The sequence below is a fragment of the Anser anser genome (genome assembly GCF_964211835.1).
Source record: "Anser anser genome assembly, chromosome: 16".
NCBI lineage: Eukaryota > Metazoa > Chordata > Aves > Anseriformes > Anatidae > Anser > Anser anser.
This window is the reverse complement of record NC_139737.1, coordinates 6,476,219-6,598,114: the sequence shown is the minus strand read 5'-3', so window position 1 is coordinate 6,598,114 and position 121,896 is coordinate 6,476,219. Positions and strand designations below refer to the sequence as shown.

The following is a 121,896-nucleotide window of genomic DNA, read 5'->3' as shown; positions in this document are numbered from 1 at the left end:
GGCATAAATCCATAACTGCTACACTCTAGAGGGGGCAATATCTTTTCCCTGTTATGGGATTAGAGGAACGGCAGAGATATTTTGCTGTTTTAAATTATCTGCTTTGAAACACATCACTGTGAATTTAGGGAGAGACTTTGAAAGACTAATTAAGTTCTTTAAAATGTTAACTGGACAAATTGTTGGGCAAGTCCCCAAGTTATTTTGCATATTAAAATTGCTGCAAAGGATGCCGTCCTTGCACAGGTATCATCTGAAGTCTGAATCTGAGATTGATTTACTGGTGCATGTTAATGAAACTGTGGGCTCAAAATGAAAATGAAAAAGATTTTTCACTTTCTGAGCTAACAAAGCTGTGATAGAAACTCCAAATATCAGTACCTGTGACACAGTATTGCTTTGATTCTAAAGAACTCCTGTGAAAACACCAGTCATGAAATACACAGACATCGGTTAGTACTTTGAAAAAAAATCAAATTAAAAAATTCACTACACAGCTATAGTGTGACTGAATAATGTGCAAGGAAAATCCGCCTTGTGCTCTCCACTCAATACATGGTAACTGGTCCCACACAGGCTTAAAATCAGTACAATTCCATGTAAGGGGTGGCCTCCCATGAGAAAAAGTGGCTACTGGGAGGAAGGTTTGCTTTTCAAAGAGTAAAGAAAGGTAAGGGTGCATGGAAATTTATTTCAAATCTCCAATAGAGATGACTAGCTGGGGATCATCGTTAGCTTAAGGGATGATAAAAAACTTCAAGTGCAATTAGGTCAGAAGAAAAGATTACTTCAGGTCATTGGACAGGCTTCCAAGGAAAACAGACCAACACTAAATTTCCATTCTCATGAACTGAACAATAGTATAAATAATAATAATAATAATTGGGGACAAAAAAAAAAAAAAAGACAACTGAGGCAACTGAACTTGAAGAACCCTGTCCTTGAAGCCAAGTTAGCAGAGCTGGTTTGGAAACTGTATTCATCTACAAATTCACTTCCATGTAACGCATTCAACAGCCAGCTGAGCGTCTGGGCCACGTGGGGTAACCCTTCACTGCCTATACAATATAGTCCACTTCTGAGGCAGGGGGAGAGGAAAAAATGTATGTATTGACTAGCAAGAGTTGGTTAAGCCTCTAGGCTGACTGAGATCCTTGAGCAGAGCTGGAGAGCCATGCCAGGGAGGATGCACAATGCAGAGAAGACGTGCACCTGCACTTTGCTTCACTTGTGAGCAAGGAAATTGGGAATCAAAATAAACAAACAACAAAGCTCAAACCCAAATCATTTGTGGGCAAGAAATGAAATCCCCGAGAGCTTGTCTCAGATGCAACCACCACTATCTAGCCTTCAGAGCATCTCAGCCAGAGCTCTGGCTCTGGGCAGGAGTGTAGAGCAATATAGTGCATGGGCACCCTACACACCTCTGAACACCCTCACCTTTTTTTTTTTTTTTTTTTTTATTTTTCTCCACCAGATGAATTTTAGGGCAAATCTATCATATTTGTTATCTGCAGGGGGCGCCAGACAGTTTCAGATCCGCTGGTGGATCCAGCGAGGGGATGCTGTACCTGGTGGTTGCAGCTGTCACTCAGAAAGGTGCTCGCTCTCTAATGGCCACTGCTCTGCAAGGAGGATTTAGTAGGAGTTGTTTTTTATTTCATGCATGTATAAACCCCTTGGTTCCTTTTTTTTTTTTTTTTTTTTTTACTTTTCTTGCCATTGAAATAGCAAGAGATGCTTCACAAGCTGCAATACACGAACCCACACTGGCCCCAGCCAGCTGACAGCAGCAGATGAGGAAACTGCCTGCTTTTAATCACCAGAATTAGAACCAGCAACGTGCTGCTGATGATTTTTCCCTTCAGAGAAAACTGTCTGATGCCTGATTTGAAGCTCACTTTCTTCTAAGGCAGAAGAGCAGCCTGTGACTGACACAAAACTCACTGTAAATGAAGATTTTTTTTGTGTGTGTGTTTCTACTTGCAAAATCGATTAACAAAAACTCCTGCTTGATTCCATCCCATGTGCACAACAACAACTTGGAAAGCTTTTTTTTTTCTTCTTTTTTTCTTTTCCTCCTTTTTTTCAACCTTTGCTCTGTCAGGTCTGTAATCCCTTGTGAATTCAAGTCCTTTGCTGACAATGAATACCACACACTTTGCCTTTTCATTTCAGCCTGTGCTGCTTAATGTCACCGAAGACTTCAATGACTCAATTCTCAACAACAGAAGCGGAGATGGATTTTGTGAGCAGGTCTTCATAAAAGCTGAGGTCTTCTTGACTTTAGGGATCATCAGCCTGCTGGAAAACATCCTTGTCATTCTTGCAGTGCTGAAGAATGGAAACCTGCATTCTCCCATGTATTTCTTCCTGTGTAGCTTGGCTGTGGCAGACATGTTAGTGAGCATGTCAAATGCCTTGGAGACCATCATGATTGCAATCCTGAGCAACGGCTATTTGATCATTGATGACCACTTTATTCAGCATATGGACAATGTGTTTGACTCAATGATATGTATTTCTTTGGTAGCCTCAATTTGCAACCTCTTGGTTATAGCCATTGACAGGTACATAACTATTTTCTATGCTCTCCGTTACCACAGTATCATGACAGTGAAGAAAGCTTTAACCCTGATTGTGGTCATCTGGATCGCTTGCATCGTCTGCGGCATCATATTCATTGCCTACTCAGAAAGCAAAACTGTCATTGTCTGTCTCATCACAATGTTCTTTACCATGCTCTTTCTCATGGCCTCCCTTTATGTTCACATGTTCTTGTTTGCACGCCTGCATGTTAAGCGGATCGCTGCCCTCCCTGTGGACGGGGTGCCCTACCAGCGTACTTGCATGAAAGGAGCTGTCACCATCACTATATTACTAGGTGTCTTCATTGTTTGCTGGGCACCTTTCTTCCTTCACCTCATTCTCATTATTTCTTGCCCAATGAATCCATACTGTGTCTGTTACACCTCACATTTCAATACCTATCTGGTCTTGATAATGTGCAACTCAGTAATTGATCCGCTTATTTATGCCTTCCGGAGCCTGGAGATGAGAAAGACTTTCAAAGAAATAGTGTGTTGCTGTTACGGCATGAGTGTGGGACAGTGCATGCTGTAAACATCTGGCTTTGTGTTGAAAATAGAGAGAGGATACATACAATAAGTGTATGAATATATACATGTATGCAGATACCTAGCAAGTCCACTTTAAAAGCCTTGCTTGAAGGAAGGGCACAGGGAAAAAGAAAAAAAAAGAAAAAAAAATATTTAATGCCTTGATTTATACTTTTCAAAATGAGAAGGATTTAACTAAATGAAGTTATTTAAAGAGTTGTAACAAAATTAAATCCAAAGCAGTTTGCAAAATAGATCAAAAAACTTACTGGGGGAAAAAAAAAAAAAAAAAAAAGGATCCTGAAAGTGAATGCTACCTTACAGAGAATGGAATAACATTGTGCCTCTACCCTTTATTTGTACCTGTTGCTTTATGTCTGTGCCTCTGTCAACAAAGTCAGCGTTTTCTAAGAGTCCATTAGCAACCTCTATAAAAAGCTATTCACTTGCAAGACAAATAAATCAAAGCAAATCAAACCACTGATAGGTAACAGCATGGCTGTACTGTAACTCTGATGTCTCTATCTTTTAATAAAGGATTAGATTGACATTTATGCTGCTTGCTATCAAGTCAACTGAGAAAAGTCTTAAAAGAATCAAAGTAAGCAGTTGCCTGGCACTGAAATATTCTTTCAGTAGAAGTCAGCTAAGTGAAAGTGAACAACTATTGTATAAGTGATAGTGTGATTTGAACAGCTGACTGATAGAAGTGACTCATTTAAGAAGGCATCTACATTGCTTATTGTAATATAGGAGTATTATATCCTCTAAAGTTAAAAAAAGTAATATGGAATGCACTGATCAATGCACTATTTGGTATGTTAATAAAATAAATCCTGGATATCTCCTTTTGATAAATAGTTACCAGTAAGATTCACCCCTTGAGAATTTTGAAGACCAGGGGTCTGAAGACAGAGCTGAATATAAGAAATAGCTAAAGTGCCAAATAGTTTGAATTTAGCTTTGTGTTAAAGCTGCATGAACTCTTCAGAAATAGCCATTTGGCTAATTTAGGTACCTTCAAGAAGTAAGATGTGTATGGCAGATACGACTTCTATGCACTGTGAAATATGTGTTGTGGGTCAAACTGATTTTACTTAAAGATCTTTAAACTGAGTTCAGTGGATGAACACTGCTGCATTGGAAATAAGAAAACATGGTCTTTGCAATCATTTTCATGTGCAAGTTTGTGCCATGTAAAGTATGCAATTTCAGCTACAACAATTTAGTCTTTTCCTCTGCTTCTGATAGGAACAAACCACATAAGTGGCCTTCATATAGCTTATTGTAACTGAGCAATGGCTGATGTGATTTGTATATAACACAATGTACAGGCAGTATCACTGTCATCACAGTGCCAGACTAAGAAAACTCTAAGCCATTCAGGTCTACTTGGCAACTTTCTGGTATCTTGCATTCAGTAAGGGCAGTTTGACTTGAGACTTGATTTTATTTTTTTTTTCAGTGGAACTGCTAAGCTTTTATTTCTGAGGCTCCCCTTACCAATATAGGAACAGTTACCCAGACCAGGGCCCCCCAGTCTCTTCCACCACCAGTTCTGCATCCACACAACAGTAGTCTGGCACAATCTCAGGGTGATGGTAGCTTCATGACCAAAGAAAGAAAGAAAAAGAAAGAAACCACCAAGATCCTTTGGGCACTGTGGAGCACATAGCAGAACTGGCATAAATGAAAATTCTCCCATGTTTCAGGTAGCGAACAGAGAAAATTCCATCAAGTGGCAAGCAAACTCAACCCAAATGCTTTCAACCTGTATCGGTGTCTCACAAATCACAGTTTCACAGTACTAAGATCTGTTTTGTCAACTCAGTCTGTCTTTTGCAATGCCAGATGTGGCACATTAAGATGAACTGAAATAAGTCATCATAGGAAACCCCACAACTGACTTGCTGTGGAAATACTGCACCTACTTATGAAAAAGCCCTACCCGCTGTCAGTGTTCTGTACATTTATACCATGGAGCATGGTTTGCCATGATATTCTGCCTCAGGTTATTGTGTATTTAGCTCTTATTGTACCTGATGTCCTACTTACTTCTCATTTTGAAAGTGATTTTAGATGAGACTTTGATTCATACTGTGCTGTGCCTTTAAGCAAAAAAAAAAAAAAAAAGATCTATTGAATAAAACAATCTGAAGGCATCACTTTGAATCTTGTTTGCTTCTCTCGGATCATGATGCCATGTCAAACTACAGTCCACGAAACTAGAAATAAAGTTTAACACTGGTCAAAAACTCCTCAATCTGCTGTCCACAGAGCTATGCAGAAATTAGCAAAAAAGCCAGACATCTCCATCCCACTTGCAAACATGATGGAAAGAGAACCCACAAAATCCCTCAAACATCTCTCACACCTCTAGCACCAGTGAGCAAAGGTGCAGTTCCTCCCCACAAATCATCCACAGAGACGGATGGTGTGTTTGTTGAGTCACATTTCCAAATTCCCAACTATAACTCACACTTTGGAAGCCCATGGTGCAGTATCCTACATGGAGCCAGGATGGCAGCCATTGCTAGCCCATCTGCGATGGGAAAGGAAAGAAAGTTTCCGTGGGATTGAACCCCAGAATGAAAGGTAGTGAATGAAAACTAACAGTTACAGCTCCAGATGTGAAGTAGAAGTGAATGGAAGAACAGGATTGCACTCAGAAAATACTACTGCAATCACTTCCTTTGGGTCAGCTCTTAACGCTTCACAGAGAAGGGAGTCAAAGAACTGGTGTTCAGCCACCCGCAGGGTCAGAGCTGAGGCTCAGGTCAGCACTTATCTAAGGGACAGACAAGGAATGGAGCAGTGGTCCCCCAACACAGCATCATTTCCCAGCAGCGCACACTATAAATGTGTCTGTACAGCAGAACAGACATCACAGTAGCACATGCTTCTACAGGGCTGCAGCCCTTAACATGTGCTAAGAATTGGAGCAACACTTCATTCTGCCAAGAATCTGCCCTTGTTTATATTTGCAGTGAAACAGGAACATTTTCAGAGAAGCTACTGGTAAACATAATGTATGATATGCTGATGAGCAGAAGTGTTTCTTCCTTGGTAAAAGTGCTAGGCTTCAGAAGATAGATACTGTTTCCCCTTAAATAGGATGAGAAATGGCAGAGATAATATCCTTTCCATTTAAAGATGCCATTGGTATGGATTTATTGATTCAGTTTCTGTGCACAAAAATTAGTCAGTCCATGAGCACTGTATTTTCCATTTGAACTGTCATTTGCTCAGAGATTTGTTAAAAAACTCTCATATATTCAGACAAATACTTGAATTCTCAGGAGCACAAGAAATTCACTAAGCCAACTCAATACATCATGTTCTGCAAATTATAGCTAGCCTTGCCTTTGATGTAATATTAGCACTATGCATGCAATTTTTCTATCAAAAAGTGTCTAAATATTTTATAATTGAAACCATTTATCCTTATGGAAAAATAACAAGGTCCAGGAACAGAATCCTGCAGTAAACCAACGTCATCAGTTGGGCCACTGGTACAAATACCTTGTCAGATTTGAACCCCCTTCACTGAAATACAATGCTTGTAGCAGTTGAAGCCCAGACTGGGACCACAGCTAGCTCTTTGGTTTGGTAGCTATACCTAAACCACTGAGGTCATTTTTAAGCTGCACACCTCTCAGTATGACAGAAACCTCTCAGCTAGTATGACCTGGACACTACGACAGTCAGCGTGGGTACAGCAAATGCATTTGTTCCAGAATAGCTTGTTCCTTCCTGGCTCCACTCTGCAAAAGTAGAGGCAAGCCACATTCAGGCTGATTGATACGAGACTATCCCTTCTGAACAAGGTATAGAAATTTGGAACACACCCTGTGGGCTACAGGGTGCAGGAGGGCTCCTACAGCTGGTGTTGGCAATCTGAAGGTTGGCTCCAAATGTCCCTGTAAACATTGCTACTGAGCAATTACAGGGCTCTTTGACATTCCCTCTTCAGAACAGCCCTGGGTACAGGCATGGATCTGATTCTTTATCACAGCTATAATGCAATGCCTGTATTCAACAGACTCTTAGGTGGAAGGCTGAGGAAGGATAAAGCTTTCAAGGAAAATTAAAAAAAAAAAATACCACCCATATATCTCTGTGAAGAACATTCAGATATGCTGTTCTGCTCATTTCCAAACTTTAAAACTTAAAAGGTTAAAATACAATCCTGTTTTTAAGTGTTTCAATTAATAATAGACATTAAATGAATAGAGGCATGGACCAAGGAAGATAAAGCAGCTTCTTTAGGCTAGAGCTACAAGTGAAGCCCTTTTGCACAGGTTAAGCTCACTACACAGAGAGCAATGCGGCATCACAGCTGCACGTTTTATTGTGTTCTCGCTAGGCTGGAATAGATTAGGGTCACAGCTCAAGTCAGGCTTTACACTGATGAATGAAAATAAGCTGTATTGGATTTTCTCCAAAGAAAAAACAGCTTTCGATCCTTTAAATCTGCTTGGAAAATAAGTTATTTTTATTCTTCTTCCATGTTTAAAATGATTTTTTTTTTCTTAGAAATAACAAGCACAGGAAAGGTTGCTTCAAATCCAATTTTCATAAGCATCCACCACCTTAGCAACCTCATAGCCATTATATATTTCATAGGCAATGTAAATTGTAGCTCACAACTATGCTTATTCATCACTCTCATAATATACACCCATTAGAGTCAATCACTCGGTAAGGTACCAACACAGGGCCTTTCTACTCGCACCACTGCAGGTTTGAGCAAAAGATGCATTTCTATCACACTCACAGATTCAAGTTGTGCACAGTAGACCTAAACTTGCATGAGATGTGGAGGTTTGTATATCATTAGTGGGATAGAAATGTCTCTGAAACAAAAGCCATAAAAATGGAACACAATTGATTTGGTTGTTTGTGTAACACTGTATTGGTCATTGGGGCAGAAAGCAAGTCCAGAAATATATATATATTTTCAAGAAGACTTCTGACAAGGACTTTGAAGAATTAAGATAAATTTTTGTGATATTCACAGCATTCTGAAGACACTGATGAGAAAAGGAGACCTACTCACAGTTCTTACTCATTCATATGACTTTGGCTGCACCAGAAGAGAACATGGAGGTATGTTCTGGAATGACAATGAAAGTATATTTAATATTTGCTATTATTGCTGGTATGAATGTTCATACTGCCAGAATTAACTGTCTTCTGTAAATGGTTCTGAAGTTCCAAGTTTTTTAACTACAAAATTTAAAACAATCTATGTAGAACACATTTGATTTCATTTCTTTGTTTACGAAAACCACACATTTTACTTTATTCAAGGATATTCCTTTCTCTTGTGATTAGAAACAAACAAGGCACTGGTGAAGCAAGATTTACTTAAAAGATCCTTAAATCCAAGACTGTACCATTTCAACTCTCTCCATTAATAAAAAACACAGTCAATACTCACCTTCAAGCATTAACTGATGCAATTTCAGGTTTGCTCTATACTGCATTATTGAGTCAAACTCAGCAATATTCCAGGAAGAGTAAAATATATAGAACAGTCCTCTTTCACTGTAACAAGTATAATCAGCAGCATGACACTTTCAACACATTATTGATATAATTGCCATAATTGTAAGGATGCACTCTGGGGGTAAGCAGCAACTGAACCACAAAGCCAGATGCCAAGCGTGATGGACTCAAGGCTGCTCTGTACTAACATATTAACTTGAATTAACATTTAAGCACAGGTAAACCCATGTACATCATGAGGAATGTACATTTCTTTAGACTTATATATTCCTAAACATACAAGAAACTGTAGGTAAAGCAAAACAATTGCAGAACTCTGCCCTTGTGCACCTGCTATTGTATGCTTTTCCATTCAAACTAACTTACTCAACACAGTCCCATTTTGTACAAGCAATTGGATAGTAATTTCACTATCTCTCTACCTTCAAAAGCTGTACAACTGAAACAACCTACCCCCACAGGGGCCATTATACTGAGTGAGTTGATAATCAAAGCAGTGAAAAGGTGCAGCAGGGAGAATCAGTCTAAACAGTTATTTCCTGTGATGAGGAAAGGCAGCGAAGGCCTATTAGCACTCATTCCATTAGGGGTTCATGTTACACCTTAACAGAGTTTTCCATGAGTGTCGTTGTATGTGACAAATGTGCTGGAGTGCATGCTGCGAGAAAAGCATCCAAGTGTGATGGAGAATAAGAGCATTAAGAAGCAGAGTGCTTCCTCTGCCATTAGCATACAGCTGTGAAGGTCATCTCAGGACTTCTTGAGCTATAAGTGGATTTAACTCCTTGTCTCTTTTTGTAGTATCTTATTGCATGATGGTGGGTATCCCTAAAAGCTAATGTCACAAGCAAGGCAGTTTCTCTTAGTCTCTTCAACAGTCACTAAAGAAGATGAGACTCTTCTGCTCACTTCCTAGAAGAGTCAGATTAGGATAGTTATTCATGACATCTGTGCCAGGAACAACTTTCTTCTTTGGCTACAAAGGGAGCTGACAGGGCCTGCTAAAAACTAGCACTTAAATGTTTTTATCTAATTGTTAGTTTTGTCAAGGTAAGTGGTCACACAATTCTATATTCAGGAAAAAAATACAGAAGTAGTATTACTTTTGGAAATAACTTGTTTTTTCCTCTACCCCCAGTGAAATAAAGTGAATTTATATCCTACCCTGCAGATCCTGACCTTCCAAATCAAAAATGAACTACTGAAAAAGTTGCAGAGTACTTTTGTTTTTCCTGAAATATCTGTGTAATGGAAAGGGGCAGACAGAGGCATCTCTGTTTCTTCTAGTTATGCCATCACTTCTGAGATCATAAGAAAATCTGGTTCCAGAATTGCCCAAACAGTGGGAGACCTAGAGCTATAGCACTGCCTGCATGCAGGAGTCCCAGCATACAATGAGTTCATTCCATAAATCATCGCAGTTCAGCAACCCCTGAGACTTTCATCACCATCAGGCTCAACAGCCCTAAGAAAATATTAGGTAAAAAAGAGAGAGAAAAGAAGGCTGGATGGAAAATTGAAGACTGAACATCTGTTCAAACAGCTACTGGTGGCATGTAGCAAAGCTAAAAAACATGCGAGAAGACAAGATCTGACAATGGATAAGTTTGGTGCTTGTGAGCAGACAAGGACTATTATCTGTGAAATACAAGCATCTGCAGCTAATTAGTACAGACCTTGTCTGAATCATTGTTAACCACCTTATTTCACAAAGGCTACGTGCTGCTCCTGTCTTCAGCCTTTAAGAACAAAGCAGCTCTTCACAAAATACTTGTCTTTCAAATCAATGCTGAACATATTCTTAATTTGGGCAGAACACCAGACCAATCCTTACAGCCTTTTATTGCTTACCTCTTCATCACAGACAATTATCTGATACCCATGAACCTATCTGACTTTAGTAATCTTAAAACTGTACACCATGTACTTGAAAATCAGCTCTAAATCAAGGACTCATAATTTGTAGTTCTTAAGTGGTATGTGGATAGTAAACAAAGATATTCTTTCTTTTTCAGTCTTCTCTGCACAAAATCAACTGAGGTAGACTTGGAATTCAAAATTTCTGGTAAAAAGAATTTAGAAAGCAAAACCAGAAATGAAGCATGTGGTAAACTTATCCTCATAGATAGGAAAGTGATTCATGTGTTTGTTTATAAATCTGGACGTGCAAAAAATTCAACCAAACATACTGCTGTCATAATGAAGTGTACTGCACTATATTTTTATGTAATATACCATGTATTCAACCAGAAAGGCATATTATATAACACAAAGACGGATCTCTACATATAAAAGATGCTCCTAAATTTAAAAGAAATCATTTTTATGTAGACCCCATTAATATATTTCCAGGTTTGCCGCCCAATATGAGGTGGGGAGCTTTATTTTTCTTGCCATTATGACTATGCAGCTTTTCTTTTGCTTCTGAGCCAAGGATGCGTAATCAGTAACTGTGATCATGTGTTCTGCAAAAGCTATCACAGGCACCATTAATCACCTTCATATCCCTCATTTGAGAAAACAGCTCTAACAATTCAAGTAATGAAAAACATTTGTATATGGTTATTTAAATCTAATGCTTAAATAAGCTTTATGGGATGTTAATCATTCAGATTTTATAAGAGATCATATGCAAAGTAAATGAATGTATGATTTAATTTATAATGATGAGCCATGTAAGTTGTATAAGTTTGGAGAGGGTGGAGGCAAAAAAGGAGATTCGAGTAGGTTTGGAGAAGCTTTTAAATGTCCAAACAGACTGTGTAAATTTAAATTAATTTCTTGGTTGTTTTTTGTTCGTTTGTTTGGTTTTTAATTCACAACTGAAAACTAGGAAAAGGCTGGAGGTTTCAAGAAAATAATTTTCAACCACCAGATTGGTCCTGGCATTTTCATTCAGGAGTCAGAGCATACTGTATCGATAATCCTGGGGCAGAGACCCAAGGGCTTGTCATTTTAAAATGTTACGCATGAACCCAGCCTGTATCTTCTGAAAGACACAAGTGACTTTCTCAGCACTAAAATCATGAAAGGAGGTTCACCTTAGCAGCACAAAAACTAAGGAGAATGCCTACCTACTGCATCATGTAACGACCTGAGCATTCAGTTCCAGGAGAGGGGAGTAGCAAAGGAACGGCAATGTGTCCATCATCAGCAAATACAGAAGTAGTCTCAAGACATATTTTTAAGCAGAATCACCTAAAATTCTCTAAAAACAATGTTCTTCTCTCAAGCTGGTTTGAGGGGGTTTCCCACTGCTTTCTGTGACACCTATTGCAGAAGGTAGTTACAAGCAAAATTTGAGTAGGAGATTCTCTTTTGGTCTCTTGGTCTGCTTTTCTGTCTCTCTTTGCCAGATATGCAACAGTATTTTCAACCCTATACTTTTCTATACATCAAGTGCAACCTCTCAGCTATTACCCTTCTCCTCTGTACTGATGGCCAGTTTTAATTAAATGATAGGGGAAAGATAAATAATTCACCTCATTTCCTGAGCAGAATTTGACACAACTTCCCTGTTTAATGTCACGTGTAGCAAATGGGAACTTCACAGGAAAAATTCTGAACAACAACAACAAAAACCAATAATCCATATATACAACTAATTCAAACCTGCCATTTCTATAAATATACCTACAACTGTGTTTCAGAAGTTCGTATACTGTTGTGCTATTGTTATTCATGCAAAAAAAAATGTGTACAGGTATAACTGAAAAACTTCATATAGACTAATATACTTTACAGTGTACAGAACAACCATTTAAAATCAAGTTAGGTAAATGCAATTAAGAAAACACCAAATTGAATTATGTATGAAATCTAAGAAATTCCCATTGGTCGAAATCAGACTACATAAAGCAGAAAAAAACTGCATTATCAGTGTTAAATTTGGAAGCAGGAGTATATTTGTGTTCAAAGTGAGAGTTGCATATTTCAATTGCAAAAAGCTTTTACTAATGAATGATTGTTCTCTTATGATAACTTTGTATATATCAGAAAGCATCAGCCTTTTCCTTTCTACTAAGGAAGCTGAGTTGAAACTGAGAGCAAATGCAAGCAGTTGACATGTGGATGTAATAACAATGCAAACATTGTTTCCGCAACTGATTTGTATATTTTAGCCTTATTATGGGTGATCTGGCATTCAATTTAATAATTCTATCATATTATTATTATCTAAAATGCATATATTCTTTTGCTTTTAAAAAAAGTAACTGAAAATTATAAGCCAGGTATGTCATAAATTCTGTTACCATGTTAATGACTATGAGAACCTAAATCTTAAATCAAAAGTTAGGTGAAATGGAATGGCATTGATAAGAAAAGCAAATTTTCATAGGGCAGTGATTTTCTCTTGAGAAAAAAGAATTTTTTATTTTTTATTTCTTCTCCTCAGTTTCTATGGGCAGGTAGTAATTAGTCACAAAATCTGTTGAAATGGAATCATGCATGCGTGGAATCAGAGTGCACACATAAGTTACTAAATATTCTTTTTAAAAATGAATTCAAGTGGAAAAACATGATGTTCTCAGAGTTTCAATTTATCATTTTCTTCCTTCATCTCATATAATATTCATTTAAACAGGTTTAGGTTAGATTTCTACCTCTGGTTATTATACAGTGTCACTAGGAGCTGACATGTCATCGTGACTTCACAGTGCAAAGACCTTTTTTGTATTAAAATACCTTCTTTTCTGGCTGACAAAAAATAAAAATAAAAACTATGACAGATGTGCTTAGCAGACTCATATGTATTTCCAAAGGCAATCACATAAATGAGAGAAGAGAAATCTTGCCTCCAACCTGCTCCAACAAGAAATCATTGTACTATGTTGTCCAGGAACAACAGCTTCCAGTTGGCTTGATGGGAGTTAGTCCTAACCTCTGCTAACTCCCAAAGGGGCAGAAAGAAAACCTCCAAGGCATACTTGAAAATGTTGCCCTGTAGCTTTGGCCTCTATATTTAGGTATCTTTAATTTTCGTTAGTTTAAACATATTGTACTTGTAAGGGTTAAATGACAAGCCAGGAATATCCTTGAAACTTGAAACCTACAACATGCAGAATTTTAAGGCAAGAAAGGCCAAATAACAATGTTACTTAGAGTGAAATATTCACTAGCTAAATTCTGTATGATAATGCAAGTACAGTGAAAATCAATGTTCTCTCTGTTAATGAGACAGGGTAATCAAAAAGAAACTAATTATTGCTTAGATATGTAGGATTTTAAATATCATTTTTTGACCTAAGTGCAGCTTCTTACCAGAATCTAACAATAATGAAATTACTGACAGTCCAACTGTACAAGAAATATTCAAAGCCAGCCCAATTATTTTCTGAAAAACAATATGTGAAGAGGCAATCACTGTTGTACTCAACACTTTCCTTTTGCTTTGTTTAAGGAAAAAGAGCTAGAGTGTGAGGTTTTGTTTTTCTTGGGTTTGGCTTGCAGACCAGAAAAACACTTAATTGGTACTGTGGGCAGAAGAATCTTTTGAGTACTTCCCTGCTGTTGCCCACTCCTAAGTGAATAGGATTTCTTCTTTAGCCACCAAAACATACTGATCACAAATTTCCATCTTCCAGGGCTCTGTAAAGCTTAGGGAAGAGATAGGAAAAGATGTAGGGGACCATTTGTTAATTAATGTGAAATACTGAAGCTAGCAGAGTTGGCAGGAAGGATATTTTGTTCAGGGAAGAGAATTTTCCAGATACTAACAGGTCAGAGGCAGCTCAGGGAAAAAAAAAAATTCTAGGATAGCTGGAACTATGTTTTGTGTTTTGTTTTCTTAAATACACTCCCTGTGGAAGTTTTCCTTAATTAAAAATTATTCTGATATATTGAAGTAATACTTTACTTCTAATGTGACAGCTACTCCCAATTTGCTGTATAATTACTCATTAGGAAAGTCAAATATCTTCCTAGGCATATGCACAAATATTGCTATTTAGAAAATGATTTCACTAATACATTGCCCATTTTTTTGTTTTACTGGAATCTGGTAAGAGAACAACATGTAACACCAGCTTTTAACATTTCTTTTTCTGAAGAGATAAGTAATATAAGACAGCTCTGTAAACAGTAAGTGAAAGCTTTTCATGCTCAAAACCACCACTTCAAAGTACTTTGAGAAATCAGATTTTCTGAATAAAGGAAAATATGGAATTAACATAACTAAGAATATACTTTCTACATTTATATAGCAACGAATACCAGATCATTAAGACATCTGCATAGTGAGCAAGCATATGCTTAAAATAAAAAAGTCTTTTCTTAGGGGGAAGAAGGTGTTGGAATTTGAACAAGCCTTATCTTAATGAGAAACTGTCATTACAAAATATGTTGTTGGTTTTTAATCATTTAATGGAGATATAGGATTATCTTAATGTTGTAACAATGTCATTTTCAAAGGTCTTTTTGTTCATATTGTAAATCCAACAGCATCTTGCCCATTGTGTCAGTACCTATGTAGTCAGACCCACACTAGCTGTATATATTCATGGTGTTTAAGTAGCTAAAACGTGCTCTTTCACATCCCACAATTAGTAATTTCCAGTTAAAAACGGCACTTTTTTAGGAACTTCCCTGTCATCATGAGTTATGTAATGTGTATAATATTTACATATGTCTGCCTTTATACACATACACATATAAGCCCATACACTTGTTTTCATCACGAAGGCATACTGTGAATCAGTCACTGACAATTCATAGAAAATCTGGAATTAACTGCTTTTTACACAGTCAAGTTTGTTCTTCGCATGTATGAAAGTGTAATTTGTTTGTGTTCTTCTAGTAAGAATTTAAACATCCTCTGTTCTGCTGCCATCAGTTACGTCTAGCTAGTTTGAATTAAAATGTGAAAAACAAATGAGATCCACAGATTTACAATGTCATTTTAAGACAAAGTGGCACAAAGCAAACTACAATTCACTTAGATTAACACTACCTAGTGTTTGTGGAAGCTTAAATCTCAACTGTTCTTTTCTAGAGCCTCTGTTAATCCAACTGCTGCTTCAATTTTTATCATCTTATTTTGTGGATTTACAAAATACAACATCTCTAGTAGAGAAATTAGAATACCAAAGCAATCTCCTCTTTGATTTTTCTCCATTTTAGCCCCTCTGTGTATTTAAAGGCATATGAGGGCCAAATTTCTTCAGAGAGCTGGGATCACTGAGTCCTGAAAGAAATAGGAACCTGACCATGAGCAACACAAAATTTGAACTGCTGAGTATCCCCTGGGCAAATGCAGCCTGCTGTTTGATTGCAAATCTAACCCAGCAGGTCAACATTTCTGAAGAGCTCAACATCCTATTTTGGAATAACAAAAAGAGTGGCAAGCCTTTCAAGCAGCCTGGCACAGCTCCACAGCAGAGCACAAACCTGCAGTTCAAGCTCTGTGAGGCTACCTGTGCAAGCGTGGCAAGTATGATGACTTACAATACACAGTGCGTACTTCAAAGGTTTGTGCTTGTTTCCCCCCAGATTGCCACAAATCAGGCCACTCACAGGAAGCCACCACAAGCACGCTGATGCTGCGAGCATCTTGCTGTGCCACACCACGGCAGGATCAGAAGCACTCAGCAAAAGTGCTGTCTTGCAGAAGTGTTGAACGCAAACAGATCTAATCAGCAGTGCAGACAGGGCTGCCTGCTCCACCTGGCCTGAAGTGTTTATAGACAAAAACAATATGCCAGAGTTCCCCTGACATTCATGCTAATAAACTGTGGAAGTAAATCAGCATTACAAAGCAAAACAACATGTAATTGCCATAGACATGTACTGCAAAACAACCAATTTGTCTGTGATTTAAATGAAAAATTACTATTACTCTGCCTTCATTTGCTATCTTCTGTATCAGAGCCTGTTATTAGTCATATTCCTGGTCCACAGTCCAGGAATAAAAGGGTTTAATACTGAGCAGGAAGTGGGTATGTTGACATAATAAACAAAGTGTGTATATTTTGGTTGGTTAATTACTTCTTTTCAAGGAAGGTTATGGAGCCATCATGCATCTAGCTTTGACAAAAAGCTCAGTTTTGGACAGTCAGACACCACCACAGGAAATGATAGCTCAAGTAGATAGGATAATCATTGGATGCAACACTGTACATTAAATTACAACTAGAGAAGTTTCTTATTAAAAAAAAAAAAAAATTAAAAAGAATCAATTACCTCTCACTGTCAAGCACATGGAAATTAAGGGTTTCTTGACACCATGCTGTGAAATACTGGCACGGTTTCTTCTATTCTGTATAAGCAAATATTTCAAGCCCTGACTCATTACACTGGCTAGCTTCAGACCTTCAAATACCTTTCAGTAACAGTACCTAAAATGCCTGAGAATGTCACTCAATCCCAATAGAATGAGTTATTAATGGAGGGGAAAATCCCGATCGCTAAAAAACCTCTGCTGAAAAATTGTCACAGTCTTGTGACAATTGTGCCCCACTGCCAGGGGCTCTCCACCCCATTGCCAAAAAATCTTGTTCAACAAGGAATTTCTGAAAACTCAGTTAGGTGCATATCAGCTGTACCTTTCCCGTACTTTCTTCAGGAAGCAAAGATTTGTGCATTTGTTGTCTCCTGACTGCTCTCATTTATAACATGCTGCCATAATTCCAGGTTCATGCTTTTAATTCTACTGTTCTTGTTAGAAAAGGTGTTACTTTTGGACATTAGATGATCATCTTCTCTCTGGGGCGCTTCTTCAAAGCAAAAAAAAAATAAAAATAAAACAGATGCTGTGAGCCTCACAGTGTTTTTTCTGAACAACAGGAAGAGGTCATCCAAGCTCGCTCCAATTTATGCAGACTGTGCCAACCTAAAAACCTGCTCATCTCAGAGATGTTGTTGCTTAAGGCATGCCATCCTGCACTTGAAAGGATTTGTTTGTTTGTTCCAGATAACTAAAAGAAGACTAGGACGATACTGCCATCTCTGTAAACAAAAGCAGGCTTCCTACACTCTCAAAAATTTTACAACACTTTAAGAATTACTGCTACCAAACAGTAAAGTAACATCAGTACATAATGGGGAGATCAGCAGAACTGTCAAGTGAACGTGCAGGATCTAACCTGCAGGACATTCGGGACACTGCTAATTTGAAAGAAGAAGGACTGTGACATAAATGGTGAATGTTTCATTATGAATTTGTTGCAAGAGATCTGTTTTTCCCAATATTTCAGAAAATCTCAATGTATCCCCAATATTTCAAAAACATTGGGGGGCAGTGTTTGTTTTGTGGGTTTGTTTGGGTTTTTTTGTAACACTCCTAGTGACATAGGTACACTGATCTGTTAAAGACCAGCACATATGCTTTCCTGCAGTAGCCTTCTTAATGCCTCCCTTTCTTCTCACTCCCTTTACTTCTCACCCAAGGGCTAAACTCAAATTTTTATGAAGATATTTCTGTGCTACAGGGATGAGGACATGACTCAGAGTGGCACAGTCAGAAAAGGCAAAAAATTCAAAGAACCATGCAGATCCACTTCCCTTCTCTTCTAGGACCTAATAAAGCAAAGCCCTGGAGTATGTGTTTGATTTTAACACATCTGCTATCAGTGGCAAGGATCTTTCTTCCAGAAGTTGTGGTGGTAGGAGGTAATTGGAGGACTTAGTATCAAGCAGTGTTTTCAAGGAAAACCTGTTTTCAGGGACTTGCTGAGCACCATGCACACACTCATTCTGGTTACGTTGAGGCACTCGGCCAAGCACAGACCTGAGAGTGATTTTATCATCTTGGAATATAATTCACTAGCAAACATTTCTGGTTGCTGCAGTCCCAGAAAAAACTTGGTTTGGAGTGTCCACCTGGTGCCAGATTGCACAGCTCGTTACCAGCATGTAGGAAACAGAAACAAGCAATGAAAATCATTTGTGCAGATTGTTTTTCACTGTGGTGAAAGCAAAATTCTCCATTCAAGCTTCAAATCAAGCACTCCTTCACTAATCATGGAAAAACTACAGATGGGTAAATATTTACAGCCATTGAGTTCTGTTGCACAACACAAGTAATTGCTCTCCACAACAAGAAGAAGAGAGTGGAAAGTGCAAGAGAAACCTACTGAAGAAGTTGCAGCCTGGCCAGCTCCAGGTGACCCTGTTCGTAGTGTGCCAGGGCTCCTTTTGGTGGGGCTTCGGAGCGCGCCCAGAGCAATTCAGCTGGCTGTGTCTAAGCAGTCTGGGCACCAAAGAAAAGGAGAGATGGTTAGAGGCTTCCTATTGATGTGAAAAACGTTCAGCTTCGCTCACGTTGACAGAAGCCTTCCCTCAACAAGAAATCACCTTGTGGCCTTGTCACTTATGTGAGTCCCCTCCTTTGAGGACAGAGACCGGGAGCAAGGCGGAAGCCTTGTCCTTGTTCTCCTCCGGTACAAGACCCCGCACCATAAAGTGATACTATACTATACTATATCACACTACACTACACTGTATTGCAAAACAGTTAAAAAGTTAGCCACCAAAACTGAGGAATCCCCGTTACTTTGCTGCCTTTTACTCGCTAATCTACGCAAAGTATAGCTTTTCAAGGTCTTTCAAAATCACAAAAGCATTCTAAGAAAAAAACCTTTTTTCTATTTCATAGCATCCAAAGAGAAGTAATTTTTCATGTAAAAGTCAAGTGGTAGGCCTTCCTGATATCTTTTAGATGAATGGAAACGTTCCAGACAATAACATTTTTTGTTTCCTGTGCAGCTGACGTAGGAGATGTTATGGCAGACTACAATCTAAGCCACTTGCAGTAACCATTTAATTTTTTCCATTATATGTAATTTGGGACTCCTAGGCAGGGAAGCAGGGAGTGCATGGACAACTACACAGCTAAAAGCTTTGCAATTAGCCGAGTATGTAGTTCAGTGCAATTAACATTAGAATGTGTTTGGATTTATAGTTTTTTAAGCCAGCTCTGGAAGCAGCATGTACACTTTTACAGTAGTTTAAGCACTACAATACTCTCAAAACTCCTATTGCAATGGGGAAGCTCTGAGGTAGGTTTCTTGCCACCAGCACCGTTGCAATGATATTCACCCTGATGCTATCAAGCGTAGGGAGAAGAATGTGGATCTTTGATTTTCTGTCTTTATTTGAAACCAAGGGCATTTCTCCCTCTGAAAGCCTCATCCCTGAAGATGAGGAAGCTTTACTAGAGAAGCGATGCAATAAAGTGGTGACTTGTTAATCCTCAGTCCCACTACTCTGTGCCACACACACAGATAAAAGCCTTAAGAAAAAGCATTAATACATGTTGAAGTGGAACATATGTGCACATCTTCTGGGCATTTCTACCTGAAGTTTCCTTTGACGTGGCTCTGCACCCAGGATCCTGACCACTGCTGGCAAGATAACAAAAGTCCTCGTACAACATGTAGGAAAATTAGGTCCCTAAACAGGAGTATCGATCCTTCAACAGGAGCACTTCAGTTTCTAGACTCATATAGAAATGATCAGACCATCCTTCTCTTACTGAGGCTAACCAGTCCTGTAAGAGCAAAAAAAGTTACAGCACAGCCTCTAAAGCAATGCTAAATACCATTTAAATATTTTGCATTACTAGTAAGGCAAAAATGACTTTCATAAGTGTCATAGCCCAGTTAGAAAAATGAAGCAATAGGCAAAGATACAACACACTGTCTGCAGCAACAGCTCAGAAGGAAATGCACGTTGTCTTAATTGTGAGCACAACATAGCACCCATGTACTTTTGTACAAACTACCACTTTGCCAGCTTTCCACAGTGTTTGTTATTCTTTTTGCAACAGAATTGATCATTTAGCTGCATCTGATGCTCTGCTTTTATGTGCTGTCCCCTGGCTGCCGCAGCCTTCTCTTTTCAACATTTTTCCCCACAGAGCATCCTTAATTAAATTATTCTGTCTTGAATACAGACTGCAAAGGGACGGGGAGCTGGAGCTAGCACACAGCTTGCATTCAAGCAAGGAGGAAGCCAGAAAACACTGGCTGGAGAATGGTGTAACCCCCATGCTGTAGGCACAGGTCTTCCTGTGGGAATAGAAAGCCTCCAAGCACAGAGTACCTGGCTACAACTAACCACTGACAACACTGGGAGCAGGATGGAGCTAGGGATATCCAGCCAAAAACAAAAACCACTTTGCTTATCTGAAGGTTTGGTTTGGGTTTGGTTTGTTTCACATAGGTGCAATGCAGTGTTTCCATGTTTATTGGTTTATTTAACCCGTTATTGTTGCTGGCAGTTAACCTTTAATCTAGCAGTTCACCCAGAACAGAGAAGTTAATTGCTAAACACGTTTCCCCTCTTTTTCTTTTCTTTTTTTTTTTTTTTCTGTTGGTAGTGCAAAGGTCAGACATGGAGTGTGGAAGGGCTAGTCAGCATAGCTGTGCTACTTTTCTGTCGTATGTTGCTAGTGTGTATATTCTGGACAACACAGCCAGGGGAAAGAAAAAAAAGGGGGGGGGGGGGGGCTTTGGCAAAGCTCAGAAGCAATTAATAACGTTTGAGACATTGTGTTGGTGTTACAAAGCAGAGCCACTGCCCATTATTCTACAGCCGTATCACAGGCAAACCACCCAGCACCACCTCTGCTAACCTGCCCCCAGACATAGCCCAGGAAGGTCTGCGTGGCCCAAGGAGCCGCTCCACACAAGAGCTGTGTGCAGAGCTTTAGCTAATGAGCATGGTTATCGTACCGCAGCCTACCAGGGGGTGTGCAGCACGGGGAGGTGACTAGGTACACAAGTGGCAAAAGTGAGCTCTAATGCTCAGCCACAATTCCCATGCTTCCTAAACTTTTCTTTGATTGTTGTGCGTCCGTTTTTATTATTACTTAGCAGACAAATTGTTAATGAGCCTTATAGATAGAGCTGGAAATGAAGAGCTGAGTCACTTCCTCAGACAAGACAAACACACCGCGTCAGGCTTCTGGCACTCAGCTTCATCCACTGCTCCCTGCCTGCCACACGAAGCCCTTGTTCTTGTGACGGGAGAGGACAAGAACTAGCTGGAGCACCTTGTCAGCCCTGCTGTTTCTGTGGCAAGACTCTGCCCCTGAGAGCTATAGTTGATTCTGAAAGAACTTGTGCAATCTTTCCCATTATTTAGGCGATGCCTAGTAAATACGTCAGGTGCCTCCTTTAGGAGAGGCAGCAGTTACTAGCAGAACATCAGTCTCAGGAAATGAAACATATAATGGAAAATAAAAATCCTTTGGGGGGAAAAAAAAATCCAGTCTTGCTAAGAACCTGCCAGAAGATGCAGCTAATCAGGGCAATTGTTAGCACGAGCAAGCTAAAGCCTGCTAGTTCAACCCATTTATTGGGCTTCTGAATGCAAAACTGAACTGATTTACATTAACTTAGACTTCTCAAGTAATTCCCAAATTGCTTCTGGAAGTCCAGTCCGATGACTTAAAACATCCTGACATAAAATATCCTGTCCCGTTCCCTTCCTCCTCCCAGTTTCCAACAATTTTGCCCTCATGAAGAATAGCACTGTATCACTTGAACCTTAGTGGGACGTTTCTCACAGTGGGACAGCTTTGCATATTTATTTTTTTTTCCTGAATGAGATTAATCAGAATGAAGTAGATAAAGGGAGATAAATGAGAATGAACTCATCAGCTTAATCAAAATAATAATTTAGCCACATTACAGTTCAGACAGAAATAACACCCAATATGTGAAGCAGTGTATAATTAGACCTACTTTCAAATAACACTCATGTTTCTAACAATCTAGCTAACACAAGTGCTTAGTCATTGATTTATGCAAATATAATGATTCTATTCTCATTAATGAACGATGAGAGGAAACGGCAAAATATGTTAAAATTAATGATATGCAAGGTAAAATATACGGCAGTGACTGCACTTTTACCAGCCTAAATCAGAGCAAACAGAATCAAGCAAGACCACTCCGCTCTGGCACACCTCAGCCACAGAGCTTTAGGACTCTTGTCTAACCTAGGAAAAATGAATGGGTTTGGCCCTCAGTTGCCCCGAGTGGAGTCTGATTCCCTCTCCCATCCCAACTGAGGGGAGTATGTGACCGTCTGTGTGGTGCTTAGCTGCCTGCCAGGTTAAACCACAACACACCTGTTGCAGGTCTTACTCTTTTCAGAGAAGATGGGATTGGATCTACAGGATATGACGTTTACAAAGTGTGCTGTAAAAAGCAATAAAAGGAATCCAGCATATTTTTAAAAAACAGAGGAGAACAGATGTTCATCAGATCTAAGATAAATATACATAAAATATTTTCACAGTCTGATCATCACATAAGACTCATGAGAATGGAAAAAAAAATTAAGCCGATGTGCACATCAGATTCTGAATTAATCAGTTTTGCTGGACTCAGCCTAGAATTGAAATGATCTTGTCTGTGTACGACTAAAGGTTACTGCTTTCACAATTCAAACAGAAAAATGTATTCATCAAAAACATATCTATTAGCTTCACAATAGTAAGCACTCTATGAATCCGAAGATGTTTCTTAGGAATAGGTAATATGGAACACTTACCTAGAAACTAGATAGCTGACAATTTTCAGAAACAATTACTCAATTTGCTAGCAAACATTTCTTCTTTCAGTGCTCTGGTAGGAGAAGCTGGCTGTACTTACACACCAATGTGTGTATTTTTGCAACGCTATATACTTAGGTATTTTTAATTTTCTGGTAACTTTTCTTTATATAATTTTAGATAATTCATTAAATCCATAACTATGTTATTTACATAGCCTTGTAAATCAGTCTCCAACATAATGTACTAGCATTTCATATAGATCTTTTTATTCAGCCCCAAAGCATTTCAATAAAGCAAGAGCAATGATAATGCACTGCGTTGTGCATCACCATGGTAATGTTTCAGAAAATAGCTTTGATTTGGGGTCAGAAACATCAAACATTCTAATAGATTGCAAGTACAGAGTTCGTCTTGATACAGCCTAAAACTATCATGCTCTAACTATCACACCCTCAGTTCTCAAGATTTGCGCAGAAGGCGATATTTAGACAAGAGTGCTGATAGATGCCGAGGGAATTTAGACCTTCAGGAGACAGGGAACACTCAGAAAGTCTGTGAGTAGGTTTAAGATCCAGTTTCCCAGACCAAAGCTTTTGAAGTTTGAGCCAATCTATATCAAAATGCAGAAATATACCTCAAAAGAAGAAATTCTCATGGATCATTTGCTTCATCTATCACTCAGTCCTTCACTTCACTTAATCCTTAAAATACCCAGCCGAACTACTGTAAGGCGTGGTAGTAAAACCTACCCTACAGTTAATTAAGGCTATTAAGTGTTGGTAATAAGCAGTATTACTATGGGAGGGGGCTGTGAAATTGTATTTGCTTTGGATGTGAATGTCATCTTCCTCCCTTAGAAAATAACGTTATATTTGAAACTCAATTCTGTTTTTTAAGGGAAAAAAAATAGGCATGTGTTTGTGCTCACAGTAAAACAAAGGGTTTCTCGAACTGGAACGTCTTGGTTTGCGCATCTGGCTTAGCATCCTCTCTCTTCTCAGTCGCACTGGTGAGCTTCTCCACCTGCTGGAAGAGAAGAGAGCGACGGCCGTATCTGGCTGCAGTTCGGGAAAGGGGCTCTTTCTTTCCAGCATTAAAGATTTTCCAGAGAACAGTTACACCATTATTACCGCATGTTGCTTATCTGGCTGCCTTGCAGATTGACAGAGGGAAACACAACGTAAACGATTCGTGTCACTTGCAGACCCCTACGTTAAGGTACTAACTTAGTCTTGCTGCCCAACTCGCTATGCCATTATATGGCAATAGATTGTATCAGAGGATTGCAGAGTTGTTTGTATGACTGAAACGAGGTGATGCCCAGTGCCTTGTGCATCACGGAATCATTTAGCAGCTGTTTTTCATCCCCTTCACCCACTCCTGTTACCACTTGGCTCAGTTCTCTTTGGATAGTCTCCGGATGCTGCCTACAGCCCTGGTGTGTCCTGGGCAGAGCCTGGACATGGTTTCCAGTCCCTCGGGTGCACTATTTTAAGCAGGTTCCTGTCTGAATGTTTGTGCGGTTCAGCCCTCCAAACTCCCAGACCCACCATGCATGGTTAATCTCAGCTCTAGGAAGGTGTAACGACACGAAGGTGAGTGCTTAAGCAGAGGGAGTTTTGTTGTGTGGTTTTTGTTGTTGTTTTGTTTTTAAACGCAGATAATTAAGAAAAGAAAAAAAAAAACCCTGCTGAGGGGTCAGGGTCAGTGGGTTCCTTTTCTCCTTCTCTCATTTGGTACCTTCACCCCTTGAATCAAAGGAACAGTAATCATTTAAAGCCCAGCGAAGTTCCTTCCTGCTCTCTCTCTCCATGGCCGTGGACTGGTCTCTCTTCATAGGAAGAGCCCCTCTTCAAAACCTCTTCTGATTCTTCCCTGCTGTGTCTAGGCACAGAACCTCAGTGTCCTCCAGCATCAAGAGGCTCTTGTGCTGTGCCGATGGGCTGGTAATCAAGGACTCAGTGGCATAACTTTCTCTCAAGTCAGTCACGCAAGTAATTGTTAAGCGCTTTTCCAAAGCTAGCAACATGCTGGGATCAGTTTTGTCATCACAGGGTACAAAAGTACAGGTAGAATACAAAATGGAAGAAAGGTACAAAAAAATGGATGTGGAGGAGGCAGGGAGTCATCATTTGACAGTTATGGCCCACTTGTCTGTTCTTTTATGTCTACTTGGAAAAAAAAAAAGCAAATATGTAAAGTAAGAAGAGTATTCTGCTTATGTTACTTTGGTAGAGGGGTAGGCACACTTTGAGAGCTACTGCAAGTTGTCATCAATGCAAGTACTACAGACAAAGAAACAAATGATCTGCAAGTGATACAAAGCATTCATCAGCAATATTTAACTTCAGATTGTGGGTGATTTAGATCCAGAATATGTAAAAGATAGATGTCAAGTTAATGGAAAAAATCATATTACAGTCATCACTGGTTTTTCCAAAAACAGATGTTTCTCATAAACATATACTTTTACAAATACAAAAATAATTGTGATGATAAAAATTACCTTCAGCAATATGCAAAGCAAGGAAATAGAAGTAGTTTTACTTTCCAGGCTACATTCTCATGCAGGTATATCAAGTGAGACATGAAACTTTTCATCCACTAACGTCAGCTCTGTAAGAGGAAGAGATGATTTATTCATTACTAGTCTGCAAGACTATGACATCTTCATGGAAAACCTGGGACTTAATATGAGCTTTGCTGTGAAGAGTTGCAGGATCAGACACTTGTTTCCTCCCTCAAGATATTTTGGGTGCATAGAATATCAATACATAAACCACTTTTTCACCTTACTTATTCCATTATTAAATGAGTGGCTGTCTGGTTTCTGATAGGATGGAAAAGCTGACAAATGCATTAAATAAAGCATTTTTATTTAAAGCCAAAAGGGAAAGCAGCAAAAATCTTATTAGTAATAAATCCTTGAATATAAATGTCAAGGTCCCAAGCCACATAAAGTGTAGTGATTTCCAATTAAAGCTGTTGTACTGGTCCACAGATTTTCCTAACTATGTTCAGCGCTCAGGCTACTAGCTTTCTCAGTTTCATGCTTTATTGAATTTTAAATACCAAGAGATTTTACAAAACTGAAGTTCCAATGAACATCAAAAGATGGTCCGTGTCATTTTATTCAGCATACAACTGATAAAACAGAAACTCTGGGGTACAACAAAAAATCTACCTGAGAGCACACAGTAATCTTACTGTATGGCTTATGAAAGAAAGCAAATAATTCTGAATCCCTTTGGAATTAGAAGGGGACAAATCTGCTAATCAGACTTTTTCCCATAGTCATACTCACACGCACAAACCCCAGCATTCATTACAGACTATTCATCAGGTTTTCTTTTAAAGTTGCCTTAACCTTTGAACATGGAAATGTGCAACCTTTAAGTCCTTTCATATTAAGGCAGATATGGGGATGGTAATGCTACAAATTCAGTAATATTTATTAAATGAACAACTACATTTTAGAAGAGAAAAATATTTGGGTCTGGTCTGTGATCTTCAACAAATTCCCAGCAAGCCAAACATTTTCTCTGAAGGACATTATCATGCCCTACTAATATACAAATGTTCCAACTACAGAAGAAAAACATAAAGCTGGCACCTGGTAGCCAACAGCAGGAAAGAGCAAGTTGGACAAGGTTGTTTTCTCAATTATCATCAAGCAGTTTTCCTAATAGCAAAGGTTCCTTCCTTCATTTGGAGCTTTTCTAACTACAAAAATACAAGCCTACAATATGGGTCCTAATTTGTGACCACATACGGTTGCTGCTTCAGAAATGCTCCACATAATATAGGTTCCAGAGGAAATTATTCCAATTTTTATCTTCAGTCCCATTTAGAAGATTTCTGGAAGTAATTTTTAAGCATTTTTTTTTTTAGCTCCAGTGGCTTATGCAACAGCAGGTATTGTTAACCTAGATGGAAACCATTTTTCTACCTAGCATTTTACATCATTTAAAAGAATTGCCAAGCATGAATATACAGCTTAGAATTTCAATTTGATTGGAATTGTCCACTAAAGTACATTCTGTTAACTGATTATCTCCTCATTCCTCTATATAAAGACTTGAAAAGTCCCAAGGATGTTTTACACGTTTCTTGCAGCATATGCTCGGTTTGCCACAAGGTCAGGCCCTAATTGCACTGTTTGGCAACCTGTACTGAGGCAAATGCTGGCATGTGCTACCACCATCACTTTTTTATATCTGCTCCACACTAAACGGGAAAGTTTCTGAAATGAGTGAATTTTCCCTGTTGCAGTTCCACCATTCCAGATGGTGGTGATCTGTTCAGAGCCGTTCAAACGAGCACGCAGGAGATGCTGCCTGCGGGGCTGGAAGCGTGGAAGCCAGGCACAGCCAAAGCTGCACCTCTGCAGAGCCTGTCCTGGAAATGCATCCTCTGGCACCTAGTGTGAAGATCCTGTTCCAAGGGAAATTGCTCTAAGAGAATGGGTTATCATAAAGTCAAGACTACTTCTTTCCAATCTCACATGTGTAAAGTTGCTTATAGGTGGCTCAGAAAATGTATTAGATAAATTATTGATCTGGTGTCCATACACTCTGAAAAATTAATGTGTGACAATGATGTGTGAGAAAGTCTAGTTAGGTATCACAGCAGGGTAACACTGTCACTAATTGTAAAAGACAGCTGACCCAGTTCTTAATTAACATTCCTAGCTGCTATTAGTTTTTATCATATTCAGCACTGATGATGGTATTCCAGCACTGAGCAACAGCGACCTGATTCAAAATGACACTCACAAGGCATTTTGCAGATCTTGTTGAATTCATCATTTATATTCGCTGTTAACCACTCTTCCCTGGCAGCCGGTAATGAGATTCTGGTTCTTGAATCAATTCTGCCCCCTGTTCCCATCCCCTTCTTTCTCTGCCTTGCACCTCATGGTTACCTGCTGTAAACGCGGAGTTACTCAGAGGCACTGCACAGGCTGGTTTTGTTCGTTATCGCTTTGCAAGCTGGTTTATTATTCTAGGGCATTTGTGAGTGCTGAATGCCCTGATTTATTACTCTGAGGATATGCCATCTCCTCGGAGCTGCAAAAAAAGACCAAAGTGTTTATCTGGTTTTCCTCCTAACTTCCTGACTTTATTCTGATAGCAAAAAAATAAGGAAATAGTCTGAGAGGTTCACATGGCAAAGGACAGGACTATTGGCCGGAACCTTGTCTCAGGATACCTCCTTCTGAGACAAGATCAGAAATACATGGCCATCCTGTAGAGCCCAAAGACCGTTTCTGTTCTTATGTTCCCAAAATTACTGCGGGGCAGGTAGTGTCACCTTCTCTCCTGGCCTCAGACCCAGTGACCAGATGGAGGGGCTGACAGGGTCGTTCTGGAGACCACCCCCCTTCCCAGGCTGTGCCTCAGGTAGCTCTCCATTTCTAACAGGTACCTGGGAAACATCCGTCCTCCAGGAGGTAACCGCCGAGAAGCATGGAGCGGGGCTGTGCAAGCCTGCATTTAGCTCAGCTGCCAGATGAAATGGAAAATAAAAGTAGCAGTTTGATCTGAATTGAAAATTAAAATGATTGTATTTTTCTTATGAAAAGGAGCTCAGGAAGTTTTATTTCACGCCAAATGCTGTGGACCCTGATTCCTGTTCTGCCGTTTACTAAACTCAACATCCAGGCCTGCAGTGCAGGCAAAGCAACTTGCTTTTCAAGGATCTGCATGTATTTTGCAATATTACTATAAAGAAAAGAAAGAGAAACTCCTTTGGCACTGCCATTCTTGCTGCAGGATGAAGGCTTCCCTTTCTAACTCAGATGTCTGTCTGAACAGGGGGGCCTCAGCACCCGTCATTCAGCTCTCTCAGGATTGTGCAGATCCATTGCTTGTGTCCCAGTTCCCTGTAGTAGCTTGAGCCCTTCTTCTGCCTGCACCACTGTGCTGTGGAAGCATCTTTCCCCCGAGCACACTTAACTGGGTTAGCCTAGAAAGTCCCAGCTGACTTAAACACTCTGCTTTTAAAGAAAGACAACAGAGCAGCACAAAGCAAGTCAAATAAACAGAACTTGTCAGAGCCGAGCCATTTCCCTACATAGGTTGCAAGGCTGATACCTAACGTCCTTCCATCTTCTCTAAAATAAAAACAAAGAGGAGTCCACCAACATGCTACAAATCCAAGACAGATAATAAGGCAACCTAGATGTCACAAAAACAATCAGACTTCTAACAGCAAATTATAAACTCTGATTAATTTTCTAAAAGGCTTTTGGATTTGGTGGACAGTATTAAGAGAACAGACCAATGTAAACTGCTCTTGTTTTCCCTTCCGGATGTGACAAAATGTTGTTCCTTTACATCCTACTCCAGTGACAAGAACAGGAGCCTTGTTTTTGAAGGGAAGAGAAGGAAGTTGATGATAGTATTTTTTTTAAACTCCCTCCCTTTGACTTCTATACATATTTTGCAAAAAGAACTTGTTCAAATTTTCAGTTAATAACTGAAGAAAAAGACAATAATGTTAATGCTATTAGATATTTAAAACTAATTTAAACATGAAGGTAAAAGACAAAACAAACCAAATAGAATAAATTCTGTCCTTTGAATGAACTGTTGTTTTTCAGTAAAATGATAATATCCACTACCATATTCATTTAAAAACAATTAGGAGGAGAAGGGGCAGTATTTCAGGACAAAATTGCTTCTGCTCCCTCTGATCTAAGCCCAAGCTTTTTCTGTTCATTGAGGATTAAATCCTAATATTAAATACTAGCGAGGAAAGGCTGCAGTGCTCATCAGTACAGTTCATGGGCACAGAGAGTGCATAGAGAGCAGAATTACAAATGCTCATACAACTTCTGTCTGCACAGTGGTTTTCTGTCCCAAGTACTTCATGCCTAACAAAAGGAGAATTAAACATCTTTGTGTATCATTTTGGCAGTGTGTGAACTGCTTCACACTAGCTTTTAGCATCAGTTATTTTGGCATTATCAAAAAAATCCAAAAGATGTGTTTATTTCCCTTCCACTCTTTAAATAGCTTCTAATGCAATTCCCATGGAAACCGTGCTTACAACCACATGCCTAACGCTTGTGGGTTCAAGCATTATCCAGCAACAACTCCAGACTCAAAGGGCTGTACGAAAAAGCCAAATTCACGTGGACCATGATCAGCAATTGATAAACGCTGATGTTTATTTACTTCACGAGTCAGTACAAAACAGAACTGCTTAACCTAGTGAAGTTTATAGCAGACAAAGTGTCCTGTTAGACCTTGTTCTCCAGTATCATTCCTCTGCCTGCAGTCCTGTCAGAGGCAGCTGAAGGTTTCTCAACTACACAGGCAAAATTAGATTTTGCAGCCCCAAAGATGAGAACAAAATATCTTATCTTCAGGTCAGCAAAATTCAGTTCTACTTCGGCAGCAGAGCATCTTCCCCTAAATCACCCTCTTTGGGTTATCTGTGGTGCACATCCATTAAAAATCGGGCACTTCACAAACAACCAAGAACAAAGCAGGTAGCCCTGTGGGATGCCAATCATTTCTGATTATTAGCAAAACCCTCAGATTATCAAGGGTTCAGAAATTCTGAACCCAATTAGAAACAAAATGGTCTACTAATTTATTATTTTTCTTAATTATCTTAAAAGTATTTCCAGAAGGCAAGTGAGCAGTCAGTATGTGGGAGGTGATGTTCCATGGGAACATCTGGGGCTTCCATAGGACTGAACCTGCTGTTATGGCAGACTGGTAGTTAAGGCATAGATCTCTGATTTACACCAGTTTTATGCAATTGCATCACTATTAACTTCATTTAACTGCATACAGCTAAACAAAGAGTATTATCAGGTTGAGTTTCTTTAGGAGCTTTAGGAATCAGCTTGTTTTTCAAAGCTCATCCAGGCTGCTGAAACAAGATCTGTATCACAGGCAGCTTTTCTTCTGACCCCAATTTTATCTTTTTTTTCTGTTTCTTCTTTTCTTTGAATGCTTAGTAAACTTTGTACTAAATCAAAGATTCTTACTGTTTTCAATTCCGTCAGCTCTCCTTTCTGATTCCCCCTTTGTTCTCTCCCATTTTAGACACTAACTCTGGCTTTATGACAGTGTAATTGAGAATAACTTCCCTTAGTTCAATCAAGTGAGAAGTAGCCCAGAATAAACAGATAAACTTGTTAAATCCATGAATAATAAGTGAATTATCATGTACTATCCCAGAGGATAACAATAATGAAGAAACTGGGAAATAATGCAGCAAAATGGCTTTCCTCCTCCTTTTCCTAGCTCTGAGGTTACCTTCTGAGCCCTCCTTCCTCCAGACTTGCTTCTGTAGCAGATTTTACACTGTGGTTATTAAAAGTGCATTTTAGCAACTGGATGCACATCTGAAGGGCATGGAAAGAACCTTGTGCAGCAGCAGAAAACCTTCAGCAATTGAGCTGGTATCTGTCCATATTCCCAGCAGATATGCTCACTTTTGGCAGCTGCTCCAAGTTTTAGTAGAAGCCACATGACCACATTAGCATGGTATCAGGCCTGAAATAATACAGCTTTTTTCTCAGCAGAGCTCATTAGCTCAGCACAATACAAAACAGCTACATGACTTCTGGTTATCCTGGAGCCCAAGCAGGTTGAGCTCCTATCAGTAAAATGTGCCGTAGGCCTTCTCAGTGAAAAAGAAAAACTCGCTCTCTTTTCTGTACTGACACAGAAAGAGGCACAGCCAGCCTTTTCCTAATGAGAACTAGGGAGCGATGCACGAGAACTGGCTGGAGACTCAGCTACATTTCTCTAACAGAGCTCCTCAATGGCCCACATCTGCCCCGTCTTCAATCCAGGGGAGTTAGCTGCATAACTCTTACTGAGATAACCACTTTGCGACAGCAACTTTTCATGGTTTAAACTGAACGATGAATCATAAATGCATTGCAGAAGCCGGTTCCCCAGACTAGCCCAGCTGTGAAAAGCCAGCAGTGCCATCCATTGACAAAACTTTGTAAAGCATGTGCTGGGCAGGGAAAAACATCTACCAGTGAATCATTCTGCCTCATTGCTGTTGCAGATAATTTGCCAAAGGAAGTCTTTCTGCATCAGACTCTGGTCCCAAACAAGTTCTTACAATGCCTGCTCTCAAGCAACAGCTGCCAGACACATTAAAAGACTTCACTCATATTGGCAGAATGTCTGCGTTCACACTTGTTGACTCATGACAGATGGGTGCTTGTGCCAGCTGTGTCTTCTTCTAGTGTCACAGGAAGAACATGACAAGTCACAGGGTGATCACATGCCCAGAGCCCGAGAACAGGCTCCTTATTTTGTAGGGTCTCAAAGCTGACAGTCCTATACAGAATGACTCTTTTATAGTGGTCTCTTTACAAAACAGCACCTGAAAACATGACATAATTCTTTCATAAGTGATGGATTAGAGGCTTTAAAAGAATATTCCTCATTTTTAGGGATGCTAGAAAGACCAGCAGATCAGGAGGATGTTAACAACTGTGGTTTGTAACCTTTAATGCTCTTTAGCATGTATTATGAACTCCTCACATCTACTAAATGCTTGTATCAATGCAAGTAGTACCATTTTTCTTTAAGGTTTTGTCATTAAAAGTAGTTACAATTTTGGGTGTCACTCACTTTGAAAGGCTGTGTCCTAGAGCAGCAATATATAACCAGCTGAAAGATGGGGGAAGAATTTCCAATAACCTCATACAAATAAGGGCTAATGACTGTGTTTAGTAATTCGTATCAGCCTTTCCTGAGTACGCTGCAGATTGAATATTGCATTGCGCCGAGTTGTTTGACCAGAATCTCATTAGGGTATTACGAAGCGAGAGGTAGAAAAAAGGGTATCTGGCCTTGACTGTTACTTGTTTTGTCTAAATAAGCTGACAATTTGCTTTATAGCAATACTGGTGAGGAGCAAAGGGCAGGAAATCTGCACTTGAAAATCTAAATCATGGGCTGCAACAACAGAATGTTATCAACTATTTACAGAGCTTTTAAGCCTGAAGGGAAAGAGGACAACCGGCTTTTGTGTTTGTGAAAACAAGTTGAAATTGCTGAACATTTAGTAAAACAAACAGAAAACACGTCTCTTGCCTATTTTTTCCTAAATTCTCATGTAGCTAAATTATGATCAGTTCATTTGTGAGTCAAATCCAAAAGTAAATCTACAGGAGCCTGTGCAAATTTGAGTGTCCATGGGAATCAGAGAGAAGAGCTGCAAAACAGCTTTGAGGAGGTCTGACACAGACAGCAAAACAGTTCAGACATTCAGCTTCCAAATCCGTCACCATACGGTTTGACATCACAAAATACCACTTAACCCATTATAATACAAGCAGACATTCAAAGAAATTCATCAATAAATAGCACCATTTTGCATCCCTCTCTGTGTTATATTCATAAATAAAAGAAGTGGAATTGTCACTGAATGATAAATTAAGTAGCCAGTGGAAATATTTTCCCAATGCCAGACCCCAGGTTCCTGAACAGTTTGCACTTCACTGCAATGTAAACATCAGTCTAAGGGTGGAAGATGATAACTTCTCCACAAACTGCAAATTCTTCAGGAATAGAAACTTTGCCAAGTACAAAAATTAAGTTAAAAAAAAAAAAAAGACTTAAATGAAAAAGTCTGTTTTCCCAACTGTGAATGGATATGTAAAAACACATCTCAAGGAACTAGCAGTGGGTACAGTAATTATTGCTGCATCAAGTCTAACCCACTTCTCTGACTTCTCTGAAGCAAGTTGTGTGTATCTTTAATGGCAGCATTATTACATAGAGACAGGGCAAAAAGGCCAAGAGCTGTTTGGACAAGAAGACCGCGTTACCTTCCTCCTCAGGGTGAAACCCATCAGTGGGTGCCAAGGAGGCTGCCTGTGCTGCAATTCCCTGTAGTTTATCTGTTCTGTGTTTTTCACAGCAGGAAGCAGGAAGATTGTTTTTTACAATCTTCCTGCTTTGCTGGGGCTATCAATCCCTCACCTAGCAGGAGACATTGAATGTGATTTTCAATCACACACATCCAAATGACTGCACATCACACCATCCAAATGAGAAAGTATCTCATCAGAACCTTACTGGATAGGACTCTTGTGGAGAGTAGAATTAATGCCACTGACCTGTTGTATCAACTAAGGCACAAAGGTCCCGAAAAAAAACTATGCTTCCTCCATGAGAAAGAGGGGGCTCTGCTACTCCACAGTGACAGCATCTGCTCACCCACATGCATGCTGCGGATGGGCACATGAAATCAGCAGCAGGTCACATAAATGCGAGCAAATTGGATGTTTTCACTTCTATTTTCATCTTACTGTATGTCCCTTTTTCTCAAGACAAGAGGGTAAGTGGGCAAAGAGCAAGATCTGCCTTGTACATGAAATTCATATTTGTGCAGAGGTTTCCACAAAAAAAAACACCACTTGGTCAGATTAGCTTTTAGAGGGATTTGGGTTGAAGTCACAGTTCCCTTTGCTTGGTTAATCAATGTTCTGCAGTGCAAGGTCCCACATTTTTCCTGGGAACTGAAATGAAACAGAACCTTACAGCCACATTCTTCAAGGATTTGCAGATGAATTGGTTTTTCTTTGCTTTCCTGTTTGGAGATTTTCTCACCCCAAATTCCTTTCTCACAGATGAATATACCTGGACTGGCTTCCTTTGGCTTTAGCTACCCTAGCAGGATAGTGTTCTCCCATTTGAATAAAGGATAGCAAGTTTAATGATTTTCCACTGGTTTTACTTTAGAAAGAAGATGGCCTGTCCCTGAGAGCCAACTCTATGTACTGAGGTGTTCATGAAACAAGAAATTTCCTACTAAATATGTTTATAAACTATTTGGATTCATCAGATAGTATACAGGAACTGTGTTATATTTTTCACAGATCAAAATTTTTATTTTAATGAAACAATAAAAGTTTTACATGTATAATTTAATTGTAGGTTCATTTTATCAACTACCCACATTACCTCATTTTCATAATTTAAGCAACCTTGGAACATGATGTGGAGAAGCCAATGTATTAAAGAACTGAGCCTCTTAAAACTCTACTTCACATGCCATGCCCTTAATTTACTATAATATAAAAAAAATTACTTTAGCTTCTTTTCTGAATGAGGTTCGTGATCTGATCCCAACTTGTCTCATTATATTTATGGTACATGGCATTACTACATTTATAATAATACTAAATGATACAGCTTCCATCACGCATAAGCAATTGCCTCCCACTCTCACACAGGAACCAATTCCTACATGCCCATTAGAAGGCATTATATTTAGGAGCTATCACGTTCACTATCCCTAGATTATTAAGAAATGGAAAGATTTGAAAAACGTACAACAAATTTGCTCTCATACAATTTATAAAACTTAGAAGACTTCTAAGGTTTCCTCATCACCAGAATATCATTGTAGTTTGATTGAGACATTATTAAAAGTTAGCAGTTCCTGAGTTATTAATCACATTTATCCTTACAAATGAACTTAACTCCTGAATAAGCTGATTGCAGGGTCCCACAAATATCAGTGGCATTACTTAGCTTGTGCTGTTGGCATACCGTAGACTGACCAATGGATTTGCAACATGGATTTTTTTTTTCAGGGTGGATTTCCAGTTACAGAAATCGGATGTCATAGAATACTTCAATTCTGCCATTGTTTCCACAGAGCTGTAAAAGTGACAGGAGAAAATTTTCATTCAAAAAGTCAAATTATGGGAGGAAAAGTGTAAGGGCTCTATAATAGATATCTTGATAAAGGATATCTCTATGTTACTTCATTACAAATTTTCTGATAAAAGCATGACAAACAATTCTGAGACAAATTATATGAGGATGGTCATTACAGAAAAAGTTTGCCTCATTGAAATTGAAGTGCATCTTCTGCTTACATTTTAGATACTATCTATTTCGCAATCTCTTAGTTCCCTTTGTGCTTGCAAACTATGTTTATATTCAAGTATCTTAAGCCAGGGTGTTTGCTTGCTTTTCAATGAGCATCTATCATTTGATGTTTGTGGTATTGCTGCTTCCTGTTTCTAAGCAAAATCTCCCACTGAGATTTCTGAGACAGCCAGACAGAGCATTTAAAACTGCCAGCTCTTCTGCTTTTATGCCTCGTTAACTGACCTATTGCTCTTTTCTCCACTTTCCCAGGATTTCTAGATTTCCAGCTGCAGCATAAAACATATGCCACAGGAGAGTAGCTCTGTGTTATCTACCAGGCAATGGCTCTGAAGCATCTGCCAGACAGAGGGAAGTCTGCAGTGCATATGGACAGACCACCTCTACATCACTTGCACTGGCAATCCTGAATGAGTTGGACTATAACACCTGCATTTTGTTGCACCTGCTTACAAATTTCTTTTCGGAAAATCTCAGGCAGAAACACGGCTCTCAGTACTTTCTTCATCAAAACTTGCAGCTACGATTCCAAGTTCCTAGATCTGGTTTGTAAGGAACAGAAAGCTACTAAGCAAAGAGCCCAGCGGTAGTCCATGCCAGTGGAACTTAACTTGCATCTCCTATACTAAGTGACATTACTCACAGGATTTGATATAATTCAGGAAAAAAAAAATGCCCAAATTGTCGTGTGCTATGATTACAGCCCTGCCATGCTAATGTCATCTTTCTGCTCAGGTGGTGCTAGTGTATAGTCACTGAAAGCCCATTAGCAAACTGCTTTGGAACAGTAATAGAAAAACATAATAAATACATGAAATCGTGTTCTGAGAAATTATTCCTCTGCAAAGCATTCAGAGAGAGACTAGATTTATGAAGCAAGAACTAAAAAAAAGCGTAAAACCCTAGAACTGGCAGTGCTCTTTGTTTTGCCCTGAACAGACTATTTTAATGCATGCAAAGCTCTCTCCCTCTCTTCCTGCGAGACACTCCTCGAAACCCATCTGTTCGGTGGTGCATCCTACTTAACAAGAGCCACGCACCATGCTGTTTCAGCATTGTGCCATTCAGTGCTGTCCTGTGCCGTTTCAGCTTGTGCTCCTAAACTGCAAGCTCTTCCGGAGGGAGAACCTCCTATTTATCTGACACAGTTCCCCTATTGTACTGCCCTATGTGCTTACACCACCGTAAAAACAACTGGCCTGAAGAGGAAATGCTGAATAACTAGGGAAAAAAGCAGTATTTTATTGCCAGAGCTTAGCAGGCTGATGCATTGTGTCTGCACAGCAATACGGTTACACAATTTTTACCCTCTGCGAGTAGTGAGACGTTTCAGTCATGGCAAGGAGCCACCATTTGGGGAAACTGCGGTCAGTGGGGTTGTGAAATCCCTGGTATCGTGCGGGGTAGCGGTCAACAAGCAGGCATCAAGCCACGCTCACTAGCATAGAATCATAGAATACACCAAGTTGGAAGGGACCCACAAGAATCATCGAGTCCAACTCCTGACTCCACACAGCACCACACAAAAATCAGACCGTGTACCTGAGAGCGTTGTCCAAATGCTTCTTGAACTCTGACAGGCTTGGTGCTGTGACTGCTGCCCTAGGGAGCCTGTCCCAGTGCCCGACCACCCTCTGGGTGCAGAACCTGTCCCTAACCCCCAGCCTGACCCTCCCCTGTCCCAGCTCCATGCCGTTCCCTCGGGCCCTGTCGCTGTCCCCAGGGAGCAGAGCTCAGCGCCTGCCCCTCCGCTCCCCTCGTGAGGGAGCTGCAGGCCGCCATGAGGCCTCCCCTTAGTCGCCACTTCTCTAGGCCAAGTGTTCAAACCAAATGACTTCAGACACTCCTGAATATCTTCCCCTCTAGATCCTTTTTATCTTGCATACCCTTCTTTGGACTCCTCTAATAGTTTTACCTCTTTCTTGTATTGTGTTGCCCAAAACTGCACACAGTGCTCGAGGTGAGGCTGCACCAGCACAGAGCACGGACTGTATGACAATGACAAGACAATCCCTTCCCTTGACCGGCTAGCATTGCCTTACTGATGCACCCCAGGGTACGTCCTGGGCCCTCCTGGAAGGTTAGATGGCTGAAACACCACAAACGCCACAAATGTGCAGAAATGACACTGCAAATATCCAGAAATGACACGACAAATGTCCAGGAATCACACCACAAGTGTCCAGGAATTGTCATGTGCCTGCCCCAGGCCGGCATGGATGGATTTTTCCCATCAAAGTTAAAAATGGATCTCACGGGGACGCAAGAAGCCCCCTGCCAGGGCCACCTCCCCACCACCTCCCACACTTCTCCCACAGGGGCTATACTTTATTGGTGCCTTTAATTCTTATTTTGCACGTTAGGGTTGTGGTATGCCAACAATGCTTCACACGTGTGACCTCTGCCTGTCAGAAGGCTTCCTCTGTCCCCCGGGGTGCCACGACACCCCTCAGGACATCGACACCCCTACACTCGCACCCTGCCCCGTCCCACCTCAGGGCCTCGCCCGCCTCAGCGGGCACCCCCCACGCTCCCCCCCCGCCCTCCCCTCCCCGCGCGGGCGCTGCCCCTTTAAGAAGGAGGCCGCCCGCCGCCGCCCGCCCCGCTGTCAGCTCCGGGCTCCCGCCCGCCCGCGCCGCCGCCGGCTGCGGCGTTTCTCAGGTTTGAGCGCCCGCCCGCACGCGCCGGGCGCTGCCATGTTCCGCCTGCTGCTGCGCGCGGGCCCGCCGCCGCCCCGCGGGCCCCCCCTCGCCGCCGCCGCCCGCCGCCGCCGCCGCTGCTGCCCCCCCCCCCCGGGCCGGGCTCCCCTCAGCCCGCCGGCCCCTCTCCTAGCGCTGCGGGCCGCCGCCGGCAGCTCGGCCAAGGTAGGCGGTAGGGGCGGCCCCTCCGCGCTGTGCTCGCCGCTGGAGGTGGCGCCGCGGGGAGCTGGGGGGGGGGGGGGGGGGGGGGCAGCCTCGCGTGGCCGGGAGGCGTTGTGTGGTGGTTGGGGGCTGTTCTGGGGGCAGAAGGTGGGGTTCGGGGTGATGGGGGTGGAGCGGACCGGTGGCGGGGTTGTGTGGCTGGTGGGCTGCTTTCCTCGCCCAGCCGGACGGGGCCGTACTGGGCGGTCCAGTGATCACTGTGCTCATTAAGCATCCTGCCTCGACACCGTCCAGAAGCTGCCTGGCATGCGGCCCTCAGAGCACGGGTGAACGGAGAAGGAGCTGGGTTTCGGTGCTTACGAACCGTTTTGCAAACATGTCTGTGGGGCACCGGCCCAGGGGATCCTCTGAGGCACACCTGTCTCCGTGGGCAGTCGGCTCCTCTTTTCGTGGCACCTGAAATGAAATGTTTTACTCTGAAATCAACCCTCGTATTCGGCTCCTTAAATAGATCGTTCTCATCGTTCCTTGGATGACAAAATCACTGTATGAAAAGCTCAAATACCATTCAAACCATGCCTGGCTTTTAGGAAAATCGCACTGTTGAATAAAATGAGTGTGCTTGGCTAAGCATGTGGTGCCGGTTTTGGCAGTAGGGGTTATGAGACCGTTCTGCTTGGTTAATTCACGTAGTCCCAGTCAGTAACTTGGTATCTAAATTTTATGGAATGGAATTTAAAACCAGAATTCTTTCTCCTTCCCTTTAATAAATCTGAAGACTGAGAATGACTTCAGAAACACTGCTGTACGTGGTGAGGTAGCAGCCGTGTAGTACAGCCACAGCGTTACGTGGCTGGAAATACTTAGGTTATCTACCTGTGAACCTTGTCTTTTGCTTAATGAGCTTGTTTTAAAAACAAGTATTTGAACATTGTTTCTTCATTTACCTTCTAGTATTAAATCTGGCTTAAGCAAAAAAGGGGTTGGGTGAGTTAGGTTTTTTGTTGGTAGTTTTTGTTGTGGTTTTTTTTTTCTTTCTTTCTGGACATTTTTCTTTCTTAGTCAAGTTTCAGTTCTATTCACATACTGTCTTGGTTCATGAGCCAAAGTAAAAGAATAAAAATAAAAAAAATTAACATTATTCATTATGTTTGAAAACTTTAAAAATACAAGAATCAGAATAAATCCTAGCTGACAATCTTGCCAAGTCCAAGAATGAACCCAAAGCAGTAGCGCTCCCCTGGTTCTTCCTTTTGTCAGCAGACCTACAGAGGGTTCTTTGTAGGAGCCTGAATGCTGGACCTCTTCTATCAGTAAGTTGTTAGCACGCTGGAATCAGTGTGGTATCGTGTAGGCTTCCAGTGCCATCAATTGCCTAGCCGTGTTACAAGAATTCACTGTACAAAGCTGAGCTTGGTATAAGCAGAAATCTCGTTGGCACCTCAGTCTCACCTCTCAAAAGCTGCATGAGTGTGCCATGGCACCCGTTTGGATCAGATGGAAGGCTGGGACCATAACACTTCTTTTTAATGATGGAACCTGCATTATGTAAGAACTTGCACCAAGCTCAGTGCACCTGTTTGATGTGAATAGTTGGAAAATGGGAACTTGTATGGACTCTGCCTACAGGCATCAGCTATCCTGAAATGAAAAAGCAAAAGCACGTTACAATCTTTCCCAAAGCCTTCCAAGCAGCACTGTACACAAGCCAATTGCTTCATTCTTTCAAGTCTATTCAACTGGCTAGAATATAATATTGTGCTTAATGCTAATTAATATTTTGTTTTCTCTTTAGGATGTGGGTGGATCCCCTGAAAAGGCAGCCACAGATCTCAGCAGTGAAAACAAGAAACTCAATAAATCCCAGCAACTGAAAAAAGTTTTCAAAGAATATGGTGCTGTAGGGGTTTCATTCCATGTTGGAATTTCATTAGTGTCTCTAGGAATCTTCTACCTGGCTGTGTCAAGGTATGGTTTGACTGTATAGCCTCTAGGTAATGGGTTAGACAAGAAAAATATTCTACCATTGTGCCTATTTCTGGAAAGAGATTTGCTCTGTGCTTGTTTGAGCTATATACAGGAATCTTCTGAATTTTGAGTATTGATTGATCCATAAATGGATCTAGTCTCCTGTCAGGTATGAGTGAATATAAACTTGCTTGGTCATTCTGTGCAAGTTCATGGTCTGTGGTGGGCTGGTGAAAACAACAGAGTAGAGACTGTGCCAGAGTAACTAAAGAAGAATTTATTTGGTTCTGCAGAGATATCTTTTGTTCTCAAACAGTGGTATGGCCTGTAGAGATAGAGCCATATGAAAGTGCTGGAGCTTAGAGATAAATTTATTTTTCTGGGTGCTGAACTCCGTTCAAACTGCAGAAGGCAACAGCCACTAAAACAGAGGATCAGGTTAAAAAAGAAAATGCCAGATAACAGAGACAGGTAGGAAATGCTGAGGGTGGTGCTGAATATTCTCCATGCTGTAGCTGCACAGGTGTATACCTAAGAAGATACTTGACTTCATAGGGACCTTGGCTGTTACTGCTGGAAGAATTTGTTTTTTATTATTTAATATTTAAAATTAAACAAATTCCAGAGTTGAAAGTATGCCATGTTAAATTCCCTGAGTAAACAATACTCTTAATTTATATTCTTCATTGTGCAGTTTTAAAATAAGCTAAGTCTTATTTTCTTTTTCCACAGTGGTGTGGATATGACTGCAGTTCTCTTCAAACTTGGTTTCAGTGAATCATCGCTGCAATCTAAAATGGCTGCTGGTACAAGCACATTTGTGTTGGCATATGCTATTCACAAATTGTTTGCTCCAGTACGAATCAGCATTACTATAGTTTCTGTGCCATTTATTGTCCGATACTGCCGGAAGATTGGTTTCTTCAAACCTCCTACCCCAAATCCATGATAACTTCTTATTGTTTTTTACTCTTTTTTTTTAATGTTCAATATTCATGTAGCTTTTCAGATGGATAAATTTCTTTAAAATACTTATTTGGATTCATGTTAATGCTGACCTTCTCGTGCATTTCTCACTTGTTCTTTCAGGTAAATGTAATGCAGTGAAAAGTGCTCTCCTTATCTTTTTTCCCTTTGCCACCTCTTTTTTTTTTTTTTTTTTTCAGAAATAGCTGTTAAAATATCTGTCTTCCACTGCAAGTGGTAATATAAATGCTTGACAATGAGCAGTCTTTCGAACACGCAGTTCTGGGTCTTTATAATCTAGTTTTTTGGACTATAACTTTTTTCATATCAAAATACAGCTGCAGCAGTAGTTTATTACTGTGTACTTATTACTAGGAAATAAATTAAGGTTCTTTTCCTAATAGTCTGTGGAATAAACAATATCCTACTATATGAATAGGTCTTTTGGTAAGCAAATATATATTGGGATCTAAGGCGGTATGTGGGAGTTTATTTTTTTATAAAAGACATGTTATGATCCCAGTCTTCCAATCCAACACCCATGCCAGGCTAACTTTAGTGAGTGTACCCATATGCTTAATTATTGCACAGTGATAATTGCTTTAGCTAGAATTGGTAATGTGCTTCATGTACTTCTCTGAAACTACAGTTCCTTTGTGTTGCTTCCATGTTTCAAGATTTTGTTGTTTGAAAATGTGCTTTTCTGTCCTTCCTAAGGTTGGTGGGGTTTGTTTTTGTTGGTTTTTGGTTTTTTTTTAATGCTATAAACTAAGAAATCCTGAGTTTAGCGAAATCAGTGTAACCAGAATTACCTCCTGTGTGAACATATTCCAAAGACCAAGTCAGATGCAAAGTATCTATGGGTTTTTCATGTACTGAGGTCTAACTTTTGTATTGGGGACATTTTTTATTATTTTTTTTTTCTGAAAACGGACCACAGCTGCTTTCTGCTCCTGTGGATGAATCTCAGATCTGCAACTGAAGTCCGGACATCACAATTCAGAGATTATCAAGAGTAATTTTTATGCTTTTGTCTGACAGACTGTTGAATGTACCAATTAGAGGTGTAATACATGCTACTCAGTTAACCTAAGACTGGATCTCAAAACTAGGTATTTGGCTTAACATTCCATGGTAAACCTGAGTTTTAGACTTAGGAGTATGCTTCTGTGAGATGACTGAAGCCAGATCCAAGAGTCTTTTAGATCTCTTCTAGGTCTGTTCTTTTTACGTTGTCTGTCTCCGTCTTTATGCTCGTCACTTGTACCAAAGTGGCTCTGGCACAGAGCTCTTTGTACAGGAACCTGACAGAACTAAAACAGTAGAAAACTACCTTGGCCATCGAAGTTGTTTGTTTCTTGCCATGTTAGTGAATTGTGAAGAAGGAATAGTGCTAAGTCCCTAGAGAAGGAAGAGCAAGTCATTTCTCTTTGTTTTGTCAGCAAGCTGTTAATGCAGCTCAGACATGTTAAATTGCACTCTGACACCTTTACCATTCAGAAAGTCCAACCCAGAGACTGCTTGGGTGCTCTGAGGATTCTTGAGATCACAAGTGAACAAGCAGAGGTCATGCTCTAGAAAGATAAATTGCAGCTACATATGTACTTGCACCTCTGTACTATTGCTACCCCTTGGTTCATCAGAGAACAGGGAAATTGGAAGAGACATTTCCTTCCTTTGTCCTGTGGAAGCAAGCTGTTATTAGAGCCTACCTCCTGAAAACTTTGACAATGGCTTTGTCACAGATAGGGTGTGTTGTTAGTCCATTGTCTTAAAATCAAAGCAGCTGCCAGTGAGCATGTACACCGACTTGATCTATAATGTGTAGCATACACATAAAGACATGTTACATAGGCAAACACTTCTCAAAATACTAATCTTTGGCAGGACATACTGAGAGTCAGCCTTGCGGTATGGCCTGCTTCCCTGGGAGCTATATGCTCAATCCTCTGACACAGCTTGTTGTGCCCAGCTGCTTGTTAGGATACAGAGCCAATGCTCCACTGTTCTGTGTGTAGGAGTAGCAGCAATCAGGTCCATTTTGACTAACTTATTTAAAAAACTAAAAAGACAGGATTTGTCCCATTCTATGCCTGCTTTGCTGTATAGCTGCTGAAGCTGACAGCTTGTAGAGGGTGCTAACCGCCTTGCTGCTATCTAAACAATAATCAGAGTTTATTAGAGTTTAGGTTTCATCTCAGCTTGTCCTTCAAGAAAGCTCTGCCTTCTACCCTTGATAAATCAAGATATTATATTGTTACTTAGATGAAAGTTTATTGCTGGGTGTTTAGTGAGTAAAAACCTGCAGTATCTACACAGACAGCAAGTGAAGGGTTACTGTGTTGTTACACGCAACCAACAATTCCTTAGCTTTCCAAGATCTTCTGCATTCTGGACTGAGTGGAGACACCAAGTTTCAAGTCAACAGATAGTGTATCTAACTTGAGCTCTGTTGCCCCTGATCTGAGAATCATGTTTTTTTCTACATGTCCTCTAGCTGTTCAGGTCACTGTTCTCTTATCCAAGAGTAACAAAAGGATTCCAGAATAATCAAATGATGAGATCCTTGTTCTTTATCTGATCATTATTTTTTTTAAAAAATGTGTTTTGTCCTAAAGTTAATAGAGAAGTAGGATGCAGGCTTCTTTTCATTTTCCAAAATTATTTCTCTAAAACAGGACTTGTTTAAAGCAAATGCACCTAGAAGTTATTAAAAATGCATCACTAGAGCTTTTCTTTCAGTAAAGAAACAGGGCTTCACTAAGTTGTGACCAGACTTCAGCTTACCTATTAATAAGCTAAATAGGGTTGTATAAACTGACAATTTGCTACGTCTGCAAAGTGTATTTTAAATTAATTTGAGAATATATTTTAAAATCTAGAATCCTTGCTTGTAAAGAATCATTTTTAAGTGGTTTGTAAAATAGTGAAAGAGGCCTTAAGGTCTTATGTTAATAAAAATACAATAAATTGCTTTCTCATAGCATTTGCTTGAAGTGTTTTACTGGAGAACAGGTGGTTTGCATGTTTTGTTTCTCAGTCTTTCCTTGCCTACAAGAACAGGTTTCACCACAATTTGAGTCAGTTTCTTTTAATCTATTTCTTTTCAAAATTGCAAAGATCTTTGTTAGTGAAGGTCTTATGAGTGGTACTAGAACAAAGCTTCTTAATGCTGTGCCATTTATTTCCTACCTTTTAATACTGTGTTGTGATTGAAGAATAGAATTCAAGAATATCAGCACTTTGAGCAAGCACATGATATCAGCTCACTTTTCAACCTAGAAAAAAACCTTACTCTATAATCATGGATGTGAAGCCAAGCTGTACTATAGTATGACAGTAAAGACAAGTGGTTTAGAGGGAGGCAGCAGAAACGATAAGAGTACCATGCTGGTAACAATATATAACAAGTCTTTATTTTAAGAGTTGAGTGCTCACATTTAAGACAAAATTAGAGACAAAATGCATACATCATTTAGGACACAAATGCATTCACCTGACTCAGTTTCAGATTACACCACAGGTATGATACCCTTAGCAGCCCAATGAGTTCATAGGCAGGCATCTCTGGGATATTGCACTGTTCACTAAGACAGAACCACAACTGCCTCTTGGTATTGGAACAATGATCTATAACCATGACAAACGACATCATAAAGGCCTTGAACAGCATAATACTTAAACCTGGCCCACGTGTAGTTATATTTCAAGTATATTAAGTATTCCACAACCTCCAGCTAAAAGTCAAATAGATTTACACTGCAATTTGAGTTCAAGATGACAACCAACCTAAAGACTTGTGTTCCTTATTGCCACTGGATTCCAAGACCTGCTTTTCTTACTGTATTACAGCAGTCACAGTACAGAACTCCTCTTGTTGATTCAATGAGATTATCCTTGTTAAGACTGTGTTTTGGGTGGGGCAGTAACATCACTCTTTCTGCTGTTGGGCAACTTTGTAGAGTTTGCTGTAATCCAGGGATGAACGAGTACATCCTTCAAGGGCATCCGATGGAATGGGTTATGCTTCAGGAGCTTTGAAATTAAATCCTTTGCACCTTCTGTTACAAAGACAGGATACTTGAACTCCACCTAGTAAAAGGAAACAAAAGATTATGCAAAGTTGTTTGGCACTAATCAAAATTAAAGAGCCACAGGGCTCCACCCTCCAAGGCACAGATAGCAAGGAAAATTGTCAGCCTTGGGGGATGTGCACTTTGTGCCTGTTAAGATTAAGTAATTTCGTCATAACCCTGATGAAAACAAGGTTCTTGCTGCACGTAGATGTTAAGCTAGTGTACTTTTCAGTTTATTTCAAATAGAAGACTAGTTTGCTGGAACCTTTCTAGAGTACAGACCAGGAGAAAAAAAAAATCGGGGTTATATGTGTAACACCACCTTGAACATTAAATTTTATAAGCCAGAAAAATTAAAGGCGGAAAAGACTACTTGCTTTACAAAGAGGTGGATATTCAGATACAGGCAAAAACAGGACAGAAAAAAGAAGCCAGGCAAGGTATCTTAAATCTCTTTAGGTAATTCTGGAGTGACTGAGGACAGTTTTAGCAGCCTAGTTTTGTGCACCTCTCATTATGTCTTACTACAGTTCTAGTTATATATGCCCTTCCTCAAGATGACTATTTGTTAAGCTTTAAGAACTGAAAGCAAAATTCAACCAGTCCAAATAAGTTGTGGCACATACCCTGGAAATAGCTCTGTAGGTTTCCTGGTATGTTGCTGCTTCAAAAGGTGGCTTCCCTACAAGGAATTCATAACACAGAACCCCCAAGCTCCAAATATCCACCTTTTCATCATGTGTTCTTCCCTCAATCATTTCAGGAGGCAAGTAGTCAAGTGTCCCACACAGAGTTGTTCTCCTGAAAAAGAAGTTACAATTTAGCATTTACCCTTTATGGCAATTAAGATCTGTTCTAAGAAAGCTTAAATCAAGATGCTAATGCCAGCAGTTATCTATACCTCAGTGCAATCTACCCCAGATGGACTCAGCAGCACTGGCATTCCAGCAGTAGGTTTTTGTTTCTGTTTTTTTTTTTTTTTTTAAACTTTTGCTTTAAAGCATTTGAATCACTGCAGTCAGTCTTGCCCTTCTTTTTCCCCTCCCACCAGCTCACAGGTCAGACAGGCTTCCTTTTTCAGGTGCAACGCAGATTAGTTAAATATACCCTAAGTATATTCTGTATGTGTGGTATTTGGATGGAAGTTCTCATCCATCACCTCAGGGACCCCTACAAGCCTCCACCAGTACACTGCCCCTGACCCTCTCGTTTCTGGTTCAAAAAGTTTTGAAATACACAAAAAGCAGAGGGAGTATTGTCTCGCTTTGCCACGCCAGTTGACTGTTAAGACCCTCACTGCAGTAACCCAGCTCTTAAATGATATTTTCCCCCAGTATTTTAGGAAGTTCGCATTTGCCTTCATTCCATAACTAGAAGTTTAACAAGGAATGTAGCATTTTCATTTTCACCACGTAAGTATTTCACTGTATAACTTATATATTGCATTCTTACCTAGAAGATGGAGCATGCACAGACCATCCAAAGTCAGCAATTTTTAATTCTCCATTTGAGCCAAGCAGCAGGTTTTCTGGTTTGATGTCCCTATGAATCACGTTCTTTGAGTGGCAGTATGATAGGGCATCTGCTAGTTCTGTAATGTACTGCAAATAGAAAGAAAACAAATCTGTCAAGCACGAAGACACAAGCATTCTAGCTTTACTGGCTAGAGCATAGTATATTCTAGGCATAATTAGTGGTTTGAATTTGAGCAATGATTCCTTACACCCTTGAAGTCTGATAATACAGGCTCTGCCTGAAATGACCAAGCGCTTGTAGCATTGGGCAACATTCAACATTGTAAAGTTTAAATAATGCTGTGCAGTAATTTGTCTTCTCAACATATTCCTAAATAGATTACAAGTGCATAAACAAACAAGCATCTCATGAGTCAGCTTCACACAACTGACAGAATTTCATCTGGACAGCTTTATGCTTCAGGTACTACAGATAAGAAGTGCAAGTGATGTACAAGCAGCTAGAACGACCTACAGTTGCAGTTCTTTGTTCATCAAACTTGGTAAGCTTCTGAAGTTCTTTGTAGACTTCTCCACGGGGTGCATACTCTAGAATAAGGTAGACTCTTGTAACATCATGGAAGTAGCCATATAGTCTGAGAATATTGGGATGCCTGCAAGAAGATTTAAATATATTTTTCTGAACAAGGTATTTGTACAATATTTAGTTATAGGTACAGGACATGATTTAACATAAATGCCACACAGAACAGTACAGTCCTGATTGCCATGTATTGCTTGCTTCATTGCAAACTAAGAAGAGGTAAGACTTGCTTCTTTATGCAAGATAGCAAGAATCTTAGTTTCAAGTTGTCATGTGTTTAAAAAGAAGTTGCTGTTTTTACTGTCATGTTATCAGGAACAAGCTCTTTTTTAATTGAGCACAAACTAAGCAAAGAGAAATAGCTTACTAATCTTTACCTAAGATGAGACTGTATTTCAACTTCTCTTCGTAGTTGATGTTCTACACCAGCTTCTTCAAGTTGTGTTTTAAATAGTACTTTCAGTGCAAGAATAAATTTACTCTGCTTTTCACGTGCTAGATACACATTTCCAAATTTTCCTTTCCCCAGAGGACGACCAATTTCAAAATCATCAAGAGACCATTGTCTTCTGCAAAAGGAGAGATAGTTAAGTTACAAAAGCCGATACCTGCATGTACAAAAAATGTTCCTGTTCAGTAGATGCTTGGTAATCTCAGCTAGATTTTGGGATTTAATGAAATACCACCAAGTGGACTAGATGTGTTGAGACCTCTGAGAAGAACCTGAAAGCTACTTTCTGGCTTCATAAAGCTTATACACAGAAATACTATGATCAGCCACACAGTACAGCAATAACAGAACTGTGTGTACCAAGCCAGGCATATTTCAATACACTTACGTATTCTGCATTGTCAGAATTGTTTTAAAACTAGCCTTAATACAAGCCTAACTTTGTACGTACTTAGACTCCAGCCTCCTGCACATATAAAAGGAGGAATATTTTCCCAAGAGTACATGCTATGATTAGAGCAGTGGTTATCAGAATTCTCTTGTGGGAAAAGCTGTTATTCATTTAGCCAAAAGCTTTTCTTCAGATTACAGTAAGTTCTTGTTCCTGAGGATTATCAGGAACAAGTAAACTTTCCTAGGGTTTCATTACGAAATATTGCCTCTGTGAAGCGTTTGGCCACTGTTTTCAGCAATCGAAGACTGGAGTAGCCAGCAGCTTCAGAGCAAGCTTAGTTGCAGCACAAAGTTCTGGAAGTTAAAGGCAAGTTTAACCCAACAGGACTCAGTCAGGTAGAACAATTTCAGCATGCAACTTACTTTTTATTCTCTTCATTTTTCTTTTTCGTAGGCTCTTCATTTTTCTGTTTAGAGCTGCTTTCTGCCTCAGAACTTTTTGCTGCGTATAGATAAGTAGAACAACTTTATGAAACAGACCAAACAACACAAACTCACATGAGGAACAGGTACAGCCTCTGTGCAGTATCTACAACAATTCATCTATGTTCAATATTTAAAACTAAACTAGTGTAGTTTACTATTGGCAAAGCAGCATAGTTAGAATTGCATCAAAGTGTAATTCCAAAGGTCTTCTTGAAATTAAACATCAAGAAGCTTGCCCCCACCCATACAATATCTTTGTGTATCAGATTAGCATGCATACTGAAGAAACTAATGAAGGAATGCCAATTCTATTCATTCACAGCTGCCTGATGAGCATCTGTAAGCTTTCCAGAGGAGAGAAACACATATATTGGCTCTAAATACCTGATTCTGGCAACAAGAATAATACAGTAACATCTAAGCTATAGTACATGCTGCTATTCTGTTCCTGGGTGCAACCACTTATTTCTCTACATGACTGTCCCCCACATCATCAGCATGAGTTTTACATTTTCTTCACTGCACTCTGCTTCATGGACATATCCCAAGTGTCACAGATGTATAAATATGTGTACATCATCCTCAGAATTACCAGGTGCTGGAGCCTGTTGAGGTTTTTCATTGGTCTTGCTTGGAACCTGGGGTCTAGCCGTTGGCTGGACCAGGAATTTGGGTCGGGGCTGCTGCGTCGTCTGGTTGTTAGACAGTTTTTGGTTTGACAGTACAGACTTCTGCGATTGCACAGGAACTCGCTGGGCATAGTTTGAAGGACAGAGAACACGTTGTGCTTGACCTCCACTGTTCAATAGCCGGCTCTGGGCAGAATGCTGAGACACAGGGACACGTTTCGGGCCATCCACAACAGCATTTGCAGTCTTCAGAAAGAAACAATTGTACATTAGTAATAGAATAGCACTATAACCTTTATGATCCCATACAGTAGAGTTGGGTGTGGGTTGTTGAGGAAGGTACAGGGGTGGAAAAAACATTAAGTAGTTTAAAATGAGACATTAGGGGATTCAGATCTTATGTTTTAAGAATTAAGTTTACCTGTAGAAAGCTGCCAACTTTTTAACAGCATGCTTATTTATAGCCGGCTATAGAACTTTTCCACACAAGTCTGAATACCAGTAAAAGGTCATAAGCCACCAGACCTTTACTATAGAAAATATTTACAACTGACATACAGTTTTAAGCCACTAATCCCTTGAATGCTGTGCATTTTCAGATGCCTTGCACTGCAACAGGAGTTCAGCAGAACAAAAATGTTTACTTAGTAAGGTTCAGTTAACTGCTTTTAAACTTTTACTTTCAATAGGTGAAGGCAGTCTATGTTTATATAGAAGAAAACCTTAATTGCTCTAGCATACTTTACCTAGAGTTAAGTTCAAATGCTATTGATTGGCATCTCACACTGTTGACATCTCTGATACATTTTTTTTCTTGTTCAACTCACAGAGAACCTATTAAAAAGAGGTTTTGCTTCTGCTGTCTTTAATCTTTAGCAGGGCGTGCTTGTTTTTAAGTTAAAAGAATAAGAGCATCTGGATTTCTGTAAACAAAGACTTGCAGTCACAGAGATCTTGAGTACTCCTGCACGGGCATGCGAATGTTAACACAGTGCTTTCCTTTGGAAGCCACATCTCAAGTAAGTTACCTACTTACATTTACTCTCTAGCTAAAAGATCCTACATTACGCTTCGATTATTTTGAGGGCTTCCCAGTTCAAGAGTCACGTAATAATAGTAGCAATAAAAAAAAAGTAGCGAGCCTTGGGCATTGCTCTCCAACAGAAAGACTGTAAAACAAAGTTTACTATGGCTTACTACACGCAGAAAACATTGTTTCAAGCATTCCTCCCCCTCTGTTACTTAGTAAAATTAATAGTAACGGTCACAAGAGCCTCAAACTACATGATCAAGAGGAATACGCCTAGGAATTACCTTAGGGACACGAACAGGGTTCCCAGAACGGTTCTCTTTTGTATTCTTGTCCATGGCACCTGAGGAAGGCAGGGCCTGCTTACAGCCTCACCTACGGAGAAAACACTGCGGATGGCGGGCAGCTCCATGGCGGAGCCTCACCTCAGGCCCTCTCCCACCTCCCGCCCGCCGGGGCCCAGCCTCCCTCCCCCACACACCGCAGCGCCTCACCCCCGACCCCACGGCTCCCCAGGCAGCCCCTGAGCGGGGAGAGCCCGACCCTGGGCCCGCTCCCGCGGCCCCGCAGCCGCTCACCTCAGGCCGCGGCCGCTCAGGCTGTTTGAATTCAAACGGCCCTCCCTTAAATACCCTTTAAACCACCGCCCCTCGCCATTGGCCGCCCTCCCGCCGCCCGCCCCCGCTGATTGGCCGTTTTTCCAGCGCCCCGCCCGCCGATTGGCTTCTCCCAATACGCCGCTCGTTGCCAGGCCCGAGCCTCACCGCTTCCCCCCTCTGGCGCGCACGCGCAACGGCGGCCCTTCTGCGTATCCCGCGTCGGGCCGGGCCGCCCGCCCCGGGGGCGGTGTTTGCGCTACATGCGTATTTTACGTAGCGCCTGCCCGCCGCCGGCTCCTTCCGTACTCCAAGTGCGCGGCGCGGCGCCCCGCTAACGCACGGCGCTCCGCAAAGTCTGCCCGGCCGCCTCCCGCCTTACGCAAATCGCGTATGTCCAGACCACCCACCTGTGGCAACGCTACAACTGCCGCCCCCTCCCCGCGGGCACCCAGGCCTCGCAGCGCCCCGCCGGCGGCCGGGGGAAGGGCCCCAGGTTAGTCCCGCAGCCCGCGAGGCGTTGGCCTCCGCCCTCGCTGCCTCCACACGCACACACACGCACACCCGCGGTGCTGCCACCTCGCGTGAAGCCGGGCGCGAGTGGGGCCGGCCGCCTGCCTTTGTGCGGTGGTGGTGGCCGCGAGGTAGGTGCCCCGCGGGTGGCAGCCCCGCGGAGCCGGGAGGGACGGGGCGAAGCAGGCCTCTGCGCCTCACGCTCGCCCCCGGGGCAGCGCTCCACGTGCCCTCGGCTCTTGAGGACAAGTGCGAAGGGGACGCCTGCCCTGGTGCGCCACGCCAAGGGGACGCTCGGCCCGCAGGTTGGTTTCTCCGTGAGGTGAGCGGTGCTGAGCTGCGGCCGGTGGCAGCCTCCAAAAGCCTGCGGGTCCTCGAGGAGCGGAGCCGGGACAGCGCCGGCAGCGGGTGAGCGGCGCTGCTCGCGAGGATAAGCGCGACAAGGAGCGAGGGGCTGCTCTGGTGGCTCGGTGGCCAGCTGGCTGCGAGGTCTCACTCACACCTGTGAGGAGGACCTTGGCCGGCCAGCGGCGGCCAGGACAAGGTTCGGTTCGTCAGGCCTCCGCAGAAGCGTGATCGAAGGCAACTTTTAACCGGCTCCGCGTCGCTAGGAACAAGTGCGAAGGCCGCTCCGGTGTGTTGGTGTTTACAAGCGGTACAGGATAGGGAAAAAGAAGATGTCAGGTCGTCGTGTCGCTGCGGCATGTGACAGGCGGCAGCTGCCGCGGGGCATGGGCAGCATGGCAGCCCCCCTCCTCGACCCGCGTCCGCTTCGACTGCCGTTTCTTGAGGCTGACGTGAGTAGGACTTCGGGGCGGGTGGCGGTGTGCTCTCGGGACAGGCTCAGCCTGCCACGACCAGGAAGTGTGGCAGCGCGCGACGCTCGCGCTGAGAGCACCGGGGAGGCGGGCGGCACCGAGCAGCAGCGCTGCCAACCAACTCCCCAGCCCGTTAATCGCCCCCGGTGCCCGCACGCCCGGTGAAGCACCACCTCGACGCTTCACGGGGCCGGGACACAAAGCAGTCCCGGCTGCCAGCCGCGCTCTCAGAACCCCAGCGCGGGCCGGGGGCTGCCCGGGCCCTACGGGGGTGGGAGGGGGTGTGGGGGGTGCTGGGGTCCCCCCGGAGAGCTCCGCGCCCGGCCCCTCCCCGCCGCTCGGGGGCTCCCCGCGCGCGTCACGCGTCACGTGACCGGGGTGGGGGGGGGTTACGGGGCGGGGGGGGGCGCGCGCCGTGACGCCGCCGCGCTTGTCTCGCCGCAGAGCCGCCTCCCATCGATGTGCGGGCGCTCGATGCAGCAGCCCTCGCGCCGCAGCGTCCTGCGGGCCCGGCCGCCGCCGCCGCCTCCTCCCCTGCCGCCGCCGCCCATCGATGCGCTCCGCGCTCCGGTCGCCATCTTAGGGGCAGAGCGAGGGAGGCAGAAGGAAGGGTCGGTAGGTACCGGGGCCGCTGCCCTCCGCGCGCACACACACAGACACACAGACACACGCACCCGGCCGCGTTGCGCCCCCCTGGAAGCCGCCCGGCCCCCGCAGCCCCGGCGGGGCTCAGCGCCCTCCCCGCCCTCATTCAGTGCCGCTGCCCCACGCCCCCTCCCCGGCCGGGTATCGCCCCCCCGGGCCGGGGCTCTCGGGGCTGGCCGGGCGGGCAGCGGCTGCGGGCCGGGAGTCGCCGGGGGGCCGGGCCGGGGGGCGCCGGGCTCGGCGCTGTGAGTGCCCTGCATGTCCCTCCGTGATCGCCTCCCGAGCTCCGCCCGCCCGGCTCCACCTGCCCGCCCGTGCCAGCACGAGGGATACCCGCAGAATGCATTCGCTAACTAATACCTTATCTTTTCCCTTCACAACGTTATTGTCGTTGTTGCTCCTTGATGCAGCTCGCATTCCGTTTATTGGCCAGATTTTCATTTCTGCAGCAAATGAGCTCACTGGCTTTCTCCCATTTTCTTTCATTTCTCAGTCTCAGAATCTAACCTAAAATAAGCTAATATTAAATATCTCTGCACCACAATTCATCAGGATGTGTTTTATTTCAAGCTTTTAATTGCGTCATACAACTCTATCGTGTATAATTTTTCTTGTTCTTTTTTATTTCAGGCCCCTCCGAGGCACTCCTTGCTCACAATGTATAGAACAAAAGTCAGCTTGAAAGACCGTCAGCAACTTTATAAACTGATAATTAGTCAGCTACTATATGATGGATACATAAATATTGCTAATGGTTTAATAAATGAGATAAAACCACAATCAGTCTGTGCACCATCTGAACAACTGCTGCACCTGATTAAATTAGGTAAGGTGGGGGAAAAATGAGCATAAAAGTCCAGTATCTAAATCCTTAGATTAAATCCTTGTGAATTAAGGGTTTAGTGTTACTGAGAATACATTTTTTATACAAAGCTTACTTCTACTAATACCACAAAGTTTTTGTATATTTAGACGCAGCCTTTGTCTCCGTGTTTTCCTTTTTTTAAGGTGCATTCCAGTTCTATGTTTCATTCTTGAGTATGCATTGAAAGCAAAACAGATCACTGAATGTTGTCAGAATGTTTGTTTAAACCTTTTTTAACGTGTTAGAATACCTGCCAAGGGTCCTCTGGGTGACTGACAACCTTCTAAAAATATGCTCCAGTAAACAAGATCACCAAGTCCACAGATCTAATAGGAAGTTAGATCTATTACTAAATCACAGCTCTCTATGGTTGTTCCTGAAAGTGTTGGAGAGGGACCAAGGCTTTCCACTGGCCATCTTCATTAGCTTCTATATACCACTCTCAAGGAAGTAAGCTTCACAGTCTGGGGTCTCAGCAAAGGTATTGCCTGTTCTCTCCCTATATCTTTCTCTCTGAAAGTACATCTGTGCAGCATGTAGTAGTCAGAATTCCTGAGTTGCTGTTGAAACAAGCTGTCTAGGTTATTGGAAGAGGCCTAGCCATGACAGCATGTCTTCCCTGTATTGTAACTGAACTGGTTCTGCTGCTTCAACTAGTTGATCTACATGAGTATAAATAGGTGAAGCCTTGTGTCTGTCTGAAATAAGAATGTTAGACTCGCAGTTTGTAGATGAAAGCAGCAACAACTTTTCTGTTGAAGTTGATAACAGCAGTTAGGCACATAGCTGAAAAATTGCGTGTCCTGCCTTGGTACAACTTCCAATGCTGAACTGTCTTTGTCCTGTAGAAGCATCCTGCAAAACAAAAAAAATCTGTAGAGTGGGTGTGAAGTAATAATTTCCATTAGCAATGCTAGGATAGTAGTTTGTGGGGTGGAGTTTTCTCCTTTGATGCAGTAAAATGGAAAGAAGAGTAATTGGTAAATGCTTCTATTTTTTATTTTAAATGTCACGTAATAGAGTTGGGGTTTGCTTCTCGCTTCTGTAAAAAGTTGACTATAGGCCTCTCTATGATTTCTGTAAGTGATTGTGTACCTAACAGTACTTAATATCGTACGATGTTTATGGTTGTATTTCCACAGTTAAGTTTAATAGAGCTGCGTTCAGCTTTGATAGAGCCAAACTACCTCTCATTCTTCATGAATAATATTGCTGTACAACTAAACCTGTTCCACTAGCTTAGCCTTGTTCAGCATGGGCTGTCTCTTAAAGCCTAACTGCTGTAGCTGTTAAAGTCTGTAGCATAGATCTAGACGTAGCCTATCTGTCTAAGGAGGAGGTGAACCTGGTTTATGAGTGTCAAATTCTCTCTTTTCAGGAATGGAGAATGATGACAGTGCTGTTCAGTATGCAATTGGACGGTCGGACACAGTAGCTCCAGGCACAGGAATCGACTTAGAATTTGATGCAGATGTACAGACCATGTCTCCTGAGGCTTCTGAATACGAGACTTGTTATGTCACATCTCATAAGGGACCATGTCGTGTAGCTACGTATAGCAGAGATGGGCAGTTAATAGCTACAGGATCTGCCGATGCCTCGATAAAAATTCTTGATACGGAGAGAATGCTGGCCAAAAGTGCTATGCCTATTGAGGTAAAATGTGACTTGAATCATAGCCACTTCGTGAATTCTTGAGCTGCTGTCTGGGTTTCATGCAATGTCTGTGCCTTGTGGCTGGCTCAGTGAGTTGGACTTGACGTCTGTCTCACCATATTTCCTTTCCAACAGTGGCTCATAAAGTACCCTTGAAGAAAAGGAAGAAGACATAGGGCAAATATACTTGTGTGACTTCTTGCAGCAGCCTAGAGATCTGAGCCAGAAATAGCTTCTCATATTTGTTGATAATTACTGTGCTGTGTAAACACAGCTTGTCTTTGAATCCTCTTCTGGCCTCTGCAGCATCCAGTGGCTGTTTCATTACTGGTTCACAGAACGCATATTTATTTGCTTTAATTTTTCTCCGATACGCTTATCAGGTAACAATTTAAAAGTGTAGTTTTTCAGAATATACACAACATTCTCAGGAGTATTCTATATGAGCGAAAGTTGCCATTTTCCCAGTTGGTACACCTTCCCTTAATTCTTTTAGCAATATAATATTTTGATTTGGTCCCTTCATGAAGAAGGTGATAAATTTTCTTGCATCAGTTTACTGCTGCTGATACTAGTTCATCCTTGAGCAAGTCTGTTGACCTTTGTAAAGGTATGGTGAAGTTTTCTGATAAGAATTTATCAAGTATAAAATTTGCATTACCTGTCAAAAGCATGTTCTCCCTTCTAACGCTAACTTGTTCCATGTTGCAGGTCATGATGAATGAGACAGCACAGCAAAACATGGAAAATCATCCTGTTATTCGGACTCTGTATGATCACGTGGATGAAGTTACATGTTTAGCTTTTCACCCAACAGAACAGATCCTTGCATCTGGTTCAAGGGACTACACACTTAAATTGTTTGACTATTCAAAGCCTTCTGCCAAAAGAGCCTTCAAATATATACAGGTTAGATACTGTCATCCAGTTCAGAACAACCAAAGCTTGTGTGTAATTACTGAGGTATCAGTGAGCTGAATTGCATGTAGGTGGCTAGGTATGTAGGAGTATGTAGCTAACAAAATTTGCAGACGTTGTGCCAATTCATGTGTTAAGAGTTTGTGCATAACGGATGCATATACTTACAGTCTTCGACTCTCGTGTCTGTTTGCTTTTTGTTAATCTAGACCTAAGTCTAATATGGATAACTTTGAAGTCAGTTATGTTATCGTGGTTCTAGAGACGAGTTTGGGATTATGTGGTGGTTTGACTGGCTGACAAAACCTTCTGCTACTGTTGTGCAATATCCCAAAAATAAATGGGCACAGCAAGCTGCTCTAGGAGAAAAACTGTGGTACATTTAAGCGTAGCCTGTCACAGGCTTTTTGATCCTATATAGAGCATTTTCCATTTTGCAGAAATACATCATGTCGTGCTAATTGATGGTGTAACTAATTTTTAGCACTTTAATGCCACCAAAACTGACACTTACATATTAGCTTTTTTTTTTTAATAAACTTACACCAATTATGTATTTTTGATCAAACAGGAAGCAGAGATGTTACGCTCAATCTCCTTTCACCCTTCGGGAGATTTCATTCTTGTTGGTACCCAGCACCCAACTTTACGACTTTATGATATCAATACTTTCCAGTGTTTTGTGTCTTGCAATCCTCAAGATCAGCACACTGATGCTATTTGTTCAGTAAATTACAATGCAAGTGCAAACATGTATGTGACAGGAAGTAAGGATGGATGCATCAAACTGTGGGATGGTGTTTCAAATCGCTGTATCACTACATTTGAGAAGGCGCATGATGGAGCTGAAGTCTGTTCTGCTATTTTTTCCAAAAATTCAAAGTATATCTTGTCAAGTGGAAAAGACTCTGTAGCTAAACTATGGGAGATATCCACTGGTCGAACACTGGTCAAATACACAGGTATGTATGTGGCAGGTGACCTTCCAAGTACCCTCTTTTTCAGCTACTGACCAAGGGGGGGCAGTGGCGGTATAGCCTGAAAGATTGTCTTATTGGTGAATACTAAAAGGTGAAGGGAGACTGCTTCTTTGAGGATAAATTACCCCATATTTTCTAAAACATTTCGTGTAAACTACATCCAGAAGAGAAGCTGTGTCACCTTCAAACTGTTGAGTCTTTAGTAGAATTTTGGAGGCTTCTCTACCAACATTATGCCATTGCTTTTGGAGGGAAGCGATTGCTAAACTGGGGAAAAGGAAATAAGAATGTGAATCCCCTAAAGATTAGAACACTTGTGCAGAGGGTTTTGTTCCTTAGTTTTCCTTTAATGTGTTTTAGAAACGATGAGTATTTGGGGGGAAGGTGGAAGACCTCATTGCTTTTCTTGCTGATGATCATCTTGATTTTTGGGCTTGTCAGTTTAAACTGCACCCCTGGTCTAGTGAAAAAAAAAAAAGGAAGGATCAAAAGTAATGCATAATTCTCTTTGGGTTAGAGTAGGCCTCTTGCCTGGAGAGTACCCCAGGCTGCAGGGGAATAAAATCCACATTGGGGCAGTTAACAATTAGACTCTTGTGTAAAAAATGGTTCAAGTAAACCATGGCAATATTCTGAAAAACGTTTGCAGCTGTACTTTTTTGAAGGATGAAATTATGCACGAGGTAGCCACACTTACAGCATGCTGACAATACCATGCTTTGATCTCAGCAGGACTTGGGAAATGATGAAAGAGGGAAACTGCATGCAATAGCAGTTATGTGACTGGGGAAGCTTTAGGGTGAAGCAGCAGTGTGCTTAAGTTTTGGGAGTTAAACCATGACAGAGGAGCGGTGCTGAAAATTTTTTGTTTCAGCTTTTGGGATGTGTGCATTCCTTTTTGTATGTTAGCAGTATTTTTGCTCTCAACCAGCAGGGTGCAGCACCTCCTTGATAAACTCTTGCAAAATACAGGGTAGAGAGTAGGTGTATTCCTTGGAAAATAAATGCCTACATATGAAACACGTTTTATTTGAAGGGAGGGCAAAGGTATGGCCAAGGTAGGTCACACAGTATGCCATATGATACGTACATTAAAAAGGAAAATAATTGATAATAAGGATCTGTGTCTCCTGCTACGTGTGGTCTTTCTGGCTAGTTACAATTGTAAGCCTTGTACAAAAGATGTAAGGTAAAACTGCTTTTTAAAGCTTACTGTTTGCACTCATACTGAGTGGTAGGACTTGATTGCCACAACTGGAGTGCTTAATCCTTCTGTCCTCTAAATTCTAGGATACACACTGTACATAGCTACAAAAGAATATCTGTAATTGATTCAGTTGTTCCACGTGGAGTTGTATAATAACAGAGAAAATAAGGCTTCTTTTAATAGGCTGCAGCAATTAGTAGATACAGAAGGTTTACTTCTAGGTCTTTGCAAATTTCCTAAAAGAGATCCTATTTGAGTTAATATTTTTCCTGCATATATTTAGGAGCTGGTTTGAGTGGACGGCAAGTACACAGAACACAAGCTGTCTTCAACCACACAGAAGACTATGTGCTGCTTCCAGATGAAAGGACCATAAGTCTCTGCTGCTGGGATTCAAGAACTGCTGAACGGAGAAATCTTCTTTCTCTTGGGCACAACAGCATTGTTCGCTGTATTGTCCATTCTCCTACCAATCCTGGCTTCATGACCTGCAGCGATGACTACAGGGCTAGATTTTGGTACAGAAGGTCAACAACAGACTAAGGACACCTTTTATAAAACAGTGATTATCCAGATTCATTATATCATCTTGTATTGATTGTACTGCCAACAGATGCCTAGATGAGAGCCACGCTGTGTCTGTTTTCTTGTCGTTTTTTTAATTCTGTCAAACACGGCAGAAAAATATTGAAATACGAGGACTAAGTTTTGCCCCACGCTAATTTTTTTATTAGTGTGTGGGGCATTAATTTTTGTAAGTCATCTCTAATTTTACTCAAGGAGTTGGGGTGTGGAATAAAATGATCCTTGCAGGAAGGATTGTGTTCTCCTGTCTTTCTGAATCCTGCAAACGATAATGTGACTAGATCTTGCTCAAACTGGGCAGTAAGAGCCAGTTTTGCTCTGCATTGTATCTGTGCAATCCCACTGAAGTCTGTTTAAAGAATGGATTACACAAGTAACAGCAGAACTTGGCAAATATTTTAATGAAGCCTTAAGCCGTCTTCAGTTCTGATTCATGCTTTGTAAAGCTCTGTTTTGTATCTTTTAGTCTTCTTTTTTCCTCCTGTTGGCCAAGTGGACCTTTGATTCTGAGCCAGTCTTGTGCTATAAGAATTTGAAACACAATTTTAAACTGTTTAGATGAATTCAAGCAATGGTGTTCTAGTTCTGATATTAAAACTCAGAATTGAAATCTTGTCTTCTTTGGAATTTATCTTAACGAGTGTAATCTCAAATTCAAGGAATATCCACATTGCAGCTATAAATTGGGGCAGTGCTGCAGCACATGAACATGAGAATAATTTGACAGAGACACCTTTAGTAACCCCTCAGAAACAGAAACTTGTGCATATTAATTTTCATATATGTACCTCAGAAATGTCACTTTGCTTCATTTTACTTAGAAATTTTCTGTTATATAGCACTTGAATGATTTTTTTTTTAGTTCAAAAACCCAGACTCACTCTTTCTTCTAATTATCTCTAACAGTGCAAGTTTCCCAGACCTTACCATATTTAACAGAAGTACAGATCCTTAAAAAAATCTGAGCTTAAACCTTCTGTAAGTTTGAAAATTCACTACTTATTCTTACAGATATTTTATTATCTGGCCTGTGCAGTTTTAAGCGTATTCGTTCAAGTATTCTGTCTGCAGCTTAGTGGAACAGTACTTCTGAGCTTCATGTGAGAGAACTTTTCTTTAGCCATAAGCTCAGCACTTGCTTTCACTAGCATCTTTAAATGTAAGGTTATTTTGTTACTGCTGGATTAAGCATTGCCACTGATTAAGTGTCTTGTTCAAGGGCTGATGAGGGATACAGGTTTTGTCTGTAAATAAAGATTACCTTTTTTTAAAAGTTGTTTAATATATAAAGAAGGAAATGTATGAGTTTTATTTTCTATGTAACAAAGGACAAATTGAACGCTGGAAGGATATGATCTGGGGACATGTTACAGCTTGGTGAATTAATCTGTTGTACTACATTTGGATCAGGCATAATCATAGACTTGCAGTACAGAATATGGGGTGTTCCGTTCGCAAAAAGTAGAGAATGAAATTTAATGTTCTTGAATGCTTCAGCTATGCAAAACAAATTTCTTAGGCTTAGCAATCCTCTTCCTTCCTCTGCCTCCCTTCAAGTTTCTAAAACTTTAGAAACATGGGAGGCATAAGATGGTGGTTCTGGTGGCTTTTTGTTGGAGGAACAAGGAGAACTGGAGCTTGGTGGGCAGGAAAAGGGAAGTCTTGACGCAGTTGCAAGCGTGTGCTATACTATCTCAGCAGCAACAGCCCTCCGACATTAAAACCAGTCAGCTAAATTGTTAGTGATAATTCTTTATTGGAGTGCAGCATTTGTTCCTATTCTGTTAAAGAAGCTGTCTGTAAGCAACTCGTTTGTTACTGGTCTTTGGACTCTCTTATTTTTAAAACACTATTTTGGTGTTTTAGATACTAAACCACTGCTGAAGTTGATAAGTTAGCAGCATGCTAGCTTTCACTTTGAGCTTCCTTAATTCCATTTAGAGATTTAATCTGTTAAAAACATCCTGAAATAAGCCCCTTTTTTTGATTTTTGTCTTTCAGCACTACTTTTTTATAAAAATTTCAATGGTTGTTGCAGAGAGAAAATTGAGGTGCACTTGGCTGCAGGATGTTCATATTGATTTGCTTTAAATAGCTTGATTTCTGTAGATAATTAGAGTAAGAGGCCTTGTTTTTCACAGTAAGAATAGTAAGTTATTTGCCAAATTAGTTAGCTTGTTCCATTACTTATGTAGATGGCTTGAAAAATACAAGAGATTTTGAAGGGGTTCAGAGAGCAACGTGGATCTAGAACGACAAAATACAAGAAAAAAAAATCTACAGGCTTTAGAGTAAATAGGATGTCCTCTACCTGAATAAAAATAAGTTTGTTTTTTTTCAGATAATTGGAGTCATGAATGCACGGTGTAACTATATGAAAAGGCAGGTGACCTGAAACTACTTAGAGTTTGGGGAGCCTATGAGCAGCTGAACCAAGAGCAAGGAAGTAAGGTTGAGCATGTTTAGCCTGAGGAACCGCTATCAAACGTTCAAGGGTAGTGAGGGTACAGAGAATGTAGGTTAGGGAGGATAACCGATCTACCTTCTCCTGCCTACTGGAATATCTTCTCTGATACAAGGAGAGGATTGTTTTTAGTGTACTGAAATTTGAGTAAAATTGATGAGGCAAATTAAGCTTGCCTACAAGCAGACTTGTTCAGAGCTATATCAAGAGAAATTACCTTCTCAAAGATGCTGTTTGTTGTTATCCTTGTGCTCTAAGCTTCTGTAATGCAGCTGGGAGGAAAAAATATATATGTTCCAATATTTGGGTTGTTTCCAGGATGAGCGTTAGGAAGACAAAGACTGTTTCTAAACCTTTACCTACTCCTAAGTGATACAATCATACAAGTGGTTTTTGCTGAACTCACCACTGCTCTCGAGAGTAGACAGATCTGATGGTGTCTGTCAATCATGCATATTACTAGCAGCTTCAGAACAGCTGTTTATCTTAACGAAGGTTACAACCCAGCCTTGTAACTGTGTTTGATTTCTTGGGGGCCTGTTTTGGAATTGGTTTTTCTTGATACATTCAAACTAGTGTTAAGCGAGTCTCGTGCATTTGGACTAACACAGCTGGTAAAGAGAGCATCCCTGCTGCTGTTTTGTTCATGATAATAGATAGCAAGCTTAGTAAACCTCTTATATGGGAGAAAACATCTATTTTGGGCCGTTTTGGTAAAACATCCTCTACCACTGTCTACATTTCTTCCTTAAACAGCTCAGTGGGATTCCATGGGAGATACCATGAGATATGGTGGGAAAGGACTTGGGGGCTGTAGGAAGCCGCCTCCTGGTACTCCTAAGCACTCCTTAGTATTCTTTAGAAAGTGAAGAGACACCTGCCTGCTCAAGTACAGTAATTAGCTAACCCTGTACCTTTGTTTTTCAGACGCTGTTTTTAGGACCTTCCAGAATCTATCTGAGGCTAACAAACTCTGTAATTACCCTGGTTTAAGCTCTTTGCTCCTCAAAGCTTGAAGGCAGCTTTGCTTCCAGGAAAAAAAAAAAAAAAAAAAGAGGAAGCAAATGTATAAACAAGCTTTTGCAAAACCAAATGCTTGCCCAAGATTGTGAGTTGCCATGGGTTCAAGCACATGCCAAAGAGGCAGCAGTGACCTGACGCCCTTCCAAGAAAAAGGGATCTTCCATTGGAAGGCAACTTAGACTCCACTGGCGAGACTCTTGTTGATCAGCAAACACCAATTTCCTCTCTCATTCTCACAGTTTAGGCAATCCTCCTTTGGCAAAGGAATGCCTTACCATGCATTCAGGGTTTGATCTCTTTAATCCTTGCATTACAGAAGGTAATCTCTAATCATTAATTGTAGCAGCCCAGCTGAGGCAAGAAGCAGTGCTGGCCTGTACGTTGATGACAGCCTGTTTCACTTGGGAAGCCCTTAGGAAGGGAGAGCTTCAAACTGCCTGTCACTTTGCTTTGTTGGAGCACTGGTTTGAAATGAGGCAGGGAAATACAACCACAATTTGCCTACTCCTCACACAGGAGTGGCTTGAAATGAATATCAGTTCCTCTATTAATCAACAAATTCCAGAGCAGCTGCTTGCCTTCCCCCAGTTTCGCGGTCTGTACTCCCAGTAGCTACATCCCGCTGCGCTCACAGAGGCACAGTCATGCTCGGGATTTGTCTTCTCAAGGAAGTCTCCGTCACCTGCCTGAAAGTCAGTTGGATGCATCTGGTGTATAACTGGCTCAGAAGAATTCATCATGAAAACATGGTGAGGTAATGCCGCAGCTAACGCATTAGGCCAGCGAGCTGTGCCTTGCCAAAAGCCAAGCAGCTCTGGAGACAAATCTTAATCGTGGGTTTGTACCTTGGCCTGCCAGCACTCCTTGGCACCCTGACTTGGCAGTCAGTAACTGGCACAGGGATCTAGGGAAGCTCGTTCCTAAAGGGGCACTGCTGGAATTTGGCTTGCTTGCTACCCATTGAGACAGATTTCAAACTCTGCTTAAGAGGGCAGAGTGGTCTGGGGGAAATATCCCTCATTTCCTGGACACAGAGGCTGCCGTGTGAGACCGAATCCCAGGAAAAAGCAAAGTGTAATAAAGGAGAATTAGTTGAGAAAATTGCACCTTGGGATAGGAAGTTGTCCATGTGGCTGGAACAGGCCCTTCAAATGCTGCAGCAAAACTGCTCTGCTCACTGACCAGGGCATCAGGACGAGCTGAAGCCTGTGCATTTGCTTTCCGTGTATGTTTAAGCCTCGGTGCAGCTAGGAGAAGTCTTCCACATATAATTCACCCCCAAGTATGTATGGAAATATATAAGATTTTCACAAGCTCCTTCATATATATCAAAAACGGTGCCTTAAATGATGAGACAGCTTCGGAAAGCATGCAAAATGCTGGCTTAGAAATCCTGGATTGATATGACTGTGGCAGTCTTATTTCCATCCAGCATTGTGCAGCCTCTTGTAGTACGTAGTACTCTTGTATTCATTGCATTTCTAAAAGAGGAAATACAGGAACATGTAGCAAAGAAGAAGGGTGAGACTTCTGACTGCGGTTAATTGCGACAAGTTGGTGACAGAGAGATCAAGGAAAATTCCACTTGCAGACAGACTTTTCTCTCAGTTCTGAACGCTAACAGGGTTTTTCTGCTTTGTTTTCTTTTCTATTTCATCTTATCTGCTGTGGGAAAAACTGTCTTTCATGAGAATCTTTTGCACACATTCCTAAATGCTTTTAAGGGTAGAGCTGTCAGATGTCTTTTCTTGAGATGTAGTTCCTGGCACACAGTGACTGTGCAAAGCTGAGGGCTCTTCTCCCCGCGGTAATTATCTGTATTGCTCCAAGTGACACTGCTGGTGAGTGACAACTATGGATAAAAACAGCAAGAGCAACAGAACTGCAAAGGTATGCCTGTTGGTTTTTTTTTGGTCGTTGTTGTTGTTATTGTTTTTGATTTGAGTACAGCACAGAATTAAAATATATATGTTCTAGAGTAAGGTTTGACATTTTGAATTCAACAGTAAGGTTTGACGTTTGAATTCAACATTATGCTATGTGACGTTGGACGTGTTTGTTATTCTCATCCTGAGGGATGAGGGAGGGCTCTTAGGATGCTAACGTACCTAATGCCTCTGTGCTTTTTGTTGTGACAAAGCCATTAACTGGAAGAAATGTCTTCTTGAGCAGGACTCCAAATAAAGCAGGATTCCCAACAGCAAATACCTGTAAATAAGCTCACTTGTGAAATAATAAATATATAACCACAAGGTTCCATCTGTCTTCTTGCTGTTCTGTAATAACATTTGGTACGCTGTTATGTTGCTCGAGACTTAAGGGGATACTCCAGATGAACAATTGCATGATTAGATAATTTCCCTACATTACATGTAAAACAGGAAAAGGTTCAAAATATTATCTCTGATGCTTTTGAAAGACTGAAACTAGTTTATGAGGTTTTCCACATTTACTTATATATTCAAATTGTACCTAATATATATTTTTATATAGAGAGATAAAACAGCCTGCTGCAGCTGTAAGGGTCAGAGAACGCTGAAGTCTCAATTCCTAATTCAATGCTTTGATTATCCTACTGTCTGTGAGTCTGAGAGTCTACTAAGCAGTGTAATTCTTTTCACCCTGGTCTCAATATTTACTGTAAAGAAACTGCTGCCTGGAAATTTGATACAAAACTAGGTGTGCGGGGGAGGTTAGTACTATCTCGATGAGCCATTCGTTGCACTCCGAATTTTCCATTGAGGCTTGTAAAAGTAAGAGGACAATTGTGTTAAATCATCAGAACCTGATGCAGGACATCTATACAAAGAGCATGTCTATTTCTGGGAATGCTATTTTTGGGTTTTCTACATGGCTTGCTGATGGCTAAATAAATGTAATGGTAGCAAGCTGGTTCCCAGTTCTAGTCTGAGGACCTTAGAAACAGCCACACCATACCCAGCCAAATTCAGGGCCAATAGTAACTAGAAAGAGACAAATTTCTTTCTGCTGTATCATTTATGAACTATTTAGGAGGGAATATCATACAGTACTGTTCATTATAATATCTGAATGCTATGCTTAGTACTGAAAGTCAAAGGATGTTGTTTTTCCTACTAGCTGGACTTCTCGAAGTACCATCAGTAGTTTTCCTACGACAGGTGATGCTTTGCCATTACTGCTGTGCCCCAACTCTTCCATCTCCACATGGAAAACCACTTCTGAAAATGAGTTCAGTCTGAGATCACACGCAGAGAAATGATGTTATTTCTTCCTTGTTGCACCTGCGACAGTCCGCGCAGGAAATGTTGCACATCTTGGTGCAATTTAAAGCACGTTAGCATGACAGGCTGTGCTTGGGAAATAGCTCTCTCATTGCTGGACAACATTTTCTGTGCTGCTGCCAAAAGAAAAACAGGAGCATTTCTTCAGCACGTGTTAAGTTGATCTGACATTTTCCTCTCCTTCCAAAAAGCTCAGTTTATATATTCCTGTCTTTTCCACAAACAAGTGCGTGAGTGAATGCTTGTTTCTGCGAGCTCCTCTGCACCTGGAGAATAGGGATACCCACAGCCCTCAGTCCCCAGGGTGCCTGCTGCCACCCACCCGGACTCCATCGCAAACCTGGAGCAAAGACGTGCTTCAGACCACAGCTAATACATTGAGCAGGGAGTTATTTAAACAGCCAAGAGGAAATACAAGAGAGAATGGTAGTCTGCATTTTTCTGGGCCTGGGGTACTACATTTTGGGCTACTCTCAGGGAAGCAGTCAGGTAGAAGCAGACTCAATGCCCATCTTTCCTGGGGGAAATCTTAGAGGTAAGACTGCCATGGGCAAAACCGCTTCAACACAGGGAATTTTTGCATCATTTAATTTATTGCCAATTAGCCACACTTCTAATCACAGATTTGGGTATTGGGAAAGACAAAAACCACAGACAATTAAGCAAGCAGTTACGTAAAGAGCTCTTCTCCCCCTTCTCAATCTCAACGTGCCTTGGTTTTGTGTGGGGCAGACTCATTCCCCCAGCCCCTCTCAGCGCAGGGGTTTGGGGCTGGGGTGCGGTGGTCCCTGCCTCTGCTCCCCGACTGCCCCAGCGCGGGTCACTCACCCGCAGCCACAGTCCCTTGGGGTGTCCCTGCCCCAGCACGCCGGGGATCCTGCCTGGGATCAACTCAAGAGAACATTTAATTGTATGTGAAGGCAGTTTTGTGGCAGTGCTGTTACTCGTGTTTCTGGAACACCTCAAACTCTGGTGGCACCTTGGAAATTCCTGGGTAGAAAAAGAGGGCCTGTTCTTTATCTTCTGCATGAAGCGGGGTGTTCAGGCTAATAAAAAGGCTGGCTGCAGGAAGGAAAGGAGGAAAGAAGGACCCCAAAAGCATTCAGATGAGTTGTGCTGACGATTCTCTCTCATTTGGACAACTGCTTGTCTCTTACAAGCCCTAGCCCAAAGGTGTGGATTTTGTTGAGAAAGCATTTTCAATTCAACATTTAGCGTTTAAGATGCATTGCGTCTGAGCCAAGTGATTGTGGGTGTGGGAGTGAGTATCTAATTTCATCTTAAAGCTGATGTGGAAAGAGGAAGGAAAACGCTGTAGCCAGAGAAAAAGCAGTGAACACAAAAGCAAAATTAGTAAAAGTGTAAAAAGCTTTGAAGTTAAGAAAGATATTAACAAGCACAAATCAGTAAAACCTGCTCATTTGCATAAGAATAACCTGGACGGAGCTCCTGCTGAGCAAATAGCAACTATGAAAAATTTTAAATAGCAACTATTGTTGAACAACATTAAACAATTTTTAGGAATCGAAGAAACAAAACCTTTCACCCACAGTTAATGTTTAGCTCTCCTCCTCAGGTTTTGTGCCTCTAAAGAAAGTGATTATTTCGCAGTGATTTCCATAACTACAAAGAAGATCTGTTCAGTTTGTGAGAAATATGAAAATTTCAAGGTTTATAATTTATTTATTTTTTAATACAATATAACAGCAGTAACAAATGATGCTGCAAAATTCCATAAAATCACTTTCTGGTTCATCCCCACCACCCTCTGTTTGTCTGCGAAGAAGCAGTTGTTAAACAGAAAAGGCATTTCCCCGGGGGCTCTGCAGGAGGGACATCTGGGTGTCCTGTAGCAGGCCCTCATTAACATCAGCAGCTGCAAGCCAATTGCACCACGGAGATAATTTTGCTACGTAATTAACTCCCTTCGTTCCCAATAGCTGCTCTCCTCCTGAGCTCCTAGCAAAGGCAGCGGTAGGTGGAGGGAGGCTGAGCGTTTGCTTTCCAGGCTTCCAGCCAGCCCCTGGAGGACTCCTGCCTGCTCTGCCAAGCTGGACGGAGAGAGAAAGGGCTGGGAGAGAGCACATCCTCCTGTTTTAGGTGATGGAGTAACAGGGAAATAGGAGACAACAGAATGAAGGTCAATGTAAGTACTAGATTATTTTATTTCTGTTGCAATGAATTTAACTGCATTGTTTATCTCAGTTGTAACAAAGGCGTGTCTGGCATTAGACCTGGATCTGCCTGGGCTGCTTCTCAAAGCACGCTGTTGATCTTGTAAATGAGTTACTAACAAAATACATGGTCTTATTTTTTAGAACACAATCTGAATTTAGCTGGGGGAAAAAAAAATCTTTTTTTTTTTTAAAGAACAGTATGTCTCAGAAGGGTGAGCTTTTGCACCATGAATATTAGGCAGTAATGTACCTTACTATAAAGTTATAGTGAATGACACTGGGTGGCTATGAGGATGCCCTTTGCCTTCCCTATCTGATTGGAAATAATGCGTGCAAATAACAACAGTTTCAGTTCTACCTCCTAAGAAAGAGGATGCTGTATTCTTGATGTCAATCTGTTACCAATTACTAGGATATGAATAAAGAAAATATTTTAACAGCTTGAGTCACCCCGATGAAGAAATGTAAGGTCATTTGAATGCATGTCATGTGAGTATGGGAAAGTCTGTGCACTCTAGGATAGTGATTGACTACGTCCTACAGATCTTCTGCAAAGAGAACTGAAGCTCAGAAGAGGAAAGGAGTGGTGGCTCTATTCATTTTTAGGAAATACTGCTTTGTTCTGGGAGAAGGGGGAAGTAAGTGGATAGATCAAATCCCGTTTACAGTTACATGTAAGTGTTTTGTCCCAGATTCCCAGAGCCATGCACGTGCAGACAGCTTTAACTTGCTTTGTGCTAAGCAAAATTTATTTGGCTGTGAGGCTAAATGAATCTTTCAGTCTGGCATTACAGCTGATCTCTGGCAGCTGCGACTCAGGGCAGGGACCTACGCAGTCCCCATGTGCCCCGAGTTAATGACAGCGCGGCGGCAACGTGCAGCTGCTGCACGGGAGTGGTGCTGTGCCCCAGTCATCGGGGCTGGTGGAAACCCACCTACTTCTTTTCATTGAGGAAAGTTAAAACTTCAGAGAAATTAAATTTTGTCCGAAAGGGTTGTTTCAGAGGGGAAAAAAAAAATAGAATCATAATTTTTTGGGCAGATCACTTCAGTGAGGGAGACAGAGGAAGCCAGAGCATTTGGGAGTTGCAATGTCGCTGCTGATTCATTATGAATCAGAGAGAGCAGCCTCCTGGAGCCTCTGTCACTTCTGCTGCCTTCATGGCATCAGCAGAACCACAGAAACTGCTGCAAGTCATGCAGGGGGCAGGGGTGGCATCCCATCACCCTTGTGCACTCAGGAGGAAGAATATACAGCAGTCACCGCAAATGAATAATTTTTCTTTTGTTCCAGACAATTTATCCTAGGAATTTCTTGCCCGTTCCCTGGGCAGGCAGAGGACAGCATGGACCCTGCTCCAAGGAATTCCTGTTAAGCTGCTCTTTGCTTAGAAGCGCTTGCTAGGTCTTTAAGTCCATGTTTGGAAATAAATTTTGTAGTAAAATGCAATTAAGATACTAAAAGGTTAAGAAAGTGCAAAAAGTACACTAATTGGAGCATATGAGCAAAAGCCTTTGGGTAGTAGGAGGAAACAAAATCCAGAAATACGTATATTCATTTTTGAAATACCAGGAAACAGCAGTTTGTTTTTCCTTTAACATGGGCAAGAGAGCCCATGTGAAAACACTGAGTGGGAATGAAGTCCTGATTGCATGCAAAAGGGTGGGCGGGTGTCAGTTGGTCTTAATACAGCCAGGCTTTGATTAGCAACACTTGTGGGGGAAAGAGTGGTTGGGGGAAATTAACAGAACTGGCCCGTGATTCCCACCGCTGCTTGACTGACTAAATGTGAATCTGCAGAAGTTTCCATCTAAGTTTTTAAAAATCAGTTCTTTATTTCATCAAAAACTGATCTGACCACTCAGGACTTAAAACCTGACGATCAGCATGTGTTTCCACCCTCCGAAAATCAAGTAACCCACTGAATAGGCAATAAAAGCAAGTCCTGATATTCGTTCATTCCTTGCTCATACAAAAAGATTTGATATTCTGCATAACAAGAACAGTCTTATTTTCTGAAACAAAGGTAGGAGCACCTTCTGCAAGCCGCAGATGATGTTGCCCATCAAGAGGGCTGTACGAACCCCGCACCCAGAAGGAGGCCACGTGCATGTAGAGAGAGATCCGAACACTTAATGCCAGAGCTTCTCCTGCATGTGTTGAACATGTGAGCTCTGTCTGCAATTAACTGACTCGGGTAAAACTTAAATTGACTAAATTGGCCTGCCCTTTGAAAGGGACTTAGTTGTGAAGCATCTTCCCAGCTAGTAGGGCAAGGGGAATGTTTATTTCTTCAGCTTTGTCCAGAGGTGAAGAGATTAACTGGAAATGGTTCTGTAAACATGTCAGAGGGTGTCACTGAGGCATGAACATAGCTGTATAGCAAACACAGCCCGCTGCCTTGAATGGTCTTTTCCTTCTCCTCAAATACTTAAGTCTTTTTTTTTTTTTTGCAGCAAAAGAACTTATAGACTTCTTGAAATGTAAAATGCAGCTACAGAAGTTGGAAAAATGTTTGTGTTCATCCACAAGAGAAGCTTCCACAATAAAAATTATCTTGTTTAGATTATCTCAATAGGTCTTTTAAGAGGCAAATTTAAGAAAATAGATGAAAAATATTTGCTTTTTTAATTGAAAATGAAAATACTATGCAGGACTAGAGTACCCATGGGTCACAGGAAATATTATGTAGTAGTCCTGGAGTTTCCAAATGAGAACTGAGGGGAAAGGGAGTACAGAAATGATTTTAGCAGACTTGTAGGTAAGCAGCTAAAATGATTGTTTGATAGTTGTGAAGGATTTTGTCTAGCAATGTTTGCATGGGTTCTGTTTCATATTGCTATAGGCTGAAGATACAGACAGGGATAAAAAAAGCGGTCAGGATTGCTTAGTAACAGTAAATATTTTATAATGTTCTCACGTTGTGGGTTGACTTTTTTTTTTTGCCTTAGCACAGACATTCATCCTATACACAGAGCACAGATGCCAGCCTATGTGAGTACTCCAGTTCTGAGGCTATAGGAATTGTTTACCATAGAGTTGTACAACTTTGTACAATTACTAGCTTTACTGGCTCCTTTTTCCTGTATTAACAAGCATGAGTTAACAGTTTTCATTCTGAAGCCTCTCAGGTGTTGTTCTGTAGTGGGAGCAGGATAAGGACGTACAAACTATAAAGATGCAAAAAATCCAACCTAAAGGGCGAGTTCCTACCACGATCTTGTATTAGATGAATTGATCTAAAATTCAGTAGAAGTAGGTGCGCTTCCAGGTACACAAGAACTTTTCTTCACACCTAGTTTAGTCGAACCCATGTCACCAGAGCTCTTATGCAGCAAAGCTACTCACTATGGTTGGCTCAATATACGTGACTAATTTACGTTGCGGTTACAAGGTCACAGAATCCTGTATGGGGGAGAGCAACAACTTAGAAAAAAGTTGCAGAGGATGCAAGCTCTGTTTTCTAGATCTGTGCTCTGTCGTCATCTTGATAAAACGTGCTTAGTGAGAGGGAAGAGTAACAGCACTGTCTGCCAAGGTGCTTTCTCATGTGGTGATGCGCTGGTTTTTAAGATGTTCTTTATCTTACAGTAGGTCTGTGGGTGTTTTTTTTTTTAGGGCTGCTTATGGGATGACAGGGAAGAAGCAACAAACACCAAAGAAGAAAAACACTTTGATATCATCTACATCGCTTTAGAGCTTATTACGTGCTGGTCATTGCAAGGACACATTAATGAGATTTCATAAAATAATGAACTACGCACAGCTGGCCTGAGATGGCATTTTGTGGATGACAGTGTTAGACAGCCAGTTTCCGCTCCTCTGGTAATAAAGAAAAAATGCAGATCCCACTGGCCCCGAAGCACAGCTTCCTCCTAGCTAAGCATCCCATAAGGTCTCTGTGATCCTGGGAATGCGAGGCTTGTTTATAGTTAATGGCAGGTCAGAAATGTTTCTGCTTACATGACAGAAAGGGGCTGCCACAGTGATTCTTTACATATGTCCTAGGCAGCTGAAAGTGCAGATAGGGCCCGATTTCTGAGAAATAACCTCGCATTAGATAAGGCAGAGCCTGCACTACAGATGACCTCATTCCCCAAAACCCTGGATATGCTTGTTATACTTTGCTAGATGTGTTGTTGGATCAGATGCTCACCTGCTATAAACATAACCTTAACTTTTATCCACAGAATTGCTCCCACTGTTATTGCGATCACAAAATCAGCTGGCTAGGATGGCTTCTCAATAAGAAGTGTCTCAATAAACGAGCCATTTGGAAGAGTTCTGGCATCCAGCAGCTTCTCAGTAACTCCCTCTGTGTCATAATGTGAGCAGATGGAGCCCGGAGGATGCTGAGCTGTGGGGCTGGCTGGGGCCTGGGTGCTGGGAAGGGAACGGGGCTCGGACGGGCAAGGGGAAGTTCCTTACCCAGCCTTGCAGAGCTTTGGTTTACTCGGTGTGACTGTACCTTCCCTGTGGGAGCATTGCTGAGGATTTAAATTCAGTGGAACATGAGCATAAACAGTTTGGCATTAATAACTGACCCAGCTTAGCTGCCACTGTAGGTTTTTCTAGCGCTGTGGAGTTCAGCACTACCTCAAACTCCACAGAAAAGCAGCTAATGCCTAGCGTGCTCTCTGCTGCCAGAACTATAGCACTTTCCAGGACAAAAGCGAGCTAGCTCAATGCTTTCCGCCTGTATGCATATCCAACAAAATAGCTAAGCACCTGTGATGTTAGGCATCGCTGGGAGTTTGAATTTTATTTTGCCAGTATTAGGCTGATCTTCAACAGTTGTTTCAGCATCCTGGGCTCATACACATTGAAGCCATAGCTGGGACTCCAAAAAGCTAGCAAAACTTGTACAGTTTCCATACCACCAGGTCCTGAGAGGCTGGTAAGTAACCAGAACGCTCAGAAAGGAAGCAATAAAGGGGACTTACTACTCCTGTAAGTAGAGGAACAAAGGGCAAGATATGAAGGCAGACCTGTTTGACCTGTTGGTTTTTCACATTGTGAAGTTGTTCCTTCTTCTGGTTTCTTGGTGCTGAGCATTCAGCAGAAATTAAGTTACTTTGGTGGTGTGGTGTGGTGCTGCTTGGATTGGATTTACTACATGCTGCTGCAGCTTTCTGCCAGGTTGTGGACACTGAGAGCAGGCAGAAGAGTCTGCTTAAAGGAAGAAGGTGGTTGTGTGTTTTGTGGTTTGGTTTTCTTGTTTTTGCTATTGCAGTGTGAGATGAAGATGCAAATAGAAAACTTTTGAAAGAGTTTTGCCTGGGACCTTCCTTTAGTTTGGTGGTTACAAATTACTAATATTCTTACCTATTTCTATCTTTTATAAAACTCCTTCAGAGACTAGTTCCAAGGCAAAAGGAGAAGAAATCTTCATTAAAATACCTGAGTTTCTCTGCCCTTCTTGAAATAGAACTATACAGTGTATACGCTTACACTGAAACTGAGAATGAATGGAGAAGGCTTTCTCTCAAACTCTATCACACTGACCCTATGTCCTGAAACGTGAAATTTGATTTAGCACTGCCTTCGGTGAAAGAGCTTTTCCATTTCACTTCTCCCTCTGACAACTCAGCTGGCCAGCAGAAGTCTGACAGTCACCCAAATCATTCATGTTCTATAGTCTGGAGCTTGGAGCTTGTCTCCATTGCTTCCCCATTCAAAATCTTAATTTTCCCAGGTTCCAGCCTTATGGATGGGATACAAGATGATCTAAGAGAACCGGCTTGTTGTTCCAGCTCGGTCAGATATTTCCAAAGTTTCCTTCTACTTATTTTTTTTCTTCCAACCTCATGGTTGGCTTGCAATTGAGAAGATTTCAAAGGCTCTTGGGCATTCGCGTTGCCAACTGATGCGAGCCCATACTCCCTAATTTGATCTCTACAAATCAGGGGCTACCTTTCAAAATTTGAACTGCTCTGTTCCGCTCCGAACTGGTGTCTCACCTCGGGTGTTTGCACAGTGTCTATTGACAAAATCAAAGGAGTGGGCGGTGTGCTTCAAGTAAAGAGATCCTGTGTTGAAAAGGTTTGATTTCCATGTTGTAAGTTTAAAATGTAACTTCTCGTTCACTGGGGTTGTTCCTGAATATGTTCATCTGACTTTGCTAAATGAAGTGTTGGTCAGTTGAGTTTTTGGTGCTTCTGTGGAACACCTTTGCTGTTGAATGGAATTTAGACTTCCCTGTTGCTTATGCTGCCCTGGCTGTTCTCTTGATTCATTCATTTGGCAATGGAAGCAGACTTGGCAATGTCTAGGAAGAGAGATAAGAGAACAGTTGGAATAATTGCTCTTGCTAATATTTGTTGCAGTCATGTTTGAATGTTGTTGAAGTATCACTGATGGGAAGAGTACCTCCTCACTCTTATAACCTAGGTTGCAGCCTAGATGCACACAAATTCTCACTGATGTGTACGGGCCAGATTCTGACCTAGTGAAAATCAGCACACTTACTGTAAAAGAAATACAATTTGAAATTAGACTTGAGTAACTTCATACACAGGTTAACTAATGAATTGGGCTCAGTATGCTAATTCCACAAGAAAGAACTATTTGGGAAAATGTTGACATTTGGACTCCTAAAACCATACCGTGATCCAAATTTCCTCTTATTTGTTTCAATGGAACTTGAAAGAAAAGTTTTGTTGTATAATGCATTAGAGAGGAGCTCAGTTCCTGAGTTCAGATGCCCTGGCTCTACCACCAATGTCCTGCCTGAGCTTGGATAAGGCTCTTTGTACTTCAGCTGCCTGTCTGCACAAAGGGGATGGAATTCCTCTGTTCCTACACACATCTTCTTTGCACCTTAAGAAGAGGCTCTGCCCTTCAGCATCTGTAGAGTGCCCAGCAAAAAGAGACTAAATGTCAAGCCACGTCTAGAGTGTTGCTGATGAAGAGTAGGAAAAGTTGGATAAGGCAGGGGAAGGGGGGGTCAAGTGTGTTTTTTTGTTTTGTTTTGTTTTTATTCTCCTCTCACCTGTAACATGTGAAGCCAAAGCCCACCCTGGGCTGCGCTCTGTGATGAGATTCCTGAAAGCCTGGCTTCAGCATGGGTGGTTCAGAGCATTTGGCACTGCCCAGATAGAAAGTGGGCTACCATGTTCATGCCAAAACTAATCAGACTATGCCACAAGGAAAATGGGACAGTTGTCTGTCTCTGACAGCTGCTGATGGACCAGTCCATGTATCATAAAAAGGCCATTGTTCGTGGCCATTCTCACAAAGAAATGCGTGCTGCTAACAACAAGCTACTTTCATCAGCTGAGCTGGCAAATGGGCTTTCTGCTGCTGCTTCAAACCAGCTGTTTCTTTACAGCAAATGCTCTGCATAAAAATACAAGGCATCATGTTTCCTATTTGGGTACTATCTTTTTGGACATTACTTGCACTTTCTGATAAGAAATTAATGCTGGAACAGCCAGTGGTAAGCAGTCAGTCACATTTCAAAGCTGAAAACAAATGGTATGTTGTATTAAAAAACACTACATCACAGTTCTTTCTACCCTTTGCACAAATGCACCTGGTTAATAAAGCTACCTGTTGCAACTTCTTTCACTCCCCTGTCTTGTAGTGAGTAAACGTACCCAATATAAATATTCTAAAAATAAAACACGATCATCACATATATAGGCTTCAACTGAGACAGGTATGGCAGTCCTGTGGTGAAGAAGCTTAGAAAACATGAGTATTTGCTATCTCACAGGTTTTCCGTGATCTTAGGCAAGCTGCTTATTCTATTCTTCCTTGGTTTCCTGTATATTTAATAAATAAACAGTAAGATGGCTGTCTGAAGATGCTGAAAGATGCGGAATACTTCGGTCTTCAGTGTATGGTGATGTCTGTGTCATGGAGAGGAGCGTGGGTGCTGCTTCAGGTGTTTGTGCCTGAAGATAAGCTCACGGATGCACTGCCCTGCCTTGAAGACTTACCAGCTATCAGAGCTATCAATTCATTTGGTGTCGCCACGCACAAAGTTGGGTTTTTCTCCCTGAGCTAAAGTGTCACATAAATTGTTAGCCTGGGATTCTCTGAAGCAGTAGGATCCAGCTCCACAGCTTGGGGATGACATGGGCCCAGCTGGAGGTTGTGTCTTTGGCAGCGTTCCTGCCACTGGCATTACCAATGGACACGTATTAAACTCCTCAGTGTTGATGTTAGTGAGAGGTCTGTCTTCATAAGGCTTTGAAAAGAAAAAAAAATTTTTGGGGGAAAATAAGTAGTGTGTGTGTTTGCTTCTTTTTTCAGGTAAGAAACAGTTAACCTTTTTCATGTGCATCTGAAGGCCCCAGATAAATGAGGTAGCGGTCAGGGAGGGTGAGTTTTATTTTTAGTGGGGTGATGCGTTTCCTCTGACTTCTGACAAAGAATCCACAGAATGCCAGTGGGGGGAAACCACCTATTTTTCATCGCATGGTGTTCATAAAATCCAAGCAATAAACATTAGCTCTGCTTTCAAGAGTCTCAGTAGGAACCGTGATGAAGAAACACATAGCAGCATTATGCCATTGCTGCACAACATAGTAGACAGATGCTAGAAAACATTTAACACTCTGAAACCAATGCTGAGAAACGTTCTTTAATTCCAGCCCACCGGGTTTTATACTAAACTGAAATTAAAGCGGTGATGAACACCAAACTGGAAACTAGCACAACATTTCTGTCAGCGTAACATAACAGCACAACGCCATGGCTTTCTCTCTCCAGAACACCTTGGCAAAGGCGCTTTACGACAACAAAGCGGAGTGCTCGGATGAGCTGGCCTTCCGCAAAGGAGACATCCTGACGGTTCTTGACCAAAATGTCATCGGCAGTGAGGGCTGGTGGAAATGCTCCCTTCATGGCAGGCAGGGCCTGGCTCCTGCCAACCGCCTCCAGCTCCTGCCCGGCGCTCAGGCCCTCCCGCTGCCTCCTTCCACCCACGGCGATGTCCCGGAGCCACCAGCAGGCCAACAGAACATCTACCAGGTCCCCTCGGTCCCCAAGCCTCCTGTGGCATCCTCTACATACGAGAAGATGGAGGGGTGGGTGAAACCACCAGCTAGGGCCTGCACTCTGCCTGCCCAAGGGATATACCAGGTACCGGCCTTGGCTGCGCAGCTGCTCAATGAACGGACCCAAAGCTCAACGCATCAGGTAAGAGTATCAGCGGCTAGTAAAGTAATAAATGTTGTTGCTATTAAAGTAATCCTAGGAGAAGAGAAATAATAATGGCTATTGGCCTGAAAAATGCAGGGGAATTTGCAGCGAGGTCATTCAAATAAATGGTGTTTAGGAAATTCCCATAAACTCTCACAATTTATAGCATTATGGGAGAAAGGCTGATCTGGGCAGTATATGAGTCTCCATATTCTGTAGTGTCTCACTCTTTTTGACAGTTTAAGGCAGCTGTAAAGTACAGCAGGAAGTACAGAATATACTGTTTGTTTGGGGGAATCTAGAAATGATTTACAAACCCGTCCCGAAGTTAAACAAGACCCAGAGCTTTCTCCCCTGGCTGCATACAGCATGCATCTATCCAGCGTCCTCTGGCACATGAAGGGGTCTTTGCAATCATCCGCACAGGAAGATGATTCGTAATAAACAAATTTTGTCCTTTGAGACTGCTGGCTTTGATGTAGTTTCTCAGAGTGCTGCTGTCTCTCTCTTCGGCTGTTCGAGGCTGTCATTACCCTTGCACAAAGCAGAAGCACCTACTTTAGACACGCTGGAGAACACGGGGTTGTTCAACAGTGAATGGGGCCTGAACCAGTTTCTCTCCCAGCCTGTTTTTACTGGTGCTGAGACAGTGACCAGGGTAGGTGGGATGAGAGCAGTCACCAGTCCCTCCAGTTATGGGGAACTGTAAACCCAGTTTTCCAGGATTTCATTACAGCTGCTGGCCTGGCTTTTTTTTTTCCTCCCCGTTCCTTTCATTTGGCATTCAGATGAAACGTGGAAGTGGAAAATGAAATTTCATTAAATGTCACATCAAGTTTCTTAACATCAAAAACTTGAGCTTTCTTCAGCATAAAATTAATGGGGAATCTTCTATAATAAAAGATAAATAGAGCAGGTGTGGAGGGAGTTCAAGTGCAAGCTTTTGTTCGGTCCCATGAGCTCTTCAGCCTGGGGTAGCTCTTTATTTTGTGTGTGAAAACCACATTAGAAATGTTAATTGGCAAAGGAAAGACGTTCGGCCCTGAACTGCATAGCCTTTCAGGCTGTTTTAATGAGCATCTGATCTATGGGACTCAGCTGGCCAGCTTTCCTCCTGCTGTGTTGGAGGCAAGCTACCGGACCCGAGGTGCTGGTTTCTTCTGTGCAGCAAATGGGTGCTGGAAAACGGACAAATACAGAGCATCTCTAGTGACTGAAACCTACATTTCCAGCACCTGAGCTGCACACCCAGACCTCATGCACACCTACCATAAAGGCAAGCTCAAACAGAGAAATAGCTCCAAAAGACCCTTGTACAGTTGCGGTGGTCTGATTTCTCTGCATTCCTAACCCTAAAGAAGGCAAGACATTTGCAAACTGAAGTGAGATCATGAGATCAATCCAGATTTTCCACATTGTGCTAGCAAATCAGGCCCTGAAATTGTCATCTTTCTCTCTGTTCAAATGAATGGCCCAATATTAGAGATCATTGGCTTTACCTGTATCAGTAACTTCATGGACGTGCCTTGTTTACCCTACCAGGGTAAGAGGGAAGGGAAAAGAAAAGCCCTAACCTGCTTTTATTATCTAGAAGTTCAGCTTTGCCTGAGCTGCCTCCTGCACAGCGTCACAGCTGTTGTTACAACAACTGTACCTTGGTGGTCACAAGCTGCACGCAGATGCACCGCAGCATTCTGGACTGCCCCGGGTAGATCCTACAGGACAACTGGCAAAGCTCCTGGCATACTCAGCTGTTCCCTGAGCAGCTGGGTAAAGCCACTGTAAGTCTTTTGAGATGATTGAAAGCAATAAAACAAAACAAAACCTCTCCAAGCCTGTATGCTTTCACCCTATATAAAAATATTGTGACTTTATTTGTTGCCCAGAGCTTAGGGCATCTTCTTCCATTACTGTGACCAAACGTGCTATCAGTTAAAGGAAACAAATCATTTTATAGTAAGATGTGATCCTCAGTTTCCTCTGCTGTATACTGAATAAGACTTGTCCATCTGAAAATGCCAGTTAGTGTTGTTTTGCAAGCAAGATGGCTCATGATGTAAAGCACTCAGGGGATCCGTGTTCACTCTCTTTTCTTTAGATGGGAGCAAGGAGCTTTCACAAAGACAAAGCAAGCAGTTGTGAACCGGGAGTCTTGTTCCCCTACCACGTTTCCCCTAGATTTAGTTGCTGCGACTATTATACGATGGAGAACACTAATTCCAATATTATATAATTTATTTTAATGCCTCATCTCCAGCAGCATTTCTGTGGGTCAGTAGTTCGCAATACTCCCTTTGTAAACCAGCCATGGAGACCCAGGCTAAACCATGCTGAATGAACAAAACTCTGTTTCTGAGGCTGATGAAAAGACCTTTCCCAACGCTCGTATTTTGGCATCTTAACTAATTGTCCCACAGATCTGGTCATAGCTCTTAAAACAATGTTTTAAGCAAATAGGGGAATTAGTTTGTAATTGCCCTCAATAATGTAATTCCCATATCAGACTTCTGTTTACGGAGCTGGACAGGACATCAAGGTAAACGTTTACTCCTTCCAAATCCCTTGTAATTACAGAATAATGCATCTCAGCCTGTAACTTTTTGCTGCCGTTACTCCTACTAAATACGGCCTGACCTAATGGCTCTCTGAGACTGAAGAAGTAGAAATTCCCTTGCTTTCTTTTTTTAGTGGTTCTGCTTTTGGGCAGTAAGATTTAAGTGATAGCAGAAGCTTGATTTTTCTCCAAATCCTTCCCCTTCCTTGGCTAATAACGCAGATTCTTTGAATCATATGTGCCTGTTCTTATCTGAAATAAAGCAGAAATGATGGCAAAGTAAAAAAGTATGAGGCCTGCTTGTAAGGTTAGCTCCTCTCTATCCCCATCAGTGAAAAGCTTAAAGGTTTTTAATCACTTAAGAGCTCCCTATAAGTGGCCTATTCAGCTAGTTGAGTTTTCAAAGATGTCCTGAGCCTACTGCTCACTGCAGTTCCCTCATTATTATATTTTTCTTCCCCTCTAAGCACCTGTTTACTCTCCCAAGAGCGTCCCGGGCTTCAGTCCCGAACATCAGAAGCGAGGTGTACGACGTTCCCTCCACGCAGCGCCGCGAGTCCCTGCTCACGCGGGTAAGTCCTGTCGTGGTCCCCCCATGCAGCTGGGACCTCGTCCCGCCTCCCTCCCCTCGGAAACATATCTGAAGGTTTAAGGTTCAATTCTAGAATTTCCCTGTTTGCTTTTTGCAAAAATTTGGCAGAAAACCATATACTTTTAGGGAAGTTCAAAGCATAAAGCAGTTCTCTTTTGAATTTGTTAGACACTTTAGATAAATGTGTCTTAAACATGGTTATGTTTCTAACAAACACTTTTAGTTTTACTATCACTGAGCTCTGGGGTACTCTTCCATAGGTGAATTCCCAGTATCAGAGTGGCCAACCTCTCTGCTTTGGTCTATCCATCAGGAAAGGGATTTTGTCTCTTTGTGTCTCTTGCCTAGGAAGATTTCAGGATGTTTGCAAAATGTCTCTAGTGTGTGCACAAAAAGCCTAAACGTCACCCACACCACCCACCATCTGGGCAACAAAATACAAGGGATTAGATCATGTAACCCCAGCTCATTCAGAGGAAAGACAATATGCTGATCAGGTCTTCCACTGGAGTGTCGTGGTTCGTGATCTTCCTCTCGATAACCTGTCTCTGTGTAGAGAAAAGGTCACCATTCCCTCTGCGTCTCTGCGGTGCGTCCCAGCCCCATCCCACTGCCCACCATGCAAAGGGAGGGGGTGCAGGATCACAGCAAGTCACAGGCACCTTATCCTCCCTGGTACCAGCTGGCAGTGCAGGGTTCAGCCCACCTGAATTCACTCATTACCAAGTCATCAACAAATGTCTTTGTTCTACCCGCTTTGTATCAATGGGGTGATCCTGCTCAGCCCCAGCACCAGGCTGCAGGTGACAGCTGCCTTGCACCACCTAGTGCCCATCCCCGTCCTATCCAGCTCTGCAGAAAAGCACTTCAGCAGCTCTCCAGCAGATCAAGCCCTGATCCAAGCTGTATGATCTGACAGCCTTTGGATACCAGCGGAGTCTGCAGTGGGCTCTAGGAAGGATTGAAGCCAACCTGTTTGTTTTTCCCTTTGGCCAGAGCGCTGCCACTCCGCCCACAGCACGAAAGGGCTCTGCGCTGCTCAGATCCACCGAGTGCTTCCAAGAAGAGCAGCAGCTTTACAACATCCCACCCGGCCCAGAAAAGACAGGAGCTGTTAGCCACAAAGACTCGCCGGTGGGCAGTGTAAGTAAGACTCCTTGGACACGAGAGAACAGTCTTCTGTTACTACTGTGGTGTTGGGCATGTGTGCTAAACCTCCCCCCAAGCGCGTTTGTAGGTGAGGATAACAGGGATAAGACCACATCTTCAGTGCAGTACTTTGTCCTTTATATTAAGGGGACAAATACTGCCTGACTCCTGGATAGTCAGGGTACCTACCAGGATGAGGACTACCAATGCAAACGTATTTGCATATTGGACTGCAGGCAGCAAAATCTCTTGCCTTATCTTCTTTTTATGACAGTGTGAAAAGCAAATTCAATACTGTGCGTTAGTGAATGTCAGATTGTTTGTATTCAAGCAGACAGAAACAAAGTCCTCCCCCTGCACGCGGCACTCCTGCCATTCCATCTGGGAGAGCAGCACGCTTGGTTTTGGGGGCAGTACTGAGGGGTAGCTCACTGTTTGAGGAGCACCCTTCTTGAAGAAAGGGCTGATCTGAAACTTCACAACAGAGGAAATGCCTCAATGGAAACTCTGTATTAGCTGAATGCCAAATATTTCAGTTTTCCTGAACAGTTTTAGGATCCAAGTCAATTTTGACAGGTTCCCTAGCACATGTGCGTGGACACTCCTGGGGCTGGGGAAGGGTTTCAGGGCAGACCAGCCCAGCACAGGAAACTGGAGGCTGCATCATTTTGTGGGCTTAAAGAGAAGTGCCATAGGTTCATGGCTGCACCACAGCTGGAGAAGCCAGACTTGAAGAGAGTGTGGTTTCCCCAGTGAAAATAAAATGGGGACCTTGGCATATGAGTAAGTGCTCATTGAGGCTGGCATTGCTGGCATCTTCATGGCTATTAACAACTGTGCCAACCAGCTGCAACAGCCTGGAGCAGATTTCCTTTTGGAGACACAGTTTATCATTGCTTCCAAAATCAATTTTTTCTTTGAATTCTTCATTCATGGGGAAACTTAGAAAATGCTGGCTTTGGTCTAAAACACCCTTGTCTGCGCTCCCTTTCTCATGCACATTTTCTGCAGAGGACCTGGCCAGTTCTTTCTAAAATTTTTATTATGCAGTGGTACCTTCAGTAGTTTCTTGTTGTGACACACACCTCTAGCTCCTCCACTCCTTCCTACTTGTGCTTTGTGCTTGTAAGGCATTTGCGTGTGATCTGTTCCAAAGTGTCTCTTAGTATTAGTCTGGATCTTCTTACACAGGAAGTGTCCTTATGTGTGCATTTTCAATTTCATAGATTTCAGCTGTGCACACATCTTTTTAAGGCATTGCGTAAGATCTGTAGGCATCTTAGGAAAACCCATCAAGTAAAAAATTTAAACTTACTGAAGCTATTCGACAGTGGTTAGTTCTGCCTATTGGTGGCTTCTATTTGTCAACATATGCATACGAATGTGGGTGGGGATACTGAAAAATCAAGTGTTTTCTTATACAGAGGTTAATAAAATCTTACCTGCTTCACTCTGTAAAACTGAGTGTCTAATGTTTCCTAGTAATAAGCTAATATTTAGCTTTTCTTATAGTCGTTTCATAAAATGATGAAAAGAAAGTGTCCCATGCTAAGATAGATCCCACAGATTTCTCTGGTTGGGGATACTGCTGTATGACTTAATCATTAGTGCTTGAAATATTTTAACCTTCATATGTGCAGCTTGTGCATTTTAGAAAGGAAATAAAAACTATGGGTTAGACTTTTCATGGTATGATTCCATTGACATTACTGGAGTCACATACATTTGCACACCCCGAGAATTCAGTTTTGTTTTTTTTTTTTTTTAAAACACTGCTTATAAATCCTGTGTGCTCTGGTGCTCTGTTGCAGTTTTATGATGTCCCTCCCAAAAGAGAAACCAATGCTTCAGGGAAGGGATCTCAGAAAAAGAGCTGGGGCCACTACAATACGCTGCCAAACCCTCGAAAGTCAGAATGGATTTATGATATTCCAGTATCACCTGAAAAAATGGGCTTAGAACAGAGCCCTTCTGGCCCTTCCTTGGAGAACCAGGCGCTATATGATATACCCCCAGCCAGGTACAAGGCACTAACAACAAGCACTGAAGCCAAAGTTGTGAATCCACAGTTATACGATATTCCACCAACACAACGGAAATTAGTGTTTCCAGATGTCCCTCTTTATGATATTCCACCCCCACGGGACATGCTCCTTTTGCCACAAAATGGTAGCTGTGAGGCACCCTCAAGTCACCTGGATCCAAAGGCTGAGAACCAGACTTCTGGAGAGAACGTTTATGATATTCCTAAAGGTTTGCCCAACACTTTGCAGTCCAAGAAAGAGAGGGAAAAACCCAACAGCAGTTCTGGAAACCAGGCATACCGTGTTCCAGTCCAGATCTCAAGAGACACCAAATTAGAACACGACAGATTATCTGTTTCTAGTGCGGACAGCAGAAGCAGCACTGTCTCTACATTCTCAAACTCTTCTGCTGAGTTTATGTCGTCCTCAGAAGAGCCTGTCAAAGAAATTAAGCTGGATCTCGATGTAGCCATAGAGACACTGACGAGACTGCAGCATGGTGTATCCAGCTCAGTTGCTAGCTTAATGATTTTTGTGAGTAGTAAGTGGAGATTACAGGAGCACCTGGAGAAAAACATTGAAGAAATTCATAGGGCAGTTGATCACATAAAAGTATCACTTGGAGAATTTTTGGCCTTTGCTCGAGCCATAAAGGTAAATGCCTCCTACGTCACTGATAATAATCTTCAGACCAGAATTAAAAAACAGCTGGAAATTCTTTTCAACTCATTCAAAATCTTAACAGAAACGAGAGAAGCTCTAAACAACTGCAACTGGTCACTGGAGGCTTTGGTCCTCAGGAAACCTCAGAACAACCCAGATGATCTTGATCGCTTTGTTATGGTAGCTCGCACAATTCCAGATGATATCAAGAGATTTGTATCCATCATCATTGCCAATGGAAAACTTCTCTTCAGAAAGAGTGAGAAGGAGCAAGAAATGAAGCAATCAAATGTGAGCCCAGAATATAAAATGGCAAAACAAATCCCAGTGCCAAGAAGAATAGAAATAGAATCGCTTCAAAGAAGTACTCATGACAAGCCGAACCAAAGTCAAGTCTCCCAAGAGAAAACAAAAGAAAATGCTATTGACGACTGTGAATATGTTCAACTACAGGTTAGTATGATAGGATTTTACATATATTCTTGATTCTTTGCAGACATTAAGTCATTAGCACTATTTTATCTTTGCATCAGTGCAAACTTCAGTTTGCACAACTACTTTTTGATGGCACAGGTGCAATGACCAATAATAAAGTAATAAATAAAAGTAAATAAAGTAAAATAAAGTAATAAAGTAATAAAGAGAACTGGCATTAGAGAATTTGCCCACATAGCAAGACAACAGTGAGAGAAAATTTTTAACTTGTCCATTTAAAAGTCTCTCAAATTAATTAAAAAAAAAAAAACAAACTTTTAGCTAGGAGTTAGCAATTTTTTTCTTCTCCGTAGACTAGTGGTTGTTTTCTTGCCTGTACATTTCATTTGTTGGCTCTGAAATCATCATATGAGAAACGTTGACTTTCTAACTTGAAATGTATTAGGCTTTTGTAGAAAATTTTGACTTAACAAATTAAACTCTGAGTTATCAAGCTTCTTAGAATAATTTTGGACATTTGTTAGAATTATTTTTCTTATAATTACTGAAATGTCTGCTAAGAATCTTCCTCTTTATTGGTTTTACAAAGAAATGTTGACTTGTCCTTAAAATATAGGAAATGTTTTGTTTTGTTGAAGCTGATTTCAGTCTTAGACCTTGCAGGATCCTGACACTAATATTTTAGTAGAAAAAAACTGCATTTGCTTCCAATACATTTATCACTGTAGTCCATAACATGAAGCAAACAGATTTCATGTTACTTCTCCTGAAGTAAGTGGAAAAACATATTTATACTCACATATTTTATGCAAACCATTTCAATTTTGCTTTCACTTTGATTTTTAACAGGCACAGAAAATCATTTCAGGTAAAGAAGTGTCAAAGAAGAGTACAGATTCAAAACCAAAGGTATTTCTGACTTTGAAAACTATTACATACAAGGACTTGTATTTCCTTATTTCTGTGCTTGCTAAAATTCAAAATAATTTGTGTTTGGAAGCACATATCTATACATAAAGATCTACTTGTTTTCTCACAGTTCATTTTCCCATAACTAGTTCTTCAAATATGTGCTGAAAAACTATGCAAAACATTTTCCTCAAATGTAATGAACTACTCTAAGTTAAAGTCATACTGTTCTTTATCTGTTTGCCTGTGCACATCATTTGGGATAAGGCTGTGAAAGGTTATATTTCAAAATATCTTGTAATGTACTGCTATAAAGATCGATTCCCATTATAGTACAGTTTTAATCATTCATAACCCTCATGAAGACAGTACCTTTAAAAATCAAGTCTGTGTTTTGCCCGAGAGCTTGACTCCAGACTCTATAAAGGATTGATGCTTAACTACAGTACTTTGTGTGCTATCTATCCATTACTAAAATTGTGTTCAGTGAAATCTGTTTAGGGAAAAGGTAATTGGGAGAAAGCAGCGTTATGAAGCACAGTACTTTGTAGGAAGAAAAATGATTCCAAAAAAATTCTGGGCTGAGGCTGGGGCAATTTGGAGCCCGTTAACTAAAATAACTCCTCGTAAGTGAAGAAACATGCAAAGAATACAGAGTAGAACAAATAAAGAAACAACCAGTGTGACACCAAACTGACTCTATTTACTGTGGTGTTTTTTTTAATCCCTTTTCTAGGTTTTGCCATCTTCAAAACAGAATGTAATTCAAAGCAAGCAAGAGCCTGCAAAGAAAATAGCTCTTCCAGAACATTGTAGGCTGTGTTTTGGTGCGCTTCACAAGGCAATTGCTGTATTTAATAATAGTCTGAGCAATAACCAGCCACCTGAAGTCTTTATATCCCACAGCAAATTGATCATCATGGTGGGACAGAAGATAGTGGATTCCCTCTGCCAGGAAACTCAAGAAAGAGATGCTCGGAATGACATTCTCCACAGCAGCAGCCGGTTTTGCAGCCTCTTGAAGAACCTGGCTCTTGCCACCAAAAATGCTGCAATACAATATCCAAATGCAGATGCAATGAGGGAACTTCAGAATCAAAATGATGAGCTGTATAAATATACGCAGCAGTTTAGAGCAATGATGGAATGAAAGATGCTTTTTTTTTTTTTTTTTTTTTTAAGAACAGTGGTGAAAACTTGAATCTCTTCATTATTAGAGTTCTCTTTGCTCCCTTTGTGTAGGAACCAAGGGGCGCACAAGAAGCTCTGTGCTGCCAACGTTGTCATCCCCAAGTATTCCTGCCAGGTCATCCTCTCTCAGGTACTGATGCTCATTTAGCAGGTGAAGACCCACACAGTGGCAGAGACAGAGAGGATCTGTAGTATTAAATCTGTACTTTCTCCTCCGCTGTTCAGACACTGTCTAGAAGTGTTATCATCTTACTGTTGGGGCAGAAATGTTTGCTGTGTATTCGAGCAAACTTTATCATCTGATTTTTATTTTTTATTTTTATTTGTATACAGATAAATATATTTTCCTACTTTTTTTTTTGTTTGTTTTTCTATTTGGGTATGTAAAGTCTGTCTTTAAATTTAAACATGCTGTTGTGTAAGTTGTGATATTGCTATGTGTACCTATCATCGTTTCTAGAGCACTTGACTCAAATCTTGTAATTAGGGGTGGAAAAAAGTATCTGAAGAATTAGCTTTGCAGCTGTTTAATGTACAAATGTGTATTACACGATGAAATCTGAATGGCATAGATATTAATCAGAAATGTTCCAGCTCGTTATCTGAGCACTGACAGAAAACTGGGGGTTCTGCCTTGCCGTGTACAGCCACGAGGAGCTGTTCCTGGTGCTCTGCCTCGGAACAAGCTGGTTTCAGTCAGTAAATATGGAGCAAGCTGGTTTCAGTCAGTAAATACCGAGGGTTTGGACAAGCACCTCCAGCACGCTGGCGATGTTATTTGAGTTGTGCTGTGGGAGCACACCTCACACTTGGGCACTGAATTTGTGTACACCACCTCAGGGCCGTGCGGTGATGTAGGCCCTGTAACTACTCTCCCTGCGGACTGTTTCTGTGCCTGTCTCGTTTTTATTTTTCCTGATTAATTTATTGTAGTTCTATCCGAAATGTGAAAGCTGGGCCTTTCGGGTCTATCTCCACGTTTGCCCTGACACGGGCACAAGCCCTCGGTGTTTGCAGCTGATTCCTGCTGCCACGCGTGCCCGTGGGGCACAGCCAGCCCCTCACGGTACCACCTCTATCCCCACGCCTCGCCCCCACAGCGCCGCCATTTCGCGGGGCTCTGCCCCCCCCAGCCTGACCCCCCTCAGCGGCGCGGGAAGCCTCGCCTCAGCACCGGGGGGGGGAAGGGGGGGAGCCGCTGTTTTGGGAACACCTGCTCTGGCCGTAAATCCCCCCGAGCGGGCGTTCTGGCTGCATTTGCTCACTAATTAATTAATTAAATAAATAAATAAATAGAAGAAGAAGAAAGTTGCTGCGGCGCTAAGCGAGGAATGAATGCGACCACGGTCGGGGAGCCCCCCGCCGGGAGCCGTGGTAGCTTCCGGCGGCCGCCTTATGGGCGATCCCGCCTGGCCCTGGCCCCGCCCCCGCACCGTAAGCCCCGCCCCCTCCAGAGAAGCACCGCCCCCCACGATAAGCCCCGCCTCCTCCCGGGAGGCCCCGCCCCCAACCGGCCAGTGGCAGCCGCGCCCCTTTCCGCGCTCGCCAGAAGTGTTTCCCGCCGCCGGAAGTGCGAAGTGTCCGGGGAGAAGGGGGAAGAACCCGGAAGCGCGGCGGGGCGATGGGGTGCGATGGCGGCACCATCCCCAAGCGGCACGAGCTGGTCAAGGGGCCCCCCAAGGCCCAGAAGGTCCGGGCGGGGCGGGGGGGGGCTCGGGGAGGGCCCCGGGGGGCGCTCGGAGCGCGGCTCGGGCTCTGCCTCGGGGAGCCGCAGGGTGCGGGGGGGGGGGGGAAGCGGGGAGAGTTGTACGGGAAAGCGCGGAAAAATAAATAAATAAATGGGAAGTAAGTAAACGAAAACGCTTCTGTCCCACCTCCGGTGTGGTCATACTGCTCCGCGTGCCGATTAAAGTCGCTTTGAATATCGGCCTGCCTTTTATGGCCTCGTGTGCCACAAAACCCGCGTTTTTAAAGCGAAGTTACTGAGTTTGTTTTTAAGCTGACATCCCCAGATGAGGTTGTTGCTTCTTCTCTCGTTATAGGAATGGCCCCGGTAGTTAGCTTGACCTGACGAGGTGGCCAGGGGTGAGACCCACAACTAGGGAGAAGCGGGCGGTGGGTAACGTGTGAAGAGATGGTGAGAGTGCTGAGGGCAGTGGTTAAACGGAGGTGACAAAAAGGAAGAAAACTGACTTAGAAAATAACTGCCGAGATGCAGAAATGAGCTCAGTAGCTAAAAACTAATCATGAGTTTTCACTCCAAGTTTTTGTTATTTTATGGAATAATTTTAAGCGTAAAGAGTAGGTTTGGTAAGGTGCGTGGGGATTTGATTAATGTTTCAAGTGCTGTTTGAATTGATATTTAAATAATTTGCAAATAGAAAAACTATGTTAAAATCATGGGTATATTTTCATTCAGGTTGACAAAACTGCTGAATTGGTGGCAAGGTGGTACTACTGCACTCTGAGTCAAGAGAAGTTATGTCGACCAATTGTAGCCTGTGAGCTTGGCAGGTATGACATTCTATGTAGATTTCTATATTAGAAGGTACTAATTTGTAAGTAAAAGAATATTATGAGCATCAAACATGATCGCTAAAATTTTATGTTATAGGTTGTATAACAAAGATGCTGTCATTGAATTTTTGTTGGACAAGTCACCTGATAAAACTCCTGTGGAAGCTGCATCGCATATCAAGAGCATTAAGGTAAAAAGGTTGTGTTTAACACTAAAGAGCGCCACAAAATTTAAAATGTGCTGCAAAATCTCAGTTGGCTTGTGTTCTCACTATCTGTTAAAATCGTTAAAAATAGAAACCCTCAATGAAAAACATCTCTGGACATGTTACTGTGGCTCAGAAGTCTAAAAGCCTAAAAAGTAAAAAGCCTAAGGCTTGGGTTTTTATTTTATTTTGTTTTATTTTATTTTTCAGAACGTAACAGAACTAAACCTTGCAGATAATCCAGCTTGGAGTGGCGATAAAGAAAGCAAGAAAGGTGACACATACGACGACATTCAGTCTGCACGCTTTATATGCCCTGTGGTGGGACTGGAAATGAATGGAAGGCATAGGTCAGTATTGTAGTTTCTGGATTTAGATCATATAAGTGAGTACTGCGTTAAATATGCAGTGGGTTAAAATTTTAAATCATTAGTGTTGCAACTCACGTACATGCTTGAGCCTTTGTGGGGACTATGTGTTCTTCATTCATCTCATGTTTAAGAGGAAAGATGAAATGTTACCTGTTTGGAGAGAGTAGAGAACAATGTTTGCAGAGAAAAAGTGACTTGAAGTTGATGGGCGCTAAACTGTGGGAGACTGACATGGACAGGTAGAGGAAGGTCAGCGGAGACCTCCTTTCGCAGTGGAACAAATTGCATCGAGCAATTCCATCTTTCCCTGTGCTAGGATAAGAATGGAGGGAAAGTGTATGTCTATTAAAATTCTGTGCTAGCATCTACTTTTTGTTTTGCTGAAGAAGGACTTTTCCTTTGCATTCTGTTTTGGGCAAATTAGCAATTTCTTTTTCTGTACATATTAAACCTGATAGATGAGAGAGGTTTGGTTCACAGCGTGATAGTTTCAAAGTATTTCTTTGATCAGTAAACAATTAGCATGTATTTTTCCATCAGTACTTATATTGTGCAAATTAGTATGTGCCTATCCAAAATGTGCAGATATCTTGTTTAGCTGCAAGTGTATAAAGAGAAAGTTAGCTGTGTCCTACCAGCTGGTTGCAGTATTTGTTTTGTGTTAAATCGGCACTGCAGATACATACTTCAGACACACAGGGTTTATTAAAAGTGGTATTATGTCTTTTCTTTAAAGGTTTTGCTTCTTGAGAAACTGTGGCTGTGTGTTCTCGGAACGTGCTCTCAAAGAAATTAAAACAGAAGTTTGTCACAAGGTGAGTTTTTCCTTCAACTTTAGTGGCAGTGGGGTTACATGTAGCCCACAGAGACAGATGTAGGTATATACGAACAATTATGTTCACATCCACTATTGTAAGGTGGTTTTTTAATCTGAATACGCATATTGAAACAACACTTACAAGTTCTGTTTTATGGTGGCCTGAAGTAATTTTATACGTGCTTTAAAAAAAAAAAAATTGTGCCTCTACATAGTTGTCAGAATGAATGTTTTTGCTCTCAAAAACAGTTTGGTGATGCAATAATTACTTTCAAAACAACATTTCTCAAATGTTTGGTTATAGTTTAAAAGAGGGTGATTTCTTTGTTTTCACAGAATGAATCTGGTTTGTATTTATCAGTATCTGCTATATTTGTTTAAAGTGATTACATTTCCAAATTATGTTTTGACCCCCTATTTTTAAAGGCCTTTGTCTTTTTTGGAGGCAAAAACTCTTCATATTTTCAGCAATTCTGTGGATTGTTGTTGAAAATACTGACTGCATTTCATTTTTACAATAGCGGCGTGATCTCCTTATGAAGGTCTCTTTGCAGATGAAGGCAATGATACATGTTGCAAATGCTCTCTTTTTCGTATCACTACATTTATTTGCATTGGATTTGTGGTGACAGTTGCCACAGAGTTATTTCTCACCAAATACCCTGCTATTTGGTAAGCTGTACCATGTACTTACAACAAACAAGACCTGTGAACCAAATACTTTCTCAGTACAAGTGATGTGAAATAGAGCTAATTAGCTTTAGCCTCATTTTGCTGCATTCAGTGTTAATTTTGTTCTATAGAATACTGTTATAGCCATTTAGATAATGGCTCTGCTTTCCTGTTGCCAGATGCTGCTTTATTTTTAATGTGTTTTTTCTTTGTTTCTAAATTTGTTGTTGATAGATGGATGTAATGTGATTAGTAAATGCAGAAAGCGGATGTTTTTTCCATGGTTTGGCCAGTCTGGTAATCTTACAAAAACTAAATTAGTCCCACATGTTTTCTGTGATTTTATTAATAATTAGGAAGTATATATCATAATTTCATTATTTTGCATGCAAGTGTTTTTACATGTATGTGACTTCTTCACTATATTCAGAAGGATGTTTCTAGAAATACTGAAGTGGATATAATATAACTTAGTCTGTCTTCCTTTCATTTTTGGATTTTTGTTCACCAAGGCAATGATAACCAGGCATGAGGATGTTTTAGTCTTCCCTTTGATTAAGAGTGATTCAGTAGATTTTTAGATACACAATGATAATTCATGCTACATTTGGAATCAAGGAGAGGGACTGTAACTTTTCTAAAAAAGATCGTGAGGAACTGATTGCTGTGCTTCCTGGTGGCTAACAGTTTGTTAGTATCCATAGCCCTAATTAGCTGCATTGACCCAGCATGCTTTGTCTTTATATGGCAATATAGTAAAATGAGCTGAAAGTAATGAAAAAGAAAAAAATGAAGTGTTGTGTATTGTACGTACACTGTTTTCACTTCCTCCCAGGGGATGGGATTTCTAATATGGATGCAAAATGGGGAAGTGTCAGTCTAGATGTTTAGCAGCTCTTTTCTCCACTACTGTGAAATTCAAGAAAGCTCTTTCAAAACAAACTATTCCTGTGCATTAGTCTCACCTGTGAGCCTAGAGAGCAATCTTGATAGTCTGCTAATTTGTAAACAACAGTTTCCCAGAGGACTCTACCGAACAGATGCATTAATGATGCAGTGAAAACATTCACCAGAGAATACAGATATCCAACAGCCTGAACAGTAGTTCTGCAGTCCTCACCTTGATACTCATTTTCTTTAAACTAGATAAACTGAATGATATAATTAGCATGTATTTACATGCTATAAAGATGCATATCACAAAATGCTATGCTGAAGTATTTGGGACAAATTTTGAAGATTTTAACTATTTAGACTGAAAAGGGTTGTAAAAGGAGTAACTTGTGAATGCAAATAACGTGTAGTACCTTTTTACACAGACATATTTTGTCTGGGACGTATTTTTAAGGTTTTGTAGAGCAGGGGGAGAAAACTTAAACTATCAGTAGGAAGTTGTAGTCTCAAATGTGCAGGATATGACTTTCAGGATGTGACTTTCAGGAAGGAAACAACTTTGTTTTAAGATACTGGAGTTTGATGGTGATGAGTATTCTGTAGGAGGAAGTCCTGAATGAAAGCAGTTCTCTGCTGCCTCCTGCTTCCTGCCTGCAGTTCTTCAGGAAGGATTTTATGTGACATAAAAAAATATCAATTTAAAATATGCACTTCTAACTGGGAAGTATCCACCTACTGTTGGTTTTGATTCTCCGTCAGACTACTAAAATTAAAAGACCGAGCCATACAGTTTCCAGCCATTGCATTTGTATTTGATGGTTTCTTCAGCAAGACCAGTACCAATGTGTATGTTTTGTTGAGGCCAAATATCATTCAACTGAATGATTAGGATAAAGAGCAGCAATGAGAAGGAGCTTTCTTACCACTCAGTGTTGAAAATTCCATGGGTCTGGCATAACCAAAAGGGATGTCCAGCTTCAGAGTTTCATGAAGCCCCCCTCTATGAAGGGGGCAGGAGGCAGGGGAGAAGCACAAATGCATATTATAATAATTCCTGTACTTTGTATAACTAATTTCTGGCTGATGATCATCCTACAAACCTGTTTCTTAACCAGCTTTTTGAAATGTAATCTCATGCATATCTTTACAGTTTCTTTTGGAGGTGATTCCAGGTTCAACAGACTTCAATACACACATGAAATAATGCCTTAACTATTAAAGTCTATGCCATACAGAACACTTAATCAAATGTTTAACTTAGATACAGAGCTATTGAACGTGTGCCTTAGGCTTTTTAAAGCAGAAATTATGCATACATCTTTCAGATACAGAGTTAAGGTGTACGCAGTATGTTATGCAGCTTAGTGTTTCCTAGAACACGGTCACATTGACAATTTATGCTCTTAGATCAACAGTTTCCAAAAGTTAGTAAACATTGGTTGCTGAGATCCAAGAGTAGTGATCTATCTACTTGTTTCACAGTCGCACGTACAGGACTTTAATGAATGCTTTTTTAAGCATGTTGAATGCTTTCAGCTTTCACAGTTTTATAACTTTTTTTTACTTGTTGTTAGAAGTAAAAAAAATATTTCAACAATTTAATGAAGTTGTGATCGCTCAGTAATGGGTAAAATAATATTTCTCAATAATTGAGGATGGGGTGGCTTATTTAAGATTTTGCCTAGGGTTTTTATAGATGTAGAATTTTGTGTTTAAAATCTTAAATTCTTTAAGAAAGGAGGGTCACTCTTCAATGGTTTTCCTGGATTAACATGGCTAAAGTAGGACATAAATAATATTTCTAAGAGAGATTTAGAGATCTACATTTTTTCCTAGCTTTCCTGGTCAGTTTCTGCAAAACAAGCCAGTTTAATTAAGTGCCTTGCTATTGAATTTCACCTTTTCAATCAACTCAGAGGTGAAACACAGTTGTTCTGTATGATGGTGATGAAAGGTAAAAAAGCTAGGTACTGGATTGTCTCCAAAGACAGTAATGAGGAATGTTACATTCATGTTTTAAAAAACAACACAGAGTAGATAAACACTGGGAGTGCCTTACTTGGGTGTGGGTTGGAGGGAAATTCATTCTGAAATATTGTTATGGTTAATACATGCCAGAGACCCATTAGCTTCAGTAATGGTTTTTAGAGGAACTCTCAAAATGCCCAGTGTGAGCATGGTGCGTGGCTTTTTTCCCCTCCCATCCATAAAAAAAAAAAAATCTTCATCAATAATTAGCCACAAGATAGGCCATGGGTTCTACATGAGACTGAGTACAGGGTTGAGTTTTTTAAGTTTCTGTAAATAAATAGAGACCAGATGGTCCTCCTCTAGGTTAAAGTTCATTTGAAAGAAATTGTTTCCAAGAAACTTGTGTGGGAAAGGGAGCACTACAGTTCCAAGAACCTAGGATTAAGTTTGTAATAAGAAATTTTTGTGTTCTATTGTTGGGTCATTTGTTGATTCATGTGAATTTTTGGAAGAATGCTCAGTCTTTAAGTTGATTTTCATACTCAGCATAAGGAAAACTAACTTCCTTGCTGTAGGCTAGTGAGAACTACGTTTGGTCTGCAAAGGATCTGGAAAATGAGATCTTTGTCCTAGCTGGTGCTAGGTGTTATTGCCAATTGTTGCAGACTGTTGCAAGATTCGGGGAAGTTTTGTTTCCCTGCCCTGGGACTGAAAGCTCTTCACTCAGTTTTCCATTGTTCCCTGGCCTCAAGTTTCCCACATCTCATTGCCGTGAGCTCCTGCAGAGAATCAGAACCAGGGACTTAGAGGTAAACATGCATTTCAGGACCCCTGCTAATGTTACTCATCTAGGCACCCTCGTCATTAGGAGCAAAGCATGAATAGTGCAAGAGTGGTGTTGCCATGCTACACAATGAAATTAGAGATGCAGCTGGCCATGAAAAAACAGTGAAATGGACTGTGTCTGAAGCTGGCTGGCACCTGCTTCTCTACAAGCTCTGCAGCTTGTCAACTTTTTTAATCAAAGTAATCTAGTTCATAAAACATACAGTAGACACAACTCTATCTTGTGCGCTTTGTATTTCACCTTTGTTTCAGTCATTACTTCCATTTTATTACTTTCATACCAGTTCTTTTTTTCAGCTGTAGACATACATGGGGAACATATATTTTCCAGTTAAATAAGTCACTTAAAGGATTATGAATGTTACCCTCGTTTTCTGTAAGTTGCAGTTTTAGACACGTCATTTTCTTTAAATTAATCCCTTAGCAGTTGTTACTCTTTCTTTTACTGTAATGCATAAAACTCTTTATTTCACTGGTGAAACAGTAGTACAGCATTAAAGCACGAGGGTAAGCACAATACACCATGTGAATGAAGTCTGTGGCTAAAAATCTTGGTGGGTTCTGTCAATATTTTGAGTATTTGTTTAGCTGATAGTTAAACGTTCAGCTTCATGTTGAAGTAGCTATCTTCCTGAAAACGCCAGTGATCTTCAATTGGGACTTCTGCCTGGTGCAGTACTTTAAGTCTGTGGCGTCTCTCTAGGCAGTCCATAACAAGGGGATATGTTGCAGGCTCAAACTTATTCGCAAACAAGTGAGGTGATTCAATAATCCACTGTAAATCCCCTAGTCCATAGACGCAAATGTCTCTGATGTAATGACCTGCAAAGATAAATGGAAGCATCTGAAAGCAGCAGAAAGCTGACCTGAGTCACTTTAAAATATTTTGACTGTGATGTTATTAATAAAAATTACCTTTTGAATTCTCACAGAGCATTGTTACTCTAGATTTTAATACTACATGTTTTTTAACAGTAGATTTTTATTTTTTAATACTAGATTTTAAACTTGAAGGCTGCATTTTGATTTTTGTATCTCCAACTGCTTCATTGACACACTGTATCTTGTAGTGCATTCTGAAGTTCTTCTTATATCCTATTCTTTTTGGGTGCCTATTTAATCATGCAGTGCTTTACTAAGCTGAGTTTTATGGTTTTGTATTTTAAACTCTTTTTTGTGTGGTCAGCACATGAGGAGATTTAACCCAGAGCTGATGTAAATATCTGTCAACCGTGCTTGTCAAGTAAATCCCTCCACACTTTCCACTGAAAACTGATAAGCCAAGTTAATGCATTGGTAAATGTAATAGAAGAAGGCAATCAAATAAACAAAAGCTTGCAAAACTTAAGTCACTGAAATATAAAATAGATGCAATTCTGCCATTGCTCCCCTTGAATTATTGAAGTATTGTAACTGGAGGTTGAAAGAATGGTTGTCAGTATGTGGTTACTGTGACAATCTTTGCAAGAATATGTCAGAACATATTTGAATTAGGTACAGTGGAGGAGGATGGATTGCTCTTTTATTCCATACTTCCAAAATAAAATCTATATGGCTACTGAGGCACATTTAATAGCTAGCTTAACACATAATACGTAATTTGCAATGAATGCTCATCAGTGAATCAAATTCTAGTTCACATTTCACATTACCTTTGCAGCCCTTGTGTGTGGTGCCTTCTTGATCTTTCCATTTAATGGCTCGTATGTTTCCTTCCCAGTCTGCGTTTGGTGTAGCACCTGGAGCATCTTTAAAAACATAATGTTCTGATAAGATTCCTTTTTACTGTTTTCTACTAAGAGGGATAATTTTCACTGCTGAAGACTTTTTAAGTGTAGCCTTGTCAAGTATTTATTTACAGATACTTACATCATAAAAAAAAATCATTGTTCTCAGTTTTTTTCTTTTTTTTTTGTGAGAGCATAAGCTTTTATGTAGTTTAAAAAATTACTTTTTTAATCAACGCTTTTGTGGCCTTGTAGCTAATGATCTACACCATAAGTAGTACTTTCTGGAATGGAGCTTAATTTTGCCATCAGGAGATAGGGTTTGAAGGAACAGCACCGGGACTGAAGAAATTACCACATTTATGCAACACAATTCAAGCAAGGTGGTATTAAGCCCCAAAATGGAGCTCACTAGCTCTCTGTCTCATAGACCCTGCAATATTGGTGCAGGAGTTATCCATAGTAAAAATAACATACATCTTACCATTTAAACGATTCAGTGTGACCCAGTAGTGTTCGTCCGGACTGTATGTGTCTCTTGACCATTCAAGCAAATCTTTTGCACGTGCATCAGTCAATGTAAACTCCACAAATTCTTTAGTGAGAATGTAATAGGCACTACCAAAATATATAGTCAAATTATACGGAGGTTTAGATTTTATGTTCTTGGTTGGATAGACGTATGACATTCCAGAACGCACATATTCTCTGTAACTAACCTGTGTCCTGTGTTTCATATGAAGTGGTTGGACTACCCCAGGAGTCATATTTTTTCCATTCCATTTACTTTTGATGTATTTGATAATGTCTTTGTTTGTTTTAATGGGATAATCTTGACCACACAGATTAATAACATAATTCCACTGAATTTTGGATTGAACTAGATCTCTCATGCAATTAATATCAGCTTGTAATCTTGAAAATCCAGCATAAACAACATTTTCTCTTTTTGAGGAAATAAAAATATTTTCAAAGCAATTAACAATATTTTGTACAGCGGCTTTATAATCCTCTGATGATTTTTCATCAACATGTATGCAGTAAATATTCTGAGGCATATAAATAGCTCTTAGTAGCTTTACAAACATTTCCAACTCCTTGTGGATTGTGATAATGTATGCCAGTGAGAAACTTCCTTCTTCAGCTGACAGTGGTCTTGTTATAAAACGCAGAGTCTTCAAGACCATGGAGCAGTTGCACGAAGTCTGAATGCAGCTGAACGTTGCAGGTCGGTAGGTATTCTGGCAAACGCTTCCAATTTTAAAGGCAGCAGTTTTCCCCACAAAAAGAGCTGAACAAAGTTCATCTGGGTAAAAACCACACTCTGCTGTATTTCCGCTAAATTTCTGTTCGTTTGGATCTTCAAGAAGTGTATCCTTTAGATAGATGAAGGTGTAGATGAATGTACAGACAGCAATGCACACTAAAAATCCTGATTTTGTTGCATCAAGTGGGTTCATCTTTTATTATCCGGAGACTGTCTTCACATCATTTGAGGGTCTAGCTCATAAGCTAGAAGTTGATCCTACTTTGAAGCAACGTGTGCTCCAGCAGGTGAGCAGTGCAGTAGGTTGGTCGAGGTCCAGCCCCCCCCAGAGGAATGGTGTGCCAGCTCTGTATGGGACAGCGTGTAATCTCAGCCATTGACGAGATTTCCTTAACGCCTGGGAAACCTTAGGTTCTGCTGGAGGAGCAGAATTTAATTCAGTGAATTAAGTCAGCAAAAAATTTATTAAATAAACGAAAGGGGAAGATGAAAATGCATTCTACAAAATGTGTCATTCCTTATCCTTATAAAGTCAGCAAATGTTTCTTTCTAACTCATTTAAGACATTCCCCCCCCCCCCCCCAACATCTTTGCATTAGTGCTTTGGAAAACAGCACATGCGGACAACAGTCATCCCTTATTTTTAGCATGTGTGCGTATCCTGAGATAAAGTTTGCTCCTGCCTCCATTAGCATTCATAGATAACTGTAATTTACATCACTGTTGGCATAGGAGTTTTTCCATTGCCATTTCTTTTTCTTACTTATACCTTTCTTGTTGAAAATGTCCGAAGCATGATAGTGCAGCAGTCCTGCATCCCACGCCTATTACGTGAAGATTTGTCCTTGAAGCATTTGGTACAGAACTACCTAGAGAAAATTCCAGGGAGGGGAGGAAGAGTCCATCAGCTGTCATTAAGCTTGATAGTTAAGAAAGATTTTATTTGTATTTTAAAGAAAATTCATATCCTCTTGTACCTTATTCAATGAATTTGTTTTTAATACATTGTTATTTTCACGTCTAAGTATTCCATGCTTTGCAGCTGTCAACATCACAACGTATTTGCTATTACGTAAGAACAAGCATATTTTTGTAGTTTCTTTATGTGAACGCTGTTGTGGTTAGAAGGCTCTAGGTTTTAATTTGAAAATTAGTGGACTTTTTTAAATGAAAAAGCGGTATATGACAGTTTTAGAAGCTTGAAAATAGAGGTCATTGGAGTTGAAGTAGGAAAGAAACAGAATTTTAAAAGCATTAAAAATACAGGATTTGAAGCAAGAGAACAGATCCCGTATAACACTAAAATATTAGGCTGTTGGGAAGGAATGTATTTATCTCATTATCCTTACTGGTATGCACTGAATTACATGCTGAAAGAATGCCTCTTCTGCACTTAGCATTCCAGAAAGTGGCTTTGGGTGTTAGGTGGAGGATTCGTCCATTTTGTTTCAGCGTTCTGTCAACAGTGCTCCTCAGCCTGCATTGAATGCATAGGCCAAAGAAAAACATTAGGAAGTCAGGTCCCAGAAGATTTTTTTCATCAGCTCCTAAGGGATACATTTACTGTGTAAACAAGCTTGATTGTCTTTCGGCCGTTTGTGTGAAAAACTCAAGCAAATCAGGTCCGCATCAATCTTTTAATATTGTGCAGAAAGGAGGAGAACAAGATTGCCATTAAAAGGTAGAAGCAAGAATTTTTCCAGTAAAACTGAAATATGCCAGCGCTGTAGTCTGCTACCAGCTGACTACCAGAGCCAAGAATAGATTTGTGTAAGAGCCATTACGTGCCCAATAGCAGAAGCTAGGGAGAGGGAGTGTTTGTTAGGAAACACTAGTTTTTATGGACCTGGAGCCAGAAAAAACATTTTATTCTTAGAAAATAATTGAGGGGGGTGGGGCACTGAGGTTGCTCTGAATTAGTGAATGTGATGAGATCTCTGTGATCCAGCACGTGGAAAGACCGCTCTGCACATAAAAGTTACACCGGAGACACAGAGCAGTTAAAGAAATCTTAGGGACTTCATATTTGCTTAGAAAAGAGAGCATTTGTCTGTATATGACGAGTACACTCTTCATGGTGTTTGGTTGCTTGTTTGGTTGTTTCAATTGAACACGATCTTGTGGATGGGTTGCAAAGGTTAGTTCCCTAGGGAACCAAACTATAACCTGTTTGTTTCATACGCTTCAGTTTTTATTACCCATCGAATAATAGCTTCCAGGGATGTTTCAGGTTAAGTATTTACCCTTTATTCTTCCCCTTAAATTGCTATAGCAGCATAAATGTACACAAACAATTCGGTGACAGGTAAGAGGAAATAATACCTCTCCCAACGGTAAAAATGTTTCTGGGGGATGAGTAAATGATAAAGCCTTGCCTAAGAGAGCAGAATTTGATGTCGTTCAACCTCGGGATATGTTCACAGAATGCCAGCATTGGCTTTCTGCTAGTGTTTAAACATGTCTAGAGCTGAAATTGTAGCTCTTGGTCCCATTGTATTGGAAATTTGTGACTGACAAGATTCATCTAACCCCTATTCTGTTACCTGCTGTCAAGGACTCTGCTACCATATTCCCTCCTGCCCTTGAAGAGCAAGGGATCTTTCTGTTAACATCCGCTGTCCAGGCATAGCCCTGACTGTCTTGCCTTACGTTAGTTTTATTCTGCTAGAGTGCCCCTATAGGTATTTATTGTTATCAAAATGTCTCTCTGAGATTCAGCCTTGCATAGATAGGTTTTCTAAATCTGGAGTATGAAGTTGTCTTAATTTTTAGCAGTGTTTGACGTTCTTCAGAAACCAGCACACTGTAGGGATTTTCACGCATCTTTGTGGCTGCTCTTATGGGTGTTACCTAACAGAAAATTGTTGTCTTAATCCATCTCAATTAAATGTCAACTCTAGAGAAAAATGGAGTTATGCTTATACCTGAAAATAGGCCTGTAAAATATCATCTCAGTTTATAAAAACCCCATTACAACTTGCAGTGCATTTCATAGTTAGTAATGAATTATTCTATAGTTCGTCTTTCCTTCCTGCCATAAGATTTTGGACTGCATTACTGCATCTCTAAATCTCCTATTCTGTCCGTACTCTTTGTACTGGTTAATATTAATGGTTAGATAAAATTTAGTTTGTGTGACAATAATTCAGTGAAACAAATGGTTTAGGGATACTTCGTCTTGTAATAATTAAATGAGGAAAAGGCATTAGCTCCTGTATTTCCGAATCTTTTTATGCCTTTTTTTGTCTGAAAGGTGAAAGATTATTCATGCAGGCCTTAGTGTAGACATTTCATAAGCAAGTGAATACTAATTCAGTCCTCTAAAAGTTTAATGTTAAAACCAGCACTTTCAATGGCTTTTAGCTTTGTTTTTTTCCTTAAGGCCAGGTGAGTGTGCTGTGTCTGCCTCTGTGTTGTGACCTGTATCAAATAAAAGAAAAACTTCTTCATATATCCCAGTTAACTATCTTAGAAATTTTAAATCATTCTCACTTTTGCATCAGTATTTACTGATAAATATAAACAGTTTTATCGAGGTGTACCTTCTTATCCTTAATTTCTTCCTATTTTCTTGCATTTTTCTCAGTATGTTTGATCTCATAACAATTTAAAACAAACACTATGATAGGTATTTAAACTGTTAAGTTATATGGTTGTAAGATACTAATTTCATTGTGACATTACTTGTAAATACTTGTTAAATTCTGAGTTTATTGATACAAACAATACTCGTAGCAATGACCTTCTTGTACATCTATAACAAAATTTAAAACAGCCTTACTGCAGATTTGAGTGTGTTGTTAAAGTGAAGTGGTCTTTCTGAAATGCAGATATGGCACTTTGTAAAAATTACAATTATTTTGTGCTTTAATAAAGAAAAAGCAAAAACCCGAAGTCCTAAAATCTAAATTATTCAGTCTTACCTTGCCCAAAATTAGCCAGGAGAAGGCAGCATAATAAAAATAAATAGTCCCATTGTCCTTCAGCAAAATTCAGACAGCATTCTTCATTCTGTTGCTTGTGTGGAAATCTCAGCATAAGTGAAAGGGGTTAAACATTAACGTGCATGTTTTCATTTAAGACTTCATCTGGCTTCCCGCAATGCTTAGCATATTTATTCTGCAGTAATGCTGTTTAGCCTCGGAAGAAACGTCCTCGGCTTCTCTCTAATGAGAGAAAACTTGAGCTTTTCCAAATTTCTGTTGCCGCTGTTCGGAGGCAGCCTTTAAAGGACCGAAAGCCGGCTTTCAGATCCCTAGCGCACATTGCTGGTGGTTGCGAATTGCATTGCTGTACCACGGGCTCTAACCTCGGCGCTGGGTGATGAGAACTGCAGGGGAAACTCGCCCTCTCTCCTCCTCCTCCTCCTCCCCCTGGTTTCTTAACTGTTTGCCTGCTGAAACTTTCCGATTTGCGGCACAGGAGCATAGGAAAGAATTGTACCTGGTCACTTCCAGGGTCTGGAGCTTAAAGATACTGGATGAGATGTGTTCCTGCTAACTGAATGTTCACTGCGTTGCTACTTTTACTGAGATTTTTTTGGGGGGTGGGGGTGTTAACAAGTGAAAAAAATAAGTTTACTGGAATTATGAAGCTTTGTGGCTCTAGAAATAAGAAGGCTGGCATATTTTGGATACTTGCAGATTAAAATAATGTATTACTCAGAAATAAATAGAGAGAAAACCTGGAAGTAAACGTAGGCACAGCTGCAGGTACAGCAGGTACATTGCCTTTAAGGGCGGATCTGTGAACAGAGGCTTCTGCTTGGACACTAGTAGATGCTACGAGCTCTGAGTGAAGTTCATGGTCACTGACTTAGTATGAAGGAGCCTTCTTCCACTCTTCCCGAGTTACCTTTTCCCCATCTCTTTGCCCCATTGCCACTCTCCTCGGCCCCTCGGACAAGTGCCAGAGGTGGTGTTCGGCTGCTCGTGCCCTACTGGCCTCCTAGGGAACGAGCTGCTGGAAAACGCCCTCTCCTGCTCCGTGTTTTTAGTTAAAGATTATTGTCTTCTCTAACTGTTAATGCATCAGCTTACGTGGCTGGTAAATGAATACTGATTTGGTCCTTGGCTGAATAGGACATCTGCTCACGCCGGTTTCTAAATGCTGCCCTGTCGAAATCCTACCTCAAGAGGGACGGTCAGGGTGCGGTGCCGTAGTCCCCTAAGCGGGTGAGAGTTGATTTTGGAAAACCGTTCATGTCCTTTTGCCTTCCTCCTAGTGGTTGTATGTAGGAGGACTTCAGGGGTGAACTTAGTGTTTATAGTTTGGGAAGGGGATTTCAGGTTTCCATAGGATATTAAGCTGTAACATTGATGTAAATATCTAGCTATGGAAACATATTATAATGCAATTGAATAACAGGCAAGTAAGACTGGAGCAGTCGTGGATGGAACTACATCTTAGATGCTGTACAAAAAAATGTCAAAAGTAGTTTACAGCAAGAAATAAGGTACAAATGTCTTCTGTAGCTTAAACTTAGTGTAGAAGAAATGCAGGAAATGATCTTCAATTAAGATTCTGTTATTACTGAAAACGAAACCAAAGAAAACGCTTGCAGTTTAGAAGGTCTTCATTATTATAAAATGTAATCTCACTGTTTTTGGCTTTTTTTAAATACAGCTTTTTTTATTCACCTTTTGACAACTCTAAATACCTTTGTTGTTCTTATGATTTTAAGTCTTTGGGGTGGATTTTTTTTTGTAAAGCTGGTGTGTGAACATGTAGGGTATGTAGTGTATGTATATGAGTGAATAACAGATTTTGAAGAGGTTTTAATTATTACTTGCAGACCCTTTAACTAATTCCTTGTTGTAAGCATGTTAAACCATTTTGGTATAAGCAGTTTTGAATATGTTTTTTATAATTGGATCCTGAAAGGACATTTAGACAAAGATTATGCAGTTTATCCAGCATGTCCTTCAGCTAACATCCTAATCTTCAATTACCCTTTGAATCTCACATTCACGTCTACAGGCTGCTGATCTATAATGCTTTTGTCCATTCCAGAATAGTGCTCAAGTTCAATCTCATTTGTGAATGTCTCCTGTTCAAGGTGCTGCAAAGACATTAAGGAACTACACCACGTACCTTCATACATATTTAAAGTCCCAGTATAAACAAGGTACAGCAAAGGAGACCTTGTGATATCGTAAGACAAATATCTGCCTCAGAACACCTTAGATGGAAGGAACAACCTTCCTGAGTTTGCAAAACTGAAATTTTTCTGCTTTTTATCGCAGCGTTTCAAATTGTTGGGATAAAGTCCTTTTGGTTTTTGTATGAAAGGATAGCAAGAAAAAAAAACTTAAAGCTTTTTAGCTTAAAGCTAAAAATGCTGACAAAAAAAATGTGATGCACATCCAAACAACAAATAGCATCTACTGGAGTAAGTGAAACCTGGGAAGGTGGAGTTGGTTCTACGTATGTAACTTGCTGTACTTAGAGTATGTTTGGGACGGTTTGGTCTCTGTAATACAATCTGGCTGTTGTCATGGCAAGAAATTATCTGTTTCAGGATATGAAAACAGGACACAGTCTTTTCCCCGTTTCTTGTAAATATTTTTCATTTTAGAACAGTTCCACCTGTGTTTTCCAGATGAGAACCCTGGATTTCTTTGCCTTTTTTTTAAATGCAACATTTATTCGGATTGGAGTCCTTTTACATAAACTTTAACTTGCAGGCAATAGCCTCATATTTTTGTATGCTTAACAGGTTATGCTTTAAAAAAAAATTGCAGAAATTACTTTTCACGCCAGTAGCCTGTAGGTGGGTGCTGTCTTTCATGCTGTATTCAGAAAACGTCCAACTGGTAATGTACGTGTAGGGCTTCTTTAGACTGAGTACAGCTCCAGTCATTTTCACTTTAGTATAAAGACTAATGGTCTGTCCTGACTTTTCTAGATTTCTCTCTCACCAGTGTCTGAGATCATACTGAGCTGGTATTTCTAGCAGTAGCTTATTGAGTAACAATGGAAAAAGTGAGCTACTCACCTATTTCCTGTGTGAGACTTACTATTCTGCCTGATTTACGTGAATATTCATTCTCTTACTTCTCGTTTGTAGTAATTCTGAACATTTGTACTCTATTTTTTTAATTGTGTTAATCCCTTGAGTATACTGTAGTTAAATAAACCAAAGGACGTATGTACAGTACTTCGATCCCTGCTACAAATGCATGAGTAACCTTTCTAATCTTTTGTTCAGAAAACATAATAGTAGCAGCAGAGACAGAATTATAAACTAATCTTGCAAGCAAGCAGAAAGCTTCTGAATTTACCAAAAGAACTTATAAAAATAAAAAAAAGAAATCTTAAAACAGAAAAACATTATATTCAATGTTCTGGATTTACCAGATGATTAAAAAATTGTGCAGTGAAACATCTGTGCACCCAATCAGAAAATAAATGTGAAATTACATGAAGCAGATCACGTACGGATTAATTAATAAATGCACTTTGAAAATGTAAAACTTGGTAGTGTTTAATAAATCAGGTAAAGGACAGTGAGATGGCCAGGCAGGGTTAATGAATAATGCCATTTTCACGACCCCTTTTTATCTCCATAATCATTTAAAATAAAAAAAAAAAAGTTTTCCCGTTGTAGCTGCTGGGGAGAAACATTCCCTGGTGCTGTTCCTGGTCAGTATAAAGGAATTGCTGCTCAGGTGTTATTGCTTGTGTGACTATTAGTAAGTTGAAAGATACCTTAGAACAGTGTGTCATAATACTTTGATCTTAATCAAATGCATTCATAACTTAAAAAAAAAAAAAACTACAGCTTTGAAGAACAAAATATTTTAATACTTCCAAAATACTTCCAAAATTATTTTAGAATTTGCTGTACAAATTGACATGGGAGCTGCTTTTAAATGTGGTTATCACCAGTTCATGATTCACAGTGAAGATGAATATTTGTCTTCCTTTAGATGAAGGGGAATGCTGTCAGTCAGTATTATTTTGCTCAGCAGTAAAAACTACAGAGATTTTCCCTTTGATGTTTTAAGTGAAAAGCTGTATTAGACTATATTAGAAGAGAAGAACTATCAGAAAAGACACAGCAGTAAGGGGAAGAGTTAGGGAACTCTTTGGAAGTGGTAAACACGGAGCTGTTAATTCTAACAAAGGTTCACCAGCATAAAGATCCTGAAAAAAATGATTTTGTCGTCTTTTTTTAAAGTGTGGTGTTCCCTTTCAAGAGGAAGATGTGATTATCCTTAATGGTAATAAAGAAGATGTGGAAGTGTTGAAGAAAAGAATGGAGGATAGAAAGCTCAAAAGTAAATTAGAAAAGGTAATATTTTTATATATTGTTTAAATAAAGTTCTTCTCTATAATGCAATTTTTGATCAGACCACATAGCTTATTCTGTAAAACTTGCGAGATTCTGTGTGCATATTCTGTTAATAGCATTTTGAAATTGTATCTACTGAAACTCTTAACTAGCAGGCACTGCATGGTGCTCAGAAAATGATGGAATTAAGTGATACGCATTTAGGGGAATCTTGAGAATGTGAATCATCATTGCCTGACACTTTCAGCAGCTGAGACTTTACATAGATGTTGATCACTTGACGCTTATTTCTGCGCTTGATTTTGTCTGCCTCTAAGATTCGATGGCTTACAAATGTTTTCCTAGACTTCATTGAACCGAATACTAGTTTAGTTACCAGCAAGCATGTAATTCCTTTTCATCAGAGTCATCACTCATCTGTGCCAGTACAGCACCACAGGGCGTGGGCCTGGGTTAGCCCAGGCACGGGCTAAAAGCATGGTTTAAAAGGACTTTAAAGATAGATGAAGATAAAGTATTACAGATCTCAACAGATGAGCAATTGCCCCCAAAAGCGGTCGTTTGCACTCAGTTTTCATTAGGAAGGTGTCTCCTTTTGTAAGTGAAGCACCTGTAGCTTTGGTTCAAATGGACTGGAAGCTGATGCTATCCTTAACTTATACACAAGACAAGTACCACCAAGGTGTGCTGAGCAGTTCTCTCTCGTACTGTGTCAGCACAGTTGCTCTTGGTGGCAGACAAAAAATTATGCTTTGGTCTTTGGGCACTGTATGGGCCTCTGGTGAATGAATACGCCAATATTTTGTTTTAGAGGAGACGTGCATCGCTGGCTGGTGCAGTATTTGCAAATCTCTCAGCAGGGCTGTTGTCTTCTGTCCTCAGTTACTGATGAGTTTTGCAACACTACCTTGCCCTGTTGCCAGATGAATTTTTGCAGCTAGAACCAGTCTTCTGTGCTGTTGTTGGCACCACTGGTTATAACCTGAGATCTGTGAGCTCCAGCTCTGGTGTCAGTGGACAGTTACTGGCTTGGAGTCGTCAGCACTCCTGTTACTCAGTTCCTGCAATCTACAGGAGCAGTCTGAGCCTACCAACTGTAGCTGGAACAAAAAGCACAAACTACTTTTCTTTATACCCATAAGACAAAGCATAAGGAAGATGCAGCTAGCACTACTGCTAAAAATAATAATAATAATTCAAGTTTAAGTGTGTCATATGTGCTCATGCTGAAATAAGTATAATATATACTCATGTATAGTATATATGCATACATCTGTTGACAAACATCTCATAATTCAGATACCAGACACTGGGAGGTAACTTCTTATTTTAAATCCATCCTTAATAACAAAATTTGAAGCATCGTTAAAAGAATATTTTTGTGTACAGTGGAGGACGCCAGGAGAGCCAAGTCTGTTTTTGGAATAGTTACACTCTGCCACCACCTTCTGGCTAAGCTTTGCAGCAGCATGTGGTATAGTATTTTTTTCCCCAAGCATTAATTGTATTCTTGACAGCATGGGTTCTCCTAATTCTTATAACATATTGAAAGGAATTTATTTTCTTTGGGTTTGTATAGCTTCTTTGAAATATGTACCCCATTCTGAGTGTATACGGAGTCAGCTTTTGTGATAACACTGCCAACAGCTGTTTTAATGCATCTTTCTTTTTCAGTTTGACATTTTATATAATCAAAGCCAGTAATGAAGTTCTTGTTGCTGCTGTTTGGTTTTGTGTTTTTTTTTTGTTTTGTGGTGGTTTTTTTTTAATCTGGACAACTATGAATTAACTTGGAAAATCTGGTCCACAGATGCTTTTAAAAAAATTGGATTAGTTCTTCACACCTTTGCTTCCCAAGCAATTTGCATCAAAGAGCCCACTTATTGAAAGTTACCCAGAAGGGGTTTTTTTATTAACTAAATAAAAAGAAGTAGATATAAGATGTGGGATTACTCTGAATTTTATATTGAAAAATGTCCGTACTGATTATGGTTAACTGTGTCCTGTTTAAAGTCCTTCAGTTTATTATCCTGCCGTGTGGGTTCAGAGCATTGAATTACCTTAATGATTATACCTCCTGCTCCTGCAAAGTATACAAACCAAAATATCAGATCTAGACAGTTCAATTTTGGCCTCTATGGCTTTCTTTAAGGTACCTTCAAGCTTTCCAAGATTATTATTTTTCCCCTATAGAAATAATACTGAAAGCATGGGTAAATATTATGTTGGGAACAGTTCCGCTGTTCCTGCTGTGTGTCTATCGAATGCAAATTAGGAATTGCATATTCTTTCAGTAAATCATTAGATTTCTACTTGTGTTGTTTCAGAAATCAAAGAAATGTAAGTCAGCAGAATCAGCTTCTCAGCAAGATACCACCGAAGGTAATGAATGTCACAGCTACAAATTATGTGTACTCTTAGGAGTCGTGAAATAGGTTGATGATTTCATTTTTTATTTCATAGATGCTCCGGGTCCTTCAAAAGTCAAGAATAGAAAGGATTGTATCAGTTCCAGTTCTGGGGAAAAGAGGCAGATTATCTTCACCAAAAGTTCAGGTTGGTGATAATGCTCTGAACTAAATGTGAAAAAAGTGAACAAATAGTTCTGCTTTGAAAAATATTGCAGGAGAGATTCTTCTTTGTATTTTTGTACCAGAGTTTTCAGAAGCTACCTGGTCACTTCTTTTCTGACCAGTAGGTTATTGCACTCAGTTTGCATGAAGAATTTCTTAAGCTAGAACTTTTCCAAGTATGTATGTTTTAAGTGTAGTCTCTTGTACATGTGAACCCAGGTGTGAATGAACTGCAGGAATTTTCTTTGGGCTTTTTCTTTACTGATTTATACAACTTCATTCTGAAACTGATTACACACTATCAGTTAAAAACTACAGAAGATAAACAATTTTTAAAATAATTTACTTTAGTCCCTCTCACTAAAAAAAGTTAAAATCTGTTATTTTAACCACATCACTAGTCCTAGTGTATTCTCTAGCTGCCCCGTACTACTTTGAAAGGCAGAACAGGGAGAACTGAGAACACAAGCTTCTTCACATATCTTAATTTATTGTCTTCCTCGGTAATAAAAGGTCAGCTCCTGTCTTCAAATGACCCACGATGTTGTTCTTTTTTCAAAGAACCTACTGTTTTGAACATGTATCCTGAAGGCTGTCTCTTCAAGCTGGAGTAGGAAGCTTCCTCTTGAAGTTGAACAAAGTTCCTTGTTCAATAGAAACTGTAGTCAACTTTTTCTTAAAATGGAGTTTGCTGTACCATCTGCAAAATCTACAAAACTGATTCTGCTTGAATTGTGCAAGGGCTTCCGTTTGCTAGCTTTTCTTTATTCTGCCCAGTTTGCCTTTGCCCCATCTGATATCCATCATCCTGTGCTTTTAGTAAATACCAGCATAGTAGTGACAGACTTTTTGTTATACTTTCATAGTACGTAAAACTCTTTCCACGTGCTTGTGACTGGCAAGTGCTGTGATGATAACTAATGAAAATAATAAACGCTCTTAACCATACTGCATTTCTGCATTTTTCGCCATGAAACAAGGCAGATTTGCTTGTTTATGTCATTCCAATATTGCTGTGCTTTAAGTTGGCGGGAACTGACTTAAATACGATGAGAGATTCTTATTCACACAGTTATATAGTCAAGGGTTTGAAGTATCTATTTTATTTGGAATTAGTAGTTGTTTTCCTGAAGTTCAAGCAGTCAAAAAGTCTTTTATGGTGGTTTATTTCAGTAAAGTGTATTAAAAAGTCCCAAGCTGATGACTTGACTTTCAGTCCTCCGTTTTAGCTATTAATTTGCTAATATTTCAATGCTCCCAGTGAAATAAACTTCAGAATGTACTGGTGTATCTACAGTAGTCGTGAAGGTATGGATAAAATTGCCTGTCCTTTGGTGACTCTCTTTAGGTAATATATATTATGCTATTTAATGTCTCCAATTTATACTGGTGTGTTAATACAGAAATATAAGAATGGGTGCGTTTTTAAAGGCTGTCTGAGGTTTTAAGGTGAAGTATTAAATTGTGTATATTATAGCCACAGGAAAAATCAAGATAATTTGTTTGAAGAATCTAAATTTATCTACACTTCATCATTTAATTATTCTATGTGATAAGCTGAGAGAATTCCCATTAGAAATGTCTAACCTGCCACTTTCTGTTTTTAAAAGGGCTAAGCTTTTAGGCGTGTTTCGTTTGTGATTATTATAATTGCTTTACGTTGTTTAGGAACTTAGTAATTCTAATAACACTTGATGTATTTTTCTTTTCCAATAATGTAAAGGAGAAAAATATGCCTTTTGAAATGTCAGGTCATTGGTTTGTTTCTGACAGCAGTTACATTGACCAGCAGGGGAATAGGAGGAGAGAGGGAAAAAAAGGAAAAAAAAAAAACATGGGGTGAGGAATGCCAGTAGCATAGGAATTAATTTGTGAACATGGCACCCTAAGGTTTCTGGACTTCCAGCATATGTATTCAGTCTTTCAAATCCAGTGTTTGGTAATTCTTTCCAGACAACTATTAGTGGCATTAAAAGCAGCATTCTCCAAATACAAAGGGTCTGATATATGATGCTTAAGATTGCATGTAGTCATAGGAATTTTATGTGCAGAAATTGGATAAGTGCATTTTCAGACAGGCTCCCTACTAATTATTTACATGCAGTTGTGCCTAAATTATACTAAATATATAGAGTTTCTGCAGACCTTTCTGTGTTCATTTCTTTGCACGGGAGATTTGGCAAGTGCTTTTTAAAACACTGTCCTACTTCGGAGAAGGCTAAATAGTCATTAAGAAAGTTCTTTTTTTGTAACAGTAGATATAACACCGAGAGAAATGGTGTCAGAAATGGAGGGATGGACACTTCCCTATGCCAGATATAAAATAATGTAGGTGATGTTGTTGGTCATGAGTGACTTTGCACAGAATAAAGGGAGTAGATAGATTCCCTGGGGACAGTGTGTCACAAGTTTGGCTTTTGTCATTTGATAGCTAATTTTCAAACAATACTTCAGGGTGATGAAATACTTTAATGTTTCTTTCTTAAGATTAGAGTTCAGAGCCATTTTTCATTTGGAGGAATAAATGTTGTCAGTACTGAATTACAGTGCAAGGGGTTTGCACAAGTAGGAAAGAATTACTCTTTCTTCAAGGTTTCTAAATGCATTTTCAGCATAAATTTTGTAAGCTAAGGACATGCTTGCTATTGAGTTCAATTATAGCATATTTGTGATAGCCATGAAATAATATATTTACTCCATTTCTGTACACATAATTAAAAAAAAAAGTCTTAATAACAGCTCACAAGTGGAAAAATGTATGTTTGACTCTTTTCCTTTTTATCTAGCAGATAACGGAAGTTCATCTGTCCCAGGAAAAGTCAATAAGGTGGCTTCTACTACCACGAAGAGATCCATTGCAGACAGCGAGGAGAAATCTGAGGCATACAAATCTATTTTTACATCACACAGCTCAGCAAAACGTTCAAAGGAAGAGTGTTCCAATTGGGTTACTCACACAGCATACTGTTTCTGAAACAATGATGAGCCTGATCGTAATGTTCATTACTACTTTCCTTCCCTAAGGCTTTTTCTGTACAACTCTAATACAGAACAGTTGTTGTAATCTGATGTTATCTGGAATTACTCACTTCGCAAGTAGTTTATAAACTTATGAATAGCTAATGAACTTATGCTAGTTGCAACTTTTGTTAAATAAGAAATAGATTACCAGAATCCATGTTGTATCAGCAGACCTCATTCTAACATGATGAATTATTTACACAACTGGTTTTTTGTTCCCTCAGTTGGATGCTGTCATTCCCGGTCACAGTGTCTCAGTACTAGAAATGAGGATAAGAGGATATGCCTGCTGTCTTCGTCTGTTGAAATCTGCTGCAAATGTGTTTGAATTTTTCATTGTATTGGTACAGAAATTGGGCGTTTTGAGACTTTCTGACAGTAAAATGAGCAATAATGCTTTCCTTTTGAAGTAGCAATCTTTGCTCTCAGTGGAACTATTATGTTTCTTAAAGGGTCTGTAGGCACTTTCAAGTACTATACATTTTGTTGGTATATATGGAAGCATTATGTTTGTACAAATGTTTGTACAAACAGCAAAGTAGCTGTACAATATTCTTATTGTACATGTTGTAATATGCTTTTAATAACATATGTTCATAGTTAATCATTAGATATAAAGGTGAGCCTGTAATAATGAGTTTTTGTTTTTCCCAAAAGGCTTGGGGGGGTTTCTTAGTGGTGGTGTTTGTAAAGCTAGAAGGATCTATATCTGAGCTTTCATTCTTCTATTAGAGGATCAGAACAGAGTGGAACAAAAGTGTGAGTTTTCTTACTCTTCTGCTGAAACAATAAGGTTCTGTGTCATCTGTGAGGATGAATTTACCATTCTGGGCTGAATTGAATTCAGCAGCTTACTCAAAAATATGAATATTTATACAGGGAGAGAGAAGAACATGCCTGGTAACAGAATAGAAGTGGACAGATCTTAGCTGGATTTTTAGGAAGAAAATAAATATGATATATGCCATGCAAATCAGAAACCCATTGGTAGCCGATGGAGGGAACCCCTCAAGGCTGAAGTTGGCCTCTGAGAACATTTCTCTTTCACTTTGTGGGCAACGGAAATGTGAGACTTTGAGAACATCTGCAGTACACATTATTTTATTTTGTGACATAAAATTCTCCACCACAAACAACTATTTGACTGTTAACTGCTGGTTACAGGAAAATACAGCATTATAGTACTTCACTGAGTTCTGCTTTTATATCTGTGCTTTTTATTCCTTTGACTTTGATGTAAATAAAACTTGCTCTTGTCATATGACCTTAACGCATCAAGTTCAGTTGAACAGACACACAAATGCTTATTTTGTTTATGTTAGAACATAGTAACTTTTTAATGGTAGTCATTGTGTAATATCATAGGCTTTCATTTAGCCCTTTTCTTCTTAGCTTTTCTCCAAACACAGGAATCCTACTAAAATGTTTGTATTCCATAGCAATCAGCGGTTAAATATTTGAATCCAGTAACATCTAGATGAAATGGCCAGGGAGGGGGACAGATGCTTTTTGCCTTTCTTTATTCCTCTTCAAAGAAATAGAAGCTGCTTTTATGATCTTGGCTTAAACTAACAGAATAGAAATGCAGAAAGTAGGAGGCTTTTAAAACCACTGCATGATGTTACATTGTTACCTTTGTGCGTGAAAATAGTTAATTATCCTCATAATTTATTTTGTAAAGTGTCCCCATTTATAATTGGCAATAATTAATTGGAAATTAAAACGCTGTGCTTATATTTGCATAGGCGGTCTTCGTGATTCAAGTGTGTTGAAAGAAACTGGTAGGACTTTATTATTTTGATAGGTGTAAGAAGCCAATGTTTATTGGCATGTTGTAGAATTTATATGGCGGTGAGCATTTTTGTTTTCCAAAGATGTGAATGCATATATCCATCACATCAAACAGTTTGAGGTTCACTTGAGCTTCCAGGAAGCAAACAGACGCACTTTATATGCATGTCTAATAATCGGCTTTGTTCTCCCTCTTTTGTATTCTTTTCCTGTTTGTTATTATCCTTTATTATTTGTTAGTTAACGATAATGAGGTTACTGCACTAAAATATACACCATAGCCATCCCTTTACTTGCAGTCTAATTCTGTTTTGACAATACAAGTTAGTCTTATTAGTATTTTATAGGAGTGCATTTTTCTTTCCTTTAAATCAGTTATAAATCTTTAGGGAAATTAACAGAGTTACCTTAATGCTTTTGATTTAGCTGTTACTTTGCTAAAGAATATAAGCAAAATATAACATGCACTATTGCTTCCTCCCTTTTCTTCATGGTATATTAGGGCAAGCCCTGCCTGCTGACTTGGTAACAAACTTTTCCTGCTCTTTGGGGCCTAACAGACATTTTTTTCCGTCTGACCTGCTCATCTATTAAAATAAGTTTACAACTACCATGATCTGGTTAGTATACCGATTCTTCATATACACTTAGGTTTATTTTCTGGAATCGATAGTTTGTGCTATGCCCCTTCATTAGGAAAGATTTTGTTTGGTAGGTTACCATCCTGACTTCGTGGACGGAGTTCTTAAAATGTTTATGGTTTATAGAAGTGTTGTCAGTGACTGATGAGGTCTTTTCCTTCCCTTTACAAAAAACAGCTGTGAAGGAATGTGATATATTGTTGGCATGTGATGCAATTCATCGCCACAATTGACTTTTGTTAATGTAAAATAGAGGAGGAAAAAACTGACACAATTCTGTTGTTGGCAGGCTGGGTTAGGCAGTTGAGACTGGAACGTTGACTTGGCAAGTTTTAATAGATTCAAGCAAATAGTTTGCTGGAGGATGTTTGCTTTGTTGTGGTTTTCTTTTTGTGGGGGAGGGCAATTTAATTTTCTTTTAATGTAGGTGAATTTGAATGTTGGTGAAAGTTGAAGACTGCAGAAGTCCAAAACCATCTATATTTTTTTTGAGATGCCACATAAGTCTGCCACAGCATTGCATCCATGTGCCTCTGTTCTGAGGAGTTCACAGAACTGTTAGTTCTGTTCCCATGAAGTTCAAGTCTTGCTCTTTGTTCTGAAGAGCCTAAAGAGGATCCAATTAGCATCAGTTGTATAATAGGGGGATTTTTGTGTGTGAGTGTTGTGGAACCTGCCCACTGAGAATTGGACTGAAATCCAACAACTTCCTTCACGTAGCCTAACAGTCATATGCTGGTAATGAAACCTGGCCCAGATACGCACCGGTGGAAAGGGGCCGTAAAGTTATACATCCTGTTTTACAGTCCTGTCAGCTATCTGTCTGTCTTTCTGCACATTGGCATAGCATTCAGTACTTCCAGTATTTGAACCTCTAAAACTGAGTGTATGGACACCCTCAGGTTATGAAACTCGGTGGAGGTCATCCTGGTATCAGTTTTCAATACTGTACCTTTATTCCCTAGTCACCCCAAATCAGACGCGGTATTTTATGCTGTCTTACAGGAGATCCTGTGAACCTTTTCCCCTTGTCCCCAGTGACTCTTAACAGCACCAGGTGCTGCGAGGCAGCCTGCAGCCTCCAATGTTGTGGCACAGCTATGATGCATTCCTGCAGCTCGTAAACCAGTTTGTGCCCCCTGTACACATGGAGATCTGGGAAGAGGAGCAGAGGGGCAGGCACTGTGCTTTTTGCCTTCGTAGAGGACAACAAGCTTTGCATCTTGGAGCTAAAAGAGGTGAGTTTGAGCTGGGTTTGTCTCTCCTGGCTCCTGCACATTGCAGTAGAAGGTGAGTTCTGTCCTTTGTTCCCTAACCTCCAGTACTTGCATTCCTTACACGTCTCCTGACCTGACCACAGCTCCTTCCCTTCCGTGTTCGCCAGCAGTTGGGCTGGAGGTATGTGCTGATCCGCCCGCTGGCAGGTAGCTGCTCAGCTCTGCAGCCTGTCCCTCTGTAAGGGCACTGCTCTTGGAGGCCTTACCTCTCCAGCCATCTTTTCTGTGAGACCTCGGTAAAAACAGTGGGTCTTTATATCCCTGTTAGTCTTAGTTGAAATCAGGCAATGATTTTTAATGCTGCTGAGAGAAGGGAGGGTGTAACTGCCTTAAATCTCTGGAAAATTAAACTGAAATCCTTCAGAGAAGTAGCATGCACACACATATGACCAACAACCATCAGGAAGGCAGAGTGGAAGAGGAAGCATGAGTAGTATCTGTGCTGCAAAGATTAGAATTTAGTGACATGCTGCTAAAAAAAAAAGTGAATAATAAAGGGACAGTTCATTCTGTAAGGGTATTTAAAACTATTTCTCTCAACCCTTTTTTTTAGAAGTAATTGTAGAATTATCCTCTGTCTAATGGGAATAAAGCTTGGGAGGTGTACAGTGGGAAAATGCATGCCATTCGCTAAGACGGGATTTTACTGGAACCTCAGACCTTCTCTGAGTCAGTCTCCAACTTCCATGCCATGAGATCATCACATGCCTATCAAATTGACCAAAAAAAGCTTTAAGTATTCTCTTTTAAACATGATGTTTGTTAGATTAAAATATTTCTTATTAATGTCCTATTATTAGCTAAACTGAATGAACACAACTGCCTTTAAGTGTCCTGTCTTGCTTGCTTTGCAGCCTAGACGCCAGTTGCAGTTGGTATACTTTGTTCAAGATTCAGAACTGCAATGACCCTGCCAAATAGTTTCTTAGTTGCATTTAAAAATAAAAGGGCTGTTTATACGTTACAATCCACAGAGGGTCTGAAATCAGTATGTCCTAAGATGAATACAAATCATAGACAAAAAGTGTTTTGTTGGAAGGCTTCACAAATATGGAACTGATTACTGCTAGACAGCGCAGATTTCCTTCTGTAAGATGGAACTGATATAATTCCTTCCTGACAGCTAGAAATTATAATTGGGTTGGGTTTTTTCTGTGTTTTAAACTTCACCAACCTTCAAAATGAGCAAGAAGGATGGAATCCTAATCCATCTGCTGTTGATGGGAATTCTGCCTGTAAGCCAGGATTTTCATCTAAATATCCATCCAACTGCCCGGTTACTGTGGAGGTACTGCTAACAATTTCATAGCTGTGGTTTTGTCAAGCATTTAGCTTCATGTGGATTAAAATATCTCTTACAGGTCAGTGACAGAATTCAATTTGCAAATTGACCACAGATCTTTTTGGGGTGAAGAACCGATTTCACTATGACATTAAGTAAAATGAAATTCCCTTTTCAAAATGTTGCCCTAGCAGCTCTTTATACCACATCCAGCAAGCATCCAGCCTTTGTGTAGTATTTGTCAGCATCACATCTCTAAGAGTTTTTCTCAAAAGTCAAGGGCACGAGTTAGTGAAAAACAACCCCTTTCACTTGTAGAAGCATTCATCTGTCAGACTGCACCACTGCTTTTTCACCCAGTGTTCCCTGCTTCCCTCTCATTTCCCTCCTTTGTTTCTGTTGCTTACAGAAATCAGACCAGTGCTCTGCTTAATGGTTATCAGCAGAGTGAGGAGCAGGGAACGATCAGGGTGATCGGGGCTCTGGCTTTGGGTCCCTGATTGCTCGTTCGGGCTGGTTTGCATTTGTTAGGCAGGCAGGCTGCCTCATCAGGCTGAACTTTCTCCATCTTCCAGGCTAAGTCCTAAATCTGATGGCATCTTGAGTCACGATAGACTCAGGAGCCATGTCTCATTGCTGTATGGATTACTTATTTTGCTACCTGTGGGGGAGCTTTTAAAGAGCAGGGTTGTTTCCACAGTAGAGAACACCAAGGTGTCCAATCTGTCCTTCCTTTCCTTGTTACTGGTAAGGACACGTCTCCCTCGTCCTTCTCTGATGCTGGATGGATGTCCAGTCTTTCACTCCCTCCTCTGCCATGTATTTCCCCACTGTATGAGGTTGTCTTAAGACTTAATTGTTACATTCAGGGACACCAGATGTCTGTATTAGCAAACAGTGTAATTTGTAAACAGAAGACATGAGGAATGCTTTTCCGTGGGCTGACTTGACTCTGGAAGAAATATGTTGTTAGGTGTTAGATGAAAATAGAAACAATTTGACAGTGTAAGTTTTCCTAGCAGTTATAAATGTCATATTTTTATTCCATGAGTTTCCCTTTTTTTAATTAAAAGTAATTCAGTGGAACCACAGAGCATCCACTTTGCAGCGATAAGTGGTTTTTGCCATGTTAGCTTTGAAAGGGCTGCATTGAACGGGATGGGTGTAGCTTTCTTCAACTTGCCTACAAAGCTAAAGAAATGCAAAGCAGCTTATTGCTCAATTATGCTGACTTTAGCAAACTCGGTAGGACAAATTAAAAAAAGAAAAAGGGAATATCTAGTCTCAACCTGGATATTTAATGGGTCCCAAAATGTGCTGAACTCTTTAGTCTAAATGGGCTCTTTAGTGTGGTGTCAAATAAGTTAAAAAGCGAGGGAGCTTTATAAAGCTTGCTTCATTGTTTAAACTTGTTTAACTCATGTTAAGGCTAATGTACATTTATTCAGACTGACAAAGTGCTGAATTTACACAACAGGGATAGTAATAATTAGGTCAGATACTTTTTAAATGGCAATGGGGGAGTGGGAATACTTGACTCTTACATGCTTATGAATGGAAATGATTATTAGCACTGACTGAGGCCAGCCACAAGACATGCGTATGCCCTGCGCACCCCCTGCCCCCAGCAATTCCCCTTCCACGTCCACTGCTGCCGGGGCCATGTCCTCCTGTCCTCGTGTCCTCGCTCCCATCCCGGCTGCAGCCGAGCATGGGCAGCAGCTGCCAGAGCTTTGTGCTGCACCTTGTGAGGATGCCGCACTCCTAACGTGATTCCAGGTGTCTGCTGCAAGCCCGTAAGTGTCTTTGAGGCTGGCTCTCGTCTTCCCTGCCAGGATCGGATTGAGACCAATAAATTACACTAACAAAGATGAAAACCCAGTCATTAAAGCTGCATTGTCTGTTCAAGCTTATGAAGTTCAACTCTAATCTTTACCCGCGTCCACTTTGACAAGACTACATAGTTCTTAGATATCCGTGTTTTCCACAACTGTTATCTCTAGGGCCAGAGGTAATAGGGGTGAGCTGTCTGCACCTTGCACCTTTCTGTGAGATTTGAGGCTGGTAACTCCTAGGAGAGAGTCCCGGATTAGTTAGACCGTGGAGCTGATCCAGCACAGCAGGATTTGTTTCTCCAAGATTTTTTTTTTCCCTTGGCTTTCCTAATATTTGAACAAGCCCTCTTGTTTAATTCAATGAAACCGAATCTGCTTGCCTTTGAATTGTGGTCAGCAGTGGGCATGCTGGGCTGGTTGGATCTCTTAAGCTGCAGCCATTTACTTCTCCATTGAGATTTAAGCTACTCATAGCTCATTTGGTTTGCATGTTTCCATTCTTTAAGGAATCATTAAACAGTCCCAAAGGACTGGTCGGACAGGCCAGCTGCGCAGGGCCAGGCAGATAGGCAGAGCTGCCTGAGCGCTCCTGCGCTTACAAACCGCAGAAGGGAGCTGGAATCTGGCTGAAATGGGTGAGGGTTTGGTCACAAGCACCAACTGCCTGGGAACCAGCAGCACCTGGGGACGGGTGAGGGTCCTGCTCTCCCTGATCGCGGTCCCCAGAGCACAGAGCGGGCAGGGGCGCAGCCGTGGCACCCAGGGCTGGAGGCAGAGCTGCTGCTGCTGCAGGAGCCACCGGCCCCAAAGCCAGCCCGAGCCAAACCTCGCTGCAATGGGGCACTCCTCTGTGGCTATTCACTGAGACTTTTTTTTTTTCCTTTCTCATCTGTGGCCTTGGGCCAAAATACCGCGAAGAACAGACACGAGGTGCACTTGGCCCTATCGTCCATGCGGTGGCACCAAAGGCACGGCCCAGCCGCCGGCTGCGCTCTTTCCCCTCTTCTTCCTCTTTTTTCCTCCCTCTTCCCCCTCTTTCTCTCCCCTCTTCCCTTCCCCACTGCTCCCAGCCCAGTGTGACAGCTTCACAAATCCAGAGCTGAATTTCTTCCCCCCTACACCTTCTGGTTTGCTTTCTCTGCTGCCCAAAGTCTCCAAAACTCCCCAGCTGTGCTGTAAGTCATCTCCGTTTTTCAAGCTTAATCGGCTAGAGGTAACGGCCCTGCTAAGGCTTTCCCTTCGGTCACCTACAGAAGTGTGCACTGATCGCCTGTAACTCCACAGAGCAACAAGCAGATGATGTTGGAGCATTGCACAGGAGTGCAGCGTGCAGGAGGAGCTGCTCGTGCCGGCTGGGCAGCCGAGAAGTTCGCTACATGCCTGCCCTGAAGAATCGGTGATCGCAGGGTAAATCTGCCGTCCCCGTCCTTCCCTGCTCTCTCAGTTGTTTTCATACGTATGCAGATTTAAAACCCTTAATATCAGGGAATGCATCTTGATCGTGAGTGGAGAAATACCAACAGCAAGAGATGGACTGCAAGAAGGGGAAAAACATCTCTAGAGGGAGACGGCAGTGGAGAAACGGTGCCTGGATTTTAATAGGAGGGCTCTCAAGTGAAAACAGCAGGATTTATTTGACTGTTTAATACACTGATTTTTCAAAGAGAGTTGGTCAGAAAAGAGAGTATTTGTTCCACAGAAAATTCCAGTGCTTCAGAGCTCGTTTCCATTCCAGATCAGAATGAAAAGCACAAACTACCCCCCGAAGTAATGTTCTGTAATGTTGATTTGGGACGGTTCAGCGGGGCCCAGTGCTTGAGCTGTTCCAGCTATGTTCTAATATTTTTCTTTGTTTAAAACAAGCTGCTCACAGAATTAACATTTTAATTTATTTCAAAGCTGAAATAAAATATTTGGTTCTCTCATCCTCTAAAAACACTGCAAAAAGCTGCATGTTCAGGATTTAAATCCCATTTTCTGACATCTTTAATACCTTGAAAAGTTTTCAGCAGCTCTCCTTGCGATGTCTAGTACTTCATATTTGATTTGGAGAGATCCCCAAGTCAAGTTGCCTGTAGTTGAAATTTTAAAAACAAAAGAGGGAATGAAAAACTTGTCTTCTATTTTAGGGTCTTGCAGTACTGGAAATGCAAACAGTGCACAGTGAATATTTAACTAGTACATGAGAATCTAAAAAAGTGTAAAGCAAATGCAATGCAGCAAGTCTATTTGCCTTGTTCAACTAGAGCAGCATTAAGACATTAAAAATAGATTTACAGATTTCATAATGTGATTGCAACATTCACACAGGTTGGGATTTTTAATTTAACTTTGAACTGGATAGTGCAGATTGCACGGAGACCAGCATGGACTATATTCTAATGGAAGCATTTGCCTTATGCGGAATTAACATATCAAAGGCAGAGAATGATTTTTGGAGAAGATGGCACAATGATCTGTCTTGCTCGCAGGGTTGACATCCTACTAAAACTGGTGGCATCAGAGCGTGGGTTCAGACTGTTTCAACCACATGATACACTCGTGGCAAAGCCTGGCAAACTTTGCTTCTG

General features: G+C 40.9%; 7 protein-coding genes and 1 long non-coding RNA gene across 25 annotated transcripts; 5 read left to right on the top strand and 3 right to left on the bottom strand.

The window, feature by feature from the left end:
* Window positions 1-562: 562 nt before the first annotated feature.
* Window positions 563-36,859, top strand: MC3R (melanocortin 3 receptor). The gene is made up of 3 exons (XM_083801226.1): window positions 563-2,570; window positions 8,140-8,228; window positions 36,279-36,859. The coding sequence occupies exons 1-3, from the start codon at window positions 2,146-2,148 to the stop codon at window positions 36,326-36,328; spliced, it is 564 nt and encodes a 187-aa protein (XP_083657352.1). The 5' UTR covers window positions 563-2,145; the 3' UTR covers window positions 36,329-36,859.
* Window positions 24,056-34,136, bottom strand: LOC310882453. Its single transcript, XR_014572976.1, has 3 exons — window positions 33,953-34,136; window positions 25,640-25,749; window positions 24,056-24,159 (listed from the first exon to the last, which is right to left on the bottom strand). It is a non-coding gene; the product is annotated as an uncharacterized lncRNA (long non-coding RNA).
* A 1,533-nt stretch (window positions 36,860-38,392) lies between the features above and the next one.
* FAM210B (family with sequence similarity 210 member B) lies at window positions 38,393-44,804 on the top strand. Its single transcript, XM_083801854.1, has 3 exons — window positions 38,393-38,890; window positions 40,683-40,855; window positions 41,588-44,804. Exons 1-3 carry the CDS (start codon window positions 38,399-38,401, stop codon window positions 41,802-41,804), a joined length of 882 nt encoding a protein of 293 aa, XP_083657980.1. The 5' UTR covers window positions 38,393-38,398; the 3' UTR covers window positions 41,805-44,804.
* Window positions 44,805-45,215: 411 nt separating this feature from the next.
* On the bottom strand, window positions 45,216-51,572 carry AURKA (aurora kinase A). The gene is made up of 9 exons (XM_083801853.1): window positions 51,523-51,572; window positions 51,229-51,319; window positions 49,878-50,160; window positions 49,223-49,301; window positions 48,333-48,524; window positions 47,887-48,025; window positions 47,350-47,498; window positions 46,524-46,698; window positions 45,216-45,913 (listed from the first exon to the last, which is right to left on the bottom strand). Exons 2-9 carry the CDS (start codon window positions 51,280-51,282, stop codon window positions 45,722-45,724), a joined length of 1,263 nt encoding a protein of 420 aa, XP_083657979.1. The 5' UTR covers window positions 51,283-51,319; window positions 51,523-51,572; the 3' UTR covers window positions 45,216-45,721.
* Window positions 51,573-51,756: 184 nt separating this feature from the next.
* On the top strand, window positions 51,757-60,337 carry CSTF1 (cleavage stimulation factor subunit 1). Its single transcript, XM_083801852.1, has 8 exons — window positions 51,757-52,036; window positions 52,359-52,850; window positions 53,316-53,486; window positions 54,147-54,342; window positions 55,760-56,037; window positions 56,749-56,946; window positions 57,527-57,917; window positions 59,426-60,337. The coding sequence occupies exons 2-8, from the start codon at window positions 52,731-52,733 to the stop codon at window positions 59,683-59,685; spliced, it is 1,614 nt and encodes a 537-aa protein (XP_083657978.1). The 5' UTR covers window positions 51,757-52,036; window positions 52,359-52,730; the 3' UTR covers window positions 59,686-60,337.
* A 144-nt stretch (window positions 60,338-60,481) lies between these two features.
* Window positions 60,482-87,675, top strand: CASS4 (Cas scaffold protein family member 4). 3 transcript variants are annotated; one of them, XM_083801849.1, is made up of 7 exons: window positions 60,482-65,104; window positions 77,374-77,802; window positions 80,827-80,931; window positions 81,948-82,094; window positions 83,912-85,240; window positions 86,072-86,131; window positions 86,868-87,675. In XM_083801849.1, the coding sequence occupies exons 1-7, from the start codon at window positions 65,069-65,071 to the stop codon at window positions 87,279-87,281; spliced, it is 2,520 nt and encodes an 839-aa protein (XP_083657975.1). In that variant the 5' UTR covers window positions 60,482-65,068; the 3' UTR covers window positions 87,282-87,675. The 3 variants fall into 3 exon arrangements, with proteins under 3 accessions (XP_083657975.1, XP_083657976.1, XP_083657977.1); XM_083801850.1 differs by having other exon boundaries at window positions 60,482-68,623; XM_083801851.1 differs by lacking the exon at window positions 86,072-86,131.
* Window positions 87,676-88,855: 1,180 nt separating this feature from the next.
* RTF2 (replication termination factor 2) lies at window positions 88,856-113,764 on the top strand. Of its 4 annotated transcripts, none has more exons than XM_083801836.1 (10): window positions 88,856-89,012; window positions 89,742-89,836; window positions 89,937-90,030; window positions 90,256-90,395; window positions 91,153-91,231; window positions 106,793-106,906; window positions 109,234-109,288; window positions 109,370-109,462; window positions 112,269-112,360; window positions 112,725-113,764. In XM_083801836.1, the coding sequence occupies exons 1-10, from the start codon at window positions 88,944-88,946 to the stop codon at window positions 112,911-112,913; spliced, it is 1,020 nt and encodes a 339-aa protein (XP_083657962.1). In that variant the 5' UTR covers window positions 88,856-88,943; the 3' UTR covers window positions 112,914-113,764. The 4 variants fall into 4 exon arrangements, with proteins under 4 accessions (XP_083657962.1, XP_083657961.1, XP_083657964.1 ...); XM_083801835.1 differs by having other exon boundaries at window positions 112,266-112,360; XM_083801838.1 differs by having other exon boundaries at window positions 112,269-113,764.
* On the bottom strand, window positions 95,835-106,782 carry LOC310882704 (beta-1,3-galactosyl-O-glycosyl-glycoprotein beta-1,6-N-acetylglucosaminyltransferase 7-like). 13 transcript variants are annotated; one of them, XR_014573088.1, is made up of 7 exons: window positions 102,534-106,782; window positions 99,960-100,087; window positions 99,380-99,479; window positions 97,828-99,027; window positions 97,269-97,364; window positions 96,139-96,438; window positions 95,835-96,088 (listed from the first exon to the last, which is right to left on the bottom strand). XR_014573088.1 is itself a non-coding variant. In XM_083801826.1 (6 exons), exons 4-6 carry the CDS (start codon window positions 98,801-98,803, stop codon window positions 96,212-96,214), a joined length of 1,299 nt encoding a protein of 432 aa, XP_083657952.1. In that variant the 5' UTR covers window positions 98,804-99,027; window positions 99,380-99,479; window positions 99,960-100,157; window positions 102,534-106,781; the 3' UTR covers window positions 95,835-96,211. The 13 variants fall into 13 exon arrangements, 8 of the variants coding, with proteins under 8 accessions (XP_083657952.1, XP_083657948.1, XP_083657955.1 ...); XR_014573089.1 differs by having other exon boundaries at window positions 97,828-99,024; XR_014573090.1 differs by lacking the exon at window positions 99,960-100,087.
* Window positions 113,765-121,896: the final 8,132 nt, after the last annotated feature.

What these genes read in the sequence shown, in the direction of transcription:
- MC3R (XM_083801226.1), top strand. Translation starts at nt 2,146, where the DNA reads ATGAATACCACACACTTTGCCTTTTCATTTCAGCCTGTGCTGCTTAAT. An exon ending in TTGGTTATAGCCATTGACAG is followed by an intron (nt 2,571 to 8,139) that starts GTACATAACTAT and finishes TGATATTCACAG; the next exon opens with CATTCTGAAGACACTGATGA. An exon ending in CACCAGAAGAGAACATGGAG is followed by an intron (nt 8,229 to 36,278) that starts GTATGTTCTGGA and finishes CCACTTTCCCAG; the next exon opens with GATTTCTAGATTTCCAGCTG.
- FAM210B (XM_083801854.1), top strand. Translation starts at nt 38,399, where the DNA reads ATGCCAACAATGCTTCACACGTGTGACCTCTGCCTGTCAGAAGGCTTC. An exon ending in CCGCCGGCAGCTCGGCCAAG is followed by an intron (nt 38,891 to 40,682) that starts GTAGGCGGTAGG and finishes TTTTCTCTTTAG; the next exon opens with GATGTGGGTGGATCCCCTGA. An exon ending in TTCTACCTGGCTGTGTCAAG is followed by an intron (nt 40,856 to 41,587) that starts GTATGGTTTGAC and finishes CTTTTTCCACAG; the next exon opens with TGGTGTGGATATGACTGCAG.
- AURKA (XM_083801853.1), bottom strand. Translation starts at nt 51,282, where the DNA reads ATGGACAAGAATACAAAAGAGAACCGTTCTGGGAACCCTGTTCGTGTC. An exon ending in GAAATACAGTCTCATCTTAG is followed by an intron (nt 48,026 to 48,332) that starts GTAAAGATTAGT and finishes ATCTTCTTGCAG; the next exon opens with GCATCCCAATATTCTCAGAC. An exon ending in GTGCATGCTCCATCTTCTAG is followed by an intron (nt 46,699 to 47,349) that starts GTAAGAATGCAA and finishes CTTCTTTTTCAG; the next exon opens with GAGAACAACTCTGTGTGGGA.
- CSTF1 (XM_083801852.1), top strand. Translation starts at nt 52,731, where the DNA reads ATGTCAGGTCGTCGTGTCGCTGCGGCATGTGACAGGCGGCAGCTGCCG. An exon ending in GCTGCACCTGATTAAATTAG is followed by an intron (nt 54,343 to 55,759) that starts GTAAGGTGGGGG and finishes CTCTCTTTTCAG; the next exon opens with GAATGGAGAATGATGACAGT. An exon ending in GAGCCTTCAAATATATACAG is followed by an intron (nt 56,947 to 57,526) that starts GTTAGATACTGT and finishes TTGATCAAACAG; the next exon opens with GAAGCAGAGATGTTACGCTC.
- CASS4 (XM_083801849.1), top strand. Translation starts at nt 65,069, where the DNA reads ATGGATAAAAACAGCAAGAGCAACAGAACTGCAAAG. An exon ending in CCCAAAGCTCAACGCATCAG is followed by an intron (nt 77,803 to 80,826) that starts GTAAGAGTATCA and finishes TTCCCCTCTAAG; the next exon opens with CACCTGTTTACTCTCCCAAG. An exon ending in GCGAGTCCCTGCTCACGCGG is followed by an intron (nt 80,932 to 81,947) that starts GTAAGTCCTGTC and finishes CCCTTTGGCCAG; the next exon opens with AGCGCTGCCACTCCGCCCAC.
- RTF2 (XM_083801835.1), top strand. Translation starts at nt 88,944, where the DNA reads ATGGGGTGCGATGGCGGCACCATCCCCAAGCGGCACGAGCTGGTCAAG. An exon ending in GGCCCCCCAAGGCCCAGAAG is followed by an intron (nt 89,013 to 89,741) that starts GTCCGGGCGGGG and finishes ATTTTCATTCAG; the next exon opens with GTTGACAAAACTGCTGAATT. An exon ending in TCAAAAGTAAATTAGAAAAG is followed by an intron (nt 106,907 to 109,233) that starts GTAATATTTTTA and finishes GTGTTGTTTCAG; the next exon opens with AAATCAAAGAAATGTAAGTC.
- LOC310882704 (XM_083801824.1), bottom strand. Translation starts at nt 98,803, where the DNA reads ATGAACCCACTTGATGCAACAAAATCAGGATTTTTAGTGTGCATTGCT. An exon ending in CACACTGAATCGTTTAAATG is followed by an intron (nt 97,365 to 97,827) that starts GTAAGATGTATG and finishes ATGTTTTTAAAG; the next exon opens with ATGCTCCAGGTGCTACACCA. An exon ending in CACACACAAGGGCTGCAAAG is followed by an intron (nt 96,439 to 97,268) that starts GTAATGTGAAAT and finishes TTATCTTTGCAG; the next exon opens with GTCATTACATCAGAGACATT.